The 144,179-nt window shown below is 42.0% G+C and overlaps 1 protein-coding gene across 3 annotated transcripts; it reads right to left on the bottom strand.

The window, feature by feature from the left end:
• Nucleotides 1-24,269: 24,269 nt before the first annotated feature.
• Nucleotides 24,270-123,003, bottom strand: LOC121497330 (regulator of G protein signaling 7 binding protein). Of its 3 annotated transcripts, none has more exons than XM_041766831.1 (6): nucleotides 122,045-123,001; nucleotides 120,946-121,112; nucleotides 61,869-61,999; nucleotides 44,454-44,601; nucleotides 36,427-36,497; nucleotides 24,270-25,663 (listed from the first exon to the last, which is right to left on the bottom strand). In XM_041766831.1, the coding sequence occupies exons 1-6, from the start codon at nucleotides 122,207-122,209 to the stop codon at nucleotides 25,572-25,574; spliced, it is 774 nt and encodes a 257-aa protein (XP_041622765.1). In that variant the 5' UTR covers nucleotides 122,210-123,001; the 3' UTR covers nucleotides 24,270-25,571. The 3 variants fall into 3 exon arrangements, with proteins under 3 accessions (XP_041622765.1, XP_041622766.1, XP_041622767.1); XM_041766832.1 differs by lacking the exon at nucleotides 122,045-123,001 and adding an exon at nucleotides 121,792-121,851; XM_041766833.1 differs by lacking the exon at nucleotides 24,270-25,663 and having other exon boundaries at nucleotides 36,423-36,495; nucleotides 122,045-123,003.
• Nucleotides 123,004-144,179: the final 21,176 nt, after the last annotated feature.

Here is a 144,179-nt window from a genome sequence, read left to right as displayed (position 1 = left end):
ATAACAGTGGAGAGTAATCTGGAAGGGCACACGGAGAATTATGCAGCAGACACATAATGCAAGGTGCGTTCATTCGACACCCATTGATTACCGTGGTACGTGACTAGCACCGCACTCAGTGAAGGGAGAGAAACAAATATGAAAATGGCACATTTCCTATGGTCAGTGGTTATTTACATCTTGAAAATGATTCATGAGACTTTATTCCATTTGCTTTTTAAAAATTTATTTATTTATTTATTTATTTATTTATTTATTTATTAAAGATTTTATTGAGAGAGAGAGAGAGAGAGAGAGAGAGAGAGAGGCAGAGACACAGGCAGAGGGAGAAGCAGGCTCCATGCAGGGAGCCTGACGTGGGACTTGATCCCGGGTCTCCAGGATCCCACCCTGGGCCAAAGGTGGCGCTAAACCGCTGAGCCCCGGGGGCTGCCCTTCATTTGCTTTTTAACTGCAATTTCCGCACACTTGTGGATGATGTTCCCAAATGAAAATTCAATATCTCAAAGATCTACCAGTTGCATAGGACATAAAGGAGATATATTAACGCCCAGAAGCAAACATACATATATTTTTTTACGTGAGTACAGTTGACACACAGTGTTGCGTTAATTTCAGAAATACAACTGAGTGATTTGACAGGTTTGTACAGTGTGCCCGTGTTCACCACAAGTGTCACACCGTCTGTCCCATCACGTAGCTATTACAGTATCAGTGACTCTATTTCTTACGCTCTGCCTTTTATTTCCATGACTTATTCCAGTTACTTCCATAACTGGAGACCTGTATCTTCCTCTCCCCTTCTCTCATCTACCCATCTCCTCACCAACCTCCCCTCTGGCAACTGTCATGTGGTATTTGTAGTACTAGATACAGTCTCGAGATATGCATAAACTACAGTAACAAAACAATTTTAAATTTATTTAGGGAGACTTTAATAGACTTCATACTTAGAGACCAGTGTATGAGCCCTTTATTAAAAGTCATTTTGTTTATTAGTACGCACGCCTTATTCATTCTACCCCAGTATTACAGTCACTCTAAAAATACCTCATATTCCCATTATGACCTGTTGAGACATGAAGATAATTGCTTTACTTCCTTGTCTTGCATTCTGTAAGTTTTTTCTCTATTAATAACAGTGAATTACTCAGTCCCTGTCTCTATTATCTCACTTGGATCCTACATTTGTGCCCCCCGCCTGGCTCTGAAATATCTATATATACTAGGTCTGTATCCTTTTTCAACACGTTGGTAAGGATATTATGTTCCAAAGTTGTTTTGCAAAGAACCAATTCAGTTCCATTTTTGAATGCCATCTTTCCCCATCATTACAAAAATCTTTCTGAAAGCATTCTTTCTACTAGATGACGGTATGGTGTCTATTTTGAGCATATGAGCAAGCAAAATTATTTCTAAATCAGAGCATAGTGTTTAAGTTGCAATTGAAAGTTCCATTCACTTCCATAAGCCCTTATTAGACTGTATGTGGTTGTCCTCATCACAGAGTGAGGTTCTGATATATGAGACACAACACCTTCATTCAAGAGGCTTATAGTGTTTGGAATGACGCATGCATGGAGTAAGGAAGATATGAGCTGTATGGAATTTGAGAGCCAAAATGAGTGATACAGGCAGGCAGGCAGTGCTCCCCATTTTGGGGAGACCAGTGTGGCCTGAGGTAGCTGATGGAAGGTGTCCTGCAGTTGTTACAATCGGAGAGCCTTGAAAAAAGAGCCATTGAGGTGGGCAATGTGGGACAGTGGAGAGCAAGGACACAGGGCTGAAGTGCTATGTGGTGTCTGGGAGACCCTGAAGACCCCAAGTTCACCAATGCCTGTGTTGAGTTGTGTGGAGAGAGCTAGATCGAGCCCATCAGGCAGGTAGCACTTGCCTTCCACACTGTGGAATATGACGTTGGGATGCTTGCTTTTGATTGCAAGGATGTCTTACTACAGATGCCCCCAGGGACATATAAGTTTCAACTCACACAGAGGGGACCTTAGAAAAATTGTTGCATGACACGCACTAACAACATTTAGCCACAGGAAAGAATTCTGGGTGGTGTGGAGCTACAAAGTGGTTTGAGGTGGAGAAGATTATCTCAAAGTGAGCACAGGCATGCAGGCCCCCCCACACCCCCCGCGAAAGCACCGTACTCTTCCTGTGGATGTTCACAGCACAGTGCAGTTTGCTTCAGGGTTATCCGGAGCAGACCACCTTCCCTCCTCCCCCCATTTCCCTCCTTTCCTCTTTTGCATTTTGATTATGTCTGGAATGATTCTGGAAAGGCTCCACCCATATTTTGGAGAGCCTCTCACACCAGACTTGGGGCTGGTCATGCCTGGTTCATCGGATTTCATGTTTATGCCAAAATGGTGAGGGTGCAGGTACTGATATGGAAGCAATCTCAGTGTCTTCAAGTGTTTTCAACTAGTGCAAACTCCGAGTTGCTAAGACAATATAGAGTCAAAATAAACATCATGAGAGTGGGGATTCTCTTTATTTCCTTACCAGTGGGCTGAAACAGATCAATTCACTGAATAGCAATTTATAAAAAGATAATTTTGCTTAAAAAACCAACTTGCTGTGTACCAGTTTGCCACATTGTGATTTCTGGACTAGCAATTAGCTGATTGACTAATCCATCAAAAGAGCTATTTGCTGAATTATCAATACACTGAAAACTTCACTGTATTAACTACAACAGAATGGCTTATTTACTCATTCTATTAAAAAATGCAAAGAAAATGTTACTCGTGAACAACAAATCCAGTCTTCATCATAAGCACTCCCCCCCTTTACTCCTACCCTACTGGGTAGTATGAGCCAAGGAAATATAAATTAAGCATTTATCTTTATATTCTGATTTCATCGGCTTCCTTTGCAGTAAATTTTTATTCTTCCACAGTTCCTCATCCCATCCTTTCATATCAATTCACTGAACAGCAATTGATCAAAAGATAATTTTGCCCCATCCTGTCCCCGAGAACGATGGCTTCTGGGTCATGGCCTTACTGTGTTCTTGTGGAAACAGGGGAAGTGGAAGGGACTGTTGTGCTCCTGTGGGTGGAATGCTCCCTGTTCATCTTGTCCCTGCTCTCCCTGCTGGCTCCTGTTGCTGGGGTCTGCTGCAGTTGCTGGAGAACTTGTCTAATTTCTCTTAGAATAGTCTAGCATGTTGGGTAGCCTGGGTGACACAGCGGTTTAGAGCCATCTTCAGCCCAGTGTGTGATCCTGGAGACCCGGGATCGAGTCCCATGTTGGGTTCCCTGCATGGAGTCTGCTTCTCGCTCTGCCTGTGTCTCTGCCTCTCTCTCTCTCTCTCTCTCTAATAAATAAATAAAATCTTAAAAAAAAAATAGTCTAGCATGTTGACTCAGACTCCTACCTCGGCTGCTGGCGATCCTGCATATTCTCCCTAAGATCCGGCTGTGAATCCTGTTTGATTGGTTCTCTCTCTGGGTCATGGTCCTGGAGACGTGATTGTCAGTGTAGAATGACCTCAGCAAGCTGACCAGCCAGCTCCACCAACTCCTGTGGGCAACATTACAGGCCACATGGGAGCTGCTAGCAAATTTCTATTCCACCAGGAGCTGAGAAAGATTGGATAGCACCCCCCAAGACCATGTCATCCCATAGCCCTTCCTGTAAGCAGGAACTTTACTGTAAAGCAGCTACCTTGAGTTGCTAAAGGGCCTCACCTAATTGTGGCCTCTGGCCTTGTATGACACAGGGGTCCTGAGGTATCTCTGGGAGGTCAGCAGCTTCCTTCTCAGCCTGCCTTCTCTGTAACATCAGCCCAGAAATCCGAGGTCAAGCCTTGCTTTCTCTACTTCTGTCTTCTCCATGACCTCCTGGACACTGACTGGGGCCAGATTGCCACTTCTCCCTGGCTTGTGACAGGCCATCACATCCTTCTTCCTAAGGGGGCTTTCTCACTCCCCTCCTCCCTTCTCAGGGGGCTATAATGACAGACCAACCTCCTGCCTGAGAACTTCACTTACTAGGGAGGAGAAAGAAAACTTCAAGTCCTGAGACACTGACTGTTTTGATGTTCTCAGGGACATGCTCGTCTTTACATATCCGTAGTTTCACGGGTAATAAACGACTGGCCATTCGTGTATCGTGCATTCAACATTGATGAACTGCTTTCATATCTGAAAGGTGAAAGAAATTGGTTTTGCTTTATGTTGTGTTAGTGTGGAGTCAAGTAGAGCAAAGACCCTCTCTTCCATGCATGTTAACTTTCAGCTCCTGTACTTTCCTGCCCCCTCAAAACCTGCCTCAGTACAGAATATTAAGACTTCAAGGAAGTCTGGACTAAGCTGAGATGAGATGGGAACAGGATTGCAAATAATGCCCGATGGGCTGAGCTGATGAGTCTACAGTCAACAAGAGGAACTCCAGTCTAGGAACTCCTATCTAGGAAAACTCAATCCAGAGTTGGAAAACTCCAATCTAGGAACTCCTATCTAGGAAACAGTAGGAAAAAAAATTTTTTTTACCAAAGAAAACACAACACTGAATTAAAATTTCATAAATATTAATTGACTAGTGTAAAGTACAAGGCACTGTGCTGGGTACCACTTGGCAGAGCTTTAGGAGAACTCTTGGACACCTGTCAGTTAACCGGTGCACAAGGTGACTCTGGGTGCCCATCACCAACTATCCTCGTTGGCTTGGGGGTGAGGATGCTCCCAAGATGTGGGACTTTCAGTACTGAAACAGATAAAGCCCCAAGCCAACCAGAGTTGGTCACTCTACTTATTAAACAACCTCACCTCCAAATTCTATGATTTTAACACCAAGTTTCTGCTGGATCATAATAACCCCCAATATTTAAAGGAAATGACGGACCTGTCGATCTTTGCTTTTTGCTAAGTGGAGGTGTGTGGAAAAGAGTTCTGGTCTTTGGGAAACTGGTTCTACTGCTTTTACTACCCGAGTGACCTTAAATTAGGCATCATTAATCTTTGACTCTCATGATATGTATTAAAACAATAATCATTCGGGTTTGTGGTGAGTATTAAGTGAAATCAGGTGTGTGATAGTGTTTTGCATATTTCAAAGTACTTTGCAGAGTGTGGTGTCATTTATTCGCAGACTTGTTCCTGTAGCAGTCACAGAATCAGAGACCACAAAAATTCCATGTTTTTCCCATCGCTCATGATTTCCCCCCCCCCCAACATGTTTCAGTACTGAAAATCCCATATCTCCAAAAATATTTGAAGTTACAGTGGATCATAGAGTATAATTGTACTGCCATCTTTGGGACATGCTTTGAACTACATTTGTGTAGTTGAGGCAAACGTTTTTCAAAAGAAATATAGTTATGTTTTATTTTTTTGTTTTAAAAAAGATTTTATTTATTTATTCATGAGAGACACAAAGGGAGAGAGGCAGAGGGAAAAGCAGGCTCCATGCAGGAGCTCGATGTAGGACTTGATCCCATGACTCCAGGATCAGCCCCAGGCCAAAGGCAGGTGCTAAACCACTGAGCCACCCAGGGATCTCCTATAGTTATGTTTTAAATGTGTCAACAACAGTGATTGTGATCACCGGTATAGAGCTTGAAGGCTTTTTTTCTTTTTTTTCTACTAGATCAATCCTAAGGAATTGAGTTAACAATGACAAACACCTGTCACACAGCTGTGCCTTATGGATGAGGCTGGTCCCCTGGAATGATGAGCTGTTAAAGCTGGAAAGAGCATTAGAAGTCAGTCCTTGCAGATGCCTTCCTGTGTGCCGCCCCGAGATCAACTTGGGATTTAGCAACAGGAAGAGGAGTAGGTTTCAGCTCCGGAAGGTGCCCAGGAAGAGGAGATAGGCAGTCTCTGGCATTAAGGAGAGACAACAGACATCCAGGTGCCACCGTGTGTATGTATCATCTGTTTATCTGTGGGTGAGTGGAAGAAGGGATGAGCAAATGAATGAACATGTCAGGTCCTCTTCTTTCTGACCCTGGGCTCTTTCTGGGTTGAGGGTGGAAATCAGAGAATCATCCTTGGAGCCTCTCATCCTGGGAATATGAGTGTTGGCAGGAGGGGAATGCTGTTATGTCTTGATCTAGCAGTGATCACATATTGGTGTTTAAATAGGCAAAGTTATCAAGCAGTACGCATAAGGTTTACCCGTTTGGACCTGCTGTAAATTTTGCCTCAGTGGGGCACTGTTAAAATCTCCTTTCCTCGCCCTCAGCCTTTCCACCAATCAGAATTCCATTTGGGTTTATTGGGTCCTCTTTTACAACGCTCAGGTGGCTGATGGTAGGGGTTAGGTCAGCCTGGAGCATCTTAATGTTGGGAATCAGGATGGAGGGAGGTAGGACATCTCCAAAGATAACTCACTCCTATTTTTTAACTTTAATCAGGAGTCAAGTGATGGCAACTGCTTCTGATGTCACCAAAGAATATGTCCACCTACTCCCTGCCTGTATCCGGATGGCTGTGGCTAGAGAAGAAACACAGCTGTGCTAACTTAGTCTCACATTATATTTATCACCACAGATCTCAAGTGAGCTCTCTGCAAATCTTTGCAAACCTATTATATATATAATATATATTATGTATGTATATATTATGTATATATATTATATGCATATATATATTTTTTAGTAGACTTGCTTTCCTATTTCCTTAAATTATTTCCTACTTTAACCTTCTCTTCAATCCCACGACACCCTCTCTGCTCAGATCTTGTTTTATATTTTGTCGGTTAAAATAGAAGCTATCAGAGAATTGCCTCATCTTTCAACCAAGTTGATTCAACTACCCGCATTTGTACTCAATCTGTCTCTGCTGGTTCAGTGCTTCGGTAGTTATCAACAGGGGCTATATATAGATTTCTTTAAAAAAAGATTTTATTTATTTGAGAGAGAGAATGCACGTGCGAGTGGAGGGAGGGGCAGAGGGACAGAGAAAGGGAAAGAATACCAAGCAGGCTCCGTGGTGAATGAGGAGCCCGATGGAGGGCTCTATCTTATGACCCTGAGATCATGACCCTGAGCTGAAACCAAGAGTCAGATGCTCGACTGACTGAGCCGCTCAAATATCCTTCTACATAGAAGTTTGAAATCCTGATGCCCAAATCCCACTCCTAGAGATTCTGAATTCTTTAATCTGATGTGGGACATTCTTTTTTTAAATTCTCAAGGGATTCTAATATACACTGGAATTTAGAACCAAGAATTTAGGACGTCTGAGGTCCTATGAGCGGCCAACTCCTCTGCTTACAGAGTGGGTCATTGTTGAATCTCCTCAAAGCCTTTTTCCTTCATTTACCTCCCCTCTTTCCTACCTGATCAGCTTTTCTCTCTGTGCTAGATAAATCCCGTCAGCATACAAACATGCTCTAATATCTTCTGTCTTAATAACAGCCCCTCTTTGATGCCACCTTCACCTCCAGCTGCTCCTCCTCAGCAAAATTCCTTCAAATAGTTATTTGTGCTGGCTGTCTCCATTCTATAACCTTCAATTTTCTCATTAACCTACTTCTGTTTCTACCATTCACTGTTGAAATCATTAACATCCTCCATGTTGGCAAACTCCATGATTTAATTTTTGGCTTTCTCCCATTCCACTTGTCAGCAACGTCTAGTACAATTGATTTTTCTTGAACTAACTTTTACTAGGTGATCTAGCTCTCAGTCTTACACGAGTCCTGAACATCCATCACCTGTCATAATTTTCCTTCTTTTTTACTGGTGCCTTTTCTTCTTTGCTAGCTCTTCCTCTTTTTCCCGAGCTTTACACCCCAGCCGATGCTCTTGGCTCACCCTGTTCTCTAGGATAGTCTTACCTAGTCCCCTGTGTGGGTGACTCACGCAAATGGGTGTTGAATTCTCATCACTTTTGTAACAGCCAGGCTCATACTCAACTGCCTTCTCAGTAACTCAATTTGGGCCTTGAGTAGACACTCAGATTCTTATTTCTTCATAGCCATCCTAAGCTGCAAAAGCCTATAAAAACCCAGTTTTCTACAACTCAGTAAATGGCACCCAAGTCACTGAGACCAAAAATTTTCACAGCATCCTCTGTTCTTTTTTCCCCCTGCATCCAATTCACAAGCAAATTGAGATACTTCCTGAGTATTGCTACTTCTCCCCAGCTCTCATTGTCATCAAATTGGTCTAGGCCACCATTATCCCTTACCTCAGCTATTTTAAACACTCTTGTAATTTGTCTCTCTGCCACTCTTGCTATATAGTTTGCTCTTGCCAATGGATCTTGATGGATTTATATCCATGAATTTATACCCACATGGATTTATATCCATCCCTCCAAAGATCAGTCTTGTTTCTGGCCAAGAATCATTATTCCTGTTTGTCTCTCTGCCTGGTAATTTCTTCCTAAAAATCCTTGCACGTTTGGCTTTTCATGTTGTCCTGAATTCTATCTCAATGTCATCTCTTCAAGGAAGGCTTCCCTAATCAACCATCTATGGTTGGAGGGAGAGGATTTATTCTTGTTATTCACTGCTCTATTCCCTAAGGCCTGGCAAGGTTGTCTCTCAGTGAATATTTGTTGTAAAGAGTGAGTGTTTTGTGCTGCCTTGAGTATGAGAGCCTCAGCGTATCTGTATCAACTCTAGGATATAAGATACAAGGTGACTGTGTAGCTGTGGGAAACATATGGTTGGTTTGAGGAGAGTTTAATGAAAGTTCTTATAAAGTGTGGACAGGGTATAGGAAAACCACAAGAGATAGTGTGGGGCCCCCAGGCTAGTAACGATAGGGATACGAGGATGCGATTACCACCCCTATGGAGCAGAACCTGGAGAGAGAGCAGTATGAGAAGGGCCCTCTGTCAGGATTTGAGAAATTCAATCAAGGGATTTAGCCCGTCCATTGGGATTCTGAAGGGACAGAGTCAGGGTGACACTCTGACTTTATTCTCTTTTCTCTTTCCTCCCCTCCTGCCAGGGCTTCCCTTTGGCACAACACATTTGGAAGCCAAAAGCCAAGGGATCCCACTGATGGAATTCACATGGGTTGTCCTCCTGGGGCATAGAGTGGGTTGGGGAAACATGGAGTTAGATCTGGAGGGGTAAAAGGAGAATATCGAATGCTCCTGCTTAGAGCTGCAAAGTAGCTCCTCTCCCCCACAAGGCAGGTTGACTCTAATTATATGAGTGCTTGCTTCCTGCTAACAGTGCACTGTCCTCAGGGCTTGTCTGCCTCTTGCATGGTGAGCTGCTTGCAGGCAGGCAGTGCTCAGGGGTGGCATGCACAGAATGTGTGGTGAAGTTATCAAAATATCCCATAGAATAGTCATACTTTCCCCAGCTGCTTGATAAATTCTCTTACCATTGGGCTGCTAAATTTGTACAGAATTTTATAACTTACGGATCTCTTATAATAGTTCTGTCTCCAGACTAGGACAGAACAGGTATTTATTGTCTCTACAGGGCTGATGGGTGATGGATAGAGAGTTGCCAAATCCATTCAGCTGGTGGAATTGGAGTTGAATCCCAGGAACTCTGACTTAGAGTTCAGTGCTCTCAGCTATAACAGGCTGCCTCATTTGGGGGTCATATTTGTGGCTTATGACAATTCATCTTCAATATTCCATTAAAAAAATAATTTAGTGAATGATTGCATATCCCCCCTGTTGCCACTTTGTAAATGGTACAAGGAAATGAAAAGGAAAATTCCCCTAAGGACGTTGGAAGTAAAATTTCCCTCTAAGAATTAAACGATAGTATTGGCTCACAAATAAGTTACAGCACAGAAACGCAATGTCACCTTAAAGAGCAGAATTGTTCCCAGGTCTGCCCGACTCAGTTATGACTCCGTCGAAGGTCTGACCAGCCATGAGAGAGGATGTATTCCTCATCGGTGAGGTTAATCATCCTTCTAAGCTTGGGAAAACAAGAGTCACAGAAGCCAAGTGTTAGCAGAGCCCAGCCACGTCTGTCTTGGGCAGGGCGGTAGGGGGAAGGGGGATGCCTGCATCTCTCAAAAGAAACCCCATTGCCTACCTCACCCCAAAAGAAACCCCAAACCCATTAGCAGTCACTCCCCATTTCCCTTCCAACCCCCTTATCCTAGGCAACCAGAAATCTAGTCTCTGTCATGGAGCCATACAAAATATGGTCTGTTGTGACTGGGTTCTTTCCCTTCGAGTACTTTCAAGGTTCATCGATGTTGTAGCTCGCATCAGTACTTCCTTCCTTTTGATTGACACATCGTATTTCATTGTATGGATATACTAAATTTTATTTATCCCTTTATCAAATGACTGATGCTGTTTTTTTTTTTTTCTACTTGTTGGCTCTTAGGAATAACGCTGCTATGAATGTTTGTACATGCAGATTTAGGATGGATGTTGCCTTCATTTCTTTGGGGACATACCTGGGAGTGAAATTGTTGGGTCATATGGTAACTCTATATCTAGCCTTCTGATGAACTGCCATGCCGCTAAGGCAGCTTGAACCATTTTACATGCCCATCAGCACTATCTTCATGGTCACATTCTAGTCACCATTTGTTATTTTCCATTTTGTATTGTAAGTTCTTATTCATGATGTATGAATAAGCATGGTGAGAGTAGGTGTCCTTACCTGTTTCTCTTCTTCAGGAGAAAGCATTTAGTCTTATGTGTGAATAATGGTAGCTGTGGGTTTTTGTTGATGTCCAGTATGTTCCTTTTGTGGAGGTGTTGCTTAATTCCTAGTTTGCTGAGAGTCCTTTAAAAAAATCATAAGTAGACGTTGAATTTTATCACGTGCTTTGCCTTGCACCCCATTTATTAAGATTTTCACATGGTTTTCCTTTTTTGGTTTCTTGATACGGGAAGTAACATTGATTGATTTTTAACAAACCAGTCATGTATTCCTGGGACAATCCCCACTTGGCCTGTATTATCTCTTATCTATTTTGTTGTGTTTGATTGGCTAGTGTTCTGTTCAATAATTCTTTTGAATTTTTATTTCAGCAGTAGATTGGAGTTTTTATTAGCTCTGTTTTCATTGTTCCTTTTCCCAAATATCCTGTGCTTGTTTGATGGGGCTGGAATGTATTTTAAAATTTATTTGAGTATAATTAGGAACATCTGTGTTTTTGTTTTAAAATTTTTTATGTATTTATTTTTTTATTAGAGAGAGAGAGAGCACACATACACATGGGAGTGGGGGAGAGCAGGAACAGAGGGAGAGAGAGAGAATCTTAAGTAGAGTTCATGCCCAGCATAAGCCCAACACAGGCTTTGATTTCATGACCCTAAGACCATATCCTGAGGCAAAAATCAAGTCAGATGCTCAATGAACTGAACCACCCAAGTGCCCCATTATCAATATTTTTGATTTGTTTGATGATAGTCTTTCTCTTTCATGTTAGACTATTCTCTATATGTCCAATGAACTTTGTCTGCGGTTAAGAATGAATAGTTAGGGCAGCCTGGGTGGCTCAGCGGTTTAGCGCTGCCTTCAGCCCAGGGTGTGATCCTGGAGACTGGGGATCGATTCCTGCATGGGGCTCCCTGCATGGAGCCTGTTTCTCCCTCTGCCTGTGTCTCTGCCTCTCTCTCTCTGTGTCTCTAATAAATAAAATCTTTAAAAAAAAGAATTAATAGTTAAACTGACTATGAGTGGTATTTGTTGACTAATGGCTTCATTTTAGGGTAAGTGTATAAGGAGCACACCACAGGTCTTAGCATTAGACTTTTTTTTTGCAGAATACATTTTGAACAATTTGCCAGGTTGCCCTTAATCATCAATGTAACCCTTTTTGGTAGAACTGTTCACTTGGGGCACCTGGGCAGCTCAGTGGTTGGGCATCTGCCTTTGGCTCAGGTCGTGATCCCTGGTTCTGGGATCAAGCCCCGCATTGGGCTCCCCCCAGGGAGCCTGCTTTTCCCTTTGCCTGTGTCTCTGCCTCTCTCTCTCTGTTTCTCATAAATAAATCAATAAAATCTTAAAAAAAAAAGTCACATGATCTCAGCTCAGTGACAGGCTCACCATAGCAAAAGTAAAATTTCTACTTGATCACAATTTAAAGTATGCACTTGTACCAGTGTTCTAGAAACTCATGGGTACATATGAATCCTTTTCTAATCTATGAGAAAGTGAAACACAGAAGTGATTTCTGATTTGAGGGAGGGGAAGCTTTAAGTACAGTGGGCTGCTGAAGGAGGTGGAAGGAGCAAGCCTGAATCAGGTGCCTTAGTTGGGGTTCTGAGCATTTGGGGTAATGTGAATGCTGGCCCCACTCTACCCTAACCTGGGGTTTATCCATATGGATGATGAGTTCTGATATGAATAAGGGACAAAAATGAAAGCTTCAGAGACATACAATTTACTGTTTTAGAGGATAAAGTTTTAGTAGGAGAGTGAAGATTTTAAAAAGTGAAATTAGATTGGAACAAATTCAGCCTGACAAAGCTTTCCTGCCTGATGTTAAGTTTCTTTTTTCTCTCTTTCCTGTAGTGCAGTAGATGGTTGTGATGATTTTTCCTTAGGTGTATTATTCCACCTTTCGGATGGAGTAACTGAAGCAAAGTAACCCAGGGTCACATAGAATGAGCAATACGTGTGCTTCTGGAGTCATACAAGAACTAGAATAAAAACCGGTAGAAAATGCAGAGCACTCTTCTCCTGGCTACAGTGTCCTATATCGAGTAATATAACGGAGGGTGTAACCTTGTGGAGTTCTGTGGAAGATATCCTTCATATAAAAGTTTCTTGTACAGAGTCAAAAGTAACAGCTGAGACCCAAGCACTGGAAAATTGTTAACTCCATAGTGGCATATTTTGATATCTATTAACTTATTGCTTTTGGATTATTTTCCCCTAATAGATATCGATGAGAACAGAGCTCAAAGATCTTAGAGGAATACATAGTGAAATCTTTTAAGTAGTCTCAACCTTGATGTTGATGGGAAGATGGGAGTTGCCAATTAGCAAGTAAAATATGCTGAGGAAAGCCCAGGGTAGAGATATGATTGTTTTGCTGATTAAAAAGATAGCCACGTGTGTGACATACCTGGCAATACAGTTCATGCTGCAGACTCTTCCTCTCCTGCCCCTGATAGCTTAGATTTTACCTGAGACAACTTTGCTCAGCTCTTTCCTCTTTCCTATCCTGCTTCCTTCTCTCCCAAAAAGCATTCTTTCAAAAAAAAAAAAATCAAATGCACACAAATCCTTATCTTAGGACCTGCATCTATGAAACTAACCCTAAGATGGTAGATACTAAAGCAGTCTTAGGAAGCTGACCCTGAGGATGGTATTCCTCACTAGACAGAAGGCGGTGAGGTCTCCAGCCATGATGGCAGGTGGAGCAGTGAGCCCTGGCATGTTCTAGCAGTGCAATTGCTAGGACAGTCACCTGTGGTGAATTTGGAGGGGATACAGAATGGAGGGGATGCTCTGGCTCACATGTGATGGCTCTACATGGGAGAGCTACAATTAGGGAGCTGTGGAAATGGGTAGTCATTGATGAGAGAAAACGAGGGGCTCAGGGTAATCAGTCAACAATTTTAAGCAAAGTTTGAGAGTCGGCGGGCCTTTGGGAAAGAATTTAAAGAGGCTGTCATCTCCTGGAGCTGGAGGGCAGACATCACTGAAAACCAGATATTAGACTTAATTGTTAAGAGTGGCAGCATTTCAGAGCAGGCTAAATTCTCAGTATCAGAGTTAAGGCCCTGATAGAGATGGAGATCTGGAGAGGGAAGCTCTGAATATTTTCATGAGAGCATCTTAGATCCCTAGATTTTCCCAAACCCTCTAGGCCTGAAGACATAGACCACTCTACCTTGTGGAAGATAGAGTCCTTGTTCCATCTTTTTAAAGACCATATAGACCCTTCAAATGGGACAAGGGCCTTATGAGACAATGCTGGTTTTTCTCAAGATCTGCTTTCATTTCCTTTTCTGGCTCAAAAATCAGTTATAAGGATCAGATGTACAATAGGCAAGTGTTGGGCCTAGGAAGGGGGTAATGGATTATACATCGAAGGTGCTGACTCTGTGTACCAGCAGAAACCAGGAAAGCATGCCCAGGAGTGGCCCAAAGGGTACTAGATCAGGGATGACAGATATAAAAGATGGTTATGAAGACACTCATGAGATAGGATTTAACACTTTGGTAAGGGCTCTGGAAGGAGGTTTAAATGTGCTGCTGTTCAGACACTTGAAGCTTGAGAAAAATGATGAACTCATTAAATAAAGTTGGGATACCAAAGCTCTCATGGCACAGTATAGAGGAAGGAATTTACTGATACGGATTCCCTAGTAGATCGGAAAATCCAACAGCTGACTCTGTTCTTTGGGAGGACCCATGGACCCTTTATTTCCAAGGCAATAAGGAAAGTGCTGATGAAGGGAACAACCATGTCAATAAGGAGCTCAATGGTGTGCATCCTTTATAGGCCAGGCTTATAGTTAAGATACTGTTATTGAACAGACCTTCTAGTAGCAATGGGCATGATAGGATCCTGGATTGGAAAAGGCTAGCTGAGAGCACATAACCATCAGAAGTAAGGTGAGCATAATTGCTGTCATGGGCAGCAAGATCAGAACGGGGTCCGCAGGGATCTTTGGAGATGGCTAATAATGATGATCATGGGATCCTAGCATACGACAAGTGGGCAGGGTATTAATACAGATAAAAATGTGTATTTATATATACAATTTCACTATATATATTTATATAAATATGTTTATAAATATATGTATAATTTGAAGGGTTCAAGAATAGACAAGCAGAAGACTGACATAGCCTCCCCAAAGGAAAGTGACAATCTCTTACTCAGTTTCCAGACCTGAAACAGTCAAACCCAAACCTGTCTATGGAAGGAGAAGCTGCACAGATATTAAGACAAACCCTGCAAAACTTGCCAAGTTTATATAGTAGTGATTCTTATAGTCCTTCCCCAAAGGGTCCTGTAGCCATTCAGCCAGATAACCAAACCATGGGAAAAGGAAATATCTAGGTCTTTTGAGGGTCTGAGTTGACACAGCTACCCAGGGATCCAGACCTGTCAGAGGAAAGATGAATAGAGGTAAGGTCATAAATGGAGTCCTGGCCTGTATCTGCCTTACAATGGGTCAGCCATACCCATGGACCCATCCAGCAATCTTTTCTCTAGTTCCTAAACATATGTTATGGATATACTTTGTGGTTGGCAATACCATCACATACAGATATACAGAGGAAAGGCTACTATAAGTATTTAATCAAAATTGTTATTACAAATCAAAGATGATGAAAGAAATTCAGAGGTTGTGTGGTTCTTATCATATCTGCCATTTTAATTACCGGTTTGGCCTCTACAAACACTGGATGGATAATGGCAGATTAAGGGCACTACCATAGGCTTATCCAGGAAGCCCCCATAACAGCTGCTGTGCTCATTGTGACATCTACCTGTACTAGAACAGATTAATTCAGCCTCAAGAACATGTCATGAGACTTTAACACGGTTCCAAAGATCCCCAGTGACTGTGCTTTATGGACAGAAAATTTATAAGAAATTCAAAGATGATCAAGATAAGAAGTTTGAAGAGCATCAAGATTCTAGAGATGTCGTGGGTCTCCCATAAGAGTTGCTACTTTCATCTTCCCTGCAACACATTAACTATCCTTAAGTGTTCCCAGCAGAGGTTTTATGGAAGCAGGTGGAGATGAGATCCCTAAAAGCCCCGGCTGAGTTTTCTCAACCAGTAAATGCATACACGCTATTAGAAATTATGCCAAATTGTTATGGGCTTTTATCTAACAATGAGAACACAGAAAATGGAACACTATGTACTCATTGTGTAATATGATTACTTAGCAGCTGTGTATATGGGTATAGCCCCACTCTACACTCTCAGATGACCTTTTGGAACCAGACTTCACCACCCCTAGTAGATGGCACATGTCTATAGCACGCCATGTCTTCATTGCATAATATTTGCTTTCATCATTCAGTATTTTGGTACGGAGAGCTTAGCATAACTCTATGTTCTTAGATGACCGTTTGGAAGTAGGCTTGTATACCCCTAGATGACCTCACCAAGGTTCACAACAGCAGAGTCCAATCCTATTGATCTGAGTGTTCTTTCTAGAGAACATCACATTTGCCCACCAAGTTGATGACATCGTGTTACCTGGACATAGCAAGCATGAAATGGCGAGTACTCTGAATGCCTTGGTAAGAAACACAAACACCAGGGGACAGGAGATAAACCTTACAGAGATGAAGGGGCCTGCTACATCTGTGCAGTTTTTAGGAGTCAAGTGATCTGGGAAATGCTGTGACCTGTCCTCCAAAGCAAAAACAAGTTTTTGTCCCTTGCATCTCCTACCACTAAGATAGAGACATTAAGTTTGGGCAGCCTCTTAAGGGTTGGCATGCAGAATATTTCACACATGAGGTAAAGCTCTGACTTACCTTTGGGCAGTATTGGGAGTACTAATTTTAAGTTAATCCAGAGCAAGAGGGGCCTCTGCAGCAGGTTTGGGCTTTAGCATAAGTAGTCACTTGGGCCATATCATTTGGCAGAGGCCATAGTACTAGGGGTATCTAGGTATAAAAGGATGATATGGACACTGGCAAACTCCAATAAGAGTCCTAACCCAGCCCAGACCCTTGGAGTTCTACAGCAAGTCCATGTTATCTGCAGCAGAGACAGACCATTCAAAATGCAGCTCTTTGGCAGAGATGGAAGCTTTAAACGGGTCCAACAGCACTGGCTTTGTATTGAACAGAATAATGGTCCCCCAGAGATGTTCACATCCTAATCCCTGGAATCTGTAGATATGTTACTTGGCAAAAAGGAATTTCTGATCTGATTGGGTTAAGAATCTTCAAATGGGAAAATTACCCTGGATTATCTAGGAGAGCCCAACAAAACAACATGTTCCCTCTAAGAGGGAGGCAGAGAGTTAGAGTATGAAGGATATGTGAAGATGGGAGAAGGAGAGAGAGCGAGAGAGCAAACGAGAGAGAACATTGAAGCTATGCTGCTGCTTTGATGATTTGAAGATGAGAAATGGGGCCAAGAACCCAGAAGTGAGGGAAGCCCCTAGAAGCTGGAAAAGAAAAGGAAATAGATTTTCCCCTGCAGCCTCCAGAAGGAACACAGATTTGCTGACCTCTTGACTCTAAACTGGTGAAACTGATTTTTGACCTCTAGAAATGGAAGTGATAGATTTGTGTTATTTTAAGCCACTAACTTTGTGGTAATTTGTTATAACAGCAACAATGAGAAACTAACATGAGCTTTTTTCAGCGAAATGTATTTATAGCTGCTGTTACGTGTCAAGCCCCTGGACAGCAGAGATTGACACAATGCCCTCGATATATACCACTCATTTGGGAGAACAAACTGCCAGCTGGTGACAAGTGGAGACATCCACCTTGACTAGGATTTACCTGCTTTGTGGATAGGAGTTTGCCATTATTGTCTGCAGCGTCTTAGCCAGCACCAATATTCAGGGACTCACAAAAGTGTCTGATCTACCAAGACAGGGATCCTGTATAAGACTGCCTAAGACCAAGGGCCCCACTTTTTAGCAAAGCAGGTACATCAGTGAAGACTGTGGGATCTGCTTTTTCTTACACATACTCCATCAAGCAGAAGCTGCCATCCTAATGGAGTGGTGATCTGGTCTCTTAAGGGACAGGATGCTCTGTAACATCGGGATGGTACAACCTACAGGATGCACTCTACTCCTTACGTCCATCAACGGTCATTACATGGTTCTAAAGTCATGAGTCCAAAAGTCAAGGGGTAAGAGTAGGAGTGGTTCTCATGATCCACTGAGGAATTTGTGCTTTCTATGTAGGGGTCTAGAATCTGTGTGTCTAGAGGTCTGGGTTGTAGAGTGGAGAAAATAAGAGTCCCTCTAAGCTTTGGTGTACCGCTGCTACAATGGTGACTTTAGGTTCCTAAGGCCAGAAAACTAGTAGGCAAGTAAGAGTTAACATACTGACAGAGGTTATCACCTCTGATCATCATGAACAGAGAGAGTTATTGCAACATGATGAGGGCCCAGAGGAGTATGTTTGGTGCTCATATGACCCACTGGGTCATCTCCTGTTATGACAGGTTTAACTGTAAGCGGGCAAGGATAGTAATTACAGTAATTACAGTGTACTTAGGGCAGGGTAACCAGGGCCTCAGACCCCTTGGGAATGAGGGTCTGGATTACTCTATCAGGCAGCTCAGAAGTGCCTGACTTCAAGATTCCCTGAAGGGAATCTTGCATGGAATAAGAGGAAGCTGTGGTTCATCCCACTGGCCCTCTTTTTGTATAGCGAATTGTGATAACAGAATCCAGAAGGAGCTATATCTGGGTGGAGTGAAGCAACGTGAGAAGCAAGTGGATCTGAGCAGTACAGGGGTGAACTGTAGGAGGTGCTGTGGTACCTACCAGCGTGTGTTTGACTGAGCCACAGCATCCATCTCTCTCACCTGTTGGGAATGTTGGTTGCTAATGGCAATATACACTTTTTTTTTTTTACACCTACTTTTTGTTCATCATTATAATGGTTTTGTTCTTTCATCTGGTTATATGTAGCTGTAATGGAGTTCATTTATTTTTTACTGTTCATTTCTTTTTTACTGGTATTCAGTGGTCTCAATATAACACAATTTACTTTTCTCCTGTTGATAGATCTTTGAAATGTTAGTGGGTTTTGGTTATTACAAATAATGCCACCATGGGTATTATTTTACCTGTCTTTGAATGTACACATACTTATCTGTTGTGCTTCTACCTAGGAATGAAAGTATGGGGTCACAGGGTACACATAAGACCTATAATAGTAGACAACGTCCAACTGTTTTCAAAGTGGTTTGTGACTTGTTAGGAACCATTTCACGACTCTGTGGGCATGAAGATATTTTTCTATATTATCTTCTGGAAGCTTTATTGCTTTCCTTTTACCTTTAGATCAGTAATCAACTTGGAATGAGGTAGGGGTGAAGTTTAATTGTTTTCCGTGTGGAAGTCAGTTGACCATTTGATTTAAAAAGGCTGTTTATTTAAAAGATTTCTCTTTGTCCACTGTTCTGTGGCCCAGTATCATGTCGTGTTTCATTTGTTGGATTTTTCTCATGAAGAAGCTTTAGTTCTAAGCAAGTAATTGAACACTGAGCATTATTTGGTTGACCATTTTGTGACATTAACATTATTATCCCCACTTTACTAAGGAAACTAAAGCTTACAGAAGTAAATTAATTTAGTAAGCAGGTTTTCCTTTACTAAGATTCTTGTTATTAATGCCTTAAATAAAATAGAAGTTATTAATTAATTAACTAACCAGATAACAATATGGAGACAGGTGATTCAGACCTGCTAAGGCACTTTGCTATCTTCATGTGGTGTCCATCTCTGGGTCCAACACTCATGTTTCAGCTCCCACTCACATGTTCTCATTGCAGCTTAGTGGGATGAGAGGATGAGCATGGAAATTCATGCTCCCTAATTTAGGGGCCTAAAATTTAGGGACATACATTTACTTGGAAATTACACAATTTTACTCATATCCTATCGGCCAAAATTCACTTACCTAGCCACATCCAAAACCAAGAGAACCTAAGAGAGAGTGGAGTCTTTAGGTGGCCAGCATTTGTTTCTAAGGGGAAGAAGGAGAGAATGGGTGTGGGAACTGCTAGCCATGGTTATATACTTGGTTGTGGCAGGTCTGAGATTCAGATAAAAGCCTGTGTTCCTTCAGGTTCTACTGCACAGCTCTGGACAACCAGCTGGATTTCAATAGTTCACCTCTTGAAAAACTTCTTGGGATACCTTCCTGTCAGAACTGAATTTCTAGATGTCTCTCCAGACATGTATAGAATTCCTTTCATTAGAAAACAAACCTATTTAGCTCCATGTTTTTGGTTTTTGTTTTTGTTTCACTTGTTATAGCTATCAGGAAAACTGAGTTAAATTTAGAGACTCACTGCTATTGTCAGGGAATACGTTCCAAAGCCTGCTTTAATCCTTCCACTGTTGATTCATCTTCACTTAATTTGTACTTTCTTTCTTCTCTTCTTTCCTCCCCCCCCCCCCCTTTTCTGGATCTTTATTCTATCTTCCAAAGTTACGGTGCTTTGGTGTTTCCTCTCTGGAAACACTGCCCACGCGTTGACGATGAGGAGTAAGTCGAGGGGGTTGGTGGGGAGGATGAGAGCAAGTGGTTTCACGATGTCTCACTTTTTCATTTTTTTTCAACTTTTATTATTAGTTTTTATTACACAAGGAATACATATTCATTGTAGAAAAATTAGAAAACACAGAAAAGCAAAAAGAAAAAATAATCACCCATAATCCCACTACCCATAAATAACTACTATTAACATTTTAGTGTATGTCCTTCTAGCTTCTTATGCATATATATATATACATACGTAGATATATTTATATATAATTTTCTTTTTTTTACAAATATTGTGTCATACTATACATACGGTTTTATAACATGTTTTTTCATTTAATATATGTCGTGAACATTGTTGTTTATTCCCTGAAAAAATTACACAGATACTACATGCTCATTGTGGAAAAATCAGAAATTACAGATATGCAAAAAAGAAAATATAATTGCTCCAAATCTCACCTCCCAGAGATAGATGCTGTTAACATTTCAGCAAATATCCTTTCAGATGCTGTAATGCACACTGTGTATGTCTATTTTTAAAATGGGAACATATCATGTTCTTCTGTAACTTACATTTTTATTTAACAATATAGCTGTTTACTTCAATAAATATACATCTAGTGCTTATTCTTAATTGGTGCACAGTATTCCATTGAAAGGATATACCGTATTTAACCAACCCTATATTGTAGGCTCATGTTTTTTCCATTCCTCCAAATAATGCTCCTAGAAACATCCTTTCTTGGATATATTTTTTGAATAATGAATGAATGTATCTTAGTTCATTTTTCTTGACTTTTTTTTGAGGAGAATTTCCCTAACATGGAAGTATTTGGCATACACAAAAAATATACTGCCAAAATATTTTTCCAGAATCAATTTACACTGTTGTTGACTCTGTAAGAGAATGTTCATTTCCATACTTCCTTGTTGTCCCTGGGAACTACAATTCTTTATACCCTTTGTCTTTCTGATACATAAAAAGGAGTATATTGTAATAATTTGCATTTTTGATTACTAGTTAAATATTTTCATATTTATTATTTGTTCATTAATTTATAGTACACTGCCAGTTTATGTCCTTGGCTCAATATTCTACTGGAAAGTTTGATTCTTTTTGATCATAAAATGTTGTTTACTCATGCATTCATTATTCACTCACACAATAAATATATTTTCAGTATTTGCTTTGTGTCTAGCACTGGGTTAAGTATCAAGAATATAATAGTAAGCGAAATAGACATGGTTGCTGCTTTCTTGAACTTCCAGCTTAGTGGATATAAACAGACAAATAAGTAATAATTTAATAAGTACAATGAGGAAGCAATGAAATGCAAAGACTTGGTTGGGAAGGTTGTAGATCTTAGAAACTTCCCAAGGGTAATGGAGCTTAAGCTCTTGATATATACTAGGGATCGATGCTCATTGTTGCATATATTTCAAATTTTGTTTTCTCTTAATTTGGTTTGTTATTTTTTACTGTATAGGCATTCCACATTTTAATTGGTCTAATCCATCCATCTTTTTCATTTTTATTTCGTCCTTTGTTGTCATGCTTAGAAAGGCTTCTTTTCCATAGTAAAATTACACAAATATTTGTCAGTATTGCCTACTAGTCCTTTTACATATTTATGTGCTTTAACATCTAAATCTGTACTTCACCTAGAATTTATTTTGATGGAAATTATGAGGTATAGATCTAGTATTTCCTCCAACATATGGCCAAACCAATCATCCCAAATTATTTAGTAAACCAACTTTACTCACAGATTTGAAATGCCATCTTTATAACGCACTTAATTCCTCTATGTTCTTGGGTTTATTTCTGATCTTTATACCTAATTATCATGATTTATTATGGGCCAATAGCATCATTGGTTTTTCCTCATCCTATCTATTGTAATCTGAAAGCTGAGCATTTTGCATTTGGTGACGTTTTAGAACACAAAGAAATGATAGATAGTGCTTAATTAGGTATATGCGTGTGGCATGGGACGTTAGTCTGGATGATATCCTTAATCCTTTCAACTTTGAGACTTCCAGAATCTGAATTCCATATGGGATACTGTTACCTGGTCCCCCTCCTTTTTTTCCTGTCTAAAATAAACAAGATGCTTTCATACTCTTTGCATTTATGGTCTCTTCTTATGCTAAAGCTCAGCATTCAGTAGGTGGCAGTATTGCCACACAGCAAATATCCAACCATTGGAGGAGCACCGAGGAACAAAATGATCTGGATTTTAGAATTTCCCTAAGAGCTTTCATTAGAGGAGGCATCAGGGCTGTGCTACTTCTAAAGCCTTCTTTGTACCCTTGATCAATAGCACAACCAGAAGTCTGCAGTCACTCTGTTCCTAGAGGCGTGCAAAACATCAGTATTTTAGAGTGATAACTTGGCCTTGTGGGCATTCGTGCACATACCTTATCCATGAGTGTCTTTGAGCCCAGCCACTGACTGATTTAAAGCCTGGAAATGTGGTTTTAAACAATATGATTGTGGTGGGATTCAGGTGATTTTTATTTTCTTTATACTTGGTGGTATGTTTCCGATTTCCCACAAAGAACATATATTGCCTCTGTAATCTGGAAAAAAAACAACAACGATGCATCAACATGGGATATTAAAATTATAATGGTTACATGGTGAGGGTGTGCCAGGAAAAGTTGACATCCTTTTCTGTTTTTAGCATGTGAGCACATGCAACAGAATGGGTTCAGTGTTCTCTCCTTGCCTCTAGAGAGCAGCTCAATGTTATTGCTAATCTGAGAGCAAATTACCAGAAGGAAGCCAAGACAGTAGACCTCTATCTCATGGACTACACCTGAGAAAGTCCTTTGGTAGGTGAGAGGAGAGTCGGGTCAGCTCCTAAAGAGATGCATTGGCATATCAAATGGGAAATGGTGAGCTATCTATTGCCATTATGAGTCAGTGTAGGTCATCATGACTTGGAGCACTGAATTTAATTTTAGGACCAGCTAGTGAAAGAAGATCTATAAATCTTGGAGTGTGTCCACAGGAACTACAAAACCAATCAAAGTCTGGGAAACAGGCACTATGAATAAAAGATAAGGTGGCTGAATTTATTTACCTTAGATATGGAAAGCCTAGCTGGGGAATTAGACAAATTCCCATCTCCATGAATAGCTACTACAGCCCTCCTAGACCTGGAGGTGAGACCTGAATTTATTAACAGTCTTCAGTTGTACAAAGGACAGTGGCACAGGAGGTAAGTGTTCCTTTCATACCGAGACTAAGGCGAGAGTGAGCACAAATTAACCAAGCAGAAGTGATTTAGGTCAAGCATTTAGAGGAACGTGCTGAACATCAAGGTTGGGTTTATCAGTTAATAACTTTGCATGAATTAAAAGAAACTAGATTGAAGCTAAGGGTTCCATAGAGTGGAAAGGTGGGTGAAGGCAAAGATGGGAGCTGAGAGTATGCCCAATTGGGATATTTTGTAATTTCTAAAACAACGGGCCCTAAGTGAATTAACCACATGGGATGAAAATGAACCATATTCAAAAAAGATATTAAACTTTAGTCAAACCTGATTTATGAAATCAGGGTTTGCAGACAAGATAAATCTAGGAGTGGTTACCTGCTTTGCAAAGGGGTATTCATTCTAAGAGTCTTTAAATAGCATATTCCAACAACTGTTTTACCAATATTTGATTTAGAAAGTTGTGATTTTCTCATAAAACTTTCAAGGATAACTCTTTATACGCATTCCTATAACCATGCATGAATTACCAGTTCATTGAAACACAACTCTGGACTCCAAGAATAAGGCCAAAAACCAGCTGGTATCATCTAGAGAACTGCGTAGCCTTTTGAGGTCTCTTCCAACCCTCTAAGCCTTTTGCTTTCAATCACAAAAGCTAGAAGACAATTCCAAGTATAATTTTCACAACATCAGATATTAGGTTGAACCATATGAAATTGCCATTTTTGTGGGTCAAAACAGTCAAATACCAGCAATTTTGTATAGGTCAGTCTAATACAAGAATTATTCTGGTAGCTCAAATAAACCTAATCTCCATCTTCACTAACGCTAACAGCTTTAATGTATTTATTGTTGGGCCATAGTATTGGACATATAAATGCCTGTGCACATAAGTACTGAGAAAGTATAGGGTTGGGATTAACGATGCATCTTGGATAAACCACTCATAGGCATCTAGTTCATCCTTTTATTGTACTAGACACTGGTGCCTCTTGTCTGACTTTAGGATTTCTCAGATTTTAGAAAGCAAGAAAAGAAGTCCAAAGGCCTGATTCTCTCAACTCATGGGAAATTCTGTTTGGGTAAAGGGCCAAGGAAGAACAGGGGAAAATATAACACAATTTGTACCATGTTACAAGTTTAGTGAGGAAGATCATAACAAAGCTGTGCGCAGAAAAACAAAGCGTGTGGCTTCCTCCTTTCTAAAATATAGTATTGCTTAATGTGTCCTGCTTTCAAGATTCTAAGCATAAGACAAGACACCAAGTACACATTGGAAAAGTCATATCTGCATAGTCATCTAAAATGAGACAAGCTTAGCGTAACTAAAAAGATTTTATTAACGTAAAATGTTAAATAGTTTTACGATCTGAGCTAATTCCAGCATGCCCTATAAGATTTAACACTATGCTGATGTGCAGACATCATGCTTCAGATTTCAATTAGAACAAAATGTGATAATATTCAATTTTACATTTGAGGGTAATTGTATATGTTACTACACCATTTTCTAACTGGATTACTTCATTCTCCAAGAAGCTGAAAAAGACACCATTGGATCAAAAGGAAATTAGTTGCCCATATGCATTGTACGAAGGTCTTAGGATTATTGTGTATTTACAAAAATTTAAATACTTCTCATATATGGTTTTTGTTGCATTATAAATTAAGATATCTTTATGTAGAAGCTCTTGGATTCTGACAGAATGGAAGACTAAATGTAAATGAGTGCAGACAAAGCAATAGGTGAGGTGGTGTATGTTTGATTATAATATTTCTAATAATATTGATTGGATTTTTGAACACAGTTTTGCAGTTTTAGATAGGTTTCTATGTTTAAAGACTTTCATATATGATAAATTGTTCACATGAGATCAGCAAGAGCTAAAGATATACTATTATACATGAAATAATTTTTCTCTGTATAGTACATTTAAAAAAACCTTTAAATAATTTAAAAACCATAATTCTTGCATCTGTCATGGTATGGTTTGGAGCAGACATGCACAATGTCAGCTTTAAAAATCCTTTTAAAAACAGCCTGCTTTTCGAATCTTTTTTTTTTTTTTTCCCCTTGACAGCAGCTGCTTTCAAATGTAAAATCATTTAAAAGGGTAGGGGGAAGCGAATAAAAGTAATAAGGAAGCATAGAAAACATAGTCAAAAACCAATAATTATGGTTCAGCTGTCTGGAGGTCCTCAGGTTCTGTGATATTTTCAGGTCTTCACGATCGTGGGTTTCCAGGAGGAGCTGCCTAGCTTGAGACCAGACAACACAGCCCAAAGAACCTTCTCTTCCGTCTTCTAACCAGGGGGTAGGGAGTTAGATTTAGAAGGCTGCTGTCATCTGTGATGGAACAGAATGTACATATGAGCGAATTACAGACACAGTAACCTGGGTTTTATGAATTGGCTTTTAAAATCCACCTTTTTAAGATCAAGGTTTCTTGACTTCAGCATTATTGCCATTTAGGACCAGATAATTCTTTGCTGTGCGGGCTGTTCCGGGCACCATAGCGGGTTTAGCAGCATTCCCTGGCCCTACTTACTCTCTAGATGATGGTAATGCTGCCCCACCAGTTGTGACAACCAGAAATGTCCCCACATGGGGACGAACGTTCTTTGTTTAGTGGTGGTGGTAGTAGTGGGGGCACATAGACTGCAGTTGAGAACCACTAATTAGAATCAAACAAGCAAGCTGCTTGGAGGCCCTTTCTGAGTTGGGGGAAATATAGCTTTTTAGAAAGAGCCCATGCTTTGGGGTAAAGTTGGCCTCTTTTCTAAACCCACCTCTGCTATCTCCTAGCTCTGTGACTTTGAACGTGTAAATTGAAGCTTGCTACGCTTCAGTTTTCCCAAATGTAAACTAGGGTTTACTAATACTTACCTTAGATGAAGATTATATGAAATACTCTGTGAAAAACATGAAGCTTGGCTGGTATCCTAGGTGCCTAGCACAGAGGAAGCATTCAGCAAATAGAGCTATTGTTAACTATTTTTCTTTACCATTGTAAAAGAATGTGGTTCCACGCGCCTACTTCATGCCTCTGAAAGAGGTTTCTCAACTCTTCCTTGTTGAGTCTTTGGCTAGCGATTTCTATAGATTTCTGTACACAAGGGCATCCCGGGAAGATGGCCCAGTGTTAAATTGGTAAGTTTTGATGTTGAAAGTTTTAGCACGATGACAAGTAGAGGAGGGAAGAAACTGGTAAACCAAATTCAGTTTAGTGAACTGGTTTTGAAGAAATGGTGCAAACCAAAAGAGAGGGTGGGTAGGCCTAGCCTCTTGCAGCAGAACAGGCAGTCTGGTCCCCGGGGCTGGACAGGGACCACAAGGACATGACTTGGAAACTGCCAGTGTGGGCAGCACTAGGACATGATTGGAATGGAGCTAGGGGCCACCTAATAGTTGGTTGGCTCTGGCAGCTGTTTATGTACCTAAGCTTGGCCAGGATCAGTTGCATTATCTTCCAAGAGCAGAGCCAAGGGGGTTCCTTCCTTTCCCCATCCGAACCTTGAGGATATAGGACCTTGGGAAAGAGTCCAGAATCAGGAACTGGATGAGGGGGTGGATAAAGTGAAAAATGTGCCTCGCTTCCATAAAAAAATGAGTTTGGAGATGAGGGTTGGCTTTTCTTGGTTACTGAGCCTGGACACTCAGTAAACTATCAAGAGCACAAGAAGTTTGGGCTTTCCAGTCCTCTTCGGTGCAGTGGGTCATCCAAGTGCCTGGGCTTTCCCTCCCCTTCCCCAAAGGCTGCCGTGTGTCATACTTATTTGTAAATTAGCATCACTCACTGCTTCCTTGGAATGGCGCCCTATGCTATACATTTAGATGGAACCAAAGTAGCGAGTCAGAGTCAAGGAAGAAAACAGGTGCCCCAGCTGAGGACACCAAATGAATCAAACACGGTGTACTCTCCCAGTCTCCATGGATGAATTTTCTCTCTTAAGATTCATATTCCGCTAATGGGGAGAAAAAACGGATGCTCCTTGTCCTTTCCGTGGTGAAAAGCATTTCACTATATTCTGGATGTCAACATTTTGAGTCTAAAAATAGGACCTCTCCCTTGTATAGTTAAACTTGCCCCAAATAGTGAAGACTGAAAGCAATGTCAAACACTGTATGTGAGCCTCATTTCTCAGGAGAATCTCTCAGAGATGATTCATGGTCTATTTAGAACAGAAAGAAATGATAACCCCCTTTTCTCATGAGTTTTAGGACTCTTACTTCTTTGACCACCAAATGATCAACAAACTTAACCTACTTGGAGATGGCAAAGCTACAGCAGACTGTGAAGAGTAAAGAATTTCATTTTTTGGTATCTCTTTGTATACTGGCTATGCTTCCTGAAACACAGGTTCACCAGGAATTCAGTGGTTGCTCGAACAGAATCCTCAAAACTATGAAGATATTTATAGGGAGGAAAAGTCTCCTTATTTCCATTTAAGACTTGGAAGATCTATTTCCCAAATGCCCGCATATATCCTTCCCTTGCTGCAAACCCTTAAGAGATCTGGGGAGTGACCTAATGGGTATTTACATATTATAAAATGCAACATGGATGTGTATTGTTCCCACTACATGCGGAAATGTCAACTGCATGTTGTATTTACAGAGAAACTGTGTGTGTGTGTGTGTGTGTGTGTGTGTGTGTGTGCGCGCGCGCTGCGGGGGCACGTTTGCTCCCGTATCCTCTTCTTTTTGTATTCAAAGCACACAGGTATTATTCACAGGTATTATGAGATTCGTATCAAGACTGACCTTTGTATCTGTGCATTCATTACAGTGAATCAAAAGGCCTTTTGTGCTATTGAAATTCTCCTCACTCAGCTTCTTTTCATATCTACCTGCCTATATATAGTTAGATAGATATACACACATACATTCACTTGTGAGTGCTATATATACACGCACGCGCACGCACACACAGCACTCACATGAATAGAAGTGTTAGAATTGATGAGAAAGTGCTCAGATGCTCAGCAGAGGACAGGCTGCCTGTAGGACAACTGCTGGCTTGGGGCATCCTTGTGGAGCATTTGTGACACCTTTGCCTCTCCTGGAGCTTGTCTGAACATCACCTAGGGCTGAGGTGACACAAAAACTCCAAAATCCTTGGCAGAAATTCAGAGCAGCTTTCTACACCCTAGGAAGCCGACACGGACAGTAAATGCTGAAATCCACCAGCAGTCAATACGCCTGGAATGGTCTGGAGTGGATTCAACTCCAAGGAAAGATGTCTTTCCACATTGATTGAAATCCTGTCTCTGAAATTACAGGCTGCCAAAAGCCTGGGAACAAAATGGAACGTTTCCCCGCTCATTCTCAGCTTTCTGGGCTAATCCACCTGACCTTGCTGGAAAACCTTTGATTTTTATTGTACATGTTTGAGACTTTTATAGCATCTTTTCTCCAAAGGGCATGCTCTGAGACAGCTGTAACCAAGGACAGTTTTAGATCTGAAAATGAAAAGTGGAGAAAGGGAAAGGGAGGGAGGAAAGTAGAGGAGATAAGCGGAAGAAAAGGAGACTATGCAATTCAGCCATTGGCAAGTTCAAACCTTGGTCATTCGAAGCTTAATTCCTGGGTATTACAAAAGCCAGGGACACTGGAACCTCCTAGGGCACAATGATACCATTTCTCAATTTTTGCTCAAATTTCCTTTGCTAATACAAGATTTCTTGTATAGATGCTATGTTAAGAAACAGAAGGACATAAAAATATGAAGTTTTCAAATAATTGAACATTTGAGTTTAATGCTATGTTCTCAGATAGAACCAAGAGAAGTGGGATGCCTGGGTGGCTCAGCAGTTGGGTATCTGCCTTTGGCTCGGGGTGTGATCCTGGAGTCCCAGGATCGAGTCCCACATCAGGCTCCTTGCATGGAGCCTGCTTCTCCCTCTGCCTGTGTCTCTGCCTCTCTCTCATGTCTCTCATGAATAAATAAAATATTAAAAAAAAAAGAACCAAGAGAAGTGCTCATGATATAATGGTAGTTGCAAATTTCTCTTCCAGAAAAAAGAAAGGAGACCATCACTCACTGGTTCTCAAACATTAGTTGCATTAAGCATCATCTGAGGGTGTGCCGAAGTAGAGACTGCTGGCCCTCCCTCCAGAATTGCTGGATCAATGGGCAAGATCAACTTAGATCTTTCTTACAAGTTCCCAGAAAAGCTGATGTTGCTGGTCCTGAGGCCATGCTCTGAGAAGCCCTGCATGAGTCAAAGGCTGCTAGGTGCAGGCTCCATGTTGGGTGCTGGGGATCATACCCGAGGGGGCCTAAAATGAAGGTGGTTCTTGGTGTCAAGGATGTTTGCTTGAGTAACCATGATGCATCATCAGAAATGCCGTAAGAGTGACACAGATACACAACACTATGACAACTCCTAAGACAGGGAATTGTCTCCCAAGCAGAGAAGGAAGAAAATGATCATGGAAAATCATGGAGGTCTTGGTATTGGCTCTGGGCCACAAGGGTTGAGGAGAACTTGGACATCTGATGAAGGGGGAGACGGATTTTTCTGGATGGAGAGAACAGTGTGAACAAAGTCATGGAGGTCAGAGGCAACTTGAATGTGGGTTCAAGTAAACAGTCCAGTCAGGAATGAAGGGTGGACTGAAGGGTGGAATAGCAGAGATAGAATTTCCTAAATTGGCCATGCCTTCTCTTGCCCTCTGCCTTTATACGTGCCTTTTCTTTTTCCTGAAAAGTCCTCCCTTTTTGGACAAATGACAATCCCTTCTTCAAGCTTAGCTTGCAACTTTATTTCATAACATTCTTCCGATTTTCTTCTCAGTCCCCTTTAGAAACCTCAGTTCTTTCCTCTCAAAACCTAAATTATGGCGTTCAGGGCGTGTGTCTATGCACACACTCCTTGGCTGGTGCCGATTGTTCTTAAGGTTTCAACTACCATTTATGCGGAGATGCTTAAATATGTGTTTCCAACCTCCCAGCTCCCACGTCTCACATCAGCCTAAGACGTGTACACCCGCTCTTCACCATCGAGCCCCACTCTTGGAGTTCTTTCATCTCCAAAACATCACCGTTCTCTCTCTCTACTGCTCCTCCTCTGTTCTCTCCAACTTAGCAGACGCCAGCGTCCACCCTTCTGTCCAACTGTGAACCTGGGCTTCTTCCTTGACTCTGTCTTTTGTCTTATGCAACCCATTAGCTGTTCATGTCCTCTTCTCTGCCTGCCCCCTCACTCCCCCGCTTCTTGGGCACACCTGAGGTGTTCCTCACCTGGATTTTTGCACCTGCCTCCTAACTGGATCCCTCCAATGGCTTCAGGATAAAGTCCAAACCTCAACGTGGATTATAGGGGCCTTCACGATATAGGCCCACCCACTTTTTAAATCTTTCATGGCTCTTTTCTAGCCACTTTCCCAACTAATGAAGTGCTTGTAGTTCATCAAAATGCCCTCCCCTTTCATTTCCTCATCTACCTTCAAGATCCAGAATCTTCTACCTAGGCTCTGGATTTCCCCCCTCTTTTTTCCCCCCCACCTCTTTTTTCTTTATCCTTTTTTCCATTTCTTTCTTTGGCTAACTCTCATTCATCCTCAGACATCTCTCCTCTCTTTCCAAAAAGCAATTCTCGATAACCAACAGCCCTCTTCCCCATCCCACACCCCGACCTCTTACAACTCACATCGAGCTAGGTGAGAATCCCATATGTCCTTGGAATGACCTGTGTCTAGCTATTATGGCACTGTTATATTCTAAGCACTAGTTCTTTGTCCAATAGTGCATGTGTGTGTGTGAGGTGTTTCCAGAAATCACATGCCCTACCCCCAAAACATTATCTCAATCTCTATGATGGGAAGCACGTCATTTGGGAAGGCTTTCCAGGTGATTCTCACCCAGTCTCTTCTGTTGCACTAGAGAGCCTCTAGAAGGATACATATCCCCAGCCCCGGACACAGAACTTGGCACATTATAGGTTACCATCACATGTTCGATGATGGCGGGTACACCAGATGCTAGGGTAATGAGTTCTTCCTCTAGCAGGCAATGAGTAGGCATGTAACATTTGTGAGTAGGGACTGAACCCAGAGTAATGCATTGAGAAAGTGCTATGTGATCGGTGACGTGTGAATTAATTGGAGGAGAGAGGGGAAGTACATATGGCATACTGAATCCTGGATGGCAAGTGGCTGAGATTACCGAGGATATGGGGCTGCCAGTGTAAAAACTACTCAGAGTGACATTCAGACCCCACATTGAAGCACACAAGTCTTTATGGGAGTCCCTGGTGAAAGGACCTAAGAGGTCATCTGTAGGCAACCGGGTGGCATAACTGCCTAACGGTCTTCAGCCAGAGAGCAAACGCTTCTGCATGACATAGCTAGAGTGGATACGGGAGGTCCAGACTGGAGTGGACCCAATATGAACCTGGGGCAACTGTTTCTAGATCCAGTTTAGTCTGGAGAAGCCCGGCTCTAGGAGCGGACCCATTCTAGAACAGATTCAATTCCCAGCTGATCCGCTTCAGACTGATTCTGACCAACAGATTCTGGTATCAACAACCAGATTCTAGGCAAGAGTGAATGAATGCACAGACACACCCCCTAGCCTTCATTAAGTCAGAATTCTGGAAAAGGTGAAACTGCCTTTCAGGTTGAGTTTTTTTTCCTGCCAACTTGTTTTGTTTGATTACAACAAACATCTAGAAGATGCTTGTCCTTCACTTTCGGTCTCCTTTTAGCCTTTGTCAGTCACCTTGTGGGCTCCCCACAGGTGGTTCCATTTGTAATCCATTTGACACAGCAAGACTATCATAATTAATGAAGCTCCCTACAGCACTGCCAGTGACCCAGAATGTAGGACAGGAGAGGCGCTGGAGCCCTGGAAAGAAGAGCGGGCTGAGAGCCAGGAGACCTGGACATGGTCAGGAGCCTGCTGTGGGGCTGACTTAGAAAGAGGGCAGCTCACTTTTCTTTCATGCCTTTGTCTCCAGCCTTAAACGGGAAGGATGGGAAAGAAAAGGCCCTGCCTAAAACGAGGGCATCATCACGAACCATTAAAACTCCTGCTCTTGGCTGCCTCCCTTCATTTGTCACCGAAAAGCAATTTAAAACACACTTGAGTTGTCAACTCAAGGGGTGACTGTGGTGGGAAAGGGGGAAGACACGATTGAATCTTTAAATGCTAAAATAAACACGGAAGTTTCCGAGGTGAGGAGGAGAGTGAGGCCCCGAGAACACTGACATCTGGGTGCTTCCAGGGTAGGATCCCCAGAGCCCACCTGGTGGGATTTTCACATGGTCAGGGTTGGAGGTAGGAACACAGGGACCCAGGAGTGGCATCTTTTCCCTTTTTGTCTCTCTGCTTCAAACACACATGGAATAAAAAGAGAAAGGAAAGAAGAAGCCAGAAGAAAACCAGATGGCTTTCTATAATGGTTTTCATCCAGTTACAAAGATGTTTTGACAATAAGGTCCTGGAGAAAAGGCCTGGAATATATTTTTCCACATTTCACCGTGTACTGTTTCTTGCATATGTTCACCTACACCCATATAATAAACAGAGCAGCTGCTAAAGGATTCCAGGAAGGTCACGGGAAAGCTCCTGCGCCCTATCCTGGTACACAGAGTCACACACAGGAATCTGGCCGATTTGTTCATTAAAATGGTGCCATATGCATCTGCTAAAGAATGTTCCCAGAGGGACCCAAGAGGGCCTGCTCTCCTTCTCTTGGGCCTTCTCAGACCCTCCGGTTCAGACTTACATCCCCCTTTCTCTCCTGGTCAGCTCATAGTGACATCATGCTATGAGTCCCCAGGAAACTTCAAGAACAAGAGCTGTGGCATCACATGCCAAGGGGCCCATTTTTCCCCTAGGTGAAGAAGGCTTTACGTGAATTGAAGTCTTCACCTCAATTTTTTTTTAATTGTTCTTCAAAATCCTACTGCCTTAATATCTCTTGAACAGGTCCCTGAATCTCCTAGCTTGTTCCTTTTCAGGTTCTAAACAGATTTAAGGTTTAAATCCTGAGTATCAGGGCACCTGGGTGGCTTGCTGGTTGAGTGTCTGCCTTCAGCTCAAGTCATGATCCCGGGGTCCTGGGATTGAGCCCTGCATCGGGCTCCCTGCAGGGAGCCTGCTTCTCCTTCTGCTTATGTCTCTGTCTTTCTCTCATGAATAAATAAATAAAACCTTAAAAAAAAACCAGCAAATAAATCCCGAGTGTCATTTATTTGTATTATTCACATTTATTTGTGAAAAGGGAATAATACATGCTTTCCCTCACAGTATCAATCATTTATTACTATTATTATATTGAAAATATATTTAAAATTCTACTTTTTTTTTCTGTTGATAAAAGTGATACAAAGTCATACAAAATATGTCTAGTCTTCAGGATGATAAAAATGCCCTAAGTAAATAAAATGAAATTTCTGTTTTTCCATTACTGCGTGTTTCGGGAACTGTCGGATGTATTTCCATGAGATGTAGAGGGAATGTTCTGGAGGGTTTGATTTAAAATAGAGACCACATGGCACATGTACCGTTCAGTGTGAGGGCCCTGGCAGTTGTCCTCCCGGGCAGTGGATTGTGGGGCCTCCCCGCTGTCGACTAGGGGTACTTGCCAAACATATGAAGAAACTGAGGATAGCTTCAGACCTGAACTCCACCCACAAGTCCCAGGGACCAATGTTCTGTACTGCAGGCTCAAGGCCAATGAGCAGTAGCCGGGGTGGTTCTGTTTGGTGAGGACGGGGCATCTTCCTGAGCCAAGCCGGGCGGGCCTGCTGGTAAAGAATACTGGTACCACCAGCAGTAATCACAGTAGAGCCTCAGTCCAGCGTCTGCTCTCTGAGAGGTTGGGAGAAGACCCAAGACCTGCGGTGCTTCATTTAACCCCCCCAATAGCCCCCTGGAGTAAGTGATGCTATTCTCTCCTTTTCAGGGATGAGGAATTTGAGATGGCTGGAAGTGAAGCTGCTTGCTCCATGGCACAAAGTTGGTAAGTGGCAGAGTCAGCATTGGAACCCGAGGGTTGCCTTCATCCAAAGTCCCCGGTCCCCACCACCAGGCGTGTTTCTAGCAACAATCTGCCATGCTGTGGGCAGAGGCCTCTCTCATCACCACACCGCATCTGCTTCCTGAAACCCCTGCAAGGTGCCCACAGCGCTAACACCCAGGGTTCAAGCCAGTTAGTCTGCTCCCGGGGCCCACATTTATCATGTATGCTGGCTGTTATTCTACTATGTTCTAGGCATTGCTCTGGGGACAGAAGCATGTAGAGGCCCTTCTGTCATGCAAGTTACATCCTAGGGAAAATATCTCCCCATTTCTGTGTCACAGTGCATATTCCCAGAGGCTCTGGGATCACATCCCACAGTCCTTGTGACCTTGGCTAAGTTAGCTCATCTCCCTTTGCCTCAGTTTCTTGTAAATTGGGAGACATGAATAGCATTTCCCCCAGAGATGTTACTAGAATTAAAGAGGTTAATACACATAAAGTATTGAGGGTAGTGGTAGTGATATTGTGATTTATGGTAAGGCATATGTGATATATATATATATATATATATATATATATATATATATATATATATATATATATATTTTTTTTTTTTTTTGGCTTCCATCTCATTCCTGGCACAAAGCTTCTAAAATCTCTGGAATTTCCTAAGTGATGACAGCAGTAAAGGTGTCTTTTGTTATGTTAATAGGTTACTTTCAAAACCCACCTAAGGATGGGGGCTGGTTGCTAGGAGAACCGACTGTGTGATTAGAGGGCTGGAACTTTCATTCCCACCCGAAGGGCTGGGGAAGAGGAGGAACCGAAGATTGAGTTCGATCACCAATGACCAGGGATGTAATCACTCATGCCTGTGTAACGAAGCCTCCATAAAAACCAACAAAGGACAGGCCCGGAGAGCTGCCGTGTTGGGCACGCATGGAGACCTGAGCAGCGTGGTGCGCTGGGGGAGGGATGGCATCTCCTTGTCCTTCCCCACGCCCTCCCCTTGCATCTGACTTCTGGCTGTTGCTGAGTTACCTCCTTTTATAATAACTGGTGATCTAGCACATAACATGCTTCTCTGAGTTCTGTGAGTCGCTCTAGCAGATTAACCTGGTGCGTAGAGGGGGTCCTTGGAACTTCCAACCCGTACATCTCAAGTGGTGGGAGAGGGCAGTCTCGTAGCCCTTAGCTCGGGGGATCTGCAGCTGCATCCAGGTCATCTCAGAATTCAGTGCCCGTGTCCACAGATTGGTGGTGTGGAAAACCACTCCTGCACGTTGGAATTGGGTGCAGACATCACAGTGGGAGGCCGTAAGACCTCAATATATGTTAATTATTAGTACTTCTTTTAGAATACTAAATAAACATCTAGATGGCAGAGGTCTTTCTATGGAAATTTTTCTTTCTATCTTTTCCTTCCTTCCTTCCTTCCTTCCTTCCTTCCTCTTTCCTTCTTCCTTTCCTTTCCTTTCCTTTCCTTTCCTTTCCTTTCCTTTCCTTTCCTTTCCTTTCCTTTCCTTTCCTTTCCTTTCCTTTCCTTTCCTTTCCTTTATTTCCCCTTTCCTATTTCTTTTCTTTTTCTTTCTTTTTTTCTTTTCTAAAGATTTTATATACTTATTGAGAAAGAGAGAGAGCCCCCGCAGAGAGAATTTCAAGCCGACTCCACCCTGAGCACTGAACCTGAGGCAGGGCTTGATCTGAGGACCCCGAAATGATGATCTGGTCAGCAACCAAGAGTCAGATACTTGACTGACGAAGTTACCCAGGCACCCCCCCCCCCTTTGGATATTTCTCAAGTGTCCTCCTCTAGGCTGTAAACTTCTTAAAGACAAGAGCCAAGTCTCCAGTTCTTTTGTTTGCCCCACCTGAGGACACCTGCTATTGACGGGGGAAGCCAGTGGGGAAGGCCTCTGTTTGAGGGTCAGAGTGTGTCTCTGCTCTACTCAGAGCACAACTGTGTTCACCTGGGGGGCTCCATTTTCATCATCGTATCTTCTTGAACAGAGAAGAGTGTATACTCAGTGCCTTCCATAGTTTGTGTAAAACAAATTTGTAATATCTCAAGAAACAGGTCCCAAGGCTATCACGTTAAAAACATCCTATGCCTCAAAGAGAAACGACAAGACTTACCTTGATTTTTCAATGGTAAAGGCATAGTTTCCCTGAGTTTGCTTAAAAGGTTTTTCATTTCTCGCATGTCTCTGCAAAAGTGATAAAAAGAAAAACTAATCAGCTGTAAGTTTTTGAAATGCAATCCCAAACAGTCTGTTCTATGAGACAATCGGGAGACGAGAGTCTGTGCTTAATTGTACTAGCTCTAGTTTCCAGTAGGCAAATATTGAATTTATTTTGCTTTTACAAGAAAAAAAAATCTGAGACTGATGGCTGTGGAAGGAGTGAGAGCGACTCTGGCAAACATTTCCACGGGGCATTCTGCTGTGGGAGCCCTCGTCCCTGCCTTCATTTGGACCTGGCTGGGGTCAGAAGAGTCTCTGGTGACAAGGACAGTATTGCAGCTTTATGAGAGGGAGGTCAAGGACATGCAAGTAGAGTAACAGGGGTCCTCGGGGCCAAGCTGAGGCTGGATGACGTTGCTCTCAGACTTTCAGGTCAGATGGCTGCTGTGGTTGTACAGGTTCACTTGCTACTGTCCCATTCCCGTGACTGAAATTCAATGTCCCACAGGAGTTAGGGATTCACAAGGCTCAACATTCATTAAATTGACTTGGACTGATGGGAGACTGAAATTCTAAAACCTTCAGAGAAGAGCTCTTCACAATGGCAGGAGAGACATTGTGGAAGACAGAGAAAGAGAGAGAGAGGGAGAGAGAAGTACCTGGGACAGAAGGACCTGCCCCTAGCACCTCGCATGTAGGTAAGCCACTGCGTACCTCCAACATCGCCGCGCTCGCATCTTAAGAGTATGTGTGACCCCCAAATCACCAAACCATGGAGCAGGAAGCCATTCCAAGGGCTTCTAGTTTGGGGTAGGGGTCAGTTGGACTTTTCAAGTCCTTGGGGCAGTAGTTCTCCCCATGTTGAGTTCTCTCCATGTAACTCATCCATTGGAGTTAGTGCTCTTGAAATCATGGGACATCGTGGTAGATTTCATTTACAAGAGCAAAAATCAGATACGTCTTTTTCAGTTAGCTCTAGGATAGGGACGCAACAGCAGCAGGTACTGAGGATTTAAGAAAGACTTTTGGGGGAGGATCATCTGAAAGTTGAGGAAATTTTATTCACTAACTTATTTTCCTTTTGCTCTATGAAGAACAAGAATCATCATTTAATTTTCCATATGAAATCCTTCAGTTCCTTGCGGTATTTCTTTACAAAATTCTTTTATAGGCTCCACACCCAATGTGGGGCTTGAATTCACAATCATAAGATTAAGAGTTGTACGCTCGACCAGCTGAGCCAGCCGGGCACCCCTGCCCCAGTCTGTTTCTTGATATACAACTGTTCTCTTGAGTATGGTTTGAGGAACACTTGTTCTAGGGGAGGCCCAGACCCCACAGCATCTCTCCTTAAGCACCGGCTAATATGTAAAAAGGAACTCTTTTTCAGGAATAGCTAATTGGAGAGGGCACCTGGGTGGCTCAGTAGTTGAACATCCGTCTTTGGCTCAGGTTGTGATCCTGGGGGCCTGGGATCGAGCCCTGCATCAGGCTTCCTGTAGGAAGCCTGCTTCTCCCTCTGCCTATGTCTCTGCTTCTCTCTCTGTGTCTCTCATGAATAAATAAATAAAATCTTTAAAAAAAATCTAAAAAAAAAGGAATAACTGGAAAAGGAGAAGGAAGCAGCTTTGTGGGTCAGGTGTAGAAATAAACATAAAAAAATCAGAATCCTTTCCCATAAGTATGAGGATATGTCTGTGGGGCACAGATGTCTATAAGGCCCAAAAGGTATTTCTAGAGAGAGAAGGTGAAAGAGGGAGGGGAGGGGGGACTAGGAAGGCAGGGCCCCACATCGAGGAGCTCAAGGGGCATATTCTGATTTCCTGTAAAATCCTCAGGGGCAGATGGGATGGGAGGTGGGCGGGCAGACCGTGGGAACCGGCTGGGAGTGCAGAATGTGAGACTGAGGCAGAGTCTCCCCAGAAAGCACTGATTCTCAGTCCTGGTGCTCCAAGGAGAATCACCATGTGCCAAGACCCCACCCCCTGAGAGCCTGATACAGCTGGTTTATGGGGATGGGGGCTCAGGAATCAATGTTTTTAAGAAGCCCTCCTGGGTGACCCACCCAGTGTTAGGCGCCCTGATGTGTTAGGGCAGAGAGGGAGAACTCAGGAAGCAGCCTTACCAGACCTGGGCTCCTGAGCCTACTTATTTCAGCCATTCCCACCTCCTTTGAACCTGAATCTGGACTTGAGGTTATATGGGTTATACTCTATGTATACTCTATGTAAACTATGGGTTATACTCTCCCGTTTCTTTTTTTAATTGAGGTAAAATTGGTATCGAACATTATTGAAGTTTCAGGTGTCCAACATTACAAATTGCCATCTGTACGTACTACAAAGTGATTACTTCTGCAGGAGCAGTTAGGCTCCAACACCCTACAATTGACCCCTTCCAACCATTTTGCCTCCCTCTATCCCCCACCCTTCCCCTCTATAACCGCTAAACTGTTCTTTTGTATCTGTGAGTTGTTTTGTTTGCTTTGTTTTTGTAGATTCCACAGACCAGAGGGATCCCATGGTATTTGTCTTTCTCTGTGTCACTTATTTCACTTATCATAATACCTTCATGATCCATCCATGTTCTTCCAAGTCGCAACCAAGCAGTATTCCATTAGGGTGTGCGTGCACTCACACACACACACACACACACACACACACACACACAAACACCCATCTTTTTGTGGTTTTACCATCTTTCTTTTTGTAACTGATTTCTAGTTTCATACTATGATAGTAAGGAAAGATACTTGATATGATTTCAATCTTCCTGAATTTACTGAGACTTGTTTGTGGCCTAACATGTGATCTGTCTTAGAGAGTGTTCCATGTACACTCGAAAAGAATGTATATTCCGTTACTTTTGGATGGAGTGTCTGTATATATTTATTACGTGCATCTGATCTAGTGTGTCATTTAGGGTCAATGTTTCCTTATTAATTTTGGATTTGCATGATCTATTCGTTGATGTAAGTGGGATGTTAAAGTCCTCTAACCATCAGTACACTGCTGTCAGTTTCTTCTTTTAGGTTCGTCAATCTTGGTTTTATATATCTGGGTGCTCCTTTGATGGGCATATATATAGTTAAAAGCGTTATATCTTTTTGTTGGATTAACCCTTTTACATTATGTAATGCCCTTCTTTGTCTATTATCATAGTCTATGTTTTACATAGACTCTACCCCCAACATGGGGCTTAGCTTGGATTCATGACTCCAAGTTCAACAGTCACACGCTCTACCTACTGACTCAGCCAGATGCCCCCCCCCCCCCCCCGTTATCACAATCTTTGCTTTAAAGTCTATTTTGTGTGCTATGGATATACCTACAGCAGATTTATTTTCATTTCCATTTGCATGAAATATCTTTCTTCCCTTCTCTTTCAGTCTCTGTGTGTCCTGAAGTGAGTCTCTTGTTGGTAGCCTGCAGATGGATCCTATTTTTATTTATCCCTTCAGTCACTCTATGTCTTTTGATTGGAGAGTTTTGTTCCTTTACATTTAAAGTAGGCTTTGATAGGTAAGTACTTATTGCCATTTTGTTAATTGTTTTCTGGCTGGTTTTGTACTTCCTGTCCGTTCCTTTCTTCTTTCTCTCCTACCCTGTGGTTTCATGGCTCTCTTTAGTGTTTTGTTTAGATTTTCTCATTTTCTTTTGTGTTTTTATGGTAAGTTTTTGCTTTGTGGCTTACCATAAAGTTCACAAATAAGTTCCTATGTATAAAATGGCCTATTTTGAATTACTAGCAACATTCCAAAACTTTACATTTCTTCTACCTCCTGCTATTTTATATTTTTGATATCCCATTTTACATCTTTTAATTCATTAATTAATTTTTAAAGATTTTATTTACTTATTCATGAGACACACAGAGAGGAGAGAGAGAGACAGAGACAGAGACAGAGACAGGCGGAGGGAGAAGCAGGCTTCATGCAGGGAGCCTGACCTGGGACTTGATCCCGAGTCTCCAAGATCAGGCCCTGGGCTGAAAGCAGTGCTAAACCACTGAGCCACTGGGCTGCCGCTACATCTTTTAATTTAATTACACTTTAAGTCTTGTAGCTTCAGTTAGCTGTACTATTTTTGTCTTTTAACCTTCATAGTTGCTTAGAAAGTGACTGATTCACTACTTTCACTACATATTTACCTTTTCTGGTAGGATTTTGTATATATTTCCTTGTTATTAATTAGTGTTATTTCTTTTCAGTTTAGAAAAGTTCCTTTAACACTTACTGTGATTCTGGGTTAGTGGTGATGAGCTCCTTATAGCTCTTGCTTATCTGGAAAACTCTTTTTTAAAAACTATTTTATTAAAAATATTTAATTTACTTATTTGAGAGAGAAAGCACGAGCAGGGGGAGAGGCAGAAGGTGAAAGAGAAGCAGGCTCCCCATCGAGCAGGGAGCCCAATTCGGGGCTCAATCCTAGGACCCTGAGATCATGACCTGAGCTGAAGGCAGATGCTTCACCAGCTGAGCCACCCAGGTACCCCTTGCTTGTCTGGAAAACTCTGAATCTCTCCTTCAAATATTTTTTTTAAGTGGGCTCCATGCTGGGCACAGAGCCCACTGTGAGGTCTGAACCTGTGTCCCCAAGGTCACCTGACCTGAGATCAAGCATCAGACACTCAACAGACTGAGCCACTCAGGAGACCTCTCCCTCAACTTTGAATGATAACTTTGATAACTTGCTGAGAATTCTTTTTTTTTTTAAGACTTTATTTATTTATTTGACAAAGAGAGAGAGAATGACCCAGAGACCACAAGCAGAGGGAGCAGCAGAGGGAAAGGGAGAAGCAGGCTCCTGGCTGAGCAGGGAGCCTGATATGGTGCTTGATCCCTGGACGCTGGGATCATGACCTGAGCCGAAGGCCAAGGTTTAACTGACTGAGCCACCCAGGTGCCCCAACTTGCTGAGAATTCTTGGTGAGTTTTCTTCCTTTCAGCACTTTCCTTTCAGCTACTCTCTCCTGGCTTGCAAGGTTTCTGCTGACAACTCTGCTGGCATACTTATGGGGTTTCTTGTGCTGTTTTTAAGATTCTCTCTTATCTTTAACTTTTACCATTTTAATTATAATTTACCATTTTAATTATAATTATAATTACCATTTTAATTATAATATGTCTTGTGGATCTCTTTGAGTTCTTTTTATTCAGGACTCTCTATTTCTTAAATCTAGATTCCTTGCCCAGATTAGAAAAGTTTTCAACTATTATCTCTTCAAGTTTCTGGTTTCTTTCTATAAGTTTTCTGGCCTTTTTTTTCTCTCTTCTCTTTCTGGAGCCTCTATTATATAAGCATTATTCCACTTGATATCTCAGAGGTCCCTTAAATTATCTTCAGTTTTTACAATTCTTTTTACTTTGTGTTCTCCTGCCCAGATGACTTCTGTTGCTTTCTCTTCTAGCTTGTTGATGAGATTTTTGGCTTTATCCAGTCTGCTCTTGAACCCCTTTAGTTACTTAAGTATACTTTATGCTTTTTAGATCAGTTATGGTATTCTTCAGCTCTGTAACTACTCTATGGAACTTTCTTATATTTTCTATCTCTTTGTTGAGGATCTCCATGTTCATCCATTCTTCTGAGTTCATTGAGCATCTTTATGACCATGACTTTAAACTCCTTATCAGGTGGGCTGCTTATGTCTTTTTCATCAATATTTTTTTCTGCTGTTTTGTCTTTTTGTTGTTGTTGTTATTATTATTGTTTGTTTGTTTGAAACATAATGTTTTGTTGAAACATTTGGTCTTATTCTCTGTGTTTGTTTGTATGTAATAGTCAAATCAACTACCTCTTCCAGCCTTGAAGAATGTCTTTGGGCAGGAGAGGTCATGTGGAGCCCAGATATGCAATCCCCTCTGATCACCAGAACTAGGTGCTCAAGGATTATTCTCTGATGGGCTGCACATACCCATATGCTGTACCAGGGTTATATCTGTGGTATGGGGGTGGGTGGGATTGGCTCTTGGCCTGGCTGTGACATGTGCTTTTGCTCTGATGGTGAGTGGGATTTTCACCTGGGCATGCCTGCCAGCTCTAACAGGTTAGAGAGATAGTTCCAAAATGGTGCCCACTGACACTAAACTTAGCAGGGTAGGAAGAGGTCACATATATAGTGGCCACCAATGTCTCTGTCTCTGGATAAAGTCCCAAAATTTTCCTGTCTCTCTGTCAGGTGCTTTAGGATTAGTAGATTGGTTTCCTTCATTTATGATCTAGGCACTTTTCAAATTAGTGTTTTTGTGCTGGGTCCCAGGGCCAGTGAATCTGTGCATGAGTCCATAAGAGTGGGTTCTCTAGTCTCTTGAGTTTTATAGTTATCCTGGATGTACTCTTCATTGGCTTTTAAAGCCTGGCATTTAGGGGACTTGTATCTCTCATGCAGGGCCTAAAGGTTAGAAGCCTGATGTGGAGCACAGGCCCCCCCACTTCTTAGGAAAAGTTATATACTTTTTGAGGTCCCTCCTGATTATGGGTCACAGCACTTATGGTGTAGTCTTTTTTGGCAAGGCAATGTCTTTGCCTCTTGTACCCATTTCAGTACTGTATTTCTTGTCCTTTGTTGTGGAGGCTCCATGCATCCAATTTTTTGGTCTTTTTCAGAGGAAGTTATAATTGTGTATTTGTTGGATCCATAGGACAGAGTAAGTTCACATCTTTTTATGCCACTATCTTGAACCCAACTGCACTCTCTCTTATTTTTATTCCCAGCCATAGCTGGCTTTCTTATAAACTCAGAAGGCTTAGGTAGTTGCTGTGCAAGGTTTCTGTAAGGGAAAATGTCTTTTCTGATGGATTATGCCCTGATCATGGCACTCTGGCAGATATTTCTTCCTGGGAATGGAGCAAAGCATTTTCTATTTCATAAATTAAGATAAATCATTCCCTCACCATTTGTCTATAGCTGTATCAGACCGTGCCAAACAGCTTTATTGTTTGAATTGTTAGATTTCCAAGCTTATACAAAATCCAAGTTTTATTAATAGCACATAATTACCACATGGTTCAATTTTCTATAAACACAGAAATTCAGTAATTAGCTTTAGAATTATATTACAATATGAAAGTAGAACCACAATGGCTATAAATGCCATTGTGTGTTACATTTCTAAAAATAAAAAAAATAAAATGTTCATTATCTTGTCAATGATTCAACTCCACACAAAGCCCTCAGTGGAATTGCCCAGTATTCATTCAACTGCTTTGTGTCAGCTCTGGGGACATTAGTAGCAAAGGACATGATATCACTGTGGAGGCCAATAAACAAGGGCCTCATCCTCCAGCCTCACAGAATGGCATTTTTAGCATCTAGATGAGCCATGGCACTTACTATTATATTATTATTGCTTCCTTTCCCCAAATGAAATTAAATCACTGTAGAATCTTTTCTTCTTAAGAAGGAAACTCCCTCTACTGCTTGTTAAGACAAATGCATTAGCTCACTTTGACCACTAAGCAGCCATCAGCTACATTCTGGGAAAGTTTGAGAAGGGAGCTCTAGGAACAGCTGTCTGTCAAATGGACAGAATGCTTAGTTCCTGACTAGCAGTTCAGCAGGCCATTCCCTACACCTGAAATCCAGGAAGCTACTTTCAGCATCTTTGCATGATCGTGGATTCCTCTTCTTTAGATAAATGGAAATTTTGGTACCCGGCCCAGGGGGTGAGCTGTGATGGTATCTAGATTCAACGGTCTTCCTTCCCAAGGAAGCACACTGTTTTCATTTCCATGGAGACACAGTGTGGTAGTATAGGATAAAAAGAGGCCTGGGAGCCTGTGACTGCGGGAAATTCTGCTATCATTCTACTGTAGGATTCGGACTCTCTACCTTCTGTTACCTCAGTTTTCTGAGATTTCTGAAATCTGAATCTTGAAGACAAAAGCTGAATCTGAAAGAGAAAAATCTCAACTTTCACAGCCCCTAAGAGTACTAACTGGAGGAATACTGGCAGCCTATTTAGGGTAACTTCCCACTTACCTTTCAGTGTTCTCAATGTCTGTGGAAACCTGCCAGGAATGTTGCTGAATATCTACAGGGGATGATGAGGAGTCCTCTAGAGCAGGTGTTTCGGTACTCTCCTCAATTTTGCAATCCAAAATCTTGGTTCCCCCGCCAGGCTCCTTTCCTGAGTTGGGGGCGGTGAGAGGGGGTGTTGGTAAAGAGAAAAGGACAAGAAATCATAAATTCAAGTTCTATAGCCAAGATATCATTGCAAGGATTGTCCGCGCTTTGAGTTATAGGCTCCATTAACCCTAATAAATTTCTGACTATTAGATACAATATTAATTCAGTTGTTTCTGAATAACATGAATATGTTATTCTATCTCTAGCTATACAAATATATGTACGTGTGTGTGTGTGTGTGTGTGTGTGTGTGTGTGTGTAGCATGTTTCGCAACATTCTGGGAAAGATAGTTGGAGGTCAATGGAACCTTAAGATCAAGCTAAAAGTAAGGGCTTAGTCTTTGATGGAGTACTTGGTGCTCTGTTATCCATTCCTAGTGAGGTAGATCAGGTTAGCTTGGGGGGGTGGTTCAGCTTGTAAAATCAGGCTGCTTTTTGGTTCTTTGATTCAGAGGCAACTAAGAGGACCAGGAGCAAGTGACAACCAGCAGGAAGAATGGGTGCTCCTGCCCTTCTCTCTGACTCTGACACTAGCTATCTTAGATTCATATCCCTTAAACAAATATAAATTTTGGGACTGTGTATGTGGATAGTAGTAGTATCTTGGTATATAGCAAACAGGAGAGATTGTGGACTTGCCTTCCATTTCCTTGGCTTTCCAACCTCCTTCAGTTTATGCTTTTATGAGGAAATAGTTCAGCCTCAAGGTCCAGACTTGCTCTGCTGAGACCATAAAGTGCTATCACCTAAAGTGCCATGTGCTTACTAGGTAGCCATCCACAGCAATGCACTGCCAGTCCACTAAGACTTGTATTTACCATTACTAATCTCAAGGGAATAGATCAACACTTCCTAGAAACAAAGCTTCAAATTGGTTCAGCAATGAACTCACAAAAAATTAAATGGGAGAGTAGTCTATGGCCCAGATACCCACTGTTAACATCTGTCATTCTGCCCTGACCGTTTGTCATCTGCAATGGTGTGTCCTCATATCATGGGAATGGCCTGTGAAGCTGGAGAACTGAGTTTTATCAGTTGTTTATTCACTGACTCATTCATTTATTCACTTACAAATATTTCTCAACTGTCAGCTAAGTATCAGATCCTGGGCTTGGTGCTAGATTGTTTCTTTTACTTTTTTACCCAGTGTTATTTGTAGTACGTTGATGTACCTCTAGACTAGTTGTTAAGAATTTGTTATAGCACAATATCATTGAATATTCATGAGATAGCAGCTATACCAGGTTACCTCTTAGCTCAGTTTCTCTAAACCTGATGTGTGTTTTGCATGGTTAAAAAAAACAACATAGGGGCACCTGGGTAGCTCAGTCGATTAAGCATCTGCCTTTGGCTCAGGTCATGATCTCAAGGTCTAGGATCGAGCCCCACAATAGCAAGAAGTTTGCTTCTCCCTATCCCTCTCCTCCTCCCCCCACTCGTGTTCTCCCTCTCTCTGCTCTCAAGTAAATAAATAAAATCTTTTAAAAAAATAAAAAATATATAAACAAGAAATAAAACAAAAACACTTGTGAATAGGATGGTAAAATCTAATAGGAAGAATATCCCTTGGATGCTCGACTGGGGGAGATTAACAAAAATCTCATCCCTAAAAAAATAAAAAAAAAAACTCATCCCTGTCACTTCTAACCTATATGGCAACAACACAAGGAAAAAGAGACAAATAATTAAGTGGTAATTAACTGTGCACCATTCATCAACCTATAGTAGAAATGGACCTCTGACTATTCAGCCAAAGCACAAACACAAGTTAACTGATGAGAACTTTTGGTCCTTTTGTGTGTACTTTATGCACATTGATCCTGGGTGATGGAATTGCTTTTCCAATTTTATGGTATGCTGTTGGGGTGAAATTTAATTATGTACGTAATTTAGCATATTATCATTTCGCAGTCGGAGGGCACTGACCTCCTAAAAGCATTTGCACTGGCTTCCTGGGAGAGTGTACCAAATACAGTCCATCTGCCACCACCCCCCACCCCCCACCCCCGCTGAGCCGGGTCAGCCTTAGGATACAGTTCTGCAGGGGGGCCAAGGTCTGCGAGAGAAGCAGAAGGGGGGCTCCCCAGACAGCCCTCTGCTCCTCAAAACTCTGAAGGATTGGGCCATCTGAAAGCACACATGCTCCCACGGTACTCCTGGGGAGTTGAAGTGCATTCGGGAGCACAGTATGCTCTAGGCAGCAAAGGGGGGAGAAAGAAGATACAGAAACAGACTCCATCCTCTGCCTTTGGGCTTTGCTTGGCTTGGAGCCACCGTAGCCCCTATCCTGCTGTCAGAGCTGTCATTCAAATGAGAACAGGGGAGGACACAAGGGAGCGTGATGCTCTTTCTTGGAGTCCTCTCTCTACCTCCCTCATATGTTACACACACACACACACACACACACACACACACACACTTTTTACATGAAAAGACATAAATAGAATCCAATCTACAATTAGTTTGTTTGAACTTGCTCCCTGCAATAATTCTCCTTAATAAGACAAATATTATAATACCATTCTATAACTTTTTCTAGGTAAAATCACTGTTCCTATATTCCTGAAACACACCTGTGAACTTGTAATGCCAAGGCATAGCCTCCTTTTCCTTATTTTTCAGTGGCTAGTTCTAACTTGGCTCATGTACATGAACAACAACAACAAAAAAAGCCTTGGATGTTGGGCTTGCAGTTTGGTGTTGTCTATCAGTTCACAAAATCTCCGCAGAATCTTGGTCATACTATATCTTCTCTGGCTGAAACATCTTAAAAGACAGAAGGGATCAGTATGAATTTAAAGTGTTTTCAGTTCCAGAGTATTTGCAGGGTCGAGTTCACCCTGCATGTAGGTAATTGCTTTCATGTACGGAGAGCAGTGATTTTATGCAGGGCGTCCCTTCCCAGGACAGTGTCTGATTATTGCCGTCATGGGACTTACTTATCTCTTGAAGAAATTATCTTGCTTATGCATTTGTCACCTAAATACATTTTAAATAATTTATAAATTTGAGTCTTTTTTTTCCTTGTAACTCTTTCATATCTCTAATGCTATGTGCTCATGGCTCCCGATTTCTTTGCATGCCATCTCTTGGGTTCCACATCTTCAGCTTTTCTGGATTCAGTTTTCATTGTGTTGCAGCATATCTGCAACTAATTATTTCAGGAATATCTGTGGAATGTAGAATTTCTTACTCTTTATGTAACTGAAAATACTTTTTCTTCTTCTCTCTCTCTTTCTCTCTCTGTGCTCATACTTAAATTTTAATTGGCTGGATATAGAACTCTATCTTCAAAGTAAATTTCTCTCAGAACTTGGGAGATACTATGTCCTTATCTTAGTACCCATATACAGAATGATTTGCATGTAGACTGTTTATGGCTCTGTGAAAAAAATTTATGGTATTATCTTTAAATTTTTGATTTATGAGATGCCTCCTAAGTATGTGTAGGTATAGCTTCCCTTTGTGTTAATCTTTTCTGGCATTTGACTGGCATCTACAATCTATTATTTCACCTTTATTATTTTGAGAATTTGCAAATCTTCTGCAAACCTGCAATAATACAATGGATACCCAGATATTTGGGTTTTACCAACTGTTAACATTTAGCTATATTTTCTTTTCTTTCTCTCTCTGTAGCTCTATATAGGTATGTGTATGTATATAAATTTCATATATAGAGATTATATGGATTATGTGTAATTTTTATATAAAACTATATATATATAAATATAATTTTTATGATCTATTTAAGAGTAAGTTGCAGACATTAATGGCACTTTATTCTAAATATTTCAGCATATATCTCCTAAAGAACAAGTATGTTTTCCTACATAACCTCAGAACAATAATCACACCAAAAAAATATTTAACTTGGATTAAGTATGAGTCAACTTGATATAATACCATCATTTATTTGATATAATACTATTATTGAATATATAGTCTATTCACATTTCCCTAGTTGTTCCAACCATGTTTTTTTTTTTCCTAGCTTTTTCTTAAATCAAAGTCTCCAGTTAAAGATTGTGCACTGCATTTGGTCATCCTTTTTCTTTATTCTCCTTTTATCTAGAACAGCACCCTTGCCTTTTTGTCTTTTATGTCATTAATATTTCTGAATGAAGAGTTCAGGCTAGTTGTTTTATACTCTTTCAGTTTGGATTTGTCTTCTTGTATCTGCAGTCTAGGTTCAGAGTAAACCTTTTATGGCAAGCATATTCTAGAAGGGATATTGGTTCCTTCTTAGCATAGGGCATAAGAAAGCACATGAGTCACTTTGTCCCATTATTGTTAGTTTAGTATTACTGATTGCTTGCTTTCTGCCCAAAGCTTTCATTCCAATGGGAGAAAGGGATCTGCCATTACAGATGTACGCTTCTCCTTTCATAATCACTAAGTACTCTGTGGAGTGATTCACTGAGATGTTATGGCATTTTCAATTTAAGTATTTCTTTCTTTTAGGTTTGGGAGAAGTTTTTCTATTTTTCTTGATTATCTACTTCTCTTTCTTTCAGAATTCCTATTTCTTATTGGAGTCTGTGGAACCGTCCTATATGTTTCTCCACTTACCCCACATTTATTTTGGGGGTGGAATTCTGGGAGAATGCTTTGACTTGATCTTATAGTTCACTCTCAGTATATTCATTATAATACTTGTTGAGAACTGTGAAGGGTCCGAGATTTTACTCTACCTGTGAGTTAGCCTGCCACAGTTTCATGGATCCTGGAAGAAGACTTGAGACTTCTAAGTCAGAGACAAAACCGGTTAATTACTCACAGAATAGCAGTGGCCAGACTATAAGCATTTATGGTGGTTTCTTGAGTCCTAAGTCCCACAGGGAGACACAGAAAGGGCCACATCACTGCCTATACAACAAGGGGCTGTGTGACAGCAGAGGAACCTGGAGCTCAGGGATCCTGACTTTTCTAAGCATGTCTGCCTTTGCCCCCGAGGGAAACATTTTCATTCTACTGAATAGTCAGTATGCCCTGCTCTGGAGAGAGACTCTCTCTTTTCCATGGCATTCACTAAGTAAATATTCTTGAAAAGACAGTATAAAACAAAGGGCAGTCATCACTGTGCAAGATGTACAGAAATGCAAGAGACTGGTGGGACATCTCCCAACACCAGTGAACCCCTCTATTTAGTTTTTATTTGATTGATGACATTTTTACCCCCAACAAATTACGTAATTATCTTGATTAAATTAAAATCTTAATTATTCATGAGGAACAGAGACAGGCAGAGGGAGAAGCAGGCTCCGTGCAGGGAGCCTGACGTGAGACTCAATCCCGGGTCTCCAGGATCACGCCCTGGGCTGAAGGCGGCGCCAAACCGCTGAGGCAGCCCAGCTGCCCTGTTTCCTTTTTGCTACAGACTATTATTGTTTTATGGGTTTGATAGAATCCTAAATTTCTCTGAGAATATCAACCGCATATATTTCAAATTCTTCATCTGTTTCCACTTTATATTTGTTCTTCAAATATTAGCTGTTTGTTGCGTTTGGCATCCCCTTTTGGGGTGTTGCCTTTTTTCTTTTTTAATTTGTCATCCCTGGATGTCTATCTAGATTCATCTATGAGGATCTCTGTTTGCTTCTCATTCTGATTAAAGTGTCCTCCTTCTGATTATTGTGGAGAAGGGACAGGATGTGTGGCGGCAAAATGTGTGTTTCAAAGCTTGTCTTCTGGGTGCTACTCATCTCCAGTGGTAAGTTACCTGGGCTGTTTTTTTGGGGCCCCATGTCTATTCAGAGTTTCATATTTAAAACTCCTACTACACTGAGCTATACTGAGCAGTTTAGCCTGACAAAAACACTGGAGTAATGTGCTCATTTTCTTTTTCTTCTACGGCTGTCTTTATGGAGGCGCAGTTATTTCACACCCTGCTCTGCTTAGCTGCCCCGTCCTGACAATCACACCAGATGTCCTCCTGGGGCGAGCAGTGATGTTCTCTGTTGCTCAGTGTGGGGCAGCCCAGCTTTTTCTGAATGCAATTTCCAACATTAATTTCCCTGACAACAGCTCTAGAAATCCTTCCTGTGATTTGCATTTGTTGATTCCAACTTCAAAGTATTTCTGGAATTGATTTTACTTTTGCTGTAATTTTCTCCTGCTTGAATTTCTTTTGTTTCTTTTCGAGTGTCTTATCAGCTATGGTTTCTTCTCTTCATTTATATCCACCAATGCAATCCCAATAGCTTTGTGGCTTTGAGAAATTCTTCGAGATTTCTGGTTTGTTGAAGGCATCCTTCCTTGTTTGTGGGGGGCATAGAAGACTGCGCTGACCCCTTTCTTCTTTTCCTCTTATAATTAAGAGGGGCCACGTGACAGAGCTACTGCCAATGGATTGCAAGTAGGAGTGATGTATGCCTCTTCCAAATTGGCTCCTAAAAATCCTCCCATGTGATTCCCTTTGCTTTCTTTTCTCATCCTGAATATTGAATGGATGCAGATAATGGAAAGAGCAACACTGCTCACCCACCCCAGCTCTGGCATTGTATGATGTGGATAAATAACGAACTCTTATGGTTCAATCCATCAAGGTTTGGTGTTGTTTCATGTAACAGATACTCTACCCTGACAAATATAAGAACTAATATGGATTTATTTTTTTCATTATATCTTCTTCTGCTATTTCAATGGATGTTCAGTACCAGGGAAAATATATGTATGAGTTCAGTGTCACATCTCTGCACAAGCTTTTCCACCAATTACACTCCTCCTCTTTTGGTGACAGATACAGAATGAAAACAGTTGATTCATTCGTTCAGTAGTTATTAATCGAAACTTTGCGCTAGGCACTATACTAAATTCTGAGGATACAGAGGTGAACACACTTAAGGAGATCAAATCTGAGAGGACAACAGACAAGAAACCAGGAAACTACCCCTCAATGTGCTAAAATCTGTGCTGTGAAAATGCTTCGGGGACGTATGGGATGTGTATCAACCCAGCCTTGGAGGGCCAGGAAAAGTTTCCTGTAGTAAATCACATCTCAGTTATGACCCAGATGACCCAGATGAAAGGGATGGATGTGAGATGGGTAATATGTTCCACAGAAAAGGAGCAACCGAAAAGAATGTGCAAGTTCAGGTACCTATAAGTAGTTCAAGATGCCTGGAGAGTGGAAGGGCAAGGTGTGTGGGGGGGGCAAGTGAGGTGGGGGTTGCTGGTGAAAGATGAGGCTGGAAAAATTAGGGTCAGCTCATAGACCTTCTTCTGAGCTACATTAACAAGTCAGCGGAGGAGTGCTCCACAAACCTGGACAGTGGCCAATCTGAGTTCTTTATCCCTAGCTTCCCCGCTTTGACCAGGTGTCCTTAGAATGGAGTACCAGTTCTCTACCATCAGGTGGGCCTTCTGCCCTGCTCTCAGGAAAGGGATCAACCAACCTGCAAGTGATAACTTCAAGTCAATGTTTTACTTTACCCAAGAGAGTGAATATGCATTTAAAATCATTTCTGATTATGAAATGAAAAACTCTGTCCCCTAAAAAATCAATTTCAGGCCTCAGTGAACAAATATTTGCTCAAGGAAGGGATGGAGGTAGGGAAGAGAGTCCGTAGAGTACCTTGAAATCATACTAAGCTGGCTTCATCACTTTTAAGAACTAGGACATCAAAAAGTTGGCCACTTTCCTCAAGGCCTTGCAAAGCTTTTTGCCTTCAGCTCCTTTGGGATTTCCATGTATTTTTAGCTTGTTTATGGATAATATAATAGGCATGTTTGAGGAAAAGTTAAGGGAAACCAACCATGAAGCACATACCAGTTCGCAAAGCTGGTTATTCTTATATTCGTGAGAAATGGCCAGTTGTTTGGGAGAAATAAAAACACATCTGATGCGGGGTGAGGGGGGTGGGCAGCCTCAAGAGTTCCACAGAGCACCCACCACCTCAGAAGTCCTAGGCACTGACCCTGGCAGATGGAGCCGGGGTCCTCTATTTACAGTGGGAGGTTCTTTATCACACTCTACTTTGACTTTCCTTCTCCCGATTTCTTGTTTCTCCCACCCTTTTTCTTCTCTATCCACATTTTCCTCTATTCCTTTTCCCTTTCTCCCTTCCTTTCTTTCTTGCTTTCCTGCCCATCATCAGTCTACCAGTGGCACTGCTATAGACAGTGTCTCTTTGGAGGGCCTGAGTTTGGCCTCTGGTGTCTAGCAATGTCAATTTTATCCATTTGCGTAAATTTCCCTAGGAATCAAAACTAAACAAACCAATCTTCTCTGAGCTAATATTATACCACTGCACTATCATTTCCTTGATAATAGGGGCAAATTTCCTATGTTCTTTGTATTCTTGACACGTTATCTGCTACCCCAGGGAAGGCTTTCACGACAGCATCATTCGGACTGTGAGCAAGATGAACACAGTTTACATGAGATGCATGTATGGAACCTTATCTAGATAGTTCTTCTCTCTGGTAAGCATTTCTATAACTGGTAGATGTGCTCCAGGAAACAAAAAGAAAAACCTGAGGCATTGGAGGCTGTTTGTGAGGTAATCCACTTTACTCTTGTGTTTCTAAAAAAGCATGTCATTTACATAGAAATAAATTATGTTAATTCATTTAGTTGCTTACCTGTATTAAAAACAAGTTTCAAAGGTTTTTCTCTAATGGGATAGGAAGATATTCAGAGTGCCGAAAAACACATAGTGGAAAATAAAAATGTTATCAACAGAGCTCCATTTTACCCATACACTTGGAAAATAAACATTTTCCAGTTCAGAAGAGATACAGAACTATCCTCCTTCCCCCTTCTGTGTGTTCCTTGTGATACTGTAGTCCCATCCCTGCCCCCAGAGTGGCTGTCATTTTGGGGGCTCCATGTGTGAGAAAGCAGATGCACAAGGGGCCCCCTGCAGCAAGAGACAAGAGCAGATAAGGAGATGCATTTGGAGGAGGTCTTTATGAGAATTTTGCTGCTCATTTTCTGGCCCCTAAAGTAGGGCAAAACAATGTACAGGGTATACGTACTGTACAATTAATTAATTCCAACTTTCCCATGATGGATATCATGGCTGAATCAGGCCCCCTTTGGACCACACAAATGCTACATTTTATTTTATTTTACTAAATATACTCATTTCTTTGTCATAATTCTTCACCCAAAGTAAAATATTTTATAATCATTAAATGATCTATGGAGTTAAGTCTCCCTTCCATCTTAGAAGTAGCTCTCTAGCTTTGTGTTATTTTGGTACGGAATCAAATACATCATGGATTTTAGCCATTAAATGTGGTAATCTGAAATGTGCACGCTAATCATCAAATAAGTCAAATCTGTAGAAAAATTTCAGCCAGTCACACTACTATTTTTTATTTCTCCATTTGATATGTCCCTTTGCCCTTTTCCAATGTAGCTTAATGGGAAATGGTCTGGTGTGGTGGAATAATCAGAATTTTGCAGGGGGATTAATGTGCTATGTGACCTTGGACAAGTTGTCTCTTTCAGCTTTGGGGAAAATAATGGTTAAGGATAAAATGAGATAGCGAGTAGAAAGCACCTGATAGTAAAAAGTACACAGAAAGTAGAAGCTACTGTTACTCCTATCATCCTAGCCCTCGGCTGACATCTACTTTGACAAAGGGTGATTAATATGGTGCCCTACTCACTGTTGGGCATCTGAAGACATGGAGACAGAATGATAGACGGTGTAGATGACCCCAGTTACAGATTCCAGAAGGTGGTTATGTTTATATTCTTCAAACAGCATAAGTTTGTTCTAGTCTTGGATTCCTTTGCATCAGACACCAGTCTTTAGGAGGTTGTTCCCTTCTTGTCATTCAAATCTTGGATTCAATGCTATCTCCTCACAGAGCTTTGACCATCCCTTCTAGGGTGGCCACTCAGTCGCTATCTACTATATAGCCCATTCTATTTTAATTGTGAGATTACTGACATTGCATTTATTAGTATTTGGGATTTTGATAGAACATCTGAATTTTTTCTTACTATTTCTCTGTACTTCATTATATACTCCACAATAATAACAGGGATCTCTTCAGCCTTGAACATTAGAGTCCCCTAACACCTAGAGCAGCACTTTAGATACAATAGCTGCTCAATAAATTTTTGTTCAAAGAATGAATGCATATTTCCCCTCAGAATTTGAATCATCATCTATTTTAAGACTTATTCTGCTTCATTTCTTCTAACCTGCTGTTCTATTTTAGTATCAGCTGCCTCATTACTTTGGAAAATAAAGTCTTTATTTGTGGCTATATTCTATTTCTGTTTTTATGTTGTTTGTTTCTTTTATTGGTGTGGGTCATTTCCTTTACATTTCTTAATAGGATGCTTGAATACTTTGGAGTCTTTACTGCTCAGATTCTATTCTTTGTCTTGAGCGCATCCTGTATTTTGCTGGACAACAGTTCATTAATTTCTCATTATAGCATCTCGAGCTCTCAGCTTCCACTAGATTTTGAATTAAGATTTTTCAGCCTTTAACATTTCTCTCATCCCTTCCCTTTGTAATTACATTATACCCTCTGAGGACTTGGGGATGATTTTACTGTAAGCTGGGTCCAAGAGGTGGAGCAGAGTCAGAGAGGGTCACTGACAGAAAGAGGTGAGACAAAAACACAGATGGAAAGCTCAAGTTCACATATGAGGGGGACCTGCCTTGGAATGTTTTATTGTCTCTGCTCCTTTCAGAATGGCAATGTTACCAAAACAGGTTGAATGGAAAGAGAATGTGAGAGAGGAAAGCCATGGTCAAAATAGCAGGATCATTCAATTCCCTTAGTAACCTGGCTCCACTTTATCTGCCAACAGAGTGAATGAGACCTGCAATCTCATTTTATTGGGAGGCAGGAAACAGGGACTGATGGTCAATGGTCAATGCAATACATGGGCTTACTTATGGGAAAATATTTCCTGCCTAACTAAGTGGGAAGAAGAGAGAGCAACTATTCTGTACTATAAACATAGAAATTACACTTTGTCAAGCAGTGGTCCAATCTACAACTTTAAGTGTTAGAATATGAAACTACAAAATGACTAAAATTATTCCCATCTGTCATCTTCTTGAAACAAACAAGTCTTTAGAACCACACGCTACATGGTACAACCCAATGCCTTTATTAAATCTGGATTTTACTTCACATTACTGTAATTGATTTTAATTTTGTTGGCCATGAAAAAAGCAAATCATTTTATTGCTGTTTTTCTTCTTCTCCTCCTCCTTCTCCCCCTTTACCTCCTCCTCCCTCTCCTTCTTTCTGGCAGTAGCATGATTTGTAAATTATAAAAGATTTCCAAGTAGACTGTACCAATGAGACTTAATGAGACAGCAAAAATGCAGAAGCATGGTGCATGGAAAGGGCATGAAGCTCCACTGGAGATACTGTTGAGGACTAAGGATACTTATAATTTGCTTAATTGGGAGAGGAAAACAATCATCAGGACTAAATTCAAGCTCACCGAAGGAGCTTTAAAATGATTTGAGCCTTATTTTTCCCGGAAAGAAACCATACTCTTAGCTCCTGCAGTGACTGTGTCCTTTTTCTCCAAAGGGTAAGGTCATGCCTACTCAATACAATGGTAAAACTAAATGTGATATATAGTACTTGCTGGACTTTGGTGGTAGCCATGAGGTAATGAGAAATGAAACTCAATTAAAAGTACACATAACTGTGAAACATTTTGGTTTCGGTATCTAATCTCAACAAAAAAATTGGCTGGAGACTCTTCTATAGAGCCAAACTTGATGATTCGGGGACATTTCCTTCCTTTTCTCTGATGGGAAAGCAGTAGTGAAAGAGAGGGGAATGGCCAGCCTGTCACACTCATACAGAGCGAGAAGAAATGAGCTAACCTAAAAGTTATCCGAGTACCATTTTTTATCATATGTTAGAAGAAACATACCAGAAAGCAATTCTAAGCAAAAAGATATTTGGAGCATCACAGACTAGGGGGGGAGTCACTATTCCTGAGACTCTGAGGACTATTGATTTCCTGAATGAAGGGACTCAGTGACATCTTCTAAACAGGCCACTTCCCTTGCTTGAGGCCACACCAGAGATACCACTGGGTTTGGATACAGAATATGTTATCTGGCATCTTGAATCTTGGTGGACAGATTTGTATATATCTGGTGGAAGGGGACTGGTTTCTTGATCCATGTAGAGGCTGCTGCCTCTACCACCTTGAAGTCTAGAAACACCTACACTTCAGGTTCCACTCTGTTGCTCATTTAAAGGCTTTACTGGGTGTCTGGGTGGCTCAGTGGGTTAAGTGTCTGCCTTTGGCTCAGGTCATGATCTCAGGGTCCCGGGATGGAGCCCTGTGTCATGTTTCCTGCTCCCTCTCCCTTCGCTCCTCCTTCCCGCTTATGCTCAATCTCTCTCAAATGAATAAATAAAATCTTTAAAAATAAATAAAAAGATAAATAAAGGCTTTACATATTTTTCCTTAATCACTCGTCCTGACTCCATTTCTTAGTCACATTCGCAGAGCCTTCTTCCTCACCCTTTCCTCATTTCTTGTTCTCATGCAGTAAGACTGCTTAGGCTTGCTGATTCCCCTATGTCTGCTGTCAGGAGTAGGGACTGTATGTTTCCAGGACAAGGTGCATGCTACATCTCTTAATTTGTCCAATTCTTTTTTTTTAAAGATTTTATTTATTTATTCATGAGAGACACACACACACACACAGAGGCAGAGACACAGGCAGAGGGAGAAGCAGGCTCCATGCAGGGAGCCCGATGCGGGACTCAATCCCAGGACTCCAGGATCACGCTCTGGGCAGAAAGCAGGAGCTAAACTGCTGAGCCATCCAGGGATCCCAATTTGTACAATTCTTAAAGTACTCTTGTGCTGTGGTCTGTGGAAACATTTCCTCCTTTTTTTTTTTTTAAGATTTTATTTTTAAGTAATCTCTACATCCAAAGTGGGGCTCAGACTTATAACCCCGAGATCTCGACATGCATGCTCTACTGCCTGAGCCAGCCAGGCTCCCCTTGACATGTTTCTTCCAGTCATTTCTGGCAGTCAATGGTCATTGGAGTCAAGTATTTCTATTCTTTTCAGCCAGGGCCTTCCAGATTGTTAGAAGTAGATGTCATATACTTATCGTGTATTACCTGGAGTCTTCTGAGCACAGGTTATTCTACAGTTTCCAATGATACCAAAGAAAGAAAAAACAAAAACTAGTGACATCAGCTGACATTTTCTATGCCAACCAAATGGTGGGATTATAAGATAGTGAACAGTACAAACAAGCCAAATGTTGAAAACAGTAATTACAGGGTTAATCTCTTTGGTGTAATGAGGAAATTAATGGAGAGAATAAAGAAATGGAGAAGTACAATACAAAACTGAGACCAGGAAAATTTAAAATGATTTCTTTAATGGAATCATCCCTCTCCCAAGAGCTAGTATTTTCTTGGTATCCCAGAAATTTTCAGGGTGTTTGTTAAGTGTGTATTCTTTCTTTCTTTTCTTTTCCTTCCTTTCTTTTTCTTTTCTTTCTTTTTTTCTAAGATTTTTCATTTATTTATTCATGAGAGACACACACAGAGAGAGGCAGAGACACAGGCAGAGGCAGAAGCAGGCTCCCTGCAGGGAGCCTGACGCAGGACTCGATCCTGGGTCTCCAGGATCACGCCCTGGGCTGAAGGCGGTGCTAAACCGCTGAGCCACCCGGGCTGCCCAAGTGTGTATTTTCATACATGTTTTCTAGTGCCTTGTTTTCTCTAGTTTAATGACATTTTCCTTGGGGCCTACTTTTAGTGACTTATTTCCATTTTCAATGTCGTTTTTTAACTTTAAGTAAGACTATTTTCTTTACATCTAGCTTGAAGATGTCTCTTTAGGGCAGCCCAGGTGGCTCAGCGGCTGAGCACCTGCCTTCGGCCCAGGGCGTGATCTTGGGGACCCAAGATCGAGTCCCATGTCGGGCTCCCTGCATGGGCCTGCTTCTCCCTCTGCATATGTCTCTGCCTCTCTCTCTCTCTCTCTCTCTCTCTCTCTGTGTCTCTCATGAATAAATAAATAAAATCTTAAAAAAAAAAGCTGTCTCTCTAATAAAAAAAAATGTCCTCATTGCCTTACCTCTATGGGTACTCAGAGGTAACAATTCATAAAACACTCAGCTCTTAGACGGGTTTTCTGGAAGCACAGGAGGAGGCTTGTCAGGGTAGATGGTATATACACGTTTGAAAAGAGTAGAGTATGGTTTGCTGATGATAAATGGTGATTAGAGAAGGTTACAAATATATTCAGTTGAAGAAATGTCTCCATGAATTGTTCTTTGAATTTTTGTCAAGCAGCAAAAAAGTAAATTGAGAGGAGTTTCTGATTCAGTAGGTCTAGGGGTGGGGCCCAAGAATTTGCATTTCTAACAAGGGGTGCTGGTACTGCCTGTCCAGAGGCTACACTTTGAGAACCACAGCTTGATTTCAACGGTCATATCAAGGGCTGGCGGAGAAAGCGTGAGTGGTCACACACAGCTCTTGGTCCTCAGAGATACTTACTACTTTTGCATTTGCTTTTCATCAGTGACCTTGGGTGATAAGGAGGAAAGCAGAGAACAAAGTGGAAAACATATACTTAGGTGACTAGAGAATGGCAAGGAGAGGAGTTGAAAGTTCTAATTTGTATTCCTATAGTGGGGTGATTTCCTTTAGTTTCTAAGGGTAGAGCAACAGCCCTCAATCTTCACTGTGTTTCAGAATCACCCGGAGTGCCCCCAGAAATTCTGATTCAGTGGGTCCTGGGCACAGTCCATGAGCCTGCATGTTTATTCAGCATCCTGGATAATCCTGAAGCAGATTTTCTAAGAATTTGCACTTTAAGTAATACTGATTTTAGAAGAATAAAATAGATGTCCAAGGGGAGTCTTAATCCTACATGTGGGAGAAATCAAAGATATTACCAGGCAGATTCTTTCCAGCGTTGTACGTAGAAGACAAGGTGCTAGAGCAGAGAGCAGAGGGGTATTACTTTTAAAAGAAGAGGTAAAGGAGGAAGCGGATCAGAGACTAACAATGAAGACAGGAGCCAGTGAAGACCAGATGAGCTGATCAGTTACGAGGTGATGTGGTTTTTACTTGTGTGCTCAAGACCAAATACAATAAGGAAAAAATCTGGATGACAGAATCCTTTTTACTTTTTTTGAGGGGGGGATTTATTTATTTATTTTAGAGAGAGTGCATGAGTCGGGGTGGGGGACAGATGGAGGTGGAGGGGGGACAAGCAGGCTCCGTGCTGAGTGGAGCTCCTTGAGGGGCTTGATCCCACCACCCTGAGCTCATGACCCAGAGGTCACGACCTGAGCTGAAATCAAGAGTGGGAAGCTCAACCGAGTGAGCCACCCAGACGTCTCTACCGTCTCTACCGCTTACTTCTCAACGGCAAGCTAGCGGAGAAGAGTCTTTCTTGCAAAAGCCAATTGTGCAAAGACAGAGTAGGAGTGGATGGCAGGAGACCAGGCGAAACACAGAGGAGTTAGAGCGAGAGTGGAGGTGGAGGACCCTGGGTGTTAAGGACGTGCCATCAACCTGGGAGATTTCAGTGGCAACAGGGCCATGAGATGAAATATTCTAAGAGCAGCCAAGACAGACTGCAGGAAAAAACTATTTTGTTCTGTTCAATCATGATTAAAAAAGAGTGAGAATAACTCTGTATGTGAGTTTATGTGAGAACGCACGTGTGTGTGTGTGTGTGTGTGTGTGTGTGTATGAGAGAGAGAGAGAGAGAGAGAGACTGAGCAGACAGGATAAGTGAAGACATCGGGCCAGGGACACTTTGCTTGAATGGCATCGGTGTACGTTGAGTATTCAATTTTCTGGTCAGGCATCAGGAGTGTCTAGGAGCTAATCTCTCCAAACATGTTCATTTGTATTAATAGCAGAAGTAAAGAAGGAAGCTGTTGAGAGGTCTGCCTTTAGAAGGAGAAGGAAAAAAAATACTCAACGTTTCAAGAAAATGTTCTCTCTCTGGAGCAGTGTAGCATAATCCTATTTTTAGTTCTGCCTTGGACATATACCCGTGTGTACACAAGATTCGATTTTTACAAGTGCTTTGTCATGCTGCTTAGATCCCCCCGATTCCATGCCCATGTGATTTCAAATCTGTACTTGGACTGCTTCTTCCCTTGCAAGGTCCTGCTGTTCCTTCCCTGCTTGAACTTTATCTTCACAACCTAGCTCAAGCCCCACCCTTTCTATAAGATTTTCCCTGAATATTCGAGGGGTTACTGTTTCTGGACTTAAAATCACAGGCAAGGATTACTTTTTACACATCATCCTAGTCTTTTGAGCTCACGCATCAAGTGTTTGCATTCAGATCTCCAATAAATTATTGTGTAATGAATGAGTAAAGAAAATATAGCTTGAATCCTCCACTAACAGAAATGTCTGGTTTCCTCCCCAGCATCTGTTCCATGCCATCTGTCCCATCATGTAACAGGCACTGGTTGGGTAGAGTGGACTCCTCTTCTAGCTCCAGGAATGGGCCTTGATTAGCTAAATCAATCAATATAATTGATTTGGCTAGAGTGATTGGTTCGAGTATAGACCCATGATCCAACCTGGTCCAATCAGAATGAAGCTCAGGACATTCTCTAGTCTCTAGTGGGGAGAAATTCTCTTTATGGATCTTTTAGTATGCAGATGTGATGACTGGAACTGTTGGGATCAGTTTGCTAACGTGGGGGAAAGCAGTGTGAGGGTAAAGGCAAACACCCAGGAGAAGGTGGGCTAACATTCAGAATGCGATTCAAAAGTCTCATCAAACCACACAACCGTCACCGCCACCTCTGGACATTTCAGCCATTTTAGCCAATGTATTTCTTTATGGTTTAAGTCAAGGAATGAGTTTTTCCTGTTACTCATATGCCTCCCTATTGTTGGTTGAGTTCCCCCTATTTTTAAATCTTTGAGACATAATATGTAATTTGTCTTCTTGCAGCCAAATTCATTTAGGGAAATAGCAGCAGTCTTGGATGGCATTTACCCCTAGTAAGATTGTTGTATATTTTTGCTCTCCCTGCTGATTGTAACCAAAGTCATGTTCACAAGTGGGAAAATAATACATTTGAGAACAGTTTCTACCACAGTTTCTGTTCAAGATGATCAGTGTTCTTAGGCGCTCGGTACTGGTGTAGACTTCTTTTGTTAATTTGCATCAAATGTTTCCTGAACATTTACATCCATCCTAATTGTGTGCACATGGGGTGCTTATAGGCCAACGGAAAAGGTAAGCCTTTGTTTAACATCCCTCGGTGTCTATGATGGTACACTAAAGGCAGATACCTTTTCGGTGAAACTGAAGAGACCCCAGCAGACATATGGATTTGAGCATTTCTGTTGTGTACATTTCTAAGCAGCACTGCAGCTGGATATAAAGCCGACAGATTTCTGGATGGATCTCACCATCTTCCGGGCTGTAACAGAACGAAGGAGAAAAGCCGTGAGCATTTCTCAAGATTTCCCTCCTCAGCCATTTATCTCAGCTCCAAGGGGGGAAAATGCTTGATAAAGATTCCTTTAAGCCTTGACTCTAAAATATAGGACTTCCTGCTTTCATAGCAATGACCAATGTCATAGTTCTTACATAAGCGTCTTTCTGACTAACAGCTCTTAATTTTTTTTTCCCTCTTCAGCAGCAGATTTCTGCTGGGAGCTTAAAATCATAAATGTTTTAAGGAACTGAGTGTATCAGACATCTTCCATTTAACCATTGAAACAAATTTTCAAAATATATTTAAATCATAAGACTCTCCTAGTCTGCAAGAAGAGATGAAAAACTCTTATTTTTAGAGAAACTAACGAAGAGCTTTTCAATTACCAATTATGAGAGCTTTTTAATATTAAGGCCCTAGAATAATATGATTAGAGAGCCAAGATCTCAATTATTTTGATCATGGTCTTTTGTCTCAGTCCGAAGGATATTCCTTTATTGTTTGCTATGGTTAATTTATAAAAGGCCAACTGATTTTCATGGAAACATAAAAATTTTATGAAAAAGAAGAGTAACACAACTCTAATAATTATGCTTAACAATCTAAAGCTAGACAATTGCTGAACTTATGCTCTAAAATTTAAAGTCCTTGAGCCTTTCTCTATTGAGCATGATAAAATATATAAATGAGGGGTGCCTTGGTGATTCATCTGCCTTCAGCCCAGGTCATGATCTCAGGGTCCCATGTCGGGCTCCTTGCTCAGTGGGGAGTTTGCTTCTCCCTCTCCCCCCTCCCCCCTTGTGCTCTCTCTGTCTCTCTCAAATAAATAAATAAAATCTTTTGAAAAATGTATAAAGAGGAACATGGTAAAACACCGAGTGATCACTTTTTTTTTAATTAAGGGACTAGTTGTCCTTACAACTCTTTATATGCCATTAAAATAGCATGTGTTGAACAAGGCAAACAAAATAAAAGGGATAAAATTCAGAGATGCATTAGAAATGGAAGTAGCCTATAAGTGAGCCCTGTCACGTGTCCTGCTGTGTTATCTTCACTTCTATCCTCGTTCATTTAGAATGCAATGAAATCTGATTAAATAATGCAGCATTTGGATTTGATTCCTGTATAAAGTGGTCGCTGGCAAAATGTTAGGGGCAATTATCAGAGAAGAATGATGACTTGATTTTTATTTAAGTTCTGGACTCACAGTAAAAAGAATTTGTATTTATGCAGCACTTCACAATGATAATCAATTTTCATTTTCCATACTTCTTTAGTAGATGAACCAGAGTTTAACTATCTGGCTTATGTAACATGGGAAAATGCACGATTTTTTTTTTTTTTGACTCAGTACTATCGATGCCTGCAAAGTTATTGTCTTTCCTGTCAGAACAAAGTGCCTCAAAAGAGCTTACATGCAAAATTTGGCTTTCTCTGGGAAATAAAAGACAACACCAGTTTCTCACTTTTGTCTCCTGGGTCCAGCCCCAGGCCAACATTGGAAACAAGGGTTATCTTTTGCAAAAATCCCAGAGTTTTTCTCAGAGCTTCCTCCCACAGGTGCCTTCACCCTCAAGCTGCCCTCCCCCCTCCTGGGGTTCCTCTCCAACCCCTCCACCACGCAGACTCAGTGTCTCATTACTTCATATCCTCTTCAGCCTTTCAAAATGTCTCTAACTGTGTGCTCCATCCCTGGTTCTGCTAGACTCTGGAGGAATAGTGGACATTAATGGTTCATATAATAAAAGGTGACTCTGGTATATTACCTGCCGATACATTGGTTTTGACAGAAAAAATTGAAGATAGTGTCTTATCCCTAAGGCAGGCTAGAGGAAAAATATCGTAAAGCAGGCAGGTCTCTTCTGCGCTGCTATATCATCCCAAAATAGCTGCCTCTTTTCACCTGTGTATAACATTGGCTCTGGTGGCACATATGCACATTAAAAACAAAAAAAAGGGACCTATGATAAACCTGGGGTACGTATTGCACATTTGATGTTTGGGACAATTAGTCACTGTCATATCATTTCAAGCCATGGAGTTTTGTTATTTTCAGAAGCATATCATATGTGCCTAGTAGTTCCAAAAATATGCAAACTCACATATAGGTGACATTTTATGTAATTTAAACAAATGATTACCTTATTAACATATCATAAGAACCAGCATATTTTATTATCTTACAGCTAGACAGTGAGTGATAAAGCAGTGTATTTAGGGCCCCTGAAAAAGGCAAGTCAGGACAGAGATTAAAATGCCTAATTCATAACATGCCCTCAGGTGCCATCTCCCCAATGCCTCTGTGACCAGGGGCATTCTCAAAACTGTGGGAGCATTTTGCCCTTTTCTAGATGTTACGGGAAGGAACGGAATCGGTGCCACCAGAAATATCATCTGCCTAACAAAAATTAATCGATACTAAGGTTGCATTATAAAATTTTCCAGCTCAAAACTTCCTACATATACTCACAGAGTGTCCTTTAATATCTTGGAAAACAGAAGTGCAAAGAAAGAAAGGGACTAGTTCAGAGCAGTAGAAAAGTTAATATATCATATATGGTAGTGTTCCATGAGCTGCCTTGACTAAGTTATGTTAGCTTCAGGACTTGTACAATTTGTTTCTCCCACTTCGGAGCTCTAAGCAGCATTACTGCTACAGACCACTGAAAGTTCATTAAAAGAATATCAGATGAGTTATAATGACATCTAATGTTATACGCAGTGGACTGACATACATTTTTGACCAGCATTAAGATCACATAGGTTATTTTCATAATGAACAAGCAATAAAGTGAGAGCAAGGAGAATGCAGCAAAAGCCAAGAAACCAGCAATATAAAAACTTGAAATTTTCTAAGGATCATTTAGAAGTCCTGAGGAAGAATTTGCATTAAGAAAGAATTAGGCCCATGACTTCCTCCAACAACTGGAAGCCATTTACCTTGGGTATAACTTTACCATGTATTACTTAAGCTTGCTCTAAATGGATTCAGACTTACTAATAATAAGTTTTGGTCTGAGAGAGTCACCCCTGTGGTGGTGCCCATTTAACTCAAAGATATTTTACAGGTTAGTGAGTAGGTTGTGCTTATTTACTTATTTTTCAATTGAGCAGAAGTCAAGAGCTAACCTGATCATTTTGATGCATTTGAAAGTCTTAGGATTAATGGAAAAACATCCCAAAGATGAACTTCAACGATGCTTGATGACTTGGAGCTTAGGTTGAAGCCAAAATCATTTTTTTTGAAGCCAAAATCATTTAAATAACTATCAAATACTGAGTCTTTCAATCAACTCCCGAAGGATGAGAATCAAGATTTAGTGTCTTAATCCACAGGGCTTAAGAAGCCTGAATGGGTAGAGTGATAGGAGGATATCAATATAAATATTCATAGACAAAAGGCTGAAATTAATTAATTAATTAATTAATTAAAAATAGCCGAAGATGCCCCTTAATAATGCAAGTGTGGATAGATGCTGTGGATATTCTTGTTTGGTAATTCAAAAAGTATGATGATAAACACCCACTAGAATGGCTAAAATGAAGAAGACTGAAAATGCCAAATATTGCTGATGATGTGGAGCAACAGAGACTCTCAGACATTGTTGATGGCAAGTAAAACAGTCCAACTGCTTTGAAAAGGGTTTGGGAAGGTTCTTATGAGACTAAACACATACCTACTTAAGGACCTGGCAGTTTCATTTCTAGGTGTTTAACAAGAGCAATGAAAACATATTCACAGGAAGATCTCTATACGATTGTTCACAGTAGTTTCACGTAGAATACCTGAAAACTGCAAGTAGCCCAGGTGTCTGTCAAAAGGAAAGTGAAGCAAACTAGTATATTCTTATAGTAGAGTAATGCTCAACATTTAAAAGGAGTAAAGCCTTGATACACAAAACAGCATGAATGAATCTCCAACACATGATCTTGAGAAACACCCTACACAAAAGAGTAAATATTATATGACCCCCTTTATATGAAGTTCTCGAAGAGATAAACCTAATCATCCATGATAAAGATTAACATAATGGTGAGGAGGGCTTTTGGGAAGGGGCACGAGGAGAAGGAACTTCCTGGGGTGAGGGTAATATTTCGTATCTAGGTAGAGGTTTGAGTTACATGGGTGTGGGTGTATACATTTGGCAAAACTTCTTGGATAGTACACTTAAGATTTGTATTTTGGATTATATGCAAAGTTTACTTAAAAAAAAAAAAAGAACCATTGGCAAATACTGAATTCTAATTAATGATATGCAAGCCAAACTATTTAGGGATAAACTTTACTGATATCTGCAACCTCAGAAAAATAATATGGATTGCTGATTGGATAGATGGATGGACAGTTTGATATGCGGCAAAGCAAGTATAGTAGAATGTTAATTGTAGCATCTAGGTGGTGGGTATTTACTTGCTGTCCCAGGATTTATGGTTCTCCAAGTAATTACATGGCGTCAACTGAACACATCAACCAAGAAGATTTATGACTAGTAAGGTCAAGTTCCGGGGTGGACACACTAAGGATTTTAGTTAGGAACTGTTCTGGCCTTGCACCTGTCTGCTCTGTGGTCGAGTTTGCTGGATTTTGGTGTCCAAGCAGCTGCTACCAGTTTTTGACAAACCAGCAAAATGTCTGTGGTCTTGAAAGTCTGTCCCTAATGTCACGGTTTGTAGATTCAGCTGAGGGCAGCGAGACATAAAAAGAGCAGAGTGGGTCTGGAGTCAGAAAACTCAGCTCTAAATATAGACGTTGCTGCTTAGAACTGTGATCCTAGGAAAACCATGTTAACTTGTCTGAGACTCAGTTTCCCCAGCTGTGAAATAGGGGTGACAGCTATTCGTTGATTGAGTACCCCAAGGGGCCTGCAAGGAGCAAATGCGACCATGTGTGAGAAAACAAGAAAGAGCTGTGAAGGCTTGTTAGAAGTTGGCTGCAATCCATCCTAACCCATCGGAGTTGTGTTTACTTAGCTTTATGCTTGAGTGTAGTCAGTCATTGGTCTTAAAAATTATCTGTGACTCTGTAACACACTTGATTTGCTTACAGTTCCCAAATATGGGCTTTGCTTAAACAAATATGCCATTGGGCTGCAGAAGAAAAGGTGACCCCGTTGATAACCCCTCAGCATTTCACACACTGGGGTGATGACAGATGAACACTTGGGGTTCATCAGCTCCGGGAGATGGAAACCAGAGCTTGTGCTTGCAGCAGCGATATCCCAGGTTCTCTCTTCAGACTCAATCCTGTTGCTGGCTACGAGGGGAAATGGCAAGGAAAGACTCAGGAAGCCAAACGGCCTGGAGGGAAGGGGGATGATCTCCTTTGCTTTAGTTTTCAGAGCAAACAGCTGGGGAGGATGCACATTCACTGGCTTGGGCTCCAGCTCCTCTCTGAGTCCCCCCACTCCCCTGCCCCCCAGTGGTTTCCTTTCAGCTGGATTCCACTTACAACCAACCTTGTTCTGGGTCAAACGTGGTGACAGATTCAGAGTCCTGCCTTCCGTGAAGGGGACGACTCAAGGTGACTGCATAGTGTGAGTGATCAATGGATAGTTAGAGGACAGGGAAGGCACAGATTGCATGTGCGGGAGTGTGCCTTTGTGTGTGTGCGTGCATGTGCGTGTGGTGCAGTTATTTTAGGTTTCAAATCCTTAAGCATAATTACAGGAGCTAGCCAAGTTCATAAACACACAATAGGGGCTGGGTATCTACTAAATGGCTACACTCTTTTATACCAAAATAAGCACTGCAATAAAAAGAGGAGCCCAATGAGGGGCACCCCGGTGGCTCCGTCTGTTAGGCATCTGACTTGGGCTCAGGTCGTGACCTCGGGGTCCTGGGATTGGGCCTCGGCGTTGGAGATTCTACTTGCCTCTCTCTCTCTCCTCTGCATCCCTCTCCCCGCTCATGCTCTTTCTCTCTCTCAAATAAATAAATCAAATCTTTTTTATTTATTTATTTTTAAAAGATTTGATTTATTTATTCATGAGAGACACAGAGAGAGAGGCAGAGACACAGGAAGAGGGAGAAGCAGGATCCCTGCAGGAGCCCGATGCAGGACTCGATCCAGGGGCCCCGGGATCACAACCTGGGCCAAAGGCAGATGGTCAACCACTGAGCCACCCGGGTTTCCCCCCTCTTTTTTTTTTTTTTTAAAGGATCCTAGTAAATCAGAAGATCAGAAGCAAGGCATTTTTTTCTATATATGCAACAGTTGACTCTCCCTATTGTCTGCATTTTTCTCATAAACTTTCTTCGGTGAGTTCTCATGAAACTTGTATTTTCGGTGGCAGTCTCTTTGGTGATCTTCATAGTCATAGAGCAAGTTTGGTTCCGCCAGGAGTCTTTGAGGAAGTAAGTGCTGGGACTCCCCCCACGAGCCAGTGTGTCACTGCACACACAGGGCTCCGGGGCTTCCTCATCACTCAACACGAGTTGGGATCAAACTCTGTCCCACAGCTGTTCAGGATCAGTCAGAAAGGAAACTTGACTTTCAGCAGCAAAGTGAAGTCATTACCTGTGGGTAGTTTCTTTGGGTACCTGTACGCCAGGCCTTGCGGTCCAGAGGGGCCAGCACCTTCTATGACTTAGGGCCCTGCTCTGGTCTTCATCTCCCCGTGGCTTTCAGTTTGCCCTCTGGCAGGACCTTTGACCTTTTCCCAAGAGCCAGAAGGGAGAGTGGATAAGTAGCATTACCGAGCACCTTATTTATATTTATTTATTTTTTCCCATTTAAAGATTAAAAACTATATTTAAACACATAAAAAAAAGGTCAATAGCCATCAGTTTCCTGACATTATGATACTTGTAATGAAGACTCAAAATGTTACTATTGAATTATAAATCATCTTTTATTTATTTTAAATGTTAGCATTTAAGGCATTACTGGGAAGGAAGGGTTGGGAAGAGGTGGGGACTTCTGCGGTGATTCTGAAGGGACTTTCTGGGCCTTTCGTGGGGCATTAGAGGTCGAAGGAGTTAAAGGGCTGCCCATTATGACTTCCTTTGCTTGATACTTGAGACTCATGTTTATCCATCAGGGGAAAGCTAACACTTACAAAGCGGTATTTCTTCACTCTCCAAAATGAAATATCTTTCTTATTTCTGTCTTGGCCTGCTTCCCCACCCTTTATCCTTTTTCACTTGAGAATCTCTGGGAATGTCTATTTTTCCTCTCTGATTCTCTCAATGTTTCTCTCTTTCTGGTCCTTGGTTGGGAGTCATCTGGGGTCTGCAAACAGCTCTTTAGGTCCTGGTCTCCCAGGTCTTGTGATTCTTACAGGTGAGCAGAGAGAGGCCTGAGGCTGATAGAGTCTGAGGCCTGGATTCTTGAATCTCTGCTGGGATGACGATCAGCAGAGGGTGACATGCTTCCAAAAAGCTCTAACCCTTGACAATAGCCAGGATCAGGTTAATTTTAAATATATATATATATACATATATACATATATATATACACGCACACACACACATTTAAATTAAATGAGTATATGTACGTTTTCACATTATAATTGGAAAATATGTTTTGCATCGGAAATCAAGATTTTTATCCTCTAATGCTTACTGTTTTCACCTGATAGATGATCGCAGAAGGTCAATTATCATTCAATTATCATGTGTTACACTGGAAAGAATTCAGCTCATTACTTTTCATTATATTCAAAGTCAAGGTCATTAGTTGCAGCTTGCAGTTAATTCCCGCTTTTATCCCCTGGAATTTTAGGGCTCGGTATATTGAACTGTTGGTTTATCTAAATGGCATTTAGCCCTTCATTTTTAATCATGTCATTAGTTCAGGGGATGTCATATTTCCCTGCAGCTAAAAACCTACAGGCTTCATCGATATGGCTGAAACGATAACACGGTTCTAAGACAACCTCAGATAACTGGGCTGAGCAAATTTAACTCATTCACTTTATCCAAAAGAGAGTTTTTAATTACAAAAAAAATAAAATCCTCATCTCATTTAACGGTAACAGCATGAAATGTTGATCAATACTTGAATAACGAATGGTGATGGAGCAGTCGTAGAGTTAGAGAGTAACTGTCACATCCATTGTTGACAGTGCCAACGGCTTCCTCCTACATGTGAGAAGCTGGTTCGGGTGATGGTCTGAAGGGTGACAGGCGACCACTGAGAGTCCAAAATATGGTTTCTGAAATTATTATTATGTTTTAGCCTCAATAAAGGATTAAACCAGGGAGGCTCTTTGGGGAGGGTTCGGGAATAGGGTAGAGAGATGGCATCTGTGGCATCTGTTTACCACATTCATAACAACAGCAGAGACACAGAGCTTCTGCTATGTGCTAGAACTTTGGTTAGGCCCTCTGGTTCATTCTTTTGTTTACATGGAGGATTTTTAAAAAAATTTTATTTATTTATTCATGAGAGACACAGAGAGAGGCAGAAGCATAGGCAGAGGGAGAAGCAGGCTTCCCATGGGGAGCCCGATGTAGGACTCGATTCCCAGACTCAGGAATCATGTCCTGAGCTGAAGGCAGATGCTCAACCACTGAGCCACCCAGGTGCCCCTACATGAAGGATTTTGAAAAGCATGAGGATTTCTTTCTTTCTTTCTTTCTTTCTTTCTTTCTTTCTTTCTTTCTTTCTTTTCTTTCTTTTCTTTCTTCTTTCTTTCTTTCTTCTTTTTCTTTTTTCTTTTCTTTTCTTTTCTTTTCTTTTCTTTCTTTCTTTTTTTTTTTTTTTTTTTTTTGGCATTTTGCAGTTTACTTTTTCAGCTCCAGACTCCTACCCAGCCCTAGAGGTTCTTTAAATATTAGACCTAATAGGATTCTGTGGGGTTATTCTGTCTTTCTGTTGGCATGCAATGATAATTTGTGCTTTTTTTGCATAGCTCTCAAAAGATGACATTTCATGCCAATATGGCCATGTGCATTTCTAGATTGATGTAATAGGAAGTTTCTGCAAAAAAAAAACAAAAACAAAAAACAAGCAAAATCTTCATGCAGACAGAAAAGACAAGTATCTGTGTATGTGGAAAACAATGTCATATTTCATCATTTTTCCACTAGAAAGTTTGTCTTATTTATCTCTATAACTTTCAACATTTAACAGATTGTCTGATACATAGCAGGGTCTCAATTAAAGATTTCCCCATGGGCAGCTCGGGTGGCTCAGTGGTTTAGTGCCACCTTCAGCCCTGGGCCTGATCCTGGAGACCTGGGATCGAGTCCCACGTCAGGCTCCCTGCATGGAGCCTGCTTCTCCCTCTGCCTCTCTGTCTTTGTGTCTCTCATGAATAAATAAATAAAATCTTAAAAAAATAAAAAGATTTCCCCAAATTGGCTTGAACAAATGGTGCCTCTAGGGTGTAAGGAGTCAGAGGGCTACGGTTACACTGCTGGTTCTGCCTTTGTCAGCTCTATTTCACTGTTAGAGATTAGTTCCCTAATGGTTTCTTTTCTTGCAGCCCCTGCTTTTCCCCTTCAAGCTATTCTATAAAAGTATTAACTTCTGAGTAGACGTTTTTTGCAGGTAAGAAAAAAGAGGAAAAGATGGCTTACACCAATGCCAGAGGTAACCGTTATTACCATTTTGCTCTATATCCTTCCAGCCTGATATCCTCAGGAGCAGGAGGTTTGATCCATTTTCCTGGGTCCCAAAGCCCTAGCATCAAACTGAACATTCAACGCTGACCCTGTATCTGAGTCCCTGGGATGGATCTAGGGTCTCGGAGGGGCAAGGCTGGTAACTCCAGAGTGTTCAGAAAAGTGAAGGAAAGCAGTGGGAATGTGAGCACAGGAGCAAGGGGTCCGGTTTACTGCAGAAATTCACATTTTCTCTAAGAAGGAAAAGAGATGAACATAAAGGCCACTTTCCATCCTCCTGAACATGAGGCCATAAGGGATTTGAGGTTTCTATCTCGATTTCATGACTTCTAACTGTGACCCTGGGCACACTTGTCAAGTTCTTGCTGCCTGAGTTACTGAATTAGGATAGAGATACCTACTTCATACAGCACTGAAAATATTCAAGTCAAGTCATATATGGGAATTATGTGATTATTATCAAATATGGGGATTAGGTGATCATAACAAGCACAAACGAACAAGAGAAGTGTCATTCTGCTCTTAATGCCTTGACATCCTTACACCTTTGTTATAGGCGTTCTTCTTACGTAATCATTCAAATAATATTTCTTGATTTCCCATTATTCATGAAGGGCAAATCTGGGGGGAAAAGAGGAAGATATTAATTTTCCTGGAGTCCTTTTTTTTTTACAGAGTTCGGGGAAACTTCTGTGATTATCCTCTGGTGTTTTTATTGGATAACAGTGTGCTATAAAGTCTCCTCTGAGACAAATTAATTTTTCTAAACAGTGATAGAAAACTTGCAGTCTTTTATTCCTTCCTTGATGCAGTATCATTTTACTGCCATCAAGTTTTCAACTCAATGGCTCCCGCGTGGAGATCTACATCTAATTTTCCCCTTGTCTCTTAATGATGAAGTATAATGTACTATTAGGTGAAATGGAATGAAAGGACTTGGCACCTCTGCCAGTAGTTACGGCTCCAGAGCAAAAATAGCCCTTCCAGGCAGGCAGACAGACACATGGGCAGGAGGAGATGGTGATTAACGAAGGTTTGGGTCAGTCTCTCCGATAAAGGTATTACTCCTGATTTTCAAAATAGCATAGATTATGTAAGATCATTGACCTTAACTAGGAAAAAGAAAAAAAAAAAAAGATTTGTGAGCTTCACCAGCCAAGGACCTGGTAGGGATCCGCTTTATTATTTTCTGGCATCTGATTCAGCTTTAGCAACATATGACATGGCTCATCTTAGCTGGGAGTTTATCATGTGCCGGATATCATGCTTACATCTCATTTAAATCTCATGGTGAGGGGCGCCTGGGTGGCTCAGTGGTTGAGCATCTGCCTTCAGCTCAGGGTGCGATCCCAGGGTCCTGGGATCGAGTCCTGCTTTGGGCTCCCCACAGGGAGCCTGCTTCTCCCTCTGCCTGAGCCTCTGCCTCTCTCTCTGTGTCTCATGAATAAATAAATAAGATCTTAAAAAAAATAAATCACAGTGAGTCTGTGGAGGACTTAGTATCCTTAGCCTTAATTTATAGAGTGAAGGAAATGAGGCTTAAGAGAGGTTAGGAACTGCCTCAAGGTCACATGAAGGGTAAGTGCAGAGTGATAAGCCTCAAATCTGGATTTATGCTTTGAGCTGCTATGTAATGTAATAGTACTAGAACTCAGTGCCCCGAACTCAACTATATTTATACATTTGTTCATTCGTGCCATGCAGTTTTGGAAAGCATACTTTTTAGGTGCATATTATGCTGGGAACGAAATAATCTTTTTTTTTTTCTTTGTCGAGCTCCTAAATTACTATGGCTTAAAAGTTAGCCCTACCCCCGGTTCCTCCATTCTTCCATTTATCCGAAGTGCACAGCAGTGTTTGCTGAGTAGCTGAGGAAGCATAAGACCAAGGGGGCTTAAGTGTGTAACCCAGGAGGCTTGCTGGGCTGGGGGAGGGAGGAACGAGAACAGGGTACCCACCCCTGCCCCCAGACTCCAAGGGCTCTTCCATCTAAGCAGAGCAATGGGCGTGGGAAGAGGGCATAGCAAGGACTGGACGCAGGGTCCTCTCTCTACCTCTTTGTACCCTTTCCTGCATGCACATTTGCTGAACGCGCTGAGGGGGATGTGGGAAGGTGCCACTGATGCTGTTCATGGGCCACCACTGTTCTCTCTTTTGTTCAAGGACAGGCAAAAAGAGTCCAGGATACAACACAGAGGCCTCTTTTTCTCACTTTCCTGGGAATGTGAGGGTTCTTTGCACAAAGGGAGAAATGAGGCCTATAAAGTTTGTGCAAGGCATTTCAGAACCGAGGAGAAAAATATATTAACACAAATGTAGGTCATTGTTGGTGGCTAATAGCTCAGTTGGATTTAAAGTAGCAGTGTTTTTAAATGTTCTACAAGTAGTCTGCAAACCTTGTCCATCAGGTGTCCCTATCAACAATGTTCAACACGAACCCCTAATACACAATATGTGTTTGCCAATAAATCACAGATACAATAACACATATCAGGTATACAGCAATGCACAAAAACAGAAATGGGAAACGGAGGCTATGAAATTCAAAGTTGCAATATCTTCCATCAGGTCACTGGGAACAGGTCACCTTGGAGCTCACAGGCTTCTGTAGGGAGCCCCCAAACTTTAATGAGCATCAGAATCACCCGGAAGGCTTGTTAAGCCACAGAACGCAGGGCCCCGTCCCTAGAGTTTCCAGTTCAGCGGGTCTGGTCTGGGGCCTGGTTATTTGATTTTTAATAAGTTCCCAACTGATTCAGGAGCCAAGCTTTGTGAAGCAATGGGGTAGCTTATTTACAGCCATACCCTTCGGGAAAGGCAGCCAGCCTCTAAAGGAAAGGAGTAATGATATGAGCACACCAGTGGGAAGGCTGATACTTAGAGCGGATGGCCTGACCGAGTGCCCCCAAATCATGACACACAACTGCAGATCTAACCCTGTTACACAAAAGAGTAGCTTCAGGAAACATCCCAGTACATTCCAGGGCCATGGAGAGAAAAACGTCTTTGGATCCCATTCAGGGTATGCATTAGGGGAGATCTTAGGAAGTAGATCCAAACCCACACCTTAGCTCAAACTCAAGCAGATGGAAGACCATGGGAGGTTCTGGGACTGCAGTAATAAGCCCCCCCCCCCCAAAGTCTCCACTCTGGGAAGTCAAGCCTTGCTTGGCACATTCTGCTGAGAGGCTTCCTGGAGGGAGCGCACTCAAGTTGCAAATCCTATTTCCTTGGCACTCCTGGTTCTACTGGGCCGGGTTTTACCCTGATGTTAAAAACATCTTGTATTATGAATTTCATCGTGGCCTTCCTTCGCTTCCTGTCCTATAGCTCATGTCATAACACCCTGCGAACGAACTGCCGTCTTCCTGCAAATCAAAGGCAAAGGGGCAACCCCCACTTTACAAATTAGAACAAGAGTTCAGGAAGAGCCCCACGTGGTGAGGCCCCCGGAAGGTGGCACTGTTCCGGGCAAGGGCAAGGGCAAGGGCAGGCATGATAAACTCTGAGGCTCTCTCTCTGCCCCCCACTCTGAACAAATCACTTACTGGGGTGCTCATTGGGAAGCAAGCAGGAAAGAGAATGTGCAAAGGCACCTGCCAGCTCATGCTACTAAAATGCCAGGGATCCGTCACAGACACCCAGACCAGAATTGCCTGGAGGATGCGAGGCCGCAGCACCACCCAGGGCCTGCAGGCTCCCTGAGCAGAATGAAGGACGGCTCCGACCCTCTTTGTTAAGGGTAAAAATCCTCCCTGTTTCTCTCCCGACCTGCTGCAAAGAGCGCTTGGACCAGGGGTGGGAAACAGGGTGCAGCAGGCCTGGGCAGGGCAACTGGAAGAGTTGATCTCAGCAGGAAATGAAAGAATAATAGAAAAGGGATTGGTTGACAATAAGAGAGAGGGAAAGGACCAATAGGGGACAAGTCTGCGTGGGAACTTGACTACCATTCACTAGTGTGGAAGGTTCTACACGCCGGGCACCAGTGTGACCCTGAAACGTCCTGGGGACCACAGCCCTGTTTCCCCAAGGGTTCAGGTCGAGCAGGAATTAATGCTCAGTTTTCACACTACTGTTTCTCTTCGTCTTGTGTGTGTGTGTGTGTTTTTTTTTTTTTTTTTTGAGCAGTGCTGTTCCACTTCTTTCAAGACTGCCCCTTCTTTTCCACGCTCACTACTGGGGCTAGTGTGTGCTGAAGTTCATTTCCACACCGTGGGTATGTGAAATCTCCAAGCAATATACGCGAATTCATTTCCTTCCACTTGAATTATGAAAGGCAGTTTCCTTTGCAATTTAAACATGTAGTCTAATTAAAGATACAAATCTTGAAATGCTGTTTTTTTCCTCTCACCACTCTAGCCTTGCTTTTACACACACACACACATACACACACACACACAGATTTTTTTTTTTTTTTTAGGTCAAGCACACAGTGTTCTACCAAAAAGGAATAATGTGAAATAAAAATAATAGCAGGGATAAAGAAAAATAATCACTCCGTCTACATGGAGCCAAGAGGAAGACTTAGAAAACAAAGAATAAGAACGCGTCCCTTTTTTTTTTTTAAACTTGTCACTATCTCATAAACATGTTCCTGTTTTTTTTTTTTTTTTTTTTTTCATGTTCCTGTTTTAAAGAACTTCAGCAGGGTAACGTGGAGAAAGAAAACCAAATAGGAAACTCCCAGAAGAGGAAATAGGAAGGGCTAATAAATGCATGAAAAAATACTTGACCTAATTAGTAATCAGGAAAATGCAAATTTCAAGCAGTGGGAAATATCATTTCACACCCATTAGATTCAAAAAATATGTCTGAAGACGCTAAGTGTTTAAGAGGAGGTTGGGTAACGTGTGAGTGGAAGGGTCGACGGCTGAACTGGACACATTTGAGTAACTGGAGAACAAGCTGAAATAACCATGCATGGTGGAAGCTGTTCGCCTTCAAAAAACTTCCACTCCTGTGTCCGTCTGTCCTCCACCCTCCAGCTCAGTCGAACTCTCTGCATAATGGACAGATGCTGTGCTAGGCGGTATGAGAGGCACTAGTTTCATGTGGCTTTGCACACTCCAAACAACAGGCTAGTGTGACTACAGAACTGAATTTATTTTTTTTACATTAATTATGTAAGTATACATTTCTATGCCACTAGCAACATCTAACTATCCCAAGTTTACCACAAAACTAATAGCACCAGCTGTAATCACACTTTGACATTTTGCTCATGGTGTGGACAACTCTATATTTTGTTTTAACATGTGGGGTTTTTCTCACCTCTTAAAAGAGTTGCCTGTTTTCTCTCCTGTTTGCTTATTCCAACTGTCCGTCCATACCCTTTACCTATTTTCCAGCCAAGAAGTCCCAGGTGGTATTTTCTTTTCCTTCTGGCACTGGTTCCTACCAATTTTAATTAATTAATTAATTAATTAATTAATTTTTGGTTCCTACCAATTTTAGACACCCCTTCATTTCTGTTTGTAGCCTCTGAAGCTTTAGCACAATTTTTTTTTCCTCATTGCATTTTTATTTTTCTTTTTTTTAAAAAGTACTTTTATTTATTCATGACAGAGAGAGAGAGGTGGAGACACAGGCAGAGGGAGAAGCAGGCTCCAGGCAGGGAGCTTGACATGGGACTCTATCCTGGGTCTCCAGGATCACACCCTGGGCTGAAGGTGGCGCTAAATTGCTGGGCCACCGGGGCTGCCCTCCACTGCATTTTTCAATAAGCACTAAAATATTTCTGCATTTTTACCTCCAGCTCCTTGTTGGAAGGGTAAAGCAGATTTCCTTAAGACCAACAGGTTCACCCAGATAAAAGCTAGGCTACTACTGCGGCGCCCAGGTGGCTCAGTTGGTTGACCGTCTGCCTTCAGCTCAGGTCATGATCCCCAGGGACTGGGATCAAGCCCCGCATCGGGCTCCCCACTCAGTGGCAAGTCTGCTTCTCCTGCTTCTCCCTCTCCCTCTGCTGCTCCCCCCGCTTGTGCTCTCTCCCTCCCTGTCTCTCTCTCAAGTAAATAAATAAAACCTTTAAAAAAAACCCTAAACTACTATTAAAAGAAATATGCCAACCCTGGATTGCATCGAGTGGCAAAGACACAAATATGTTTGTGTAGCATATGAAGAGGAAGCTGTCAACTGAGAGGTGCAGCAAGGGTTCTTGCCCATTTACTGAGTGCTTGTTACCTGCGACACATTTTATTGCATTGCCCAGCTGCCTTCAGTTTTCATTGTGGAGGAAACTGCTTCCACTTTAATTGCAGTTCTTCTGTAGGTAATGACTTTTCTTTGTGGTTGCATTCCTTCGTTCGTTCATTCATTTATCCTGGTTGCTTTTAAGATCTTCATCCCCCCTCCCTCCCAGTGTCCCTTGGATCCTTTTTCTATTTTCTCTTTCAGAAACTCTGGTTAGCAACATATTGGACCTTTGCATTCTAGTCTTCATGTCTTAACCCCCTTTTTCTATTTCCAGCATCTTAATCCTTCGCAGTTGAATTCTTGGCATTTCCCCCCCATCCACCTTCCTTTTTACTCTTTTTTTGTATGATCTGCCCATTTGGTTTGATTTTTAATGATGATACGTTTTTCCTTTCTGGAACTTCATCGAGTTCTCCTCCAGGTGTGCTTGGCCTTTTTACATCCTCTCTTTGGTCTCAGGTCTTCAAGTCTTCATCAGTGTCTTTAATAATTGAAGACACACTTCCTCTAAGTCATTATCAGGGAACGCTTCTAACTAAGGCCCTTGGAGAGTTAAATCCTGTCTGTTTTGCGGGTCTCACCTTTGCGAGACTCTTTCCTGGTGTGTTTTATCATTTAAGGTTGTGATCTCATTTGGCGGGACTTTCTCTGTACATACTGGAGATGTGCTGCCTTTGGACTACAGTGGCAATGTAAAGCATGGTTACAACTTCTTACAAGGCTGAGTCATGCAGGTATTCTCTTTGTGCTGGTTGTATATTTTCCCTGGATTCTCTTTTCACTTTTCTCTTTTCTCAAAGTCGTTCTTTGAGAGTCTTGGTTTGTATCAGAATTAGCTAGAAAAGGTTTGAGGAGCATTTCTTCACACATGGATAGATTACCAAGGTATAGGGGGCACATGGGAGTCACAGCAACTGCAAACTGACCACCTGTGCTGTGATCACTCACAGGTGCTGAGGAATGAGAGGAGAGAGAGGTTCCTGGGAGCCAAGGGGAGAGAGCTGTATAGGGCAAGCCTCCGGGCCTGGAGTGATGGGACACGGCCACTTCAAAGGGATGGCATAGGGAGGGAAACAGGAGAATAAATATCCTGACCTCATTCTTTCCTTCCTTCCCAACTTCTTCCTCTTTGGCTGAGGCCTGCTGGAAGCCAGAGGAGAAGGGAGCCCAGTGATACGGGGTGGAGATGTGTGAAAAGTGGATCTGCGGGGGCAAAGAACAGCCAGCCAGTACATGACTTTATGAAGTTGTCTGGCTTCTAAGTCCTGTCCCCACATGACCTTCCCACTGCCAGCTCCTCAGAAGCCAGCAAACTCCCTCAGGGAAGCCGTCGGATCAGCCAATGCTGTCTACCACCCTACTCTTTATTCCTTCTTCGTTTTCGACTTTAGGGATTTCTCTTTCCCACAAGCTCAGTTATACATTTAAAGTGGTGTTTACTTGTCCCGTTTTACACAAGGTAGTTGTGTTGTGTGTCCTGGAGTCACCTAGCCAACTGTACTGCCAGAAATAAAAGGTACAAATTATCCTGCCCAATCTTACACAGACTCTCTGATATCATGAAAAATGTTAATGACGGGTTACTTTCTGATGGGTCACAGAATTAGTAGGCTGGGACTGGAATCCTGCCTCCAAAGTCCAGGCTCTCTATACTACATTATATACTCCATGCAGGCAGGCTGTGTGCCTGACATTTTGGGGGGGGGGGGAAGGAGGGAAGGAAGGAAGGAAGAGGAACAGAGAGGAAGGAAGGAAGGAAGGAAGAAAGGAAGGAAGGAAGGAAGGAAGGAAGGAAGGAAGGAAGGAAGGAAGGGGAGAGGGAGGAAATCTAACAAATTCAAGCAATATGAAGTCAGCTATGAAATTAACTATGAAGCTCCAAAAGGAAAAGAGAAGATAAATTAGGCTAAAACACAAGAACACCAGAAATTCTGTAAGAAAAGAACTAGCATTAAAGGATTACAGGTTGGGATCCCTGGGTGGCGCAGTGGTTTGGCGCCTGCCTTTGGCCCAGGGCGCGATCCTGGAGACCCGGGATCGAATCCCACATCAGGCTCCCAGTGCATGGAGCCTGCTTCTCCCTCCGCCTGTGTCTCTGCCTCTCTCTCTCTCTCTCTGTGACTATCATAAATAAAAAAAAAAAAAAAAATTAAAAAAAAAAAAAAAGGATTACAGGTTGCAGGTGTGACTCTGACATTACTTCTTTCACAGAAGTCATCATTAAGGGAGAAAAAAAAGGTAAACCTTAATCATTTATTTTCCTTTGGCTCATACAAGACCATGAAATTAGAAATCCTGATTTCAGAGGATCTAAGCACTTACAGCTGCACCGTGATCATGTTGTTTCAAAACAGAATCAAAGGCCCCCAAATAGATGAAATGGTTAACACACTCCATGGAAAGGAGAAAGGAACATTGACAAGTCCAGGAAACCCTCGATTTAAATTCAGAGCCAGAAGTTAGGAACAAATAGAAGAAGCAGAAGTTCTATTTCCAGATTATGTCGAATCAGGTCAAATAATTGCTTGAATATGTAGAAGAAGTTAAAAATGAATATATGTTAGGCATATTGGGTCATTTGTATTCCAAAACTTTTGTTTCACAAAAAAAAAAAAAACAAAAAACAAGGAAATCTGCTTTTTGAGAAATCAGTGCAAAGATGAAGGGGAAAAAAAGATACGCAGTAACACATATCCTACTTCAAAGGCTAAATAATCAACGAAATGTAAGATGTAGCTAATATAGTCCAAAAACTGGGTAATTTTGGAGAGGTGGCTCAGTTTCTTAAAATTATGTTGATTTTGGCTGAGGTCATGATCTCAGGGTGGTGAGACTGAGTCCTACAGTGGGCTCCATGCTGAGTGTGGAGTCTGCTTAAGAGTCTCTCTTTCCCTCTCCTTCTGCCCCTCGTCCCACCCTTCCCCCTCGCACCCCTCCTGCTTGTGTGCACACACTCTCTTTCTCAAAATAAAAAATAGTAAAAATAATAGAAAGTACATTTGAACCAGGTGATACCTTATTGGAACAATTGAAAAATTGTCTTAAATTTTTTTTTTAAGATTTTATTTATTTATTCATGAGACACACACACAGAGAGGCAGAGACACAGGCAGAGGGAAAAGCAGGCTCCCTGCAGGGAGGCCGATGTGGGACTTGATCCCAGGACCCTGGGATCAGGCCCTGAGCCAAAGGCAGACGCTCAACCACTGAGCCACCCGGGCATCCCAATTGTCTTAAAATTTAAAAAGTAAAGGATTTTAGATTAACAGTAAAGAAAAGCAAATACTATACTAATATGAAATATACAAATTAATGCAATATTAATAACTGCATCACATATAGTAAAAGGAAATAAAGATGCAATATTTCAACAAAGTATGGAAAAAACATACTGTATTATAATAACTTAAAAAAGATCATCCGATGCCAGGGTGGTGTAGTTGGGTAAGCGACAGACTCTTGGTTTCAGCTCAGGTCTAATTCCAGGGTCGTGGGATCCAGCCCTGTGAGGGCTCCATGCTCCGCATGGAGTCTGCTTGGGTTTCTCTCTCCCTCTGCCTTTCCCTGTTACCCCCAACCCTGTGCTCTCTCTCTTTTTCTCCCTCTAAACAAACAAATAAATGAAAGATGGGGAATTGCATGAAAAAAAAATGCCTTTGTTCTTATTAGCCAAAGTGCTGATCTGAAATACTTTTTCTGAATACTTGATGTCTAAAAATGAAGTACATTATGGTTCTGATATAGGCTGACTTCCATAAAAATCCTTGAGACACAGTGTGTTTCAGTAGAGAGTAATCTTTTTCTATTTTAATACTGTGTTGGCAGAAGGGGGCACATTCTTGAATGAGGGTGCCACATAAATAGAAAGCCCAATACAGAGACTAGCTGGTAACGACTGGGGTTTCAACACAATGAAGTATCAGCTCAGTGAGCACTCCGTTTGGGAAAGGGCTATGATTTTATTCTGGTGTAATGGCTTTAGAAAATTTTATTGCATAGGTTTAGACCATTTCATTTCCAATCTATCTAAAAATGCCTTTGTTTTACAAGATGAGGCATGTTCTTTATTAGGGACTTCAGGTTTGCGTCCCTTCAGAATTGGTATGTTGAAGCCCTAAGCCCCAGCGTTGATGGTGTTTGAAGACGTGGCCTCTGGGAAATGAGTCAAATTAGATGAGGCCAGGAGGGCAGTGCCTTGGTCTGATGTTCATGCCCTTAAGCGAAAAGCCAGCAGAGAACTTGCTCTCTCCTGCTCTCTGCCGTGTAAGGACGCAGTGAGAAGAGAGCCACATGCTAGCCAGGGTAAGGACCAGAACCCATCCATTCTGGCACTTTGATCTTGAACTTCCAGCATCCAGGACCATGAGAAGATCAATTTCTTGTTTCAGCACCCTAGCTATGACACTTTGTTAAGGCAGCCAGAGCAGCCTGAGAGTTCTGTTAAAAAGGGAGGGCTCTTGGGATGTCTGGGTGGCTCAGAGGTTTACACCTGCCTTCGGCCCAGGGCATGATCCTGGAGTCCTGGGATCGAGTCCCACATCGGGCTCCCTGCATGGATCCTGCTTCTCCCTCTGCCTGTGCCTCTGCCTCTCTCTCTCTCTCTCTCATGAATAAATAAATAAAATATTTAAAAAAAGGGAGGGCTCTTTTCTTCAAAACTGTGATAAAAGATAAACAAATAAAAAAGTCTTTAGAAATGGCCCAGGCTAATGGGAACTAATGTGTCATAACACCTAAATGCAATACCTGATCTAAAGTAAAGCCTGTATCAGAAATTTGGGGGGAAAATGCTATAAACAACAGATATTAAGGTCAACTGACAACTATGGAAGATGGCCAGTAGATTATATCATTATTATTTCTTTTTTTTTTAAATTTTTATTTATTTATGATAGTCACACACACAGAGAGAGAGAGAGAGAGAGAGAGAGGCAGAGACACAGGCAGAGGGAGAAGCAGGCTCCATGCACCGGGACCCCGACGTGGGATTTGATCCCGGGTCTCCAGGATCGCGCCCTGGGCCAAAGGCAGGCGCTAAACCGCTGCACCACCCAGGGATCCCTCATTATTATTTCAGTGTACATTTATTGTGTTGTTGACCGTACTGTGGTTATAGAAGACAATATCCCCATTCTTAGGAAATATCCACTGAAATATTGAAGTGTCAAGAGCCGTGATAATATTCAACCTACCCTTTAATGATTCTGAAAATGAATGTATTTAATGATACATATAGATAGCAAATGATGAAGGAAATAGGGTGAAGTATTTGCAATAAGTGAATAAGATATTTGCGATAGGCATGCAGGTACCTGCACAGTCTTTATTTCTGCAACTGTTTTGTAAGTCTGAAATTATTTTTAAAGAAAAATATATCGTATTTGGAAATTCACTTAAGAAGCAAGGTTTCGGTTTGATTTGGGGTGGTATGCTATAAATGGTGTCAATCCCTGAGAACAACAAATCAGGCACAATTGGACCTAGTAAGCATGAGGTACTTTGTGGACAAGTGCTTAAGAAATGGCTCCTGAGGGTCTATGGAAACAGGAGCCTGGCTCCCCACCCACTACCTTTCCACTGAAGGGAAAGATCCAGCTCATCCCTGTGACCTTCTCTCTGCTTAATTATAAAAGCAAGAGATCAGACTTAGTTCAAATGCCTTCATAGGGTTTTGTGTGGGTAAAATGTGGGAAAGTACTTCATATTTCTAGATACAGATTTAAATCAGACAAAAATATAGCAGGGGCTCCAATCAGGTTGGTTCTGAACACTTTTCTGTGTGGCAAAAGGAACTAGGGGGGAGAAATCTTCTCAAGACTGGCTGAGCTCCAAATGGATTACTTTCTTTTAAAGGTAACATTTTTTCCCCCTTAATAAGTAATGAATACATGCTCATCATAGAATCTTTGGCAAGTAGCTTCAGAATAAAGAAGGCAAAAAAGCTACCCCAAAATTCCCAGTAATAATTGACTTCCATTGTATTTTTCAGATGTTTTCTTGAGTAAATATGCACTATGTAAGCCCAATAAGTTTAGAAGGAGTGGAATCATGTCATAAATGGTATTTTGTAAACTGCTTTTAGAATAATGCCACATTGTGAATTTTTCCATGTTAGTGCAGCCACATTTTTATGAAAAACTTGTTCATTCATACTTGGAAAGTGTTGGACTATTTCCTCAGGATAAATGAGTACAACGAAGGTTTCTAATCCAAGGGTTGGAATATTTTTAATAAGCTTTAATGAGATATAATTGACAAGATTTGTGTATATTTAAGGTGTCCATTGTGGTGTCTTGATATATGTATACAGTTGTGAAATGATTGCCACAGTCAAGCTAATTAACATATCCATTACCCCACAGTTACTATTTGTGTGTGTGTGTGTGTGTGTGTGTGTGTGTGTGATGGGAAGATCTACTCTTTTAGTAAATTTCAAGTATATAATACAGCATTATTAATGGTAGTCACCATGCTGCACGTTAGCTCTCCTGAACTTATTCATCGTGCATGAAACCTCATACCCTTTGATCAACATATCCTCATTTCCCCTACCTCAACCCCTGTAAGCACCATTCTATTTTCTCCTTTTATGAATCTGACTGTTTTAGATTCCATATGTAAATGAGATCACGTGAGTATTCATCTTTCTGCGTGAGGCTTATTTTACTTAGCATAATGTCCTCTAGGTTCATCCATGTTGTTGCAAATGACATGATTTTCTTCTTTCTTAAACTGAATAATATTCCCTTTTATATGTATGCCAAATTTTCTTTATCTGTTCACCCATCCAAGGACACTTCACTTGTTTCTATAACTCAGCTATTATGAGTAATGCTGCAGTGAAAATTTCTTTGAGATACTGATTTCATCTCTTTTGGATATGTACCCAGAAGTGGAGCTGCTGGATCATATGGTAGGTCTATTTTTAGTTTTTTTGCGGGACCTCCATATTGTTTTCCATAACGAAACACCTATTTACATCCCCACCAATGGTGCAGAGGGGTTTCCTTCTCCACAGCCTCATCAACACTTGTTACCTTTTGTTAATAGACACCCTAACAGGTGTGAGGTAATACCTTATAGTGATTTGGATTTGCATTTCCCTGATGACTAATAATGTTGAGACATTTCTCAAAAGAAGACATACAAACGGCCAATAGGCACATGAAAGGGGGGAATCAATAACAGGATTTCGATGTAAATGTTGCTAAGGAGTTACCCATCAAGTTTAAGCTAATTTATGTCCCATACCAGCCGTTTCTGAGAAAATATAGATTTCCTAACTTTTTTCAATCCTTGACAATCTAATTTGCATTTCTTTGCTTACCAGCAAACTAGGAAAAATTTCCATAAGCTTTCTGTTCCTTGTATGTCTTTTTTCATGATTTGGGATTTTATGTCCTTGGCTTCTCTTACTTGTCTTCTACTAAAGTGTAAATTTTTAAAGGTACGTTATTAACTTCTTTCTGAAACACTTGTTGAAATATTTTTCTTCGTATGTTTGCCCTTCAATTGCTAAATAAATAGCTACAGAAATTAACTGATAAATACATCACATATGTAATGAGTTAATATAGAAAACATTTAATACTGTTTTCAAATTTTCTTGATAGTGCCGAATTATTTTTTAAAATTTCTCTTTTTTTTCTTTTCTTTTCTTTATTTTTTATTTTAAAACATTTTTCAAACCCAAAGTCCATGAAGGGTCACACAAGGTGTGAGGTCTCTTTCATCTCTTCTTAATCTGTGACAGTCTGTCACATTTTTTTCCCCCATGGCATGGGCTTTTTTTTTTTTTTTTTTTTGAAGAAACTGGATCAGTTGTCCAGTAAGATGGTTCACATTCTGAATTTATCTGTTTCAATGTGGTGGTAATTTATTTGCATATACAGACTTAAAAGTTTTACATAGTCAAATGTATCCAACATTTTATTTATGGCCACTGGCTTGGGTTCATTTTTAGAAAGGCCTTTCCAAAACTTAATTATATAAATGTGTATCTCTATTATTTTGCAGTACTTTTATCACTTCAGGTTTTTTTTCTTTTTTAAAAAAGATTTTATTTATTTATTCAAGAGAGACACAGAGACAGGCAGAGACACAGGCAGAGGGAGAAGCACGGAGCCTGATATGGGACTCTATCCCAGGACCCCGGGATCACGCCTTGAGCTAAAGGCAGATGCTCAGCCACTGAGGCACTCAGGTGTCCCTCACTTCAGGTTTTGAACCTAAATCTGTAACCCATTCTTTTATGGCAAATATGTGAATGGATTTTGTAACAGATTTACCATGATATATGTGAGAATTAAATAAATTATTAGCTGATGGTGTTGACTACCAATTTTGCATCTAATATTAACGTGAATAAATATTTAATGCAACAACCAATTGTAGAGATAACAGTATTTGTCCTATACTTGCTTTCTTTATCAAGTTTTGGATATTGCATCAAACAGAAACTGCATCAAAGAAAGGGAAAAGCTGTGAGTCAAATACAAAATAATCAATATTTAATTGTAAGTGAGTAGTTTATTCTATTTCATCATTTTCCCCCAAAAAACTCACTAGCATTTTTCAAAATAGTAGTTTATATTTCTGATCATAGTGAATGATGATTTCAAATATAGTTCATTAAAATGAAAATGAGAAGAGGAAACAGAACAATTATCTCCAAACTCACTGCTTATATAGAATCAAATTGGAATAGATGTATCAATGAAGAATTTCCACCACCATGTAAGTAACTTGATTCTTACTAGTACATTTGATGATTATACTTCCTACATCTTCATATTTCGTGGTGAGACTCTTTCTGAAAGGATCATTAGGTTAAATTTAGCTAACTTTAAAGGAGAATTAAATTATTTCTTTGTCATGAAATATCTTGAATTATGTTTACACGTTTTTAATATTAGATTTGGTTTACTGAAGGGCAATTGCCAGTGATGGGAAGTGTTTAAGGTAGAAAGCTTTGAAATTTGTATTTGTGCCAACTGAGAGGCTGTGGTTTATTATCTCAGAAAACCTGACTTTCAAAATGTCTGCTTATGGGAAAGCTAAAATGAAAAAGAAAAACAATATCAAACTCTGGTGAGAAGAATTTATTTACATTGATTTGGGGACGGTAACAGGTACTGCCCTTTTAAAAAAAAACTGTGGATATATTTACTCAAGCTAAATTCATACCTATCTTGTGATCCAGAATTTTACTCCTATAAAATTAAAAACCTATATTCACCTTTATATCTGTTAATATTTGCCTTATGGACTTAGATGCTCCAACATTGGGTGCCTAGATATTTACAACTGTTATGTCCTCTTGTTGGATTGATCTCTTTATCATTATGTAATGTCCTTTTTGTCTCCTGTTATAGTCTTAATGTCTACTTTGTCTGATAAGTATTGCTAACCCCCCCCTTTTTTTAAAAAACTTCCATTGACATGGAAAATCCTTTTCCATCTCTTCATTTGGTTCTCTATGTGACTTTACTTCCGAAGTGGGTCTCTTTTAGGTAGCATATAGTAGCAATCAATAAAACCAAGAGTTGGTTCTTTGAAAAGATAAACAAAATTGAGAAACCTTTAGCTAGATTCATCAAGAGAAAAATAAAGAGGACTTAAATAAATCAAATCAGAAACAAAAAAAAAAAAGAAGAAGAGAAGTAACAATTGATACCACAGAAATACAAAAAGATTATGAGACTACTATGAAAATTTCATGCTAACAAATTGGAAAACCTAGAATAAATGAATAAATTCCTACAAAAATACAGTCTGCCAAATCTGAATCATGAAGAAATAAAAAATATGATCAGACCAATTACCAGTAACAAAATTCATTTGGTAATAAAAAAAAGTCCCAACAAAGCAAAATCCAGGGCAGATGGATTCACAGGTGAATTCTACCAAACATTAAAGGAAGAGTTAATACTTATTCTCCTTAAGATTTTAAAAAAAATAGAAGAGACGTAAAGCTTCTATGAGGCCAGCATTACTCTGATGCTGAAATCAGACAAAAATACCACAAAAAAAGAAAACTACAAGCTAATGATCCCTGATGAATAGAGGCAAAAATTCTCAACAAAATATTAGCGAGCTGCATTCAACCATACATTAAACAGGTCATTTTTATTCTGGAGATGCAAGAATGTTTCAGTATGTGCAAATCAGTCAATGTGATACACCACACAAACAAAATGAAGGTGAAAAGTCATATAATCATCTCAGTAGATGCAGAGAAGGCATTTGACAAAGTTCCACATCCATTCATGATAAAATCTCGCAAAAAAGTGGGTTTAGAGGGAACCTATTTAACCATAATAAAGGCCATATGTAACCAACCTACAGCTAACATCATACTTAGTGGGGACAAACTGAGAGCTTTGCTCCTAAGATCAGAAACAAGACAAGGATGTCCCTCCCCTCTCCCCACTTTCATTCAACATAGTAGTGGAAGTCCTAGCCATAGCAGTCAGGAAGAAGTTAAACTGTCAGGATATGCAGATGGCATGATATTGTAGATAGAAAAGTGTAAGACTCCACCCAAAAAGTATATAAAGTAATGAATTCAGTGAAGTTGCAGGATACAAAGTTAATATAAAAAATCAATTGCATTTCTATACACTAATAATGCAGAAAGAAATTAAGAAAACAATTCCATTTGTAATTGCAGCAAAATGAAAAAATACCCAGGAATAAACTTAATCAAGCAGGTGAAAGATCTGTACTCTAAAAAGTATAAAACACTGATGAAAGAAATTAAAGATGACACAAAGAAATGGAAAGATATCCCATGCTCGTGGATTGGAAGAATTAATATTGTAGAAATGTCCATACTACCCAAAGCAATCTAGAGATTTAATGCAATCCCTATCAAAATACCAATAGTATTGTTCGCAGAATTAGAACAAATAAGCTAAAAATTTATGTAGAACCATAATAGACCCCAAATCACCTGAGCAATCTTGAGAAAAAAGTATAAAGCTGCAGGTATCACAACTCTGGATTTCAAAATATGTTACAAAGCTACAGGAATCAAAATAAGATGGTACTGGCACAGAAATGGACACATAGATCAATAGAACAGAATAGAAAGCCCAGAAATAAACCCATGCTTATATAGTCAATTAGTCTATGACAAAGGTAGCTAGAAAATACAATGGGTAAAAATAGTCTTTTCAATAAACGGTGTTAGGAAAATTATACAGCTACATGGAAAAGAGTGGAACTGGATCACTTTCTCACACCATACACAAAAATAAACAGAAACTGCATTAAAGACCCAAATGTGAGACCCAAAGTCATATAACTTCTAGAAGAAAACATAGGCAGTAATCTCTGGCATTGGCCTTAGCAAGTTTTCTAGATAGATCTGCTGAGACAAGGGAAACAAAAGCAAAACTAAACTACTGGGATACAGCAAAATAAAAAAGCTTTTACACAGCCAAGGAAACCTTCAACAAGATGAAAAGGGAACCTAATGAATGGGAGAAGATATTTGCAAATGATATATCTGCTATGGGGTTAATATCCAAAATATATAAAGAGCTTATACAACTCAACACTAAAAAAAATAATCCAATTGAAAATGTGCAGAGAAAATGAATATACATTTTCCCAGAGAAGACCAACAGATGGCCAACAAACACACGAAAGGATGCACAACACCACTAACCCCATCAGGGAAATGCAAATCAAAACCACAATGGCACATCATTTACACCTGCCAGAATGGCTATTATCAAAAATAAGAAATAACGAGTTTTGGCAAAGGATGTGGAAAAAAGGAAACCTTCGTGCACTGTTTGGTGGGAAAGTAAATTGGTGTAGTCACTGTGGACAGCACCATGGAGGTTCCTCAAAATATTAAAAATAGACATGCCATCCAATCCAGTAATTCCACTATTGGGCATTTACCCCCCAAAAACACTAATTCGAAAAGATATATGCACCCCTACATTATTGCAGCATTAGTTACAATATCAAGAAGTGGAAGCAACCTATGTGTCCATCAATAAATAAATGGATAAAGATGTGATATCAGTATATATTGATATATATATATAGATATAGATGTATTTATGGATAGATATATCAATAAATGGATAAAGAAGATGTATACACATAATAGAATATTACTTAGCCATAAAAAAGAATGAGATCTTGCCATTTGTGACAACATGGATGGGGCTAGAGGGTATTATGCTAGTGAAATAAGACAGAGGAAGACAAATACCATGTGGTTTCACTTAGTATGTGGAATCTAAAAGACAAGACACATGAACAGACGAAGCAGGAACAGACTCATAAACACAGAACAAACTGGTGGTTGCCAGAGGGAAGGAAATGGGGAGATGGGGGTGTGGGCAGAGTGAAGTCAATGAGAGATCCAGGCTTCCATTTATGGAAACGGTAAGTCATGGGGAGCCAAGGTACTAGGGAATATAGTCAATGGTGTTGTACGAGTGTTGTGATGGTGTCGTATGGTGACAGATGGTAGCTATGCTTCTGGTGAGCACAGCATAACACACGGACTTGCCAAGTCATTATATTGTACACCTGAAACCAATGTAATATCAAGTAATATAATGTCAGTAATACTTCAATAAAAAAAGGCAGAGAGAAAGAATTAACTATATGTACGGTTTAGGTTAAGTAGGTAAAATAATGCAGTTATTAGGTTTATCAACTTTTAAAATTCATAAATCCACAAGAAAACATGCTAAAGGAGAAGGAGAAAGGAGCTTTGTAATTAATTAGTTGAGTCAGTTACAGGTAGGACTGTGATTTCTCTCCTATTTCTTTCTTCTTTCCCACTCTTCCCACGTGGATGCTTTCAGACGTGAAGTTTATCATGTGATTCTTCATGTATGTATCAAGCTTTGAATGGTGTATTAGAAAGCTTAGATATCAGTTTGATAAACCAGGCAGAGATATTCTTCCCATGGGTCCTCCATGAAAGTCAAGAGTCTAACACTAAGATCATATTTTTTGTGAAGGAATATGCATCATCATATAGAGAAAAATGGTCTGCAATATAATGTTTTGGGGCTCTGACCTGATCCAGGGATACAGCTTAGAGAAACTCATGGCTAACACATTTATAGGATATTTCTCTTGAATATAAATGATCTTAGCCAAGCTTCTATTGAGAAGGAAAGCTCAGAGGCTCCAAACTGTCCATCCCTACAGGTATAGTAGAGACTCACCCAGTGTCATTTAGAAGATGGGCAATTCGGTGGTTAATTGGTTGGCTATAACTCTGTACATTAAACTGTTATTTTAAGCTGAGACGCAATTACATACTCCTCCCCCAGTCTTCTAGTGAAGAGCTAAGGACTTTGAGGTTGGAGCTCTCCATCTGGCAAAAACCACACTCACAATACGTCATCTCCAATTTCCCATTTCTGTTTTTTAAGTGTACCAGAACTTAAAGATACTCATGATGCACCGTGAGTGTAGACTCTTCCTAGAATTTTATGATTATTTTTCATAGCCTTGTATCATCATCCTTTCCACACCTAATTTGGTTATACATTTTTTTCTTATCAGTTCACTTTCATGGTTACTTTCTAAAGTTATTCAACTACTTAGTTTTTATACTGGCAGCTCTCTCTCTCTTTTGAAAAAGATTTATTTATTTATTTATTTATTTATTTATTTATTTATTTGAGAAAGAGAGAAACAGAGAGCATGAGCCAGATGGGCAGAGAGAGAGGGAGAGAGAATCTCAAGAAGACTCTGCACTGAGGGTGGAGCTTGATGCAGGCCCCCATTTCATGACCCTGAGATCATGACCTGAGTGGAAACCAAGAGTGGGATGCTTAACTGACTGTGCCACCCAAGCACCCCTATGCTCTCTTTTTGCCCCTCCCATCTTATATTATCTAATTGAAATTACAGCATAAATATAAATAGGTTTGGAGACTAATATAAATGGACTCTTGATGATGAGCATACAACTTGGCTGGTGGGACACAAGTCCAAAGCAGGTGGAGAAGATGCTTGCTACCATGAGCATGAATCAATTAGTTTTATGGGGGGTGGGGGGGAGTGAGGAGCTTCCCTTAATCCGGTGACTCAAGTAAGTGAAGGTCAGTTAAAATAATGCCCATGGGACTTGAAATACAGATATTCTGTGTTGTTGATTAACAGACTACATGTGGGCTTTATGCATATTTCATTTTGAAAAGTAAAGTGTATGGTATGTATTCCTTGCCTTGATTAGAAATCAACCCCCCTCTGCACAAAGATGCGTTGCAGAAGTGCAAATAGAATCAAGATTTTCATCCTACAGCCACTACTACTGCTACTACTTCTACTGCTACTTCTGAACACATTTGGATTTCTTTTATTGTGAATGTACATGGCAATAAACACCAGAAGGAACATAATCACCCCGGTTAGAACACATTTCCTTTTTCTCCACTCTCTCCCTGACGCCGACCAGATTCCTCGCATGGTTTCTCTCAGAATTTTCTATACTTCTTTAATTTTTCACCATAATCACCACTTGCTCCCAATCGAGGTCTGCCCATAAAAATCAGAATTGTCTTCCTTTTACTGCTACAGCTGCAGGCTTCTGTCTTCAAACTTGACCCCGCTCCGAGATTATGGGCCACTATCAAGCTGTTCCTTGATGTCTCCTGAAGACATTACCTATCTAAAGGGACTTGTGGACCCCAGCTCACAGAGCCCTGTTGTACAGAGCAACACTATGTTGACTTGGAAAGTTACAAACTATCCTTCTCCAATGAACAAAGACTTAAGTTGACACCCCTACTAATAATGTAGGTTCAGTCATGACCGCACCCCAAGGGCTTGTCTGCATGGACACCCCAGGCAACTAAATCTCTGAATCTTTTTTGTGTTATATCCATTTTGATTTCCAGGTCTCACTTCCAAAAGACTAGATTTTTGCTTTTAACCCCCGCCCCCATATTAAGCTGTTCCACTGACAGTTACTTCCAAACACATGCAACTACTTCTTGAGGCCACAACCTAAATGGTGATGGCAGGTCCATATCATCTCTGTAAAGGAGGATGTACAGCTTCCTATCTGCTGTGGAAGGAAGGTGAAAATCTAGTTCACCTAAAAGCCGTATGAATTTATTCAAGTTTTAAGTGAAAATGATTAGGAATGTGAGGAAGTGTTATTTTATGTGATTTAAGGTTGAAGTTATATTAGCTTTCTCTGTCATTTGATAATCAGCTTCCATTTATAGCTTTTTCAGCTGACCATATAGTTTGCTCTTTGATCATGATGGTTAACTGGAGAGGTGGGCCTTGTAGGGAGCATCTTTCTAGAAGGAAAATGCACAGGGTAAGGGCAGAATCAATCCTACCCCAAACATTTATTCAGTATTTCCTTTTTTTTTTTTTTCCATTTCAGTGTTTCTTGCAGCCATTAGTCCAAGCAGGGGATCCACTGAATGTATGGCATGCAAACTGGGGGCAGGCATCTAAGGTATCCACTTCTGTCCTGACAAGAGAAGTGTGCACATTTCTAATGTGTCCTTCTACTCAGGGTGTAAGTCCGGACCCAGGGGAGCACATGCTTCCAGGCACATCAAAACTTGTTGGTCCATGTGTCAGTGGCCACTCCCCACCGCCACCTCTCCTACCACCGTTTCTTCACCCCTCCTGTCTGGACTTCTGTCCCCATTGCCTTACTGGCTGCTCATGTCAAGGTCGCCAAGAACATCTCACGGAATCACTGGTCGCTCTGTCTTCCTCTTGTTAGACATTTCTGACATTGCAACAGCCTTTGGCACAATGATCATACCTTCCATTTTGAGATCCTTTTTCTTTAGGCTGTCAGGGCCCTATAACTCTAAATCCCCAGCCCTTCTTCAGTCTCAACTGGCTCTCCCTTCTTCCTAAAGGTGAAGAGTAACTCAGTGCTCAGTCCTTAGCGCTCTTCTGTTTTCAGTCTACAATTTTCTCCCTAAGCAAACTCTTGCAGCCCCAAAGTTTTAAATACCACTTCCATGTCGATGACCTTCAGGTTTAAATGTACAGCCCTGACCTTTCCTCTGAGCTCCAGACTTGTCCTAATGGACACTGGCTTCTAATGGATATTAATGAATGCCTAAAGGAATCTCAAAGTTTTTATGTCCAGGGAAAGCCGTTGATTTTTGCTCTCTCAGCTCCCAAAATGCTCCTCGCCGAGACCTTCCTGCTTCATGACATGGCAGTGCCGTGCAGTCAGTTGCTCAGGCCAAAGGCAGAGGACTCATTTTTGAGTCTTCCCTTTCCCTCATCCCTCGCTACCCCACCCCCCTCCAGCCCTCAGTCCATCTGGAAGTCCTTCTGGCTTCGTCTCCAAAACAATACAATGAGCCACTATTACCAGAGCAACTGATTTCTCTCTTGCCCTCTATAATCATTCCCCACACATTTAAGAAACGTGAAGCTCATCCTCCAGTGGCTTCTTACCACATTTTGAATCATATCCACTCTTCCCTGTGACTTAACAAGGCTGGGTAGCTTCTAACTCCTTCCTTGACCTTGTCTTATCCTTCTCTCCCACCTGGTCACCACATTCCACTCTGTCAGAAACTGGAACTTGCCAAGTTTGCTCCTGCCTCAGGGTCTTGGCACTCACCCTCCTTCTGCCTGGAATGCTCTGCCCCTGATCTCCACATGGCTAGTTCTTCACCATTCAGGTCTCATCTCAAATGTCACTCCTTCAGAGAGGACTTACCTGGCACCTACACCAGCTGCCCTCTCCCTGTCCCTGGAAGTGATACGCTTGTTGCCACATTATCCTTGTAAATGATATTCTTGGTCTATATATCACATTGGTGATAGTCCTGTTTTTTTTTTAAATTTCATTTATTTATTTGAGAGAGAGAGAGAGAGAGAAAGAGAGAGAGAGAGTAGAAAAAAATATCAGGTGATGATATTTATGTTGCATTCCTCCACCTGACAGTTTTGAGGGCAGTGGTTCTGAACTTCGGTTGAACTTTGGAATCATCTGAGTAGCTTGGGTCTCACCTCCAGGGATGCTAATGTAATTGATGTGGGTTGTGGCCTGGGCATGAGGAGTTGTAAAAGCTTTCTGGGTGATTCTAGATGCATCCAAAGTTGAGAACACCTGTCCTAGAGGATATTTTTTGAATCTCATGAAATCTACTTCCCGGAGCCCATAAATTCTGGAAAGTAGAGCCATTTGTCTTAGAATCTAGTATTAGAGGTTTCTACAGGGTTTTCTGTTTTTTATTTTTTATTTAGTAATACAACCAGGGTTGGTCTGAAAAGGCCTCCTTATCTTGGCTGAGTTTGGGTATCACCAACCACCTCGGTCTCTCTAAAGCTGGGAAGACAACACAAAGACTAAAATGTTTGCAGAAGTCATGCTAAGAGAATTGAACGCAGGTAAGGAATGATGTTTCACTCAAGAGGAAAGAAAAGAAGGGGCTACCTGTGTGGTTGAGTGGAGAAACTGGTATGGTTCTCACCTGGATCATATCAAGACACAGATGAATTCTCAGGGATGGCACCCGGGGGAGGCTTACACAGGGGGAGAGGTTAATTGGTAACAGCAGCCTTATGGTAGCATTGTCTTGGGAAATCATGCACAAGAGTGGTAAGCCAGATTCCCACCAGTGTGTGGATGGGATGAGGCGGTGAGGAGGGAGCCAGACACACAAAAGGCGAGAGCAATACCAAGGGGGTGGTCTGCTAACATGGGTGATTCAGGGGGCAGCCAATGCAGGACGAGCCCCCAGCTACCCGGAGCATCAGAGCAGAACAGCCTTGCCCAGGAGTGCGAGGAGGGTGGGGAGCACCAACTAAAGGTAAGAGTAGTCCCTCACAGACTCAAGAATGTAGAGACACTTTCTTTTATTATTTATAGGTGTATTTGAACAGCTGCTTTTACTTTCTCTGTGAAGCGGGAGACTAGATCTTCCTCATGTTTTACTTAATGTTTTAAAATGGAAATGGCCTTCCAAATACTTAGAAAAGCAAACATGGGTGCTCTCACATTCAACTTCCAGAAATAAAAAGTTATTATTTTGACACTCGAACAGGTATTTACACAATTTCTCCTAGGAGTAAATGCTTTTTGGAAAGCCCATTCCGCCTCTCTGTGTTTTTGCAGATTAAGCCTCATTGTTCTAGGGCGCTCTTTCTGTTTTGGTTTATGAAAACAGGCCCTGCGCTGATACAGCCCAGGTACAGCTTCAGGAAAGAAAGGATATTACCAGAAATTGTGGTGGTGCTTGCACGGTTTCGAAAAAGATTTAAACACCGATAACACGAAGTCCTTGTCAGCTCTTCCCATATATGGCTCCAGCTCCGTCTTTATCACTTAAATTAGCCTGACTGTAAGTATAAACCTGTCTTTGGTGAGCTCCCTTCTTTTTATTTTTCTGAAAGACAGCATGCTGAACAGATTTATGGAACAAAATCTTTCAAGACCTAAGATTCTCTCTAAAAATAGCACTTAGCAATAAGGACTTCTTATTTCTTAGTCGAGTATGGATGCACATAGCCAAGAAGGGGGAAAATCTGGCAGGTAGGAGACTTGAGGATACAGCAGGAGGTGAATTTCCAAGATGATAAATTTTGATAAGGTCTAAACATTTTAGTCTCTCTACTACTCCAGTAGCAGGTTACCTACATACCCTATGTGGTTTGAAAAATTAGATTATCTCTTATTCTTGCATTGCAACATACACAAACTCAGGTTCATACCTGCAAGCACAGGCCCACCACACACAGGAACAAACAAGATGTTTTTCCAGGGTCTGTGTATTTTTATCTCTGTATTCTAGTACCACGTACTGAAAACCTCAATGCCCAGCACATAGAAAAATGCACAATAAATATCAGCTGAATGAATGAATGAATGAACAAGCAGTGTGTCTACAGACCAGCCTACAGCTGATGTGACCCTGTTGCATGGGGCATTTTTTTTCATGGACTGAAGTTGGGTTATTAGAAGGCTACTGAGAGTAATAACCCCACAGACCTCCTAGAACACTCCCCAGGGGCAGAGTTTTGTTTTCTCAGTGTGCAAGCTGACTAATGTCACCAATGACTTTGAGTTATTAGCCACAGATTTTCTTTTTACAATGAAAAGAATGAATAAAGATCCTTTTTATAGTAGCTTATAATTTTCCTTAGAAACTTTGCTTAAGGGTCTCCTAATACTGGGGCGCCTGGGTGGTTTCATCGGTGAAACGTCTGCCTTTGGCTCAGGTCATGATCCTGGGGTCCCAGGATCGAGTCCCAAGTCGGGCTCCCTGCTCAGCGGGGAATCTGTTTCTCCTTCTCTGTCTGCCCCTCCTCCTGCTCATGTTCTCTCTTTCAAATAAATCTTAAGAAGGTCTTCTAACACTGCGGCAAAATAGAAAAGTATAGATACGTCCTTTTAAATCAGTGTTCTGCAGGAGATAATTGTCATTTCTTTGGCTCTCCCAACACACACCCCTTCATTCTGTTGGAAGATTCCCAATTACCTGTGGTGTTGAGGGGTCTCCCACTGCAGAAGCTGAGAGCAAGACAGCCTCTCTCCCGGCACCTGTAGGCAGGACACCGTGCCTGACCAACTAGAGTTTTGACTCTGTAGTGTGTGACCTAAGAGGAAAGGATGGTTCTGACTTCTGTGGGGCAGCAGCGTTGAGCAGTGACATTGGCTAGGACAACATGTTAGCCAGCCTTTTTCTGTTTTGTAATCTGTGCAATCTCCTTGGTTCACATCCATTTCCCAAGCCCTCCCTCATGCTGCCCTTTTGATTGGGTGATCCCCCCAAAACTATATAACCTCCCAATAAATCCTCTTCCTTAAGGTAGAGGAACCTGCTCTTCCTTGCAAAAAATCCTAATACATCTCCTCAATTACTGATCAGTAACAGAGCCAAGCCTATCACTGGCATTTATAAAGAAAATGAGGGGAAAAGCAAAAAATTAGAGATTACCTAATAAATTTGAGTCTTGGTCAGCCATACTTGTATTCTTTTTTTTTTTTTAATTTTTATTTATTTATGATAGTCACAGAGAGAGAGAGAGGCAGAGACATAGGCAGAGGGAGAGGCAGGCTCCATGCACCGGGAGCCCGACGTGGGATTCGATCCCGGGTCTCCAGGATCGCGCCCCGGGCCAAAGGCAGGCGCTAAACCGCTGCGCCACCCAGGGATCCCCATACTTGTATTCTTGTTGTGGCACAACACACTTGTATTTCTTGTTGTGGAAAGTCAAGCGGCCTTTGAACGAAGAAGTCCTGAGTTTGAGTACTGACCCTATTTATTGACCAGGTGACCTTGGGCAAGACACTTAATCTGTGTGAGCCTCCATTTCCTTAAGTGGAACAGAAGAATAAAAATATCACACAGGTATATTCTCAGGACAAGTTGAGATTATTTTTATCATGAAAGCGCTTTTAAAACTTAAAGCTATTTTAATCATTCCAGGCCAACAAAATTTCTTCTATATAATTTCATTTTGTACATAATCCACATCTGTTACATATTTCCTAGTTTCCTTTTTGGATATAGCCTGGGAGATAAAATGCTTGGGGCCTTCAAAGTTTAGTTTTAAAAGTACCTTATATCATTACTTCACATGTAAGCAGTAGAGCTTAAACTATGTTAAAAGGGTGAGAGGACTTCCTCCTTTCTCAATTCACAAGTTAAGTTTATATTTGACACAATTTAGCTCAATCCCATACAGACAGACAGACACACATATAAAGCAGGGCTCAAACCACAGGGCATGTGCCTGTGGATCACCAGATCCTTCAAAGCTACTGTCTGAATTTGGCTTCTACCTAAAATGAGTGATTGAAACATGTTTTCTTAATTTCTTGATATCTTTTAGAACAGAATTAAAGTCCATGGAGGCTCGTAGGTGGCTATCCACAAAAGTGTTCTGGTTCGGTGACACAGCGAGAGGAAGGGTGTCAAAGCTGAGACAGAGATGCAGAGAAAGGGAGGTGGCATGATGCTGGCACAGCATGAATTACCGTCTGAAATCTGATGGTTGGACTTGGATCATGTAACTCATATTGTTTCTGGGCAGCTGATGTAAGTCTGCCAGCACCGGGCAGAGAAAAAGGGGAAGCAAAGAGGGTCCCAAGTGCCTCCTGCTTTCCATTGTTATGCCCTGGGGACATCCCTCTTGAGGAAAGAGGATGGGAGACACCTGGGGGCCATTTGCTCAGATGGACCCTTTGTCTACGGCAGGGTTCTCAAGCTTGTTCGTGCATCAGAATCACCTGGAGACACTTAGTAAATTCTGGAGCCTCGATCATGTCCCACACCACGTAAATCAGAATCTCTAAGAGCAAGGCCCCGGCACTAGCATTTTTTGAAGCTCCCCAGATGATTTCTATGACACCGTAAGTTTGGGAACCACTGGTCTGTGTTGTTCTTAAACCTGTTTATTTCAATAAAGCTTGTGAATTGGAACCATCAATGTCCAAGTTTCTTTTCCCCCATTCTTCTATCAAGTCCTGGTCCTCTTGAACCCTGAGCCTGACAACGAGAGTCATTACACATATCATATTATATGCATACACCGTGTTGTTTTGAAAACATTTCTAAAGGCGTAATCACTTTTATAACATAAAAATACTTGCTTTGAGCCCAAAGTCATTTTGTAGTGTAATAACCTTTATCGGTGGCTCATCATTTCTCTTAGGCGTTCTTTCTGAAATGAAATATTCTATTCTTGGTGTTAAACCACAGAGGGATTATTCTTGAGCACTTGAAATAATAATCTTTTTTTAGTACCGAAATGGTGAAAAAAAGTACATTTTTCTAATCAAAATATAATCTTCCAAACTATTTTTATCATTCTTATCCCAAACTGTTAGAGCTATACACTTGTATAAATTCTCTCTCAGAATTACAGTGAAAATCTTATCCAATGCTGCAAGGTGTTTTTGCTTAGGGAATACTGGACTAAATCGTAATATTAATAACAACTGGCATGTATTGAGTGCTTACTAAGTGTTCAGAGCAACCCAGGAGGGTGGGTGCTGCTATTTTTCTTACTTCTTTAAGGATAGAAACAGATGTGAAGGAGATGAGAATGCCTTGAGGTCACACTCTTGGGGGAAGTAGCTAGCTTATTTCCCCTCACAGAAACATGTATGAACGAACAGGAATTTGTTGAGCAGTTGTGTGTCTAGAGGTGTGCTCAGTCCTTTCACTGATGTTCTCATTTTATCTTCATAACCACTGACACACCAGGCAAAAATGTGACCGAATGTTCTAGAAAAGAAAAAAAGATCAAAAGCCTTCTCCCCTGGCTCTCTGGCCTCCTGACTTTTTCACTCCAGCTTCCTGTCTAATCATTCTCTCCAAGGAAATAGGGGCTGCCCCACCAGTACCCAGAACAAATACCGAAGGAGAATTCAATTGTCTCATTTTTCCCCCCTCTGGAGCTTTAGTTCCTAATAAGGAAGATGAATGAATTTAAGGCGAGTACCTTTCTATAAGTAACTTAGAAGCAGAGTGTCAGGGTTTTGCATCTATCTGCTTTATAAATACAAGAACTAGAACTTTACCTATGTAAATAATTATTTTTGATATTTTCTCCACTTGTACTTAAGCCTAATAGTCAAGGCTTGGCGTGTGTGATTTCTGCCTCTTAACATTTAATAGAGAATATTTAGACAATACAGATGCGTAAGAAGTAGACGGAAGTCATGCATCTAGAAAGGAAACACCGTAAAGATTTTGGTGTCTATCCTTGCAGTTATATCCAGTTATATAATTTTCATTTTGTTTCAAAAATGGGGTCATTATGTAAAACTGTTTTATAATACGCTTTTTTTTTTTTTCACTTAATGTCATTTTAAATGTTTGCACAGTATCTCAGCACCTGGGTATATTAGTCAATCCTCTATTGGATATTTAGATCATTCTTTTTTTTTTTTTTCTGTTACAAGTCATGCTGTGATGTGTACACACATTGGTGCAGCTTCAAGGAAATATAGGAATAATATCTATCACCCAGAGTAGTCAAGGGGATTGATCACACCCTATTGAAAGTATGGCCGTAGCTCCAAATAGGGTCCTCTGGTTATCAGTCCGGTCTTCTTTCCTCTCAACTTCTTGGTTCTCAGACCCTGATGTAGGTCTGTACTTGTAGTTATTTAAAAAAAAAATCCCAGTTCCAGGCTTCACCCTTGGACATTCTGATTTAATGGATCTGGGGGTAGAACCCCAACAAGAGTGTGTTAAAAAAAACTCTTCTGGAAGCTAGAATGTGCAGCAGGGTTAGGAACCTGCTTATGTAATGGGGCTTCCTGGAACTAGGAGCTCACAGAGGTGACCTGGGATCCTCTTGGCACTCACTCGAGTAAATTAATGGGGGAACTAAAAATATCTTCCAGTTGTTCTTTCTTGAGCTACTAGCACCCGGGTACATTATTTGAGTGACTTCTTAATTTTCAGGGGGTCTTTGGTCTTGAAAGTGGAATATCTATTCTTGCAACTAAGTTCTTAGAGAGCTTTGAATGTTTGCTTTAGAGCTGGGACAGGAGGACAATAAGGAGCTGTGGCTGGAGAGCAGCTACCACCTACACCCACAGCTATAAGGTCCCTTAGCATTAGCCCTCAGATCACCACAGCTTTCAGCTCCCACCGGCTTGGTGGCAGCCAGCCTCCCGTAGGCATCTCCAAGAACCCTGAGGTTATTTCTGTAAAATATTGGTGGGTGTCTAAACAATGCCTTTCGTTGCTCACTGCCACAGTCTGCTAGCCTGAGCCTCTGTAGCCTCAGGGCCCAACTGTCCCACAGAGGTGCCAACTGGACTAGAACTGTCCATCACTGCCATTGCCCCTTCCTGGGTACAGTGGAGCTGGAAATTGTACCCTGAAGCTGAGCAAAGTAGAGCTTACCCACCACTCCTCTCGTGTAGAGACTGCAAGTTGGAAAGACTGCTATGTTATCCATTTATTTGGAGAAGTATCTAGAAGCAAAGTTAATTGGGCTGCACAGCTCTAGCACTTAGTGATTCAGCTTTTCAGTTCAAAACCACAGATTCCATCCCAGGGCCCGGGCTAGGGAGAGTTGAGGGGCAGGATTCCTCAAGATGTTTGGGGGCTCTGGGGGCAGAGGGCATAGGCTGAAGCAGGACAGAGGGAGCAGGGTTGAAAGAGCACAATGCCTGTGATAACTGACAGATTGGTGGGCTCCTGTGTGTTCTCTCTGCAGGGATTCGTATAATGATGACAAAAATTTTTAAAGCACTTTGAAAGGTCAGAAACTGGGGACCTTACCTCAAAACCCCAGAAGGTATAATGGTATGAACAATATAACATTGGTGTTTGAAATGTTGATGCCGGATCATAGATACAGGCGCTGAATCTGTAACTAGAACAAACTATGAAGAAAAAGTTAAATTGTCATAGAAGCCCAGCATCTTCGAGTTATTATGACTTTACAGGTCAGCCACTTGATCTGGCTTCTCTCAAAATGCTTAAGCTCCTCCTGCAAGCTTCTGTCCCTCTGCAGGGGCCACCTGTGCCTTTCAAGCCCCTATCCCCTGTACCTTCACCTTCACCTTCACCTGCATGCAGATGGTCCCTGCCTCCGGATGGTCTGGACTTAGGATTTTTCAAGTTGATGATGGTGAGAAAGCAAGACACATTCAGTAGAAATTGTCCTTTGAATTCTGGATTTTGACCTTTTTCCAGACTAGCAGTGTACGGTATGATGTGCTCTCATGACCTGGGTGTGGACAGTGAGCCGGGTCATGCATGAGGGCAAAAGTGCCACAACACTGGCAACCACTCTGTTTCTCACTTTCAGGACAGTTAAATGACATGAGCTATTCACCACTTGATTATAAAACAGATTTGGTGTTAGATGATTTCACCCACCTATTGGCTTGAAGGCAGGCCAGGTTAAGCTATGGATGGTCAGTAGGTTAGGTGTACTAAATGCATTTTCCTCCTGAAATTTTTTAAAAAAAGGTTTCATTTACTTATTCATGAGAGATCCAGAGAGAGAGGCAGAGACACAGGCAGAGGGAGAAGCAGGCTCCATGCAGGGAGCCCAATATGCGACTGGATCCCAGGACCCCAGGATCACGCCCTGAGCCAAAAGCAGACGCTCAGGCACTGAGCCACCCAGGCGCCCCTTTTCCTCCTAGACTATTTTCGATTTACAGTGGGTTTATCAGGATGCAACCCTACTGTAGGCTGAGGAAGATCTATGGGGTTATTGAGTGACTGGCGGTGTGGTAAGCAGGGGGAAGGGCAAGAGAAGAATGGATAAACCACGGGGCTACATGAAGTCTTGAATCTTAGACGAGGACACCTTGAGTATTGAAAGGAAAGATTTGATGTAGGCTCCACACTTGTAAGCAGAAAAAAGAAAAAGAAAAAAAAAACGGGCCAAAGAATGAATACCTAGGAATTCAGAAATAGCTGTTTAGAAATGGTCATGATTCTTGGGCGAATGGGCATTTGTCAGTACTCTGTATATAGTACCTTCTCTCAGTGAAGTCCTGTCAGCTGCCAAGTGATAAAAATAACAGAAATCAGGTTGATTCTTGCCATCTCCCCCTCCCAGGATTTCATTTAGTTAAAAAAAATTGCTCCCTATTCAGCATTCATGTGGACCTCAGACTCTGTTACATATCTGACAGGCTATTTGTCTTGATCTTGATCATAATAAGATCAATGGCTCCTGTTTGATATGAGAAAGTAATGTGTCAGCTGTATGATGATTTAAATAATTGCCCTCTTATCAAAGGAGAAAGGGTCTTTTAAGGAATTTGACTTCAGGGCAAATGTACAAATATTCTATTTTCTGTCCTTAGGTTTAATTCCGGAAATGTTTAACATGTTCCTAAGGCTGATTAAGTATTTTTGGCCTTGCTTCCCTAACAATTCAAGGCTACAAATAGAAATATCTATATTTCTGTATTTGGTTATTATTTTGCTTAATAAAGTGACGGCTACTGACAGATTTTAACATTCCCAAGGGGCCATTCTGAAAGCCATGAAGGAATTGAGAAGGTAATATAGGTCGGAGTTACTAATATGAACCCAAGATGAGAAGGCCTCCTGGTATTTCTTATTGTTCGCATCCAACAGTCTGCAAATACTCTGGGCAAGAAGCAGGTGATAATTAAAGAGGTAGCAATAATAGCTGAGGGCCACTTGAAGTTTGTAGAATTCTTCTCTTGGCCAACACTTTAAAATCGGGTTGACACACAAGCATGAATTCATGGATCCTCTTAAACGAAAAAGCCAGAAATATAGCCCATTCGGCCCCCCTCTTCACATGGGAACCAGCAAGTAATGAAGCTTGGTGGCAGTCACCTGCTTCAGGCGCAGGCCACCTCCTACACCACCTCGCCTGGCCCACTTCACTTCTTCACTTTGGCTCCTGGACCTGCGATGGACCTGGGTTTGGAAAGCTTGACCTTCCTCTGACCACTAACCCTGTGGCTGCATATTTCCCTTCATTTTCTCTTCACTTCTTTCCTTTATCCCTTGGCAGCACCAGCTCCTTGATCAGCCCGTCTCCCAAAGAACAAATTTGTTCTTCCTCCCCCACTTTCTTTCCTTCCTCTTTTCCAGATAAACAGTTCCCCTTCCCTGTATCTTTCCCCTATGTGCCCCACATAATTTTCCTCGTCTGAGCTTGGACAATGCCTGCATGAAGAAAAGCCCATCCCAGAATGACTGTGATGACCTTTCTTTTGCAAAGATTACACCTAAATAGATGCCTGAAGTCATTTCCCATTTTCATGTCCGATCTACGATGGTGCCCATACCGTTAACCTAATGCTGAAATTCAGAGCATAATTTGAAGGCACTCTGAGTCTGAACAGACTTGGTAACTTAAAACATATTTCACCCTCAGAAAACAAAAGGTTGAACCTCTGAATATAAAAATGGTTGATAAGGCTTGTTTTGTGGAGAGAACATTTGCCGAGTGATTTTGCATTATGGTGCATGCTGTGGCCTAAAATAATCTGAGCAGTTTCCTCATTATTCAGTGATGGTACAGTACTAAAACAGATGCAGCCATTTGAGCTCAAAATTCAGATAGTACGAAAACATGACTTTTGGTGAAAGATGTTCATGGGAGTCACCCAGTTGGGAAGATCCAGCAATCTCCTCTGGAACCTACTGTTTGCCATGTAGTTACTCCCTGGTGAGAGGTGAATGATGTCCTGATTCCTGACCATGTGCTGACTGGATGGGGCTCCTTCCAGTCTCTCGTCTCACTGTGCACATACAGAAGGCTTCTCATCAAATGTCCACAGGTGATCTCCCCACAGCTATGCACTGAGAATTATGAGTTATGGGGCATTTAGCCATCTGCTGTGATCAAGGGAACAGACCCAGTGTGATGGTTAATTTTATGTGTCAGTTTGATTGAGCCACAGGATGCCCAGATACTTGGTTAAATATTATTTCTGTATTTGTCTGTGAGGGTGTTTCTGGAAGAGATTAGTGTTTGAATTGGTAGACGGAGTAAAGCAGATGGCTCTCCCTAGTATGTGTGGGCATTGTTCAATCCACTGAGGGCCTGAATAGAACAAAAAAGTTAAGGAAGGTTGAATTCTTTCTGCCTGGCCATGGAGCTGGGCCATCAGCCTCCCCCTGCTTCTTGGACCAGGACTTAAATCACTAACTCCCCTGGTTCTCAGGCCTTTGAACTCTAAACTATACCACCTGCCTTCTTGAGTCTCCAGCTTACAGAGAGCAAATTGTGGGATTGCTCAGCATCCAAAACTAGGTGAGCTATTTCCCCATTTACACACACACACACACACACACACACACACACACACACACACACCATATACCCTATTGGTTTTCCTCTGAGGAACTCTAGCACACCCAGTTTAGAAGATACCTTCCACTCCCCTCTAAGTAGAGTATTTCTTTGCTCCGTGGAGGGGACAGCTATACCTACTCAAACTACACATTCACAAATAACAACCACAGAAAGGTTCTGATCCTTTACATTTTGCCTTATCTAGTTCATTTGGGGGTGAAAATTCTGTAGTTGTCCTCATAGGGAAGGTCTTTCTACACAAGCCCCTGTTTTTGAGCAGCACCCAGAAGAGGATTATTATGAAATCAAAATGAGTAGATTTTTATGAAAGTTAATAACATGCTAGTAAGGACAATAGTTTTAAGATTAAGATTTATCCTTGACTAGATTTCCTATTATTCGTTTTTTTTACTCCACCTGCTGCCTGTTATAGTAGAATAAGTACAAACAAGCATGGAATACCATAAAAAAAATCCCCATTTGAATAGAAATAATGACACAAAACCCAAAACGTTTTAGCTACAGAATTCAAGAAGCATGAAGTCATTCCTATACACCAGTAACGATTTTAGGAACTCTATTTCTACCTAATAAATCGGCGTATCAGAAACCTGCATCAGAAACAGGTCAGTGTAGGTGAAGGGGAGTGGTTTATCCTTTAATTCTGAGGTAAATTGGAATTGCCACACTGATGAAATGATAGGAATGATACTAAAATATGAAAAATCAGAAATGATCTGTTGATGGACCATGAATATCTGAGAAAGGAAAAAAAAATCACCTTCACCTAATTCCTCAGCTCAGTGAGTAGATGGCAAGAATGGAAATAGGAATTCCAAGTCAAATTGAAATATTTCAAAATTAGACCCACTAAGGGAATAAAGGAGTCCAAGATTCAAAGCCTGAAGCTCTAACAAGCATCATTCTGGCTAAAAACTGGAATTCTGTTGAGGGGGGCAATGTAGACAATAACTGCAATGATTTTAAACTCCATCTGCTTGGCAAACAGGAGCCCTTGGGGGTTCATTGAAGAAGGATTTGAGTATTTTAAGAAGTGGTGTTTGAAGATTGGGCAGATTGGGCTGATGATCTCTTCCCATTCTTGTTCCTTAGGAGGCCCTCTCATATTTTTCCCCAGCTCCAGTGTTAGTTTCTGGGGTGTCCCCACCACTGCAGTAGGGATTTTTCTTTGCTTTGAGTCTGTGCATGCTTGGGACCACTCCTCCCTTCCATTTCACTCTTCACCCTTATGCTCCTTGATGCCTTAGGTGGCCAATGTCACTGTGGCTAGGGGGTGTCACACTCCTACTGTCATGTCCCTTGCTGGGAAGAAGCACATTGGTTCCTAAAACCCAGAATTCAGCCTACCCAGAGCTAGGTCACAGTCTGAGGGCACCTGCTCATTGTTGGGACTTGCCTGGGCAAACCAGTAAGATGATGCCTATGAATGGAACAACTGGAGTAGACCTAACTGGAGGAAGAGAGTCTGAAATAGTCGGGGCTCAGAGAGAAGTGCTGAGGCCTCCAGAATGCAGAGCCAAAGTCCATTCACATTCTACTAGCAGCTTCTGAAAGACCATAATTGTGTTATTTTTTTCCCCTTCCTGCTGTTTTCTTCTTACTAGCTGAGGAAACCTTAAAAGCCTTCACATCAGCTGTGTGGCAGCTGAAGAGGTCCTTGTCCTGAAGTGTGTCCAGGGAAGGTGAGAGACGTCAAGTGGAAACAGTATTTAGTGGCAGTGAAAGGGGAAGGAAAGCAGGTAGGCCAATTTTGGGGCCATTCCAAGAAAGGGACCATCTGAGGAATAGCTCAGCATAGCCAAGAATATAGACTCAGCTAATACAGAGACCAGTGTTCAAACCCCAGTCCCACCAGTTAACCAAATAGCTCAACTTTCTCAACCTAGATATACTACAAAATGAAAATTAAAAAAAAATCTAGGATTCTGGGTGCTCTGGAAAGCTTCCAGGTGTGCTTCATCTGGATTCAAGAGAGAGCCCTGAAGCCTCACTGGCTCTTCATGGGGCCATTAGAGTGGAAACATGAGGGAAAAGTATAAAGAATCCTAAGATTGGGGGTGCCTGGCTGGCACAATCAGTCAAGTGTCCAACTCTTGGTTTTGGCTCAGGGTCGTGAGATCAAGCCCCACATGGGGCTCAGTGCTCAGCAGGGAGTCTGCTTGGGACTCCTTCTCCCTCCTCCCTTCTCCCCCCATGCATGTGTGCACATGTTCTCTCCTTCTCTGTGAAATAAATCTTTGAAAAAAACCTGAAAAATTAAAAAAGAAGAATCCCAAAGACCATAGTCCTGACGTGATTGAACTACTGAGGTAACCCCGACTACCTACGTGGTTGGTTCTATGATTAGGGTCCTGTGGTCTAATCTCTGCTACTTTGAGGTAAATGCATTTCTTAACCAAAATATCTCACTTGAAAACATCTCACTGGGTTCTAAGTAGGTATTTTTTCAGATGAACTCATGTACTCATGAAGTAATACGTGTAAAGCAATACATGAATTTTGTGAAGTAGTATGTGCAAAGGGTGTGTATAGCATACAGTTGGTGCTCAGCACATTGACATTGCTGTTTCTCTTTTCCCTTGGTTCATGTTTACTCATGTCAGTAAGCCTGAGGCCACACAAATTGAAGAGAAAGGACATTGGCATTTGTTCTTCAAAGTTTGGTCCAAGGCCATTATCCCCTTTATGAAGTCTTGTTTCCTGGCTAAGGTCCCTCCAGCAGAGCTGATAGCTGCCTCCTTTATGTCTGTCCTGTGTCCCCTGCATATTGTTTTTAAAAATATTTTATTTATTCATGATAGAGGCAGAGACAGAGGCAGAGGGAGAAGCAGGCTCCATGCAGGGAGCCCCATGTGGGACTTGATCCCGGGACCCCAGGATCACAACTTGAGCCAATGGCAGATGCTCAACTACTGAGCCACCCAGGCATCCCTACCTGCATGTTTCTATAGCAGTGCTGATGACCCCGTTCTGCAAGGATTTGTCTCTACAGATGCTAGCCCGTAAGTTCCACAAGGACAGAGGCTGTGTTTTATTTATCTTTACATTCCCAGAACCTAGCACAGCGCCTGATCCAGAGTAGGTGTTCAGTGTTTCATGGATCAATGAATGAACAAGCAACCCAAGAAGAAAATGGGCAGAAAGGGGCAGGAGGACATTGAGGGATCCCCTCCCACTTCTTTCTCCCCACTGTAGCACCCCTTTCCCACGTCTCACGTCCAGGCTCCCTCCTCATCCCTGTCTTGCTAAAGATCATGTCCTGGCCCTCAGGAAGCGTCACTTTGGCTTACAGCTTGGGAACGTTTTGTCCTCACTGGACAGTTAGTATGGTGAGAAGTGTATGTGAGTCAGATCATGAACCTGTGGTCAGGAGATCCGCATGACCAGGTCCTGGCCAGTGACACGTTCATAGACGTTCTTGCGAGGCTTCTGAGAAAGTTCTTCAGAAAGGGATGCACTTAATTATCTTATGTTCTTGCCTTCTGCTCTCTGCTGGGAACATAGACACAATTTCTAGAGCTGGAGCAGCATTCTTGGGACCTTGGGGCCTCTCATATCTCATACCTGATATCCTTGAATCATGAACCAATGTTTGTCATCCTGTAACCTTGAGTTTTTAATTACGTGAGAAAAGAAACTCTTCTGTATTTAAGTTGCTGAAATTCAGTCTATGTCACCTGCAGCCGAAGACAATTGTTTTTTCTCCTTAAACATGGTGAGGTCAGTTTATTTTTGAACGTTTACATGTGGTCTTCCCTCTAGGTGAGGTGCTTTTCTCACAGATCATCATGTGACCTGGCCCCTTGTCAAGGTCAAATAGTAGGTTAGAATGTCACCTTCCAGGAGGGGCCTTTCTGAAAACCCCATCTGAAAATAACTTCCCACACTCCTCCATCATTCTTTAATCATAATCTGTTTTCTTCACTGCAATTATCACTCTCTGTGCTCTCTTTTGCCTGCTTTCTCTCAGTGCATTCAGGCTGCTATAAAAAACATGATGGACTGGGTGGCTTACAACAACAGGAATTTAGTGCTCATCAGTCAGGAAGCTGCGCAGTCCAAGGCCTAGACACCACATGGTCGGTCTGGTGAGGGCTCCCTTTGCGGTTCAGAACTCTTGCTTTCTGGCTGTGACCTCACATGGTGGAAGGTGCGAGGGATCCTTTTGGAGCCCCTTTTATAAGCATCCCATTCCCATTCATGAGGGTTCCCCCTTGTGGCTTGGGCTCCACCCGAAGGCCTACCCACCAATACTAGAACTTTGGGCATTAGGATTTCAACATAGAAATCGTGCGGGGACACAGACATTCAGACCCATCGCACTTCTTGATCGTCCTCACTAGGAATGCAAGAACCTTCTTTATTTTGTTCAGAACTGCTCTATCTCCAGCACCTGGAAAAGCACGTGGCATATGGTGGATACTCTATAAATAGTTTCGCAGAAAGGGAGGAAACTTCCCCAAGTTGCAAAAGAATATATTTCCGCATAGAATACACCATCATGTGTTGCCCAGGTTTATAGTTTAGGAAACAATGGGTCAAATGCATCTTATGACCTAACTGCTGTATGTAACACAGTTTATATGAGATGAGTTTCAAGTTCAGTTTTTCTTAATGACCTTATTATAATCTTGATCACAGGTCCTCTTTTTTTTTTTTTTAAGATTTTATTTATTCATAGAGACACAGAGAGAGAATGAGAGGCAGAGACACAGGCAGAAGGAGAAGCAGGCTCCATGCAGAGAGCCTGACGTGGGACTCGATCCAGGGTCTCCAGGATCTCCAGGATCATGCCCTGGGCTGCAGGCGGCGCTAAACCGCTGCACCACTGGGGCTGCCGGATCACAGGTCCTCTTGCAGCTTATCCCTATATCCAGAAAACACTGCCTCTCTCTTATTCTTAATAGCTCATCAGATTTTAACACCTTGATGAAATTCTTTCTTTGTTGTACTAAAGGAAGTTCTAAAATTGTTCCAACAAGAATCTCACCCAATCTCAGGTAGATATTTTCGAATTGATTTCTTGAGTGCCACTGCTTAGACTCTTTGCAGGCCCTATCCCATCCCACATCCTGTCTGGAGATTATACTCAACCCCTTTCAGAGGTACCTTGCCTGACTTCCTGCCCTCCCAAGGGGTTCCTGCACCACTTATCTTCTCCGTGGGTCCATTTAAAAGCAGCAGAGACTTGTTAGTCCCTTTGGGACGACTCCTTCTCTTTTGGATTTCTGTATGGGGAGCATGGTGGGCTCTGATGAGACTGTACATAAGACCTTGACCTCCAGGAGAGGAAATGATCTCTTTTAGTGGCTACAGGATCAGCTTTTTTTAAAATTTTTTTAAAAAATTTATTTATGATAGTCACACACAGAGGGAGAGAGAGGCAGAGACACAGGCAGAGGGAGAAGCAGGCTCCATGCACCGGGAGCCTGATGTGGGATTCGATCCCGGGTCTCCAGGATCGTGCCCTGGGCCAAAGGAAGGCACTAAACCACTGCGCCACCCAGGGATCCCAGGATCAGCTTTTATAGAAAGAACCCACAGACTGAACTAATAGGATAGGACCATCTTTTATATACTTTTAGGGAATAAGGGGTCGACCAGTTTGAGTAAACAAGGAGTTTACAAGTCAGATGGTAAGAGAAGAGCCCAGGAATATAGGTTGGGTGCTGTGGCAGAGATTGCTGTAGGCCAGTGTCCATCTTTCCCCTTCCCCTTCCAGTTAAGGTGTCAAACAGAGGAAAACACTTCACAATCTCTTCTGTAGTTAGGTGTGACCATGTGACGCAGTTCTGGAGGTTTTGTTTGGGTTTACTTAAGGGACACCCCTGGTGGCTCAGTGGTTGAGCATCAGGTCGTGATCCCAGGGCCCTGGGATCTACTCCTACATCAGGTTCCTTGCAGGGAGTCTGCTTCTCCCTCTGCCTGTGTCTCTGCCTCTCTCTCTGAGTCTCTCATGAATAAATAAATAAAATCTTTTTTTTTTTTTAAGAGCTGACCCACTTGGGAAATGTGCGCCCCCCCCCCCCCCCCCCGGCCTTCCTCCTTTGCTCTGGCCTGGAATTTGTACTGCCGGCTGGAGTTCCTGTCATAATCTTGCATCATAAAGGCAGGTTGAGGGGGGAAGGCATATGCTAAGAACGGGCAACAGAGCAATGATTTCATAGAGCCACCTCACCAGTTCTGAATTCCCACTCCACGGTTCCTTCTCCGTGAGAGGATAAACCCTGGTAGCTTTAAGCAACTGCTTTGAATTTTTTTGTTCAGTGGAGCCAAGTATAAGCCAGTTTGATACAGATGCCCACTTGAGGAGCTTTAAAAAAATCTCAGCGTCCAGGCCACATCCCAGATAGTTCAAATCAAAAACTCGAAGGATGAGCTTCACGCATCAGCAATTTTTTAAAGCCTCCCAGGTGATTCCAGCGTGAGCCCGAGTTGAGAATCACTGCTTTAGGCCATGGGGCCTCATGTTTAGCATGTTCAAGAATCCTCTGGGGGATGGGGTGGTGCTAGCTAAAAATTCGAATTTCCGGGATCCCTGGGTGGCGCAGCGGTTTAGCGCCTGCCTTTGGCCCAGGGCGCGATCCTGGAGAACCGGGATCGAATCCCACATCGGGCTCCCGGTGCATGGAGCCTGCTTCTCCCTCTGCCTGTGTCTCTGCCTCTCTCTCTCTCACTGTGTGCCTATCATAAATAAATAAAAATTTAAAAAAAAAAAAATTCGAATTTCCACCCCTTACTCTCCAGAGATGTTGCTTCTTTAGGTGTGAGGGTTCGCCAGGTGATTCTGAGAGAGGCATTCCAGGGAGAATCACGTTTGAAGAGACACTGCTTTAGGGAGTGGGGAATGGCTTGAAGTTTTAAGGCAAAGAAGTGGCAAGATCGGAGGAAAATTATAAGAGGATTAGTCTAGAACTAGTGAATAAGTTGAGAAGAGGTGAAGGAAAACTGGTACAGAGACCGGCTGGGAGATAGTGTAGTGGTTGATGCCTTGGGGGGGGTTGGGGTGGGGGGGGTGGCTGTGAGCCAAGAGGGTGACCTCAGAAATGGGGAATTAAGGAGAGAGACCAAAAAAAAAAAATGAGAGAGACAATAGACACCGAATAAGATAAAACATCACAGTTTGCTCACTGACCGAGTAGGGGTGAGGGGATTTATTATTTACCGACTCACTGATCCTTAGTTACTAAAGCATACACAGGGGCTTTGACTTCTGGGTTAGGACGCATTTCCCCCTTGTGCTCAAACTCCATTAAATCGGTGTGGATGATTAGTGTCCTTACTGCTGCAAGTGTGAAGTTGATTTTTGTTAACCTGACTGGGGAACCTTTATTTGCTAAACCAGCAATTCCAGTGTAAAGGCTCAGACACTTTATGCTAACAAGAGTCTATTTCATGAATTTTAGTATTTGTTTATGTATAAATACATGCATAGATAGACAAGCAATATACATATATGCATGTATGTATATAGACAAGCAGTTAAATATTCTTCATGCCGGTTTTGCTTTTTTTAAAGTCGTGTCTTGCAGAGCAGAGGAAATAAATGGATATAGTTGCTGCTCTCGAGCTGTACTTTATGTAGATAGCCTTTTAGAAGAGACGCAATTAAACTTTCAAGGGCTGAATATTTAAAGGATGGCTTTTAAAGGTGATCCTAATGGAAGATCATTATTTAACTATTCAGGATCCGTGGAGCAGGTAGATGTTAGGGTGATATTTTATCAAGTAACTTTAATGAAACAGAATTGGAGTAATCCTAAAATACACCTTGCCTGGTGATCCCTGTGATAATGAACGCCCATGCCAATGAAATTGATCTTAGGTGTGTGTGTGTGTGTGTGTGTGTGTGTGTGTGTGTTTTAGGATTTTATTTATTTATTTGAGAGAGAGCAAGAGAGAGAGAGAGCTTGAGGTGGGGGAGAAAGGGAGAAACAGACTACCCACTGAGCAAGAAGCCCGATGTGGGCCTCGATCCCAGGACCCCGGGATCATGCCCTGAGCTGAAGGCAGACACTTCCCTGATGGAGCCACCCAGGTGCCCCTTAGGTGTGCTTTTTAAGTCTTCTATTGTTGATAAACAACATACTGGTGTCACAGTTATAAATCAGAAAGAAATAAGGTCCAAAGTAATAGATAAGTCATGAAACGTTGGCTAATTTAACTCATGAGTTCTTACCAAAGTCTTTGCCCGAGTAGGTTTTACAATACCAAGTAAAGTTAACGAATGCACAAAATGGACATATCCTCACTGACTTGCCGCTCCAGGTGCAAGCATGAATGAAACACCGCCTTGCTTTCTCCTAGTTCACTATCTAAATAAAGCGACAATAAATTTCCCTCAAGGTCATCTTAGTTTAATTTTCTCTCAGCTGGGAAACATTTGTTAAGAAGGCCCTAGCAGGGTGAAGGTCATTGGGTCTGTTCAAAGCATAAAAAGGCTAACTTCAACAGGCAACGGGAGAGCCTTTGTCTAGATCCCATACCACCTGGCATTTTGGGGCTAATACGAGACTGTTATTTAATCTGGTGTGAGTCAGTACTGTGTCAGTTGTTGATGGTCCTTATGCAACAGTGTTAGTACCACCGAAGGACCACCAGCACCTACCCAGTTCTGGCCACACAGACCAGAGAAAATGAACACCATGTATGTGGACTGTCATGTGGCCCTCCCCGCCCCCCACCCTACATTATCTCCTGCAGCTGGATTTTTGGTCCCTCTTTTCTCTTCCATGTTTACTCACTGGTAATTCAATGGGTTAGAGCCAAGTGCTCTGGGTTGAGTTATGTCTCCTCAGCCCCAAATCCATCTGTGAAGTCCTAGTTCTCAGTACCTCACAAGGAGATCTTATTTGGAAATACGTTGTTGCAGGTGTAACTAGTTCCATTAGTATGAGGTCCTACTGAAATAGGTAAGGCCCCCGAATCCAGTTTGACTGGTTTCCTTATAAAAAGAGAAAATTGAGGGCAGCCCTGGGTGGTTCAGTGGTTCAGCGCCGCCTTCAGCCCAGGGTGTGATCCTGGAGATCTGGGATCGAGTCCCGCATCGGGCTCCCTACAGGGAGCCTGCGTCTCCCTCTGCCTGTGTCTCTGCCTTTCTCTTTCATGAATAAATAAATAAAATCTTAAAAAAAAAAAAAGAGAAAATTGAGACCCACACACATACACCGGGAGGAGGACACGTGAAGATAAAGACAGAGATGGTTCAACAGGGAACAACCACCAGGAACCAACAACCAGGATTGTCAGCAAACCACCAGCAGCTGGGAGAGAGGAACAGATTTTTGCTCCCAATCCTCAGAAGGCACCAAGCCTCCCTACACCTTGATCTTGGATGTGTAGCCTTCAGAACTGTGAGACAAGAACTTGGTGATGTTTAAAAGCCACCCAGCTTATGGTACTTGGTTACTGCAACCCTAGCACACTAAAATAGAATTGTTCGCTCATCCTTCCCTTTGATGGATAGCATATTCTTTTGGCACACACATAGCTTCCCTTTGATTATTTGACCAGTGAGAGTTAAAATTTTTAAAGCAAAAACACCTGTAATAGAAAGGGAACATATAGGACAGAGTGGGTGGCTTGGCATGCCTGCCAACCAGGCCTCTTGTACTAATAAGGCCTCCTCCATCGTGTGGATTAAGAAAGCTGTGAGGGCTGCCTCCATGCTCACCAAGCACTTCCATACTCTCCCACCCCACGTACTGGCTGCTGTCTCAGCCCCAGTGTGAAAAGGAAGCATTACTGAGTGAGCTGCGAAACTGAATTCTCTCTCTCCCTGCTCTCCCGACTTCCTAGCAAACAGAACAAGGAACACACAAGAACCAGCTAAAAGTGGGACTGGAGGAAAAGGAGTGGGGAAAAAAAAAAACAACAACCATGAGAGATAGATATAAGCAGAAAAGGAGAGTGAACTAGGCATGGTTGGTCAGGAAACTAATTGCTGGAAGAAAAATCTGAAATCTCTGGCTATGAATATCCATGATATTCAATATATTGTTCTCAGAAGCCATTAGGAAATTAAGATTCTTCTTGTGGCCATAGTATGTTCATATCTCAACAAATTATCTCTGGAATTCAAACTTCATGCATAATACTTATTTTTTATATCTTAGTTCTGTAACCATAGTCTGTGTGATTCCACCTGAATTAACACAGAACACTGGAATGATGAAGCCAGAAGACAGGTCATTCGGTTCAGCGTTCTCCCTGAGGTGGACCGAGAATGTAACAGGCCTGTCCTCTGTCACACAGCCTGTTTCAGAGCTAGGCCAAAAAAATTTACAAATATGACATAATTTATGAGGAATATGGTTTGATTTATACAAAGACTTTTTTAAAAAGATTTTATTTATTCATGAGAGACAGAGAGAGAGGCAGAGACACAGGGAGAGGGAGAAGAAGGCTCCATGCGGGGAGCCCAATGCGGGACTTGATCCTGGGATCACACCCTGAGCCAAAGGCAGATGCTCAAACACTGAGCCACCCAGGCATTGCATGAAGAACATCTTTCTAAACCACTTTGGAACCCTCACTTATCCATATTAAAGTATTAAAGAAAAAGCCTTTGGGCGCCTGGGTGGCTCATTTGGTTGAGCATCTACTTCTTGGTTTTGGCTCAGGTCATGATCTCAGGGTCGTGAGATCGAGCCCCACATTGGGTTCTGTGCTGGGAGGAACCTGCTTGGATTTCTCTCTCCCTCTCCCCCTCCCCCTTATGCTCTCAAAAAGGAAAAAAAAAAAAAGCCTTTTGATAGTCATCTGGGAAGCCTCAACCTAGAAAATTCTTCCAAACGTAATATAAAGACCTACGATAAGCATAAATTAATTTCAACCCAAGTCTTTGAAAAATACTTGATGGATAAATTTCTTTTTCATATTAAGTATTCAGGATGTCCTGAATTTTGCAAGTCTTGTGAATAATTATGTGAATGCTAATCTGAATTTCATAATAGTGTAACGGTGTGCTAGTCAGTCTCAGTGCTTAGTGTCTGTCCACTTACTTGGTCCTTATGACACCGTATGGTTCAGTCCCGTCTGCTATTCACCCCATTCTCTGACGAGAAAACTGAGGCAGAGAGGGTGACACCATTTGTAAAAGGGCTGGGCTGAGATCTGGGCACAGGCCAAGTCTGCGTACCCACGCCAGTGTACCTGCCTCACCTTTGCCGCCCCGGGAAGCTGTGTGTAGCTCAACATGCACGGGTTCCTAGCAAGTGGTAAAGCTGGGATTCGATCCCAGTCTCAGCTGATGCTAGAGGGTCCTGGCTTCTCGGGGTTGCTCCTTAGCCCGGAGGGGGTGGTCCTCTCTTTGTCCTCAAGATGTGCGTGCTTCATGGACCTGGCACCAGGCCAGGGAGCCACAAGCCTGGGTTCCAGGCTTAGAACAGCCTTGGACTGGAGGGTTGTCCTCTAGACACTGGGAACCATGGCCCTGGCCCCACAAACCCTCTCAACCACCCCGCGGGGAGCAGCACACTGAGACTACAGGGGAGGAGAGTGAGATGCACACAGTGAAGTGGTTCCGTCAAGGTCACGGAATGGGGTTCTCTGCCTCAATGCTCAGTCTCCACATGTCCTGAACCACCTTGCCTCTGAAGTCACTCGAAATCCTCTGAATCTCTTCCAATACAAAAAAAGACAATGGTGCTAAGTCCTAGGGATTCTTCAAAGGTGTCTCAGAAGTCATTTTAGGAAGGGAGTCCAAGGACACTGAGCCTGGCAGCCGCCTATCCCTGAGGTGTGCACGATGCATGCATGCGCGCGCACACACACACACACACACACACACACACACACCCCAAGCAGGGCACAGCACTGCCACTTTTGATCTGCCTTTTAAGTCTGATTTTGCACGTTTAGTTGGAAAGAAGATTCTGCTGCTAAAACACAAGTCAGGGGACCATTCTAGGAAGTGACCTTTGAGGCCTTTCTTAGTTTGAATAGTAAGGAGAGGATCAGCCCCATAAGGGGACAGTAACTGTGGTTCCTCAAACCAGGCAGGAGAGACTTGGGATCCACCTGGCTGGCTCTGTCCAGAAGACATCAGTTGCCTTCGAAAGAAAAGGAGGTGCTGCAACTTTAGCTGATGTAGACACAGTTTGGGAAGGGGGTTTTGATGATGTCTGTGACAATGGCCCTCTGACCGGGGGCCAGCTGATGAGAAACACGGTGGGAGTTTTCATCTCTCCTGGCCACCATCCCTTGAGGGTGTCACTTAGGGATGAAGGGGTGTAAGCAACTATGGCTTAATCCCAACTGTCTGGTTTTCCTCCTCTTTTTCCCCGGGCTACCTGCAACCCAGACTCCCTCCTCTGGCCCCAAAGCCAGGTGATAAACAGGAAAGGAGTGATCTGTGCTGGTTGGGAAATAAGTCAATTCATTTACTCCTTCAGGTCTTGCCGTTGCCCCACCTATGTTCCTACTCAGAGTAAAGTCCTGGTGTGTAGGTGATAGCTGTCAGGCTGGCATCTTGATGAATGCATGGAGAGCTGGGGGTTCTGTATGCCCAGCCCTAGAGTTCACACCCCTTTCACTGAAAGCTGTGTGTGTAGAAAATAAGGCCAAGTGTCCTTATTCATGGTGATGGTGATCATAACTTTTTACAAGATACTGAGCTATATTTTACCCACCATAAACTTCATCGTTCCGAATGTGCCATTCAATGATTTTTTTTTTAGTAACTATATAGTTGTACAATCATCATCACCCCATTTCAATTTTGGAACACTTCCAGCACCCCAAAAAGTCACCCCAAGGTTCATTGGTAGTGACCCTTTGTTCCCGCTCGCAGATCTAGGGAACCACCAATCTACTTTCTGGTGCATATAGATGTGCTTTTTTGTGAGCATTTCATGTAAAAGGAATTGCATGACACGTGGCATTTTGTGACTGGTATCTTTGAGCAAACTCTTCTTGCAATTCATCCATATGTTAGTGTGTTTTAGTATTTCATTCCTTTTTACATAATACCTTTTTAAATGGCAGCATTATGTAGAGGAAGGATCATGAATTTCTGAAGCACACAATGTGGGGCCGAATCAGAGTCCTACAAGACCTTAGTGGTGCAACTTTGGGCAAGTTTCTTAACCTTTTTTGAGACCCAATAGTAAGAAGAAGGATAATAATTCTCCGTCTGAGGGTTAGTCTATGAATTAAGTGGCAAGGGATGAGTGCTCAAGAAATCCAGTCTTTGAGTCTCCATTCCCCAGGAACCTTTGCTTTTCTTAACCCTGCTTCAGATTTTAAAGTGAATGCTACAGGTCCCCTACTAGCTTTAACGTCAAGCTTGACATGAGAGCCAACATAACTAGCAATGTCAGGAACGGAGTTCCACCAAGAAGAATCACATCCTTCATTAATGACAACTAGATGGAAAGAAGCTAAAGGGATTTCCTTTAGTTATAATGCTGTTTTTTTTTTTTTTTTCAGAAAGAAGGTTGAATTGTGTTCATTATTTTAAGGAGGAAATACTTCAGATTCTATTCTAGAACATTGTACGGAGTTGGCCTTACATTTTCAAGGCTCAAAGAACAACACTTTTTCCCACTAAGACTTACAGAACTGTTCCCAATAACATCAACCTTCAGGAAACACAAAAATAAGTAGCAAATGGCTACCAGCCCCTGAGTATATAAAATCCATCTCAAATCCTCAAAACTCAAGTTTGAGCCAGTAGTTTCAGATTCCTTCTTTCCCGAAACTTTGGAAGAACCAAATTTTGTGTGTGTAGTAAAATAGACTAAATTGAACTCCTTGTTTCTTTCTCTGGTCTATCTTCTGTGATTAGAACATGTCATCAATTTGCATTTCCCCTTAGAGGGATCCTCAATATACATCATACTGCCTTGGACACAAGATTGACAAAGCTGCTACTTTTTAGCTCTGTGCATAAAATTTCCTGTTCTAAATCTGTTTTCCCTTCTGAATCATTGTTTCCCTACAGTTTTTATTCCACCGCTATCCCCCTTTGTGTTTCTGATTGTTTTACCTCCCTTATTGTCTGGGATTTATCACAGCTGCATTTCTTCCCTATGTTCCTTAAACACTGACTCCCTTTCCACCTCCTTAAACATTGAATCCCTTTCCACTTCCTAGATGGAATCCCAGATTCACTTCCTGTTAGGCACAGTGTGACAGTTAAAACAGAAAAGGATAAAGCTTCTAAATATTTCTACCAAATGAGATAGGTTTGTAATACACTTTATGTCTCATATCAAGGGCATTAGATAGTGTATCTTTTCTCATGATATAAGACGCCACTTGTTAAGTGTAGTTATTGAGAAAGGCAACATAGGGCTTTCTATTCTATATATATCAATAGTGGTCATCATACATATTATTGGCATTATATATATTGTTGGCATTAAAGATGGCAAAGAGTGATTCTTTCAAATGCATACGTGAGATATAATTCCTATATGTGATCAATCTGCAACATTTTCAGTTTAGCCTACAAGACTTGCACTTTGATTGTAATCCAGACATACACAGATAAACAGATAAAGGTTGTATCCAAATGGAATCAAACACTTAACGTATTTCCATAAGGATTCCTGTGTTTTCTCGCTCTACATTCTTATTTGAGTATAGTGACTGTTGACAAAAACCCATGACTAACTTCTTTCCTGATATTGAGAGAGCAGGAAAAAGTAGAGGGGGATCTCAGAAGAGAAGTCTTTGCTCACTGCATCAGCATCTAAATTAGGACAGGGAATCCATGAGGGTGATAAAATAAATACAAAATAATGGGGAGGGGCACATCAACAGCCTAGGTTTAGTTGGGTTTGTTTGTGAATTTCCCCAATCTTCACAAAAACGTTCTTCTGTTAAAACTTTCCTCTTATACAGTACAATGAGGAGAGTAATTTATATCCAAGACTTTATTTTAGGGATTTTATTTTAAATGGTATCACAGGAATTTATCTCACGGTATAAATAGTTGAGTAAATCTAGGATTTAGCAAAGATTTTCTCTCTACTGAACTAGCCTTTCATGCAGGAGATGTTTAGCAGCAGATGACAAATAATCTTGAGGTGTGATGACTTAACTTCATTTTGACAGCCAAACATTCCGCAGAAAAATCTGAAGCACAGAGTTTCAATATGTGGACGGCATATTGAAAATCAATTTTTTAAAAATCACTTAATGACCCCAATCTTGAATCTACGTATATATTCAAGGATCACACAACCTTCAGATTGTAATTTGGCATGAAATTAGTCTTTCTATGGCTCTCAAAAGAATCCTGATCTCAGGGTGATGAGTTTAAAACTTCAGATTTGCAGAGATCACCTCTGAGGTCTCTGCCACCATAAAGAACTGTCAGCCTCCATGCATCATGTGTCTGAATTACCAAATAATGCCAAAGAGTCTCCTACCCCGAGATGGCAGCAAGTTTTTGGTGTGCCTGCCGGGCCATTTCACAGCCTTTGGTTCTTGTCTTGTGCATTTCCGCCCGGAGTGAGGGGCAGCTGACAGAGACGTCCCCGATAGAAATGACCAACTCCCGATACAGGGCCACTTGCGTGTTGAACTCCTGGACAAGCTGGAAAAGAAGTGAATCGCTTTCACCAACGTGTCCTATTCTGGTGTACACAAACAGGGGTGTTCTGTGACCCTGCGGCCAACTCCACAAGTCTCCAGCTCAGGAGCCCACACTCCAGACTGCTCAAAGATCAAGGCACAAAGGTGGGAAGTTTCTCTTTGTCCAAGGCAAGTGTTTATTTTTCATCGTGCAGTCCGAGCGTGGAAGCTCTATTTCCGGATCCACCCCCCACCCCCTCCACCGGTCCCTTAGACTCAGTTTCCCCGAGACAGCGAGAGCATATGCCACTCCCAGGTCCCTAGAGCTCGAGGATGGAAACTCTCACGCAGAAGGCTCCCTGGCACCACAGTTAAGAGAGGGATCTGAAGTTGCGAGGGGATAGAGGCCCAAGACAGGTTGTCACAGGGAAACTGGGCACCTCCTGCCAGGCCACTGAAGCCCAGACTCCCGCTCTGGAGCCTGCCGGGAAGCCCGGCCACAGCCTCTGCGCTGCAACCTTCGTCCCCTCTGCAGCGCCCCGTGTGCTCTGTTTGGGTTTATTTGCTGCCGTCTCCCCACAAATCAGCACCTCCACCTTCCCATCCCTTCCCTCCCTGGTGGAGCAAGCCACTTCACCGTGTCTTTCGCATCCCCCGTCCCCCCACCCCCCCACCTCCGAGGGGGTAGAGACATGACTTACAGCCGCTGACCCCAAGACCCTGGCCGTGGCACTTCTTTGCGGGGCCATCGCGACCGGGGTTGTCACCCCGCATCTGGGGACTGCAGATTTAAAAATAGTGCCTGTGCACGTGATCGGCATGGAGGAGCCGAGGGTGGGGGAGTGGCTGGCAGTCAAGCAAACGACTCACAGACAAGATTTCCCCCACCTTCCTCTCCAAAAAACAAAACAAAACAAAACAAAAAAACAAAAAAAAACCGCAGTTTTCACCTACCATCTTGCAGTCGTCCAGGGCTCGCTGGGTTTTGTGGGCGCTCTCGGAGCCGCTGCCCCTGCGCTCCCAATCTCCGCTCTGCAGCGGTGGCTTGCTGATCTGGAAGATCGAGGAGCGGGTGGACCGGCCGGGGCGCTTTTTGCGCCCATTCGGTGCAGAACTCATGCATACACATCCACCAAGCCGAAGCCGCTGGTGCAGTGCGCCCCGGCGCGGGCGGCCCGGTCGTTGCCCTGCGCGCCGCCGCCGAGCAGCCGCCGAGCAGCCTCCGAGCAGCCGCCAAGCAACCACCGAGCAGCCGCCGAGCAGCCACCGAGCAGCCGCCGAGCAGCCGGAGCAGCCGGAGCAGCCGGAGCCGGGAGGCGAGGCGCGGCGCTCACAGGCTCGGGGCGGGCTGCGCGGGCGGGTAACCTTGAGCCTGCGGGAGAGCCGGGGGAGCGGCGGCGGCGCCGTGCAGCATCGCCTCCACCAGCGGCGGCGGACGGGCTCGGTCAAGTTCTGCTCAGCAGCATCGCCCGGCCTGTCCCGGGAGCTGGGCGCCGGCGCGGGCTCGCACTACCTCCCCCTCGGCATGGACCGCGAGGCTGGGCGAGGAGGAACGCGCCGCCAGGCGGTTCTGAGTTTCCATTCAGATGGGCGAGCAGCTTTCAAAGCCTGCGCTGCAAGGTGGGGGTGGGGTGTGGGGTGGGGGGACGAGTGTCGCTCTGGCTCCGGTGTCCTCCCGCAGCAGCGCAGCGCCGCTCCGTCGTCTTTCCCCTCCCTCCCCGCGTCGCCAGGCCTGGAAGGGCTGGCGGTCCCCCCCACCCACCCGAAGCAGGCACCCGGCTCTAATAGGCTGCCTTGATCCCCCGTCTCTACGGGCTCGTCTGCTCCAGGATCCCAAATGAATCCGTGGCGGGACTGGCGGACGCAGGGAGTCGGGCCGCCTGACGTTGCGCGCTGCCCCGCACATTGATAGGACGGGAATACTAATGTGATCCGGCCGGAGAACCCCCCCTCCCGCTCCCTCCACAGTTTATGCACTTATCCAATCAAATCCCCGGGAACGTCAGTTGCAATATTACTTCATCGGCTCTATTCTTAGAAACGAAAAGTGTCATCAGAGTGGAGCACATTGCCACATGCTGGGACCTAAACACGGATCAACCTGTGTGCGTCTCAGGCCCGGGGCCCGTCAGAAAGCCTCTGGGGGCCGCGGATAAGCAAGGCCCAAAGGGAGGGGGCAGCGAGGTTTTTGACTCCAAAGGAAGACCTCTTGATGACCTAAAAGGAAAGCTTTGTTACCCTCAGTGGGTTGTTGCTGTAGTTCTGCTTTTTTGTTTTATTTTGTGGGGCACATGCGGGGAGGGGGACTGGGAGCCAGTAGGGCAGAGCGCACAGAGGGCTTCAAACTAGCCCTGGTCCCATTTTAACCAGTAAAGTTGCTGGCCTTGCGTTCCAGGGTGTCCAGACCCGCGCACTGAGGGTTTCCCATGAGAGCCAGCAGGCCTCCCTCGGGCATTCAGAATGAGCAGTTCTTTCTGGGCGCTCAGTGAGCCAGAGGCCAGGGTGGGGGGGGGGCAGGGGAGTGGAGGGGATGCCTGAGTGAAGGGCGATGGCAGTGAGCTCGGGCCATTGAAGTCCACTTTTACCACTGACACCCTAAGGTCCTTAGGGGAAGGAGAGTTGGCCCTCTGCCCCCGTGATGGGAGAATACTTGTTCCCATGAATAATTTACTTGGAGGCGACGGATAAAGAGGTCTACCACCGAGGAAGGGATGATGGGTGGCAAGGCCTCAGGAAGAACAAATCAGAGGTTCCTGGTCAGTGTCTTAAGGGGACATGGAGAGTGCACAGACAGGGAGAGCCAGAAATAGGAAGGCTGAAACCCATAAGGGGGCGGGGGTGTCTCCAAGATATGTGTGTGTGTGTATACACACACACACACACACACACACACACACACATATATATATATATGCTTTTTTTTTTTTTTTTTACAAGGCTGGTAAACACAACGGAGTGGTATAAGAAAGATATTTGGTCTTTGTCCCCAGTTCCCGTCGTAGAGCTCCTAATACCCTTGGCATCTCCTGAGTGATAAGGGTGATTGGAGTCTTTGGTCACCAGAAAGACTAAGAGCTGGCTAGAGGTTTAAATTTTTTTTTTTTTTTAATGATAGTCACACACACACAGAGAGAGAGAGAGAGAGAGGGAGGCAGAGACATAGGCAGAGGGAGAAGCAAGCTCCATGCAGGGAGCCCGACGTGGGATTTGATCCCAGGTCTCCAGGATCACGCCCTGGGCCACAGGCAGGCGCTTAACCGCTGCGCCACCCAGGGATCCCCTGGCTAGAGGTTTGAAGCTGTCAGCCCCACCTCTGACTTCCCTGCAGAGGAGATTGATGTGATTGTGAGCAGCCAGTGACTTTATCAATCGTGACTACATCATGAAACCTCCACAGGAACCGCTACACAGTGGGATGCAGGTTGTTGAAGGTGTGGAGGGGCTGAGGAGGTGGCAAGCGCAGGGAGGGCACAGAAGCTCCACAAGCCCCACCCCCCCAATACCTTGCCCTGGGCATCTCTTCCTTCATCGCATTCTTTACAGTCAACTGGTAACGAAGGCTCTACCCAAGTTCTTTGAGTCACCCTGGCCAATTGTGCAAGTGAAGGGGGGTTTGTGGGAACCCCTGAATGGATGTCAGATGTGACAGGAGTGGGAGCAATCTGAGGTACTTGTGACTGGTCTCTGAAGTGTGGACAGTGTTGTGGGACAGAGTCCTTAACCCGGGGCGGGGTTGGGGGGGAGCAATGCTGACTCCAGGTAGTTAGTTGCAAAATGGATATAAACTGTTGACCACCTGTTGGTGCCGGAGAGTTGAGGAAATAGTGGTGAAGTAGAAAACCCTAACAGGTGGACATCTGGATGGATGTTCGGTGGTATTTGTGTAGCATTTTTACAAAAGATTGAGAATCAGTTTCCCCGAGGAGTGGGAAGCAGGAGGCATTAGTGTCCACATTGACCTTGGGGTGCTACCCTCACCCCAGGTGTTTGGATGACTTGGAGATCGGGGTGGGGAGACCTCGTGTTGGCAGAGTCTCCCCAACTGAGGAAGATCGCTGCAGAGAAGATGCAGACAGGCTAAGGGGGCCTTCAGGAAGAATGGGCAATGCTCGTTTGTAAGCTGTTAAGTCTTGTGATATAAACCTCCCCCTTTTTTATTTCTTTTAAAGATTTTGATTTATTTATTCATGAGAGACCCAGAGAAAGAGAGAGAGGCAGAGACACAGGCAGAGGGAGCAGCAGGCTCCCTGCAGGGAGCCTGGTGTGGGACTCGATCCCAGGACCCCAGGGTCATGACCTAAGCCAAAGGCAGACGCTTAACCACTGAGCCATTCAGGTGCCCCCCCTGGGTAACTGACCCAGCACCCACAAGAGTTAAAGTCTGCTTTAACCCAAGGTTGGTAGGGCTTTGGAGAATTAAAGGAGGCTTCGTTTTACATGTGTGTGGTCGGAGGAGGATAAAGGAAACAGGACGCTGGCAATCAGTCCTTGGGAAATCTTTGCCACCGATTCTGTTATTTCATCCCTTTCCCTGCAGGGCCCTAGTGGCTGCCACCAGCCACCAGATTTGAGTGTCTCAGCGCCCCTCAGTAGTAGGCTTCTACTCCAACTACAACCATCTGGTCTCTACTCCCCCCCTTCTTCTGCCTAGAGACAATTTCAACAAACGAGAAGAAAAAAGGCAACCTAACTGTGCTGCCCAGTTTCTAGCCATATTTCTTGGAGGAGGTGGGGGGAGGGGGACAAATGGATTCAAACTCCATACCCCATCGGAGGGACTGCAGACTTGGCCACCTGCTAGGGGATGAAGTGGACATTGTCATTTGTGGGTGCCCCTGGGCCTTCCCTGTACACAGCCCAAGCCATTTTTCCCGAGAGGGGAGAAGAGGAGCATTGGTGCCAGAGCTGTCTCTCCCGGGGACAAATGCTGTAATCAGAGTAGCAGCAGGCAGGCTGAGCTCCCTCACCTTCCCCCACACTCAGAACAGCATGAATTTACATTCCTGGGGCTGTCTGACTGCCAAATAGAAGGGTAAAGTGCAGTTGGAAATCCCAACAACAAGGGCACATTTTCTGGTTGTCCGGACCCAGTTTTGGCACAACCCTACTAATGGGTCCTCTGTAGGTTTATTTGCATTGACCCGTCTCCTACGCTAGATTCTTGCCAATGTGAGATCCACCCAACGTCTCCCATTCTCTCTTTGGTACTCTTAGAGAATTCATTTTGATTTGTAATTTTTAAAAATAAATGTTAGAGTGAATAATGAGTGTCTGTTAAGTTTCTTCAAGTTGGTGCTAGAAGGAACCACGGGGAGACCCAGAGATGCCATCTCACAACCCAGGTAGGCCTCTCGCAGGAACCGGAGATACTGGGAGGCAGGTTCCCCATGAGAGTGAAGTTCGTGGGGGAACAAGAATGAAAAAGGACCTTATTTGTGTTGGTCTGTGACACAGGCAAAGACCTATTCATGAGGATGATGAGTTCTGAGAAGTTGGGGAGATCTGAAGGGAATGGTCATGTTTATTTCCTGTGAGCGTCAAAGGAGCCTGAGTAATCGAGAAGGATCTAGTGAATCAACTACCTACAAAATGGTTTATTTCCACTAAAAGCAAAAGGAAGTGCAATATGCTGGGCATGCATACTTACTAGTTTCAAAAATATGTTTGAGTATTTTTACCAGTTGCACTTCCATGTTTTGTTGGTTCTAAAGCTTACATAATTTGGAGGCCTCCGTTGAAAGAAGAATCCTGCCCCCTTGTTTTGTGTGTGAAATAAAGCGCATGCTGCGCTCATTACCCTTGCCATCATGCCGATGAGAAATCTCTCTTTTTTTTTTTTAAGATTTTATTTATTTATTCATGTGTGTGTGAGAGAGAGAGAGAGAGAGAGCGAGCCAGAGGCACAGGCAGAGGGAGAAGCAGGCTCCATGCAAGGAGCCTGATGTGGGACTCGATCCTGGGACTCCAGGATCAGGCCCTGAGCTGAAGGCAGGTGCTAAACTGCTGAGCCACCCAGGGATCCCCCGGATGAGAAATCTTTAGGTGGGATCTGTGCTTGGGTCAGGGTGCCAATAAAACTCACTTGTAAGAAAAAAAATTAAAAATCGGAAAATGTAAATAAAATATTAGGTATATGGTTTTGGAAAAGCCTGTGCAGGTGAGGCTCCCTGAAGCGAGTCTCGGTTACCTTCCCGGAAAATTGACACATTTTTCGTCTGTTCTTTGCCTAGGAGGCATCTGATGGTTCGCCTCCTCTGGTTTTATTCCCCTTTTACTGATAACAGCACCCAAAAGTTTCTTTGAGGAATCAATCTTAACGTCATTTCTTGTGACCTGGCCCATGCGTGGGCATGTGTCTCTCAGACGTGGTCAGAAAGCGTGGTCTGTTCTAGTGGTCGCAGTGATTGGATTAATAGAGGGATTAATAGTGGGCATGACACTGAAGCTGAGCCAATGAACTTTAGGCCTCGGAGACTCTGGAACTATTAGGTTGAAACTTATGAAATGGCCAGTTGCCATTAGTCAACCATTTTGACCTATAGCAATGGTGATTTCCTATGTCTCCACCTGGTATTGTCTCTTTCTGTTGGGTGTCTAGGGTGATAAGCTGAAAGCCTGGAGTTTCTTTTTTTTAATTAAAAAAATTTAAAAAAATATATTTTTATTGAAGTTCGTTTTGCCAACATTTAGTATAACACCCAGTGCTCATCCTGTCAAGTGCCCCCCAGTGCCCGTCACCCAGTCCCCCCCCCCCCCGCCCACCTCCCCTTCTACTACCCCTTGTTTGTTTCCCAGAGTTAGGAGACTCTCATGTTTTGTCTCCCTCTCTGATTTTTCCCACTCATTTTCACTCCTTTCCCCTATAATCCCTTTCACTATTTTTTTTATATTCCCCATATGAGTGAAACCATACAATGTTTCTCCATCTCTGATTGAGTTACTTCATTCAGTATAATATATTAAGCCTGGAGTTTCTGGGGGCAGTCTTTTTTTTCTTTTATACTCATGGTCAACAGACTGCCCGAGAACCAACTCAGAAGAAACCAAAATGGAGAGAAAGCCTTTTTAAAAAAATTTTTTTTTGAGGGATAATTGACATGCAACTTTGTATTAGTTTCAGGTATACAACTTATTCCATATTTGTATAAACAATTGACACGATGGAGCACCTGGTGACTCAGTGGTTGAGCATCTGCTTTTGGCTCAGGTGGTGACCCCAAGGTCCTGGGATCGAGTCCCACATTGGGCTTCTTGTGGGGAGCCTGCTTTTCCCTCCACCTGTGTCTCTGTGCCTTTCATGAATAAATAAATAAATATTTTAAAAAAATAATTGACACAAGTCTGAAATGCAAAGGTCCACTTAAACATTCATTTTTTTGGATACACAATGCCTTGTAGTACTGTAAATGTATTTTCTCTTCTGACTTAATATTTTCCTTTCCCTAGCTTACTTGATAAGAATACAGTAAATAGTACAACTTTTAAAAATATAGTCATTATTTTGTTTTTGGTCACCATGAGGCTATTAGTAGCTATTTTGGGGTGGTCAGGAGTTACATATGGCCATTTGACTGCATGGGGGTAGGCACCCCTTTTCTCCAAGTGGTTCAAGGGTCAACTGTATTGCAAAGCGATCACCACAGTAAGCAGAGTTAATATTGTCAGCATATGTAGTTGCAGAATTATTTTTCTTCTGAGAATTATTGAACTTCTGAGATTGACTTTCATCAAGTTTCACACATGCAATACGATTATTTTAAATAAGATTGTATTTCTTTATTTGACAGAAAGAGAGAGAGAGCACAGGCAAGGGGAGCAGCAGGCAGAGGGAGGGGGAGAAGCAGGCTCCCGGCTGAGTGAGGATCCCAGTGGTGGGGCTCGATCCCAGGACCCCCCCGGGATCATAACCCGAGCCAAAGGCAGATGCTGAACTGACTGAGCCACCCAGGTGCCCATGCAATTCGGTAGTAACTATATATGCCATTCTAGACATAATGTCACCATAATGTATTTATTTTATAACTGGAATTTTGCAGCTTTTGACTCCTATCGCTCATTTAGCCCACTCCTGCCCCATACCTCTGGCAACCACCAATCTGTTCTCTGTATCTTTGAGCTCAGTTTTTTTTTTCTTTATCTCTTTTTGGATTCCACATGTACGTGAGGTCAATGCAAGATTTGTCTTTCTGCTTCTGACTTATTTTATTTAGCATAATGCCCTTTTGGTCCATCCACACTGTGGCAAATAGCACAATTTCCTTTTTTAATGGTTGAATAATATTCCATTCTGTGTGTGTGTGTGTGTGTGTGTGTGTGTACACATTTTCTTTATTCATTCTTCTACTGATGGATACTTAGGTTGTTTGTATATTTTGATATTGTAAAGAATGCCATAGTGAATAAATGGGTGCATATATCCTTTTAATTTAATTTTTTAAATTTAAATTATCTTTTTTTTAAAAGTAGGCCCTATACCCAGTGTGGAGCTTGAACTCAAAACCCTGAGGTTAACAGTCATATGCTATACTGGCTGAGCCAGCCAGGTGTCCCAGTACATATGTTTTTGAGTTAGTGTTTTCATTTTCTTAAGAAAGTGAAATTCTCTGGAAGGTAATTGTTGGATTATATAGTGGTTTTATTTTTAATTTTTTAAGGAGTCTCCCCGCTGTTTTCCACAGTGGCTGCACCAATTTACATTCCTACTCATTAACACTTGAAGGTTCACTTTTCTCCACATCCTCACCAACACTTGTTATTTCTTGTCTTTTGAAAAGTACCCACTTTAACAGGTGTGAGAAGACATATGTTTGTGGTTTTGATTTGCATTTTCCCTGATGATTAGCGATGTTGAGCAGCTTTTCATGTATCTATTGGCCATCTGTCTTCTTTGGAAATATGTTGATTTAGATCCTCTGCCCATTTTTAATTTTTTATTATTATTTTTAAAAGATTTTATTTATTTATTCATGAGAGACACACAGAGGCAGAGACATAGGTAGAGGGAGAAGCAGGCTCCCTACGGGGAGCCCAGTACCCCCGGGGTCACACCCTGAGCCGAAGGCAGGCGCTCAACCACTGAGCCACTCAGGCATCCTCCTCTGCCCATTTTTTAATATAATTTATTTTTTTTTTGCTTTTGAGCTGTAGGATATTATATATATATAGTATATAATATATAATATATTATATATTATATATAATAACCTCTTATCACATAGGTGATTTGCAAATATATATATATATATATATATATATATATAAAATAACCTCTTATCATATAGATGATTTGCAAATATTTTCTCCTGTAGGTTGTCTTTTCATTTTTTCGATGGTCTCCTTTGCTATGCTGGAGCCTTTTAATTTTAATTTTAATGTTTTTTATTTTTTAAAATTTTTTGCTGGAGCTTTTTAATTTGATGTAGTCCTACTTGTTTGTTTTCACTTTTGGTGTCAGAGCCAAAATTTCCTTGCAAAGACCAATATCAAGGAGCTTGTTGCCTATGTTTTCTAGAAGGCGTTTGATTATTTTAATTCTTACATTAAAGTTTATTTTTTTCCCAGAGAGAGAGGCAGAGACACAGGCAGAGGGAGAAGTAGGCTCCACGCAGGGAGCCCGATGTGGGACTTGATATATATAGTTTGAAACCAGAGTGTGTGATGCTTCCCACCCTGTTCGTCTTTCCCAAGATTGTTTGGGCTTTTGGTGGTCTCTTTGTTTGCTCTATTTCTGTGGAAAATGCCATTGGAATTTTTATGGAGATTGCATTTATTCTGTAGATTGCTTTGGGGGAGTATAGACATTGTAACAGTATTAATTCTTCTAATCTATGAGCACAATGTCTTTCCATTTGTGTCTTCAGTTTTTAAAATTAATTTCTCAAAGTTTTCAGTGTATAGGTCTTTCACCTCCTTGGTTAAATTTATTCCTAAGCATTTTATTCTTTTTGATGTCATTGTAGAAAGATCCATTTTTAATATTCCTTGAGCATGTGGATTTAGATTGGCCTTAAATTAATTTACACCTATAATTTCAGTTAGGTGAACCAAATTCCTTTTAATTTTTTTTTTTATGATAGTCGCACAGAGAGAGAGAGAGAGAGAGAGAGAGGCAGAGACATAGGTAGAGGGAGAAGCAGAGGGAGAAGCAGGCTCCATGCACTGGGAACCCGATGTGGGACTCGATCCCGGGTCTCCAGGATCGCGCCCTGGGCCAAAGGCAGGCGCTAAACCACTGTGCCACCCAGCGATCCCCCCAAATTCCTTTTAAAGTAAGTTGGTTTGATCGGGGTTGCCACAACATGAAGCCAAAAGAGTTCTGACTAATACACAAAGGTAATTGTGCTCAAGTCTATGATGCGTCAAATTATGGTATCATAGTAGTTATCCCCTGGGAACAAGCCACCATGTTGAGTACGGAGAATACAACAAAATCAAAGATACAAGTTTTCCTTCTTAGGTACTTAAATTGAGGAGATGAATGTAGGCATACATGAAATATGAAGAGCAGTAAAATCTATATTAGAGTTATTTTCTGCTGTATATGAATACCTGCAGGAATTTAGTGAAGGGATCAACCTCCATAGGGTGAAGTTACTACAACAGGCTACGTGGTAGAGATGCAGCCTGCTGGAGGTATGTGTAGGATCTTGTTAGATGAAGGAGTGGGGAGGGCTCTCCATGAGTTGGCTAATAGCAGGAGCAAAGGCACAAGGGTGGAGTGTGTGAAAAGCCTGACCTGAATTGAAGAGAAGGAAGACAGGCTAGCTTGAAAGTGATATGGTGCAGGTCATGGAGGCAGGATAAATGGCTTAGGTCCTTTGGTCCATGAAAGGAAAGAAGACAGTAGGTGAGAAGCAGAGAAAATAATTTCCTTTGAATGACAGTAACTTGAATGATTTTAGTAGATATAAAGGGATATCTTTGAGGTCTCCCACTGACTTTGTAGACTATGGAAAGAGTGGACTTGGGGGCTCTACTCTGGTGTTCTCAGGAAGCAATGATGCAGGTTATGGGCAGAGAGGGAGTCAATGGTGGCTAAGCATGGCATGTTTCACAGTCCTAAGAACTTGTAGAGCAAAGCAGAGGAGTTTGATCCTGATGGTGTGTTGGAATAGACTGTGGGCAAAAGAGAATTACTGCTGTTTCTTGATTAAGTGAATTGATAAGAGGCAAGTGATACTTTAAGAAAATTAATTTGGTTGTGGTAGGTAGGATGCATTGTAATGAAGAGAGAGTGAAGTCTATTATGATAGGCTATTTGTTGGGCTATTTGTTAGGCTGTTAGCATAATCTAAGTGGCCCAGGAATCTGACGGTGCCACTAAGACTGGGAGAGAAATTTCAGATGTTTTTAGGGTGAGAGCATTACCTTAGAACAAGACTGACTAGAAAACAGTGTAAACTAAGGTAAAAAGTAACAGGCATTTCAGCCTTCCATAGAAAAAAAAAAAACAAAACTCATTGACAATTAGCCCTGAAATGGGTCTCTAACTTTCACTCTGCAGAGCTGTTACTGCCTTCTGTGTACATGGGACACGTACCCATTGGCCAGATGGCCTATCTATGGATTCTTCTGGAACTTTTGCCCATTGACAAGACCTCTTTTTAGCCAACCATGGCTCTGGTCTAAACCTGATCTGCACCATGTCATACCAAGACACTACACAGCCACTGCGTTGCTGGCCCCACCAGCCGTGTCTGCAGTGGCCACTCCTTCCCATGCAACTCCTTCCTTTGAGGACACTTCTGGGCCTGCCAAGTGTGCTGAAGCACACGTCGGAAGAACACTGCAGTGGACAGGCTGTGTCTGCAGAAGCACTTCCCTAACTGTCCTTTGATCCATCTGTGCCCTGGCTCATTTCTGGCTATACCGTTTTCTATCCTTGCCTCATTCCCTGGTTCCTGTTTGCTGTCTCCCATTCTCTCTTTCTCTCTCTCTCCTCTCTCCCTCTCTCTGATCACTTCCCTCTGTCCTTATCTCTCCAATAAGTACATAACTAACACAAACATAACTTCTCCTTATTGTTAAAAAAGATAGTGGAGATAAGGATAAGGTCCCCTTTGACATCCTTCCCAGTCTTTGGTCCTGTCCTGTTTGTCTAGAAACAATCCGTCCTATCAGTTTGCTGTGTAGATCTTCTGTTACACAGTTGCGTACTTCCCATCTCCCCAAAAAGAAGGTAGTCTTTTAGTGTTGTTTCATATGTGTATGTTTTTTATAGAAATGGCACGTTGTGTGTGTTACTCTGCAACATGCCTTTCTTCTTCTCAACACCGTGTCTTTGGAAAAAGCTCAGTCTTGTGGCACCACAATGTATTGGAGAGTAATGAATAGATACAACCCAGTTTACTAAACCATTCCCTAGTTGGGACATTTAGATTATTTCCAAAATTTTTATATTAACAATATTGCAAGGAAATTCTTAAGCATGCCCCTTTCTTCAGATGAAGGCATGTATTTCACAAGAATACATAAAGAAGTGAAATTACTGGGTCATAGAGTATGTGCATTTACATTTGTAAGAGGCACTCTGAAATTTTTATCTCAAGTAGCTGTTTCAAATTACATGCATGCTGGCTTCTTATGAAAGCACCTGTTTCCCCACATACCAGTTTGATATCATTAAACTTTTAAATGTGTGCCAATTTGACTTTCTATATTGATCATATATTCTCACCTCTCAGCCTTCTTGTTTCTCTTCCTAGGCTTCTACTTACTCTCTCTTAGCAACGAATCTTTGGAGACTGTCTGGATTGGTTAATGATCCCCTACATATATAAACACACACTCACACTCACTACCTTTCCACTCATCATGGTTCCAGGACTCTTGTCCACATGAGTAGCCCTGATGGGTGCAGCCCATCTCTGAAAGAGTAGGCTTCCAGGTGGAAGGGGACAGAAAAGGCGGGGATGAGGGAAAAGAGTAAAAAAGATGAATTCAGATTTCCTAGCCTTAGAAATTATAAAATGGAGCTTTCCCTGATAGAATTGAGCAATTGAAAATGTTAGACTTGGTAATAAGGTTAGGGCTGGAGATGTAAATTTAGAAGTCAGAAGCAAAAAGTGGTCAGTGAAGCCTTGAGAATGGTTGTGTCTCCAGGAAGGAATAAGTGAAGAGAGGAAAGAAGGCAGAGGGATGTCATCTGGAGGCATATCAACAGATAAGAGGTATGATGAGGCGCAGAGCCAGCAGAGGGATGGGGAAGAGACTGCCAGAAAAACAGAAGAATCACTGAACACAGTGTCAGAGAGCATAAGGCGGAGTCCCTATCAAGGAGTGAGCTGTAAATTGCCCTGGAGATATTAAGGAGAAAAGGGACATAGAAAGATACCTTTTGGCAAGAAGAGGTCATGGTGGAAAGATGTACATATCTAGTAAAGGAAGGAAAAAAATCCAAATGGTAAGTTAGCAATTAAGGTGAGAAGCAGAAGTAGTCAGGGACAATGAGTATGAGGGCAAGGACAGAGATAGCACAGTTGATACAGACTCAGAAGTTCTAGTGTTTGTCTTTCAAAGCACGTTTTTTAAATAAAGGGAAGAACCAGTGGCTAAGCAAAGTTATATGTTGTTTTAATAAAAACACATAATTATGGAAAAAAAGGCATCAGAGAAGAGGAGAAAGGATGTGGTCCAATGTGCAAATGAATGGAAATCTACTGATGATTTTGGAAACGAGAAGAGTGTGGACGATAGTTCCAAGAGTTCTTCATCGGAAATCAGTGTTGTTGATCTCCATTCAACACTAAAATAAATAAATAAATAAATAAATAAATAAATAAATAAATAAATAAAATTCAGATTTAAAGTATCTAGGTCCTTAGAATGTGCTAATAAAATAATCTATTGAATAAATAAAGGACCACAAAATAACACCACTCCCTGGCTTTGGGGATTCAGGATTTGAACTCTTGAATTTGCAGTCTGATGAGTGACATTCCTCTCCGACTAGAGAGCCCAGCTGAGAACCTGGCTTGTGTTTCCACTCCAAGTTTGGTTCTGGGGGATTTTATAGTATCTCTCAATACCTTGCTCTAGACCCAGAAAACTGCAGTCGGGACATAGTTCTTTATGCATATTATAAAATTCTCCCCGAAGCAATTGCATTCCATTTCCTTAGCGAATATAGGAAATTCATAGCATTTGTGGCCAGAAGAGAAGTGAGACGGATGAGTTAACATCAAAAGGGGCTCTTCAAAGTGATGATGTAGTGAAGTCTTTTAGACTCTGGTAGAAATAGGGACAGAAGTGAGGCTGAGCAAGTGTCCCTTAATTCCTAGGTGTGGAGGATTGGGGATGTTTTCCTCCACAGAGGAATCAGGGAGTGAGAGGGCCATTCTGGGGCAGTGCGAGATGGAGGTTTCAGCATCAGCCTAGGATGGATTCCAGCCCCTCGTGTCTGGCTCACTCTGTCCTCTCTCCATTTCTCTGGAAGTTGGAAGGACTTATCTGATGTCTGTGTTCTGGCAGAAGGACAGTGTGTCTGACTTCCAGTTTGGCAGTAAATGCAGCTGCAGTACCTCTGGCTTTTTCAAAACTGCCAGTGCCGAGTCCATCACCAACTCCCCGAGTTGTTGAACGACTGTGGGTAAAATGAGGCCACCGGTCCCTCCACAGTAGCTCTTACATCCTTAAAGAATGATAGCAAGTCACCTTTCAGGTTTTTTTTCCCTTTAAGACAAAAAAAAATTCACTTGCTTCATCATTCCCTCAAAGAGGCACACATTCACATTTGTTATTTTGAAATAATCTAACTCTGTAGTAAGGACTCTGCTAACCCGATGAAAGTAAAAGCAACTTTATTGTACCTTCATAGTATATCCCACAAATACAGTAAGGCTGTAACTACTGCTTTTACAATGAAATTACTGCTTTAATAATCTCTGTTGACGTTATGCTCCAAATGACATAAAGTAATACTCACCTTATGTGATAATGTAAGTTAAGAGCAAAGATGTGACAATAGGCTTCTAGATCAGGCCTAAAAAAGATAAAATAAATAAGACAAAAAGGTTGATTGATTCAGAAATTTCAAAAGGAGAGGACCTAATTTTATTATTTGTCAGCATTAAATTGAGCTATCAACTCCCTCTTTTTTTTTTGTAAATAAAATAGTTCTTACTACTCTATAGTCATAATTGCAATGCAAATTATTAAAATTCTTAGGCAAGGAGACTGGGAAGCACTGTACATCAGAAATATCCGGGTCTGGCACAGTCTGGGATATATTGAGGAATAAGAAACCAATATTGAGTCATTGATAGGTAATTCTTCATTATAAGACTAAAAGACAACAGAGCACTTCAATTTTATTTTAAAAAACTCAGATCATGATCAACAAAACTTTATCGAGTGTCTGGTGTTTTTTGGGCACTAGGCTATGCCATACGGAGTCCAAGAAATTAAATGACAGTGTCTATCCTCAGAGTCATCCAAACAGATGCCAGTCTAAGGAGGATGGCAAATGCTAAATGCCATAACTCATGCCTGACTCAGGCATCCTGGGAGGCTAGTAAAATGGGCATATAAGGAAGGGAAAGAAAAGAATCTGGGCAGCACTGAAACAAGGAGAACTGCTCCTTGGTAGATAACTATTATGTCCTGTGCAAAAGGAAAGGACAAAATTGGCATGATGCAAATGAGCACAAAAATTTATGGCCATCTGATTTAGTGGAAAAATTTTTTTGGATTCAAAAGCATGACTCGTGTACCTACTGGGTGCTAGTTGCTGAGGAACTTGGAGTAACAAGTAGAAAAAATGGTCATCAATCTATAGGGTGGCAGTGTCACCTGTGAGACTAGTCCATTGGGAATGCATCTCCCAGAAGACAGGGTAATATGAAAGCAAGCTGACTAGAGCTCAAAAAGATTTTGGAGTCACAGAGAGTGGGCTGCAATACAAAGCTAAATCCTAGTCTCCAGAAGGTATCGGAGAGCTAAAGAAAATTTTAGAACAGAAGTTTGGTTCTACAGACCATGCCAACACTCTTCGGGACAGAGAGAGTTTGCAGTTCAGTGACCACAATGGTATGCAGACTCATCTACATCAGGCATCTTGCCTTTACCAACAAGACTGACTTTAGATCTGGAGGTTCTGGTGCATGACCTGTCTTGGGAGTGTCTTGGGGGCTGGCAGCAAGACTGAGTTGGCTTGTGGCATGCAGAGTGACTTCCTTAATTACAAAAAAGGTGGTCTCACATGCTGTTACTAAATGAGTAGTGGGCCAGGTTGCCCATAGAGGAGGGAGCCAGCACATTGCCTCAGTTGGAAAGAAAGGTTTCAGGAAGAAATGAAATTTGAGGTGAGTCTTAAAAGAGGCCTGAGATAAGGAGAAAAGAACAACAAAAGCTTTCAAGGTAGGGGACTCACTGTGAACAAAAGCATAAGAGGAAGGTTCTGATACACACAGTATGCGTGGGGAATGCTAAGTACCTCAATTTGGCTGGATCAGAGGGTCTGCATAAGCAAATGATAATCAAGTAGATTGGAAAAGTGGGTTGGAGCCAGATTAAAGCAGATACTGAAAAAAACAGGCCAAGTGTTTTGGACCGTATCCTATAAACAATAGAGAAAATTGATTTTATTATTTTATTATTATTGTTGTTGTTTTTTTAAAATTTTGAGGCTTAAAAGTCCGGCAATATTTTGAGACGATTAATCTGGTATCAGTATATAGAATGCAGGAGGTACAGGTTAGAATGAGAAAGACAAATGCCATAAAGTAAGGGAAGCTGGAATTCAAAAGCAGTGGTAGGGAAAGAAGGGGGTGGTTGCAAGGGACATTACGTAGGAATGCCCAGCTGGGGAGGGTGGTGTGGGGCATGTCTCCAGTGTCTTACATTGAGGAAGCCCAATAAATGATGCAACCATTGCCTGGAATATGAAAATGCAGAGGAGCAGCTAGTTTGGTGGGGGAAATAATTAGATTGCATCCAGGTATGTTAAGTTGCGGTGGTAATAAGACTTCTGCAGGAAGACTTGCAGGTCTAATAAATGCTATGTCTGAAATTCAGTGAAGAGATGAGGACTCTGGATGTCTGCCTGTGAATTCCCCTGGTAGAAGTGAAAGTGGAAGGCCCGAGAATATATAAGTCTCTGAGAGAGAGAGGGTGGAACAGTGATTCTCCACCCAGCCCATAAATCAAAGTCACTGGTGCAGGGGCAGCTGTCGTTTCTGCCTGCCCCCCTCTTCTGCTAACAGAAGACCTCTTCATTTTAGGAGCTGCTTCTCTCCGTCTTCTTGTGATTTTGGTGACAAGGGCATACAGTTATGGGGTCCCACTCCTCCACTACAAAGGAGGATCCCAGCTGTATGTGGACAATCAAAACATCCATCTCCTAGATGTAGTGACTAGTGCAAGGGTAGGGACAGGACTCTCTAACCTGTTAGTATTGAGCCTGGAGATCAAGGTAAAGAGGGCCTCACTCTTTGCAATCACTCACCGTGTAGATAATGGAAGCCAGAAGCTTCCTTGTGGTCTTCTTTTCTACCACATATAGAAAGCCTACCTGAAAATGCAGCCGCCCCAGGGGGAGGCAGAGGCAGAGCCTTAATGACAGCATTTGAATACTCAGAACCAGACATTGCTGAATATAGTTTTAACCACATGTCTGCAATATGCCACTTCATTTAGAGGCCACCAAACCACATGGCAGGTGGGAGGGAACACTGACAGAGGCTACCTAACATCAGTTGGCTAAGTCATCTTGTTTATTCAGCTGTTTAGGTCCTTGTGATAGCAGGATAGTTCTGTTTCTTGAGTACAGTGGGAGTTATGCAAAACTAGATAAAATGACCTAGATCTCCACACACATTCCTGATGTCAGCTTCCTGGTTTTAATATTGTACTATGGTTATGTAAGATGTAACCATTGGGGGAAACCGAGTGAAGGTGATATCTTTTAAACTTCCTATAAATCTGTAATTCTGGGCCGCCTGGATTGCTCAGCAGTTTAGTGTTGCCTTCAGCCCAGGGCGTGATCCTGGAGACTTGGGATCGAGTCCCACATCGGGCTCCCTGCATGGAGCCTGCTTCTCCCTCTGCCTGTGTCTCTGCCTCTCTCTCTCTCTCTCTCTCTGTGTCTCTCATGAATAAATAAATATTTTTTAAAAATCTGTAATTCTTCCTGCAATATCTTTTCAACTTCTTGTAAACTCATAATTGTTCTAAAATAAGAGTTGTAAAAAAAAATGCTGTTGGTAAGAGACATATTTAAATGTAAAGATGCAGAAAGATAGAACGGTAGAAAATACATCCCAGGCAAGCAATAACCAAATTCAAGTTAATGGTTGTATTAATATCAGAAAAAAATATACTTTAAAATAAGAGGCATTAGGGTGCTTGGGTGGCTCAGTTGGTTAAGCATCCAACTCTTGATTTAGGCTCAGGTCATGATCTCAGGATCCTGAGATCGAGCCCCAAGTCAGGCTCTGTGCTCAGCAGGGAATCTGCTTGAGATTTTCTCTCCCACTCTCTCTGCCCCTCCCTCCCAATAAATAAATAAATCTTAAAAAATATAAGGGGCAGGCAGCCTGGGTGGCTCAGCGGTTTAGCGCTGCCTTTGGCCCAGGGTGTGAGCCTGGAGACCTGGGATCGAGTCCCACGTGGGGCTCCCAGCATGGAGTCTGCTTCTCCCTCTGCCTGTGTCTCTGTCTCTGTCTCTCTCTCTCTCATGAGTAAATAAATAAAATCTTTAAAAAATATATAAGGGGCATTAGCGGGAGATAATCACTCTGTGGTGGTAAAAGCTTTGCTAGGAACCATCTGAATAACATAACTTCAAAATATATAAAGCAAAAATTGACTTAATTAAAAGGAATAGACAAAATCATAATGGAGATTGTAGCATACCTTTCTCAGTAATTAATAGATATAAAATCAGTAATAATGTAGATCTGTATAGGACAATGAATTGATATATGCCCAGGATTGTTATTTCCTTTCAGAGGAGTTGGGAAACATTAGAATAAAATACTAGACATACAAAAAACTACAGGACCTGGAAGAAGGAAAAGGAAGTAGTTTCAGAACAAAGAAAAGTCACAAATGGTTCAGGAGTCCCAGCTAAAAGTTTAGGTGATGGGTTTACTTATTCATTGATTATTTAAAGGGTATCAGAAAGTGCTCACCATATGTCTAGCTTTGTGCATACCACATGCACTCTGAAGAAGAGAGATTATATGAAGAGGAAAACTTCTATTTGCTGCCATCTAATCTTTAGAAGACCATGGGAGTATAAGAGAGATGGCAAAGGATTAAGTACTAGCCAGTTCTGAATTCATCAGAGTCTTGGGAGGAAGAAAGTCTAAAAAAGGCAGAGAGAGAGAGAGAGAGAGAGAGAGGGAGAGAGAGAGGAAGTGAAGGCTGGCTGAGCCAGCACAACCCTTTTAAATATTCCATTTACATGGTAGTATGAAAGATGATAAAAGTGTCCATATCTCTTTCTACCCTTTTAACCACATATGGTGATCACTAGCAAGCAGAAGTGGCCAATGAAATGTCCCTGTCTGGTCAATGGTAACAGCCTTTATTTGAGGGTGGCATGAAATGTGTGTGTGTGTGTGTGTGTGTGTGTGTGTGTGTGTGTCTTTTGGAGAACGAAATGGAGAAGAGCAGTTTCTTCTTTCTAGAGGCCAACATTCTTATGAATTAAAATTTTTTAAAAAGGTTTTTGTCTCTACTAATAAGCTTGAAATTTGACCATTGGTTTGCCAAAGGTATAGTTTATTTGCTTTGAGAAAAAGATATCAAAGAGAATTCTTTTCCATAACTTCATATGGTTGTTCTTTCAGTTTTTGCCACTATTCCTTACTATTAGGGTTGTCCTCTGAAATTTCTAAAATAATCAAAACTAATAAGTGATTTGAGGCTTCCTTAAACACTAGGCCAGGGATGCCTGGGTGGCTCAGCGGTTAAATGTCTGCCTTTGGCTCAGGGCATGATCCTGCAATCCTGGGATTGAGTCCCACATCAGGCTTCCTGCATGGAGCCTGCTTCTCCCTCTGCCTCTGTCTCTGCCTTTTTTTCTGTGTTTCTCACAAATACATACATACATACATACATACAAACAAAAAGCACTAGGCCAAGAATTCACCTCTAGTCCTACTTCTTATTTGAAGTTATGCTTGGGGGATCCCTGGGTGGCGCAGCGGTTTGGCACCTGCCTTTGGCCCAGGGCGCGATCCTGGAGACCCGGGATCAAATCCCACGTCGGGGTCCCGGTGCATGGAGCCTGCTTCTCCCTCTGCCTGTGTCTCTGCCTCTCTCTCTCTCTCTCTCTCTGTGACTATCATAAATAAATAAAAAAATTAAAAAAAATAAATGAAGTTATGGTTGGTAACATCATCTAACTGAATTTACAGAACAAAGATACTGATGTAGGAAACAAAGGCAAAAAAAAAAAAAATTCCTTACAACTTAAAGCCCATTGACAAATCCTTGAGGGAGGCAGAATGACCTTCCTCTAGGAACTCAACTGACTAAATGTTGACACATGGCTAAGGGCAAGGGCAAAAGGCAAACTTAGCTTAATGTCATCCTGACTTCCAGGATCCTGTAAGTCTCCTTTAACATATAAAAATTCCTTTGGCAACTTCCTTTATCTCTACCCAAGATATATTTTGTCAATCATCCTCCATAAATACGGTCCACGGATATACATCTGAAGGGTCCATGACTAAGGTTTTATTAGACAGTAGTACTTGACCTTCCCCTAACAATAACTAGCCCTCTCAAGGTCATGGAGACCTTGCTTCCAAAATTCCTTAGAGACTTACCCTATCCCTGACTTCCTTGAAGGTGCAGCTTTTTCTGCTCATGGATCCTGTCCCCATGCTTTAATAAAACCACCTTTTTGCACCAAAGACATCTCGGGAATTCTTTCTTGACTGTGCACTCCCAACCCCACGTCAGATACCACCAGATAATAATATAGTACAAATAATATGAAATTAGCAAGTGTAAATTTCCTGAAGTTTAAAATTAAAAAATATGAATCCTTCACCTATTATCAGATTCCCTTGGAGAAGCAAATTCCCCTTCTAAGTAAATTCCCTCTTCTAGTTTTCACTCTGCCACTGAAATTTTAGTAGTTTCTTTAGCACTCCCTAAGCTAATCTTAAATCTCTCATCTAAGTATACAGATTGAAGAAATTGCATTCCAATAAAAATAAATAAGAGATCTACCCCAAAACATATGCTTGTAAAACATTTCTAACATTAGACTAAAAAATCCTATAAGCACAGAGGTAAAAGGATACCTTAATTACAAAGTAAAAAAAAAGAAAATCAGGCTGACCTCAGAACGCTTTTGCAATATTATGTATTAGAGAATAATGAATAAGCTCTGTAGTTATAATGAGGAAAGATTGTATTTTCCAAATTTTATTCCCAACTGGTTTCTACATCTGAGAATGAAATAAAGATATTTTATTGTATGTAATGACCTATATTTCCTTGTAAAAAGCAGAAAAGCCCAAGAGTGGGAAAGTATAAAAAAAAACAAAGCTAAATATGATGAGTTGCCATTGATCTAGTTATATAACTAATCTTGAAAGAGGCAATGAAGAGTCAATATAACACCATGGTAATAATCCAGACCTCAAGTCTCACACTTTGTTAACCAAAACTGAGAAATATGCATGCATGAAAAAAAAAAAAGAGGGTGAGCAGTAAAAGCAGCTCGAACAAAGCTGTTTGTAAGCAGTTGTGATACACCTTGATATTAATTTATGTTGAAGATGTTATATGATATGTAGTAACACAATAATAATCTAGACCTCAAATCTCAGACCTTATTAGGAAAAACTAAGAACTAGAGGGGAGGAGGATGGAGTTAAAATGTGCTTATTACAGTAGTGGCATACTTCCTACCAAAAGAGAGGGGAGTTGTATTTAATCAGTGATATTGTTTAGAATTACTAGTGCATGGCAATACTAAAAAGGAGACCAACTTTAAGTTCATTTTATTCTTTTCAAATTTCCTAAGTCATTTAAATGTCCTGAGTCCATTCGGACTGTTCCCAATGACCACCCTCTCCTATACAATGGTCTCAAACAGGGACACATAAATACATTGTGTAGTGTTGACTTTATTTAACAGAAATGAGTATAAGTTTCAGAATGTCTTTAAAGATGAGCACTGATAGCATTTAAAAGAACTTGCAAAACCTGAGAAATTTAAAGTAAAAGAGAGGAGGGGAACCTTCTAGTAGATGGCTGTGGTGTGATGTTATTATGCAAATCGCACTACACATAATAATTACAATAGCTGGATAAAATATTTTAAAATGCGGTGGATTGAAGGTACTGTGAACATCTGAAATAGAAGCCGGAGGAAAGGTTTCTCTTGAGAAGAACAAAACAAAACAAAACTCTGGCTGGAAGAGTTAAGAATTTCAAAGTTGTGATTTGACCTGAGAAGGGTTGACCTTATTCCTAACCCCCAGGGCTACAGAGTTAGGAAACTACAGATGTAAATCACCATCTTACCAGCTCCAGGTGCCGGATCACACTTCATCATGGCAAAACTAGGTGGAAGTATAAGAAGAAATTCTGGCTGGGACAGTAATAAAGAGTAAGACCAAAATCTGATATAAACTCTACCTAAATTCCTGGCTGACAGCCAAATTACCCACATGTGGAGCCTGGGGGCGGGGGAGAGACAGCAAAAAAGAAACTTGAAAGAGCCTAAACAAGCACCCATGAATTTACCGCCTTGTTATAATTTTATTTTATTTATTTTGTTTTGTTTTGTTTTGTTTTATTTTATTATTTTTTTAAGCAAGTACATTTTCCAGTTGTGTGCAGTTTGGTCAAGAGAAAGCTGAAGATTTAAGAATCAAACCAACTGGAGGACAAAGCCTGAGATTGATCAGATTATCTTGAAATTGATTGGAGGGTGGGTGGCCCAGAAACAAAGAAACTTTAGGGTGATCTCTCAGATACGAGTGTAATGTGAGTCCGAGTCCTTGGATGACTGTGAGATGACACAGGCGCAGAGTGTGCCCTGGGCTAACACAGCAATTACAAACTGTAAGATTGCAACAGATACATTAGCAGGAGCACAACCCAGGAAAGACTAAGTTTG

The sequence above is a fragment of the Vulpes lagopus genome, chromosome 8 (assembly GCF_018345385.1).
Source record: "Vulpes lagopus strain Blue_001 chromosome 8, ASM1834538v1, whole genome shotgun sequence".
Classification (NCBI taxonomy): Eukaryota; Metazoa; Chordata; class Mammalia; order Carnivora; family Canidae; genus Vulpes; species Vulpes lagopus.
This window is presented reverse-complemented; position numbering and strand designations above follow the sequence as displayed.

Bases quoted from the DNA above. Each gene is read 5' to 3' on its own strand.
- LOC121497330 (XM_041766831.1), bottom strand. From the start codon at position 122,209: ATGAGTTCTGCACCGAATGGGCGCAAAAAGCGCCCCGGCCGGTCCACC. The intron at 121,113-122,044 runs GTAGGTGAAAAC...CTTCTTTTCCAG, and splicing joins CCCTGGACGACTGCAAGATG to CTTGTCCAGGAGTTCAACAC. The intron at 44,602-61,868 runs GTATCTGCCTTT...CCCCCAACTCAG, and splicing joins TCTTCAGTTTCACCGAAAAG to GAAAGGAGCCTGGCGGGGGA.